This window comes from Ctenocephalides felis, unplaced genomic scaffold (assembly GCF_003426905.1).
Source record: "Ctenocephalides felis isolate EL2017-DRISC unplaced genomic scaffold, ASM342690v1 CF-g0.4_SCAFFOLD_03572, whole genome shotgun sequence".
Classification (NCBI taxonomy): Eukaryota; Metazoa; Arthropoda; class Insecta; order Siphonaptera; family Pulicidae; genus Ctenocephalides; species Ctenocephalides felis.
This window is the reverse complement of record NW_020539726.1, coordinates 9,840,188-9,984,366: the sequence shown is the minus strand read 5'-3', so window position 1 is coordinate 9,984,366 and position 144,179 is coordinate 9,840,188. Positions and strand designations below refer to the sequence as shown.

General features: G+C 30.1%; 3 protein-coding genes and 1 non-coding gene across 4 annotated transcripts; 3 read left to right on the top strand and 1 right to left on the bottom strand.

Annotated features, from left to right (window-relative positions):
* Positions 1-38,558: 38,558 nt before the first annotated feature.
* Positions 38,559-48,465, bottom strand: LOC113387823 (DNA cross-link repair 1 protein-like). The gene is made up of 7 exons (XM_026625199.1): positions 46,853-48,465; positions 46,670-46,781; positions 45,883-46,023; positions 39,704-39,834; positions 39,435-39,613; positions 39,016-39,133; positions 38,559-38,801 (listed from the first exon to the last, which is right to left on the bottom strand). The coding sequence occupies exons 1-7, from the start codon at positions 48,369-48,371 to the stop codon at positions 38,617-38,619; spliced, it is 2,385 nt and encodes a 794-aa protein (XP_026480984.1). The 5' UTR covers positions 48,372-48,465; the 3' UTR covers positions 38,559-38,616.
* A 9,382-nt stretch (positions 48,466-57,847) lies between these two features.
* On the top strand, positions 57,848-58,009 carry LOC113388642. Its single transcript, XR_003368193.1, has one exon. It is a non-coding gene; the product is annotated as a U1 spliceosomal RNA (small nuclear RNA).
* Positions 58,010-59,453: 1,444 nt separating this feature from the next.
* Positions 59,454-88,440, top strand: LOC113388052 (GTP-binding protein rhoC-like). The gene is made up of 7 exons (XM_026625463.1): positions 59,454-59,880; positions 64,759-64,766; positions 64,879-65,018; positions 65,088-65,202; positions 65,798-65,915; positions 65,977-66,176; positions 88,252-88,440. The coding sequence occupies exons 1-7, from the start codon at positions 59,454-59,456 to the stop codon at positions 88,438-88,440; spliced, it is 1,197 nt and encodes a 398-aa protein (XP_026481248.1).
* Positions 88,441-110,300: 21,860 nt separating this feature from the next.
* On the top strand, positions 110,301-126,074 carry LOC113387822. Its single transcript, XM_026625198.1, has 6 exons — positions 110,301-110,452; positions 115,417-115,599; positions 121,297-121,374; positions 123,522-123,659; positions 123,797-123,893; positions 125,864-126,074. Exons 1-6 carry the CDS (start codon positions 110,323-110,325, stop codon positions 126,012-126,014), a joined length of 777 nt encoding a protein of 258 aa, XP_026480983.1. The 5' UTR covers positions 110,301-110,322; the 3' UTR covers positions 126,015-126,074.
* Positions 126,075-144,179: the final 18,105 nt, after the last annotated feature.

Below are 144,179 nucleotides of genomic sequence, written 5' to 3'. Positions count from 1 at the left end.
TGGTCCAAAAAATTTTGGTCAAAAAAACTTTGGGAAAAAATTTTGGTCAAAAAAACTTTGGAAAAAAGATTTTGGTCAAAAAAATTTTGGGAAAAAAATTTTGGTCAAAAAATTTTGGGAAAAAAATTTTGGGAAAAAAATTTTGGTCAAAAAAATTTTGGTCGAAAAAATTTTGGGAAAAAAATTTTGGTCCAAACAATTTTGGTCAAAAAAATATTGGGAAAAAAATTTTGGTCAAAACAATTTTGGTCAAAAAAATTTTGGTCCAAAAAATATTGGGAAAAAAAATTTTCGTCAAAAAAATTTTGGAAAAAAAATTTTTGGTCAAAAAAATTTTGGTCCAAAAAATTTTGATCCAAAAAATTTTGGTTCAAAAAATTTTGATCCAAAAAATTTTGGTCCAAAAAATTTTGGTCGAAAAAATTTTGATCAAAAAACCTTTGGAAAAAAATTTTGTTCAAAAAAATTTTTTAAGATTTAACTGTTCAGCAGTACTGTACATCGAAATTTATAAATGAAAAAAAGATTATAACTTATAAGTAGCCATGTATCGGCAAAAACTTGTATAAAGTCGGTTCAAACATGTCAAAAAAAAACTACATTATTCACTCAATTCAATTTTATAAAATTTTGGGAAAAACATTTAGGGTAAAAAAAATTTTTAGAAGAAAATCCCCTCGTGCGGTTGCCCGCACCGGCACCCCGGGAACATTCAGGCGACGCGTCCTCCGCATCACCGATATGCGGCACTCTTAAACACTGCGATCGCAACCTAATTGATAGGATTGTCCACAGAATGTGCGAAATCTCTCGGATCTCAGGTGAGAGAATAACTCGCGCGGGGTGGGTGGGGCACAGTCACCTGGGGCGTAGAAGCAATAAAAGGAATTCAATGATTAATTTTCCAAGCCTGCGTTATAAACTGGAAACAAGATTATAACTTATAAGTACCCATCTATCGGTAAAAACTTGTTCGGTTCGAACATGTCAAAAAAACTACGTTTTTCAGTCATTCAATTTTATTATAGAAGAAAAGTCCAAGAAAACAAATATTTTTTCATTAATATTATTATTAATATTAAATATTATATTATTTTATGTCGAAACTCTTGCTTTTTCACTCGTTTCAAACTACAAATTGGGATCCGGCATCTGTTGCATATAATATATTAAAATTCAATTTTAAAACATATTTTAATATTTATAAATTTATATAATTTTCCTAGTATATTTGTGTAAAAATAGACAGCGGCTGCTCTTCGCAATTGGACGGTTATCATATATCTAAAAACTGTTGGAAAAAAAATTGGGAAAAACATTTGTGGGACAAAAATTTTGGGTAAAAAAAAATTTGGGGAAAAAAATTTGGAAAAAAAAATTTTGTAAAAAAAATGGAAAAAAGTGGGGAAAAATTAAAAAAAAAAAAATTGGTAAAAAAATTTTTTGGAAAAAAATGGGAAAAAAATTTTTTGGAAAAAAAATTGGGAAAAAAATTCTTTGGAAAAAAAATTGCGCGATCTCGCAATTCACGCTGCTATCGTTAGTCGACCCTGGACCCGGTCTTCCAAGTCGACGAACGCGATCGCTTCACACATACTCACTCGCTCACACGTACACAAACACACAATTTTTTTGGAGAAAAAATTTTCGAAAAAAAACTTTGGAGAGAAAAAAATTTGGGAAAAAAATTTGGCGAAAAAAGTTATGAAAAAAAAATTTGGTCGAAAAAACTTTGGCAAAAAATAATGGACTATAGTCTTTGAATTTGTGAAAAAAATTTTTGGAAAAAAAATTTTGAGGAAAAAAATTTAAAAAAAACATTGAAAAAAGATTTTAGGCAAAAAAAACTTTGAAAAAAAACCATGAACTTGGAACCTTGGGACTTGAAAAACATGAATCATGGTCTTTGATTTTTTGGGGAAAACCACGGACTATAATCTTTGATATATATAGTCTTTGATTTTTTTGAAGTATATAGTCTTTGATTTTTTCAGAAAAAAATTTCGCGGAAAAAAATTTGAGAATAAAAATTTTTTGGAAAAAAAAATTGTGAAAAAAATTTTGACAAAAAAAATTATGAAAAAAAATTTTGTCGAAAAAAAATTCGGGAAAAAAAATTTTGAAAAAAAAATTTTGGGCAAAAAAACTTTGTGAAAAAAACATGGACTATATTCTTAGATTTTTGGCAAAAAAAATTTTGGGCAAAAAAAACTTTGGGAAAAACCATGGACTATAGACAAAAATTCTTTAATTTTTGTGGAAAAACCATGGTCTGTAATCTTTGATTTTTTGGGGAAAAAAACATAGACTATGATTTTTTGGGGAAAAAACTATAGACTATGACTTTTTGGAAAAAATATTTTGGGCATAAAAATTTTGGGAAAAAGATTTTGGCAAAAAAAAATTTGGAACAAAAATTTTTGAAAAAAAATTTGGGCAAAAAAAACTTTTGGAAATTAGTGGACTTTGATTTTTGGGGAAAAAATTTGGGAAAAAAAAATTGAAAAAAAAATTTAGGCGAAAAAAAATTTGGGGAAAACCCATGGACTATTTCTATGTCTATTTCTATAGTCTTTGATTTTTTTGGAAAAAACCATAGACTATGTCTATGTCTTTGATTTTTGGGAAAAATTTTGGGACAAAAAATGGGAGAACAAATTAATTTTAGGAAAAATTATGGCCTATAATCTCTGACATTTTGGAAAAAAAATTATTTGAAAAAAAATTTTGGAAAAAAAAATGGGGAAAAACCATGGACTTTGATCTTTTTGGAAAAAAATAGAGAAAAAATGCGGAAAAAATTAGGGAAAAACATTTTTGGAAAAAAAAATTGGAGAAAAAATATGTACCTCTTTTACAAATTAATTTCAGGAAAAATTATGGCCTATAATCTTTGACATTTTATTTTGGAAAAAAAATTATTTGAAAAACAATTATTTGAAAAAAAATTGGGGAAAAACCATGGACTTTGATCTTTTTGGAAAAAAATTAGAGAAAAAATGCGGAAAAAATTAGGTAAAAACATTTTTTGGAAAAAAAATTGGGGAAAAAACATGTACCTCTTTTGTCTTTAATTTTTTGGGGAAAAACCATGGACTATGTCTATGTCTTTTATTTTTTGGAATATTTTGGAAAAAAAATTTTGTTCGAATTTTTTTTTTCAAACATTTTTTCCAAAATTTTTATTTCAATTTTTTCTCAAAAATTTTTTTTTTCAAAAATTCTTTTTTAAAAATTGTTCCTAAAAAATTTTTCTTCAGCATTTTTTTTCAAAATTTTTTTCCTAATTTTTTTTCCAAAGAAATCGTTTATGGTTTTTCACTCGAATCAAAACATGTCAAATCATCCACATTTTTCACTCAATTCAATCCTGTTAAAGTCAAAAACTGGCCATGGTTTTTCACTTCAATCCTCAATTCAATCTTGTTAAAAAAACAAACACGCTTTTTCACTCAATTCAAACATGTTAAAAAATCAAAGTCCATGAATTTTCACTCAATTCAATTTTGTTAGAAGAGCTAAAGTGAAGTAACCATGAACCATGGATAGTCTTTGATTTATAGGAAAAAAATTTTAGGGAAAAAAAATTTTTTTGGAAAAAAAATTTGGGAAAAAATCATGGACTATATTCTTAGATCTTTGGCAAAAAAAAATTTGAGAAATAATTTTTTTTTTAAAAATTTGGGCAACAAAAACTTTGGGAAAAACCATGTACTAGTCTTTGAAATTTTGCGAATTTTTTTTGGACAAAAATTTTTGGAAAAAAAATTTTGGAAAAAAAAAATGGAAAAAAAATTTCGGGAAAAAAAAATTTTTTTTAAAAAAATTTTGAAAAGAGATTTTGGGCGAAAAAACTTTGGAGAATAACCATGGACTTGTGACCTTGGGACTTGAAAAACATGAACCATGGTCTTTGATTTTTTGGGGAAAAACACGGACTATGGTATTTGAATTTTTGGGAAAAAATTTAGGGAAAAAAAATTTTGGAAAAAAAAAAATTGGGAAAAAACCATGGACTATAGTCTTTGATTTTTTGGAAAAATATAGTCTTTGATTTTTTCAGAAAAAAATTTTTGGGGAAAAAATTTTGGGAAAAAAAAATTTAGAAAAAAATTTTTCGGAAAAAAAATTGTGAAAAAAAATTTGACGAAAAAAATTTTGAAAAAAAAAATAATGAAAAAAAAAATTGGGCAAAAAAACTTTGGGAAAAAACCATGGACTATATTCTTAGATTTTTGGCAAAACAAATTTTAGGAAAAAAATTTTGGGCAAAAAAAACTTTGGAAAAAACCATGTACTAACCTTTGAATTTTTAAGGAAAAACCATGGACTATAGTCAAAAATTCTTCAATTTTTGTGGAAAACCATGGTCTGTAATCTTTGATTTCTTGGGAAAAAAACCATAGACTATGATTTTTTGGGGAAAAAACCATAGACTATAATTTTTGGAAAAATATTTTGAGCATAAAAATTTTGGGAAAAAAATTTTGGGAAAAAAATTTTGGGAAAAAAATTTTGAAAAAAAAATTTTTGGAAAAAAAATTTGGAAAAAAAAATTTTGAAAAAAAAATTGGGCAAAAAAAACTTTTGGAAAAAACCATGGAAATAGTCTTTGATTTTTTGAGGAAAAAATTTTGGGAAAAAAAATTTTGAAAAAAAATTTTAGACAAAAAAAAATTTGGGGAAAACCCATGGACTATAGTCTTTGATTTTTTTGGAAAAAGCCATGGACTATGTCTATATCTTTGATTTTTGGGAAAAATTTTGGGACAAAAAATTAATTTTAGAAAAAACCATGGACTATAATCTTTGACTTTTGGAAAAAAAATTATTTGAAAAAAAAATGGAAAAAGTATGGGTCTTTGCTTTTTTGCGAAAAAAATTTTCGGAAAAAGAATTGGAGAAAAAAATTTTGGGGAAAAAAATTTGGGTGAAAAATTCTGGAGCAAGAGTTTTTAATATATATATATATATATATATATATATATATATATATATATATATATGTTTAATTTGAGTTTAATAATCGGGCGTAACATCAATAAAAATAGTATGAGTTTTTTTTTTAAAATTTATTTATTTAAAATCCATACGTTTCGGCTAGCATCTTAGCCATCATTCAGTGGTAATCAAGTTAACTATAAAAATTAAAACTAAATAAATTATATGAAAGGAAATTTCATGGAAAAACAATAATAATAATAATAGTAATAAAACACTTACAATTTTGTATCCTAATATAGCATATGAAACCATTATTAATCCATGGTATGAGTATGTGCACATTGATAAGATATATATTTTTTAACACAAACATCACAAATGGTAAAATACACTAATAATCATGATAACTTAACAAGTTGTCGAAACTATGTATTTACTCTTCGGAGTTTAGGATAGAAATGTCACATTTTTCTCAAAGCAGTTTTTAGCATGTGTTGATATTTTTTGGAAAATTTAAAAGGCGATGGGATTTTGTTATTTTTTAAGGAATTTTGACACGCTATTAAGAAACCACGTGTTCGTTTCGTCAAGGGCCGTATTGTCAAAGCGTTTATTTATGACTCTGTCGTTATGTAATTGTAAAAACAACCCCTCAGCGAATCTTCTTTTAATTGTCAAAATGTAAAATTTTAGGGTTAAAAAAATCGAAATTATGATTTAAATTTTTAATATGCTCAGTTAACATTGTTTTAAATTGCTTAGGATTTTTTGAATTATTTTTGTGTTGATTAAGGCGTTTACTCAGGTTTTGGCTAGTTTCTCCAATATAAAAGAGTTCGCAATTAGAGCAATTAATTTGATATACTAAATTCCTGAGGCGGTCAAAATTGAACTTAGATTTCATTTGTGTAAAAATTGAACTAAGGGTTGCATCACAATTACATACCAACAGAATGCCACATTGTTGAAATAGTTTTTTCCACGAGAAATATAAATCTTTTACGTACGGTAGGCAAATGACACCAGTATATGATTCTAAGTCTAAGCGGTTTTTATGGTCTGTGAGGTCTTTTTGTTTGTTAAAAATGTAACTGCGTCTGTTATTTATGACCGAGTTGATTATGTTCGTAGGATATGAGTTATTTTTCAGTGTGTTTATAACCAGGTCAATGTTCGTGTCCCAGAAGTTTTTGTCAGATAGTAATATGGCGTGGTCTGTTAAATTTATTATTGTCGCTATTTTCATTTTAAGAGGGTGGTATGAGTGGTAATTTATGTATCGTCCGGAGCTAGTTGGTTTCTGGTACCAGTTAGTAATTAGTCGGTGGTCATTTGTACGTATTAGTACCGACTAATTACTAACTGGTACCAGAAACCAACTAGCTCCGGACGATACATAAATTACCACTCATACCACCCTCTTAAAATGAAAATAGCGACAATAATAAATTTAACAGATCACGCCATATTACTATCTGACAAAAACTTCTGGGACACGAACATTGACCTGGTTATAAACACACTGAAAAACAACTCATATCCTACGAACATAATCAACTCGGTCATAAATAACAGACGCAGTTACATTTTTAACAAACAAAAAGACCTCACAGACCATAAAAACCGCTTAGACTTAGAATCATATACTGGTGTCATTTGCCTACCGTACGTAAAAGATTTATATTTCTCGTGGAAAAAACTATTTCAACAATGTGGCATTCTATTGGTATGTAATTGTGATGCAACCCTTAGTTCAATTTTTACACAAATGAAATCTAAGTTCAATTTTGACCGCCTCAGGAATTTAGTATATCAAATTAATTGCTCTAATTGCGAACTCTTTTATATTGGAGAAACTAGCCAAAACCTGAGTAAACGCCTTAATCAACACAAAAATAATTCAAAAAATCCTAAGCAATTTAAAACAATGTTAACTGAGCATATTAAAAATTTAAATCATAATATCGATTTTTTTAACCCTAAAATTTTACATTTTGAAGAGAATACAATTAAAAGAAGATTCGCTGAGGGGTTGTTTTTACAATTACATAACGACAGAGTCATAAATAAACGCTTTGACAATACGGCCCTTAACGAAACGAACACGTGGTTTCTTAATAGCGTGTCAAAATTCCTTAAAAAATAACAAAATCCCACCGCCTTTTAAATTTTCTAAAAAATATCAACACATGCTAAAAACTGCTTTGAGAAAAATGTGACATTTCTATCCTAAACTCCGAAGAGTAAATACATAGTTTCGACAACTTGTTAAGTTATCATGATTATTAGTGTGTTTTACCATTTGTGATGTTTGTGTTAAAAAATATATATCTTATCAATGTGCACATACTCATACCATGGATTAATAATGGTTTCATATGCTATATTAGGATACAAAATTGTAAGTGTTTTATTACTATTATTATTATTATTGTTTTTCCATGAAATTTCCTTTCATATAATTTATTTAGTTTCAATTTTTATAGTTAACTTGATTACCACTGAATGATGGCTAAGATGCTAGCCGAAACGTATGGATTTTAAATAAATAAATTTAAAAAAAAAAAACTCATACTATTTTTATTGATGTTACGCCCGATTATTAAACTCAAATTAAACATATATATCAACATCAAATTCAAGACTATTCAAATATATATATATATATATATATATATATATATATATATATATATTAGAGATGGGCTTATCATATCCGAAGCCGGATCGACTCGGATTTGACTCCGCTTCATGGTGGAGTTATATCCGCTTAACAACTCCACGACTCCGACAATTTTGAAACCAAAATACTCGACACAAATGTGTTCTATAGTGCGTTGTTTATGTATCTAAGGATTTGTCAAATCCCATTAATTATTTGAAATTCTTTTACAAACAATTCAAGCATATTTGTTGATATTATTATAAAAAGTCACGATTTTAAGCATTTCAAACTTCTAAATTCAGTCCCTTCAATGATTTGCATTGAATGATATTCTTTTGCAATCATCTTGAATTCAATTAATTCAATTGTACATCTATTTCAGCAATTTGGCGCATGGGTGAAGGATTCGTATTTTGCAAATAATTAATGATAACATTAGAATTATTTTTCATTGTATTAGATGGATTTGAATCTTATGTACCAGCGAAATTTTTAACGCAACAATATTATCCGACGCATTGCCGGATAAATCGATATAGTGGGGTCTTTTCTTTTCAAATGCCTTATTAAATTTTCAGTATTTGAAGATAAAATGCTTAAAAAATCCGCACGATAATTACATTTTGCTTTATTAACTTTTAAGGAAAAATGATTCCAGATAGTACCGGTTTTACGTCTCATTGCCATTTCTCTAATCACTTGAAATCACTGATTTTGTTATACACAGAATATACACATTAACACAAAAGTTTATTGCTCGATCGCTTGGTAACTTGCAAAACATTGAAAAAACTATTGCTATCGTCAGGAAGGCTAAGATAGAACTGACGTCGAAGACTGAATCCTACTAACAATTCGCTGGTAATTTTTTGCTATAAAAAGTCCACTAGACATCTAATATATAAATATCAATAAAATAATTTTTCTAAAAAATTCAGAAATAAATGACGGATTGTAAAATTTTTCGGTCGACCAGATGATCGACTCAATGACTCGTAATTTTAGCAGTGTTGACCAAAGTATAAATGCAAAGCTTGAGAATCAAAATCAATTTAATTATTTCTTTTTGATGAGAAAATTGATTTTTTGGATTAATTTTATATAAAAATTATGTAGTAAACTTTGTAATAAAAGCAAAACATAATGCTTCTGCTTTCAAAATTTTTCTTCTGCTATTTCCATTTGAGAATTAATATTAAAGTAGTTCGATTAGCATATTATTACTTTAACACAATTATATAATTGTGTAAAAGTAATAATATGATACTGAATATTTTTACTGCTTAAATGCTAATGATATCACTGATACATTTTGTACTCTAAAGTGTTGTTAATAATTTCAGGCCATGGAAAAACAAGATTAAATAAATGTATTTCGTTTCGTATATTTTTCGGTATGTATATTTCTGATCGCCGTCATTTACGGCCAAAGATTGTCGTAGTTAGAAATATCACCTCTTACTATTCAATAAATTATACATTTGAGCTATTTACTTGAATGCAATTTCATTGTTCTGTATCTTTAAAGTAACATTTTTGTATTTTCTGGAAAATACACAATGGTATTTATTTTGACTTTTATACCTAAAAAAGGTCATAAAACTGCATGCGAGACAAAAAAATGACCGCTTCCTTCCGAAAGCAAAAACGACAAAAACACTAAATGTCTGTACGAGTGAACAGATTTAATACTAGTCGGAAGTCGGATATGACAAATCCTGTGAAACAACTCCACTCGGATTCACTCCGAGGGAGGAGTTGTATTGGAGTGATAACTCCGGGGTGAGTTACCCATCTCTATATATATATATATATATATATATATATATATTTTTATATATATATATATATATATATATATATATATATATATCATTATCATAATGTATATTCTACGTGTATCCATTTATATATTTATATGTATTAATGAGGTATCCTCAAAGCGCCTCATCCTCAAAGCGTTAATTTCCGTTAAAGTAACCAAACAATAAACGCATGTATGAAGACTATTTATACAAAACATTGACAGATTTTTATAAATATAGTTTGATTTGAATATCAATTAAATACTCTACAAAGTTTTGATAATTCTATTACTGATAATTTCTTACAATTGATGACACCGGCTTTACACTATACATTATGTTTAGTGTTTCGACTGCAACCAAACCAATGGTAAATTGCAAGTTGTGGAAATGCTTCGTCAACTCTTATTCTGTAATTATCAAATCTCCATACATCATAACCTTTAAAGAAGTACGTTAAACCTGGGAATAGAGTAGAGATTATTTGTGAATACTTAAAAAGATGCTCAAAATAAGTATATAACAAACCATTTGCCCATGTTAAAGCTGCATCTAAATTAGTGGGAATGCCCCTCCATCTTTCCATCGATTTTGGATAATTTTCATCCAGTTTTTTATTCTCTTCATCATATCTCCAAAAATGATCACCTTGATAAATGTAAGTTTTGCCATTTTTTTTCCACACCTAAAAATTAAACAAGTAATAAAACTTCAGAATATTTTTCACTTTTTTATAAATATTACCTGAATTGCGTCAATTTTCTCAACAGTTGGTGAAATTCCGTAATCACTTATAGCTCGAGGACCATCAATCATAATATTTCTATTAAAAATCCAATATTGCTTACCTATTAAATGGCATTATAAGTAGTACAGTCTGTTTACATATCGCATGCGTGCGAAGATTCAGCTCAAAAGGCACATCAACATGGCATTTACACATATATGCTAAGACACATGCTAATTTCTAAGGATTTTGCATAAATCAAATTTATGTTTTTTAATGGCAAAGTTCTGGCTAAAGTTCTAGTCTCAATCTTAAAACTACAATACTACAATCTGTTAACTAAATAAATAAATATCCAAATAAGTGTATTTGCAGTTACATCGTATGCATTCTTTATGTTAATAAACTAGCAAACCCGGCGAACTCCGTTTCGCCACCAGATAGTTTCGTGAGAAAGATGAAGAATTTTTTTTGGTTCTATATTTGGAAAGGAAAAATTTTATTTTACTACACAAGAGTAATGAATTTATTTCCATTACAAAAATTAAGTGTTTTAGTTTCTGTAAGTAAATGAAAGTGAATCCAATGCAAATACTGAATCGAAGAGTTATACGTGTCCGCAAATTATCCGTTTCATTGAAGTGCTCTTTGGTAAACCACATTTTTTGTTTTTTGGCCTGTTTCGAGTTTCCCAACTCGTGAACAGGCAACGTATAACTGCCCACGTGAAAAACAATGATTTTCTAAATTTATTCCGCAAACACTAAGCGATTGGCCTTGCGACTTGTTAATTGTCATTGTGAACTGGAAATTGCAATAGTTTGAAGTCAAACGGAAGACCCGACGGAATCATTGGTATTCAAGGAATACATACATTTTCTTCTGCGTACTTTCCGTTAATAATGGTTGCCTCAATCAAATTCGGCATAAGTCTTTTTCCCAAAAGTCGTGTACCGTTGCGAGTTCAAAGAGAAATAAAAAAAAGTTTTATGGCGGACCCTTTAGATAATTGTGAGATTTTTATTGTTTAAAACGGCTATACGTATATCTATATATATATATAGATATATACGTATAGCCGTATATATCTACGGCTATACGTATATATCAGCTAGTTTATATATATATATATATATATATATATATATATATATAAACTAGCTGACCCGGCAAACGTTGTTTTGCTAAGTAAGGTATATTTTAAACAATTTCTAGAGAATCAAAAATATTAATACTTTAAGTGTATAAGGATGTGTTGTTTGAATACTATATACAACTAGATGACCCGACAGACGTTGTCCTGTACCCATGTCTACATTTTTTTAATATCCTATACTAATATTTACCGTTTACCTAAAAATAATAATTATTGTTTTTTAAATTACTCTTCACGTTAAAATGCTTGTACATTTATAATATAAGCGATGTTAAATGTAGAACTGCTTTAAATAAAATGATGAGGTTCAATTCCCACTATAGAAATTGTAGTCTTTTAAACGGTGTAACATAACCATACCCATAACATAACACTGATACTTCATGTTAAATTAAATTAATTTAATTTTTTATTATTTAAGATATCCAAAATTGCATCTTGAATTTCTCCATATTTATATCGTAAAGGCCGTATTGTATGTATTCATCTCTACTTTCCCATTTGTTGTTATAAAGTGAAATTTTTACGAATTTTAAAAATATTGTGGAAAGATTAGTTAAAGGTGCAAAGAAATTATATATTGAAAAAAAAAAACTATATTGAAAATGTAATATCCGAATATTGTGTTGGCGCCCCCTAAGGCGTGCGCTCGTATTTTTCGCATGCATCGCATTAAAAGTAGAACCGGCCCTGATTAATACTTAATTTCATATTATAAGTGAATTAATTTGTCATATCTTTTTCATATGTGTACCATTCAATCTGCCATACATATACTGTATCTTATATTAATTTCTGGCACATCTCAGCTGCTTTTAATAATGTAGCTTTTCATCTCAGCTGCTTTTAATTAAATTTCATTTTTCTTATTCATATTCATTTTCAATGCAAACAATGACATGCCATCTTTTTGCATTTTTTTCTATTTATTTCTACAATATTGCACATACATCCCAGTACTTTATAATCACATACATTCTAGAAAATTTTCTTAACAAACTTCAGAAAGATTTATCAAAAACCGAATAATCGTTTAGGAGGAGTATACAGTGAGTGCTTGTAATTTAATATGAACTTTATATAATAGCAATAAAGCTCAAATTGATTCTACGTTTTAGTTAGAAAACGTTTGTATGAGAAAAAGAAAAGGGCTTTTTTTAGTGTTTTCCCGGTAATTATTCGATTTTTTCGCGCCGCAAGAACCATCCTTGGACTTCAACGAACATTTTTAAAAAAAATTAGGCCAAATTGGTCCAGGCGTTCTTGAGTTATGCGCTTACCAACACATTTTGCGATCCATTTTTATATATAAGATTTGGTATTATAAAAACAATAAACGCCATTAGTTTGTCTATATTTTGTCCGGAAGTTTTATACACTTTCTATAGAAAACATGGTAAAATCCAATCCAAGTCTTTTTTGGTCTTTCGACTTGTTGATTACGTTTCAAGTTTTTCAAATTCTTTTTGGATTCTGCATTTTGTGTATAATTGTAAATAATACTACTGAGCTTATACAAAATTTTAAAATTTCTGCGAGGAAAGATAGAAAATGAATCAAGTATTTCTTCTTTGACCTGCTTTTTGAAAAGTTTTAAGTAACATTCTATAATTTAAAGTAAATTTAATAAAAAGTATATATGTAGAGCCGGTAGAAGCACAATGGTCCAATTTGACTTTGAGCAAATATCAACTATATCACGATAACTAACAAATACCACATTTCAAACGAACAATTATCTGACTACGTTCAGTAAAACTGTCAGCTACTTCATCATTGAAAAAATGTGCTTTCTTGCTGTGTTTCAAAAATTTGTTATCTAGAACTTTTTACCCTATAGGCGGAGTAACTTGAAATGGCCAGGCGGCAAACAGGTTTAATGTCTTATTTTAATTTTAAAGGTATTTTACAAAATAATTACACTTTTAACTAATTTTGACACATTGGTGGTGGACGTTTTTAACCCCGGACCTTCATGTTTTACTGTCTATTTTTCGATAAGTTCTGGAAAATTATAACTGGAAAAATGTTATTTGACAAAATGTCCCTTTGATTGGTACCAAATTTAGGTTCTGAATTGAAATAACATAAATAAAAAATAATATAACCTAGAAAATGGTTTATAAATACCAATGAGTATATAATTATACAAATGAATCTTTCAGAGCACCGTGTTTGAGAAAAATATGATTTGCAGAAAAGAGTGCTACAACGCCAAAAAGTGCATTTTCATATTAACATATCACAAAAACATTGATATTTTGAGTTTCTAGTAACACTTGCGGCCCGTGTACTAACGTTTTTGTATATAAATAAAACTACGAACAAATCTACTTACTACAATTTAATCATAATTAAATAATATTTACGCAGAACATCCTATTAAAAGTAATTAATCATCATCTGTCAAAAGCGTTTGACATTTCACTTATTAGCGACCGTCCATTGTTTTATTCAAGGTACGCTTCTATAAAAATTTTCAAATTAAAAATGTAAAGTTTCTACGCAATTTTGAAATAATATCTCACCTTTCTGACCACCTACTGATTAGCACAAATTTTTCAAGACTAAGACTGGCCAAATCGGTTTAGCCGTTTTCGAGTTTTACTAAGACATTTGAAAGAGAGCTCCATTTTTATATATAAGATATATTAATTTAGAAATATGAACAATCTTTTTTTTGCACTAATTTATTAAATAATAATTTCACAAATTTGTTTATTTGTGTGTGTTACGATTTGTGATGTTAAAAAATATATACTTTACCAATGTGCACATACTCATACCAGGGATAAAATGTTTTCATATTATATTAAGATACAAAATTGTAAGCGTTTTTTTATTATTATTAATATTATTATTATTATTATTATTATTGTTTTTTATATGAAGTTTCTTACATATTATTTATTTAGTTTATTATTTATTTAATTTTTATAGTTAAATTGATTGCCACTGAATGGAGGATGCTAGCCGATTGTTGTTTATCAGAACCGCTATTTTCAATAATAATATCGTACCTTGCAAATAAGGATTTTTTGTCAGCATAAACAACGAGGAGTTGACCAAAAGGAAGATCCTTTCTAGGGTGCCCCAGGAAAGCGTCCTTTTACCAATTCTATTTCTTATATTCACAGCGGATTTTCTTCTATACTCCGGAAAAAGCATGTTGACATTTGCTTACGATACATGCATCATTGCCTCCAATGAAGATCCCGTAATAGCTTCGCAACTATCACAAGAGCATCTAGACATTGTTACAAAATGGCTTTCATTATGGAGAAATATGACAAATGGGGCAAAATCTACGCATATCACTTTCATGCTGCATACTAGTATATGCCCCACAATTAAGTTGAATGGACAGGAAATCCCAGTAAAAGATAACGTAAAATATCTCGAAATACATCTAGGCTCCAAATTGAACTGGAGGGTCCACATTAACAAGAAAAAACAGCAGATTGAAGAAATATTTAAAAAACATTACTGGTTGCTGAATAAACGATCCGAACTGTCGACAAACAACAAACTAATTATTTACAAATGTATTTTCAAACCAGTGTAGTCCTATAGGATTCAATTATTCAGCGAGGGCAGAACAAGATCATACGGAAGACACTGAACGCACACAGGTACGTTCCTAGCTGGTTAATTCCCCATGACAGCATGATGATAGTAAATGAAGAAATTCAACAAAAATCAATAAAATATAAGAGAAGAATTGATAAACACCTAAATTTCTTGGCATAGAAAGTATTTTCAGAAGCGCGCCCAACCAGGCTAAAAATTCCCAATGATTTTTATACAAAAAACACCAACTATCCCTTGCAATGCTTAACTCAGTACTAAAACATGTGACACAGAAATATTCTAAACAAATCTTAAGTATCAATAGAGGTAAAGATAAAGGAACGGGTAAAGGTAGAGTTAGAGTAAAGGTAAAGTTTTTAATTAGCTACATTTTTTAATATTATTATATATTATTGACTCATTATTGACTTTTGAACCAAATTAATTCTATATGGAATACGATAAATTTTAATTTTGGTGGAAATGGCACTCATAATACTATTTGATTTAGATTAAAAAACGGACCCTTAACAGTACTCATTTTAAGGCTTATTTATCATGCTGTTAGACCAACAACTAGTGAACCTTTTGAATAACGGTGTTCCTGTAAGGCTAAAAACTTTTGTACTGGTGATTCTTAGCGTGCTAAGCCAAACGAAAAACATCGCCTGGCAGGTACAGACCTGCATATCATGTCCAGGCATTTGAAAGTGTACGTATGAGCAAGATGTATATGCATAAATGCAGATATATCTGTAGTATGCAATATATTCTTACTATCTAAGTATACGAAGTATCTATATTATTGCTCAAGTATTCACTTTTAACTATTTTTCATTTTTAAACTAAGTGAAGACTAGAACTTTAAACAAAACATATCGCCTTCAAATAATCTTTTAGTAAATTTAAAGATTTGGAAAGTTTTATAAAAACGCTAAATCTTTAGAACTTAACATCATATATTCAATATATGCAAAGATATATGCACCGTAGTTACCAGAAAATAGAATTACTGCTTTATCAGTAGGTCTCTCATATAAAGCATCAATTTTGTTTATATGTTGAGGTAATCCAAGAAAATAATCATTAAATTTCACGGGAAAATCCGAAAGATGTTGACCCAAAAAACGCATTTTCCAGAGAAACTATAAAGTATTATCAGTTATAAATACAGAAATAGCAAATTTTATATAAAAAAATAATAGTACCTGATCTTTTATTATATATAACTCATTTTCTATTAGAGCAATTGCGTCTATACTACCATTGCATAAAATTGAATCAACTTCATCAACCTTTGAAGTATTTTTCTCATGTTCCTTATGAATAAAAATAAAGAAATTACTAAAACTTGTCGTGCTATAACTATAATTATTTTTAGTTAGTTTTAAGCAAACAACATATTGGTAAGATGGTAAGTTAACAATGTGCGTAGCAAATTACATGTAGTAAGGTAAATGTACAATATTAGGAAATATTATAGAACTTTTGACTTAAAAATAATTTTTAGAAAAAATAGGAAGGTGAACGCAATGCAACCGTGTTACTCTATAGATTAAATTTGAAAGATTATTATAGAATATTATTTTAAATTGTAAAATTTCATTTAAATAAAAAATCGGTATTTTACCGAACTACCATCCTGTTCCTAATACTATGATAAAATTAGGATTCTAACATAATTCCGTAAATCGTGTTACGCTATTTAATTTTAATTGCTAGAACTTTCCGTACCAAAATTTAAAATGATTAAAAGCTTTAATATTTGAAAATGTTGGAAAAAGATTTTTAAGAATTTTGAAATTTCTGTAATAAATATTTTTTGAAAATTCAGATTTTGGTTTCAAAGCAATCGCGCTGCGTAGCCGTTTTAAAGAAACGAATATGGAAGCGCGTAAGCGTTGCAGTCTAACGTATAAATCTTAATAAAATATCTCATAATTTAATGTAAATATGCCAAATGCTCATTTTTGACCGCCAAATCGCTTTTTTTTTCATTAAAGCTTCGAAACCCGTAGACCTGCCCCTTCCCAAAAAAACAATCAGTTTTTCATGACAAGTCAAATGTTTTTTGAATTACTGAAATCGGACGCTCCGTTCTCTCAAAAACTGAATTACTATTTTAAGCACTTTTTATCCCGTATCTTTGAAACGGCTGATGCACATGCCTTATTCAAAACTAATCAGAACGTCTCCTCACAATTGGAAATCGAATGTTTTTCAAAAGCACCATGATACGGAGATGTCGTGTAATACGTGATTCTAAAAAATTTTATATCACAAAAATGATTCATCACAGGCTAAAACAAAGAAACAAATAATTCTGTCATTTCCAAGATACTGCAATAAAGAAAATAAGTGAAAATCTAGATTACTCTTACAAACATAATTATTAGAGTTAGAAATTTTAAGACACATTTACCGTAATTACCTCACAATATTTTAAAGTCATTATCAAATTTATTTTTATCAGAAACACCACTAAGTTTTACTATATTCAAAAATAAAAGACAAAAATATTTGAAGTCAACATTTCGTTGTTGCGTGATACGGATTCTCGTTCACTGTGCCTCACAATCAGTGTTGTGGACATAATTACAGTAAACATGGAACTGTTAATTCGTCGAAAAATATGTTGTACTTCTAGCTAATAAATTGATAAAACATACAGTCGGTCAAGTAAGATCGTGGTCGTGTTAATTCATAAAAATAATTATTTTATGAAACTTTAATATTTATACATGCATTTAAGGTCTGTGTGGGGACAGTACGTGTCTATATAGAACATTCATCAGTAAAGATGACATTTCCAAAATCTCTATCAATATTTTCATGTGCCCAAGCGGAAAAAAGCAAATGTTTTTCAGTCGTCAGAGGCTTCCCCATTGTGTTGCGCCATTTCAGATCATAAATACGAAGAAGGGTTCGAATAGTTTTGTAGATATTTTTAAACATTTTGCTATTAATATTGCTCGTCCTTGCCGCAGTGTTAAAGCAGGATTCGACGAAAACACATTCACTGTTCTATTTTCTCATTTTTTATTCGTGTTTCGTTCTGATAAATCATCGACATTTTTAGCAATTTTATATAGGTGCATCCAATTCTGAACAAATGCCTTCTATTTTCTCATATGTTTACCAGCCGCTGATTCCGGCATTTGGGGGACTTTTGGGTGGATGCAAAGAAGAACAGTCTCGTAGCGCGACGTGTAACTTAACGCTCATGACGCTTAACGTGATTTTTTTTTTTTCGAAAGATCAACGACAACTAAACCTTTATTGACAATGCATCAAAGACAAAGCTTCCATTTATCGTATCGCGAAGGAACTAGACTGAAATATTTCATTAATTGTCGTTAAAGTCGATCACACTCTTACTTGTCTGACTGTATCAGTATCATATATACTCTTTGAATATGGAAGTCTCCCTTAACCTAATAAACAACAAAAAGAGGCCAGGAGCTCTATAAAGCTATAAACATTTATATTTAAATGCGAAACTAGCTGTAAGTGAAATTCTGTCTTAAGGCAATTAAGGCATCGTGCCTTAAGGCAAATTGCTGGAACTTCCCGTACCAAAAATTATTATTTTTTTAAAAACGATTGACATTTTTAAAACAAATTTACTTCGAAAAAATAGGATTTTTGAGAAACTATAAATTAAACAAAAAATTACTTTTTTTTGAAAAAAAAATTTTTTCAAAAAAAAATCTAATTTTTTTTTTTTTTTTTTTTAAATTTTTTTTGGAAAAAATGTTTTCTTTATTTTGGCATATTTTGGAAGATCTTTTTTCAAAGCAATCGCACTGCTTTAACGGCATAGAGACAAAATGTCAAAGCGCGTAAGCGCCGCGTCGCCGTCTAACGAATAAATATTGGTACGGAACCCATAGGAATGCAAACAAAATTTATACTTATTGTTAAAATCTCTATAAAATATCTGATAATTTGATGTGCATATGTCTAATGATCATTTTTGACCGCCAAATGGCATTTTTTTTTACTTTTTTCGTTAGATCTCCGAAACCGCTAGACCTGCCCTCATGAAAATTTGATCAATTCTTCATCTTGTCAATACAAGTCAAATGTTTTTTGAATTATTGAAATCGGACGCTCCGTTCTCTTAAAAACTGAGTTACCGTTTTCAGCACTTTTTGCCCCGTATCTTTAGAACGGCTGGACCTGCCTTCGCCAAAAACTAATCAGCACGTCTCCTTATCAATACGAATCGAATGTTTTTTGAATTATTCAAATCGGTTGATCCGTGTTCCCGAAATCGTCGACGAAAATTTGTATCCGCACATACATACACACACGTACATACATACATACATACACACACACACACACACACATACACACACACACACACACACACACACACATACATCCATTTTTTCTAAGGTATGCCAAAATGTTAAGAAACCTCTGAAACGTAAAGATATATAAAAATTTTCATTTCATTTTAAATAGTGCTATTTTGATAGATTTCAAACTAAACTCTTGGTATAGAAACTACACTTATGGTAACTAAACGTTGTGGTAATATAGTAATAGTAATACATAAAATTATTATTAACTGACCATTTTTTAACTTCCCGTAGGGCAAGTTATAGTAATCGCAAAAAAATCGAAAATGAAAATTTTTATATATCTTTACGTTTCAGAGGTTTCTGAACATTTTGGCATACCTTAGAAAAAATGGATGTATGTGTGTGTGTGTGTTTTTTTTTTTTTTTTTTTTTTTTTTATGGAGGTGCGAAAAAAAATCTTCATAAGACACCGCCATCGTTGATACTCCGCTGTCCATCCTACAGCAGACAAAGATGGACGGCCGTGTGGAGATTTTTACCCACTAAAAAAAACACTCCTCTCCCCTCTCCCCGCAGATGGTACGGGGAGGACTGGATTGGAACCGCGTTAGCATTACATCAATCCAGTCCGTGCTGCGCCTTGCGACGCCTGTTTACGACTACTGGTCCCTTTCTCCGGTTTTAGCCTTCAAAAGATGCTGTGCATAAGCTGCTACAGCTGACCAGTTTTCTTCTTGTTTCATCATGTAGGTCACAAGACTTGAGGGGGTAAGCCTGGTGCCTATAATGTGCTCGGCGTTGTTTCGATAATCCTTCCACCTAGGACATTCAAAGAACGTGTGCTCAGCGTCGTCTATTTTATATGGACAGTATTTGCACATTGGCGTGCTATGCAATCCCATCTTAAAAAGATAGGCATTGAACTGTCCATGTCCTGTCAGTAGCTGGGTTAGAAAGAAATCTGTGTCCCCGTATTGTCGAGAGAGCCAGACGCTAATGTCCGGAATCAGACGCGCCGTCCATCTGCCCGTCTCTCCTGACGTCCACCGATTTTGCCACTCTTGTATCGTTTCATTTTTAATTCTCGACCTTGTTTCTCTGGAATCGTCACCACCTAATTTAGCGTCGTAGAGTTTCACTCTCTCGAAAGCTAGCAAGTCAATCGGTGTGGCTCCTGCTATTACCAGCACGGCTGCTTCTGAGACTGTGCGATAGGCACAGGTAACTCTCAGAGCTCCTCTTCTTTGCACTGCCGCTATTTTGCGCCGATAAGTCTTTTGCTTGAGGATATCCGCCCATATCTCTGTTCCGTAAAGCAGTACAGAATGGACTGCCTCAAGCAGGACTCGTCGTTTTCGGGTTTGTGGTCCCATGCAGTTAGCCATAATCCTTGACAAGTTGGATACCGTCTTGCTAGCTTTTATGCATGCACTATCGAGATGCTCACGGAAGGATAGCTTCTCATCTATCATTACTCCCAGGTAGCGCAAGGCCCTTGTCGACGTCAAAGTTGTCTCTCCTATGTCTACGGTAAATGGTTTTGGAAACCATTTTTGTCGGGTCAAGACAACCATCTCCGTTTTTTGTTTGGCGAGTTTTAGGTGGTGTTTCTCAAGCCAGGTCTCTATGGTGTCGACGGTCTCTCGAACGAGTAGTTCAGCTTCCTCAATGTTGTCCACTACGATTGTGGCTGCGACGTCGTCCGCAAAGCCCGTGAGTTCCACCTGCTTCGGCAAGGGAACCTCCAGGAGCTCGTCGTAGACAGCGTTCCACAAATCGGCTCCTAAAATTGAGCCTTGAGGTACCCCAGCTGTAACCTCGTGTTCTTGTTGACCTTCCGTCGTTTCCACTATCAACTTTCTCCCATCGAGGTAGTCGTCTATTAGTCCTAGATTTTCTGGCTTTACGTCAAAATTATGCTCTAGTGCGTGTAAAATATCCTCCCAATTCGCACTGTTAAACGCGTTTTTAACGTCGAATGTGAGAAGGAGACACACTTTACGAGCTTTAAGACTACCACGCCATGCTTCTCTTGCTGTTTCCGTTACCTTCCGAATCGCGCCGATCGTCGATCGTCCTTTTTGAAATCCGTGTTGGTTCTTAGCAAAACCTCCGGCGCATTCAATGTCGTTGCGCAGTCTGCATTGAATAAGTTTCTCAAGCAGTTTGCCGGCGATGTCTAACATGCAGAGTGGTCGAAACGACGATGGCGTTACAGGGGTTCCCTTACCTTTGTCTATTAGGACCAATCTTTGCCGCTTCCAGACCGTAGGAAAGGTGCCGGTCGCTAGACAGGCATTGTAGACGTTCAGAAGAATATACGGAAATTCCAAGGCTACAAACTTGATCACTGAGGCTGGGATGCCATCAGGGCCTGGTGCTTTGCCAGTTTTTATGGTTTTTGCCGCATCTTGGAGTTCCTTGACAGTGAAGGGCGTAGTTTCACTGTTTTCCACGTATTGTCTCCTTTTCCGTGGCGGATGTTTAGGGAATAGTTCCGCTACGATAGAATTCATCAGAGCAGGAGATTTCGGTGCTTCTGGTAAAGCTCTACCAAGTCGTTTTGTAACGATTTGATAGGCTTTGCCCCAGAGATCTTTGTCAAGGTCATTGCAGATTTCCTTCCACAATCCGGCTTTAGCTGATTTTATGGCTTTATTTAGGCTCTTTTTTGCCTGTTTGTACTCGTTTGTATACAAATCTTGGTAGGGGGAGCGTTTTGCAGCTCTTGTGGCGCGGCGACGTAATGCGTGGCATCTTTTCCGTAGTTCTGCTATCTCTGATGACCACCAATATGCTGGACAGTGCACACCCTGATTTTTTGGTCGTGGCATAGAGGCGTTACACGAGGTAACAATAGCGTTCATAGTTTTAAATACCGTTTCTTCCGTTTCTCTGCGGGTACTTAGTTTTGGATCAGCTTGAAGAGTAGATGCGTTTTGCTCGAGGGCTGCTCGTAACGCTTCCTGGTCAAGCTTCTTGGCATTCCACCTTCGTTTGCAAGAGTTGCTTGGTCGAGTCGGACCGGATCCAATACTAAATGTCACATGTTGGTGATCACTGCCACTATACTCTTCAGATACAGTCCAGTCTCTAATCATGTTCGCCGTCCTTGGAGTGGCAAACGTAATGTCGAGAATAGATTCCTGATACCCTGGCCTTCTAAAGGTTGTAATACTCCCAGTATTTAACACAGTAAGGTCTAATCTTGCAGCAAAGTCTGCCACGTCATTTCCTCTAGTGTCCGAGTATTCGGCGCCCCATTCTGCCGATTTCGCGTTGAAATCCCCAGCTACAATGACTTCTCCGTCAAAATTGCCGAGAGTGTCTTCTATGCTTGCCATTTTCTGGCGAAATACGCTGATTCCTTCATTTGGTGAGAGGTAGACGCTTACACAGTAGGTCGTGGGAGTCTTGATCCAGACGAAACCCTCGCCGCTTCCGTTGTCATTGACGGTAATCTTCTTTAAGTTTGTGATCCATATTGCTGCCGTGCCAGATTTATCTGCGAACCATGTTTTATTCTGAATATTCATATATTGCTCGCAGATAAGGCAGATATCGATCTTATCTTCAAAGATACGTTGGCGCAGTAGATTCTGCGCCAAGGCACATCTGTTCAGATTACCTTGTAGAAATCGCGTCATTTCTGTTCTCTCGTGGCTTCGGCAAGTGCTACACGGAATGCGTTACAGGTACCGGATCCGGCAACATGGCTCCCGCTGTTTCGATCTTCTTTGTCTACTGTACATAAAAAGCATTTTGGCTTTTCCGCGCAGTCTACAGACTTGTGATTTTCCCCACCGCATTTGTAGCAACACTTGCTTCTGTCTGGTCCCCCGCATTTATGCGTTTGGTGTCCGAAACCGAGGCATCTAAAGCAGCGGGCCACTTTAACAACTGGGCGAATGCGATAGTTAACCCACCCAATTCTTATGCGGGCTCCATTTAGAGCTTTGATTGCATTAGCCTCGTCTATCTCACAGAAGGCCGCTCGTTGTCCTCTTGATGTGACTTTGGTCAAGTTCACTCGTCGTATTTCCAGTTTTGTCGTAAAGTCCCGAATGAGTGCTTTACGAACGTCATTTTCGGTAGAGACACCATCAAGGTCAAGAATCTCTATCGTCGTCAGCGGCGTCAGTGATTTCACTGTTCCTATGTTTTCAGTTGCTGCCCTTATCGCAGCTGCAAAGGCTGCACTATCTTCGGACTTGGGACTAATTTCCAGTAATACACCTCCATTTCTTGTCTGTTTGATGGACTTTATGTCCACGCCAGTCTCTGTCGGGTTTACTTTTTCCTTGATCTCCTTAAGGATGTCAGCGTACGTTCGTCCTTCAGCTGGTTGAACCAGAACAGCCTTGGTTCTATGTTTCCTCCGAGTTGTCCTATGATGGTTGTGTCTGCGCTTAGCACTATCATTTGTATCGATTTTTTCGGTTTCCGGTTTCTCGGTTTCCTCCAAGGTTTCTTTCGGATCTCGGGCTCCTTTCTTCTTCGAACTTTTTCGAACCACTTTCGTCCAGTTATTTTCTACAGCCGATTTTTTAGGCGGATGCGTTTCCGCGTCAGAGGTGGGACTAAGTGAAGATAGCAACCTTTTGTTTGTGTTTTGCTCCTGGGTTTTAGGAATTGGCGTCTGAGTTACACCCGGTTTAATAGTTTTCTCGGGAGAGGTCTGTGTAGTTTGCACTGTCATTGCGAGAGCTTTGGGGGTTGCCGTATATTCTTTCAATGCCAGGCTATATGCTGTATCAATCGACCTAATTAGCTCCTTTATTCTGCTGTGAACATTGTTCCTATCTTTCACATACTCCGCTAGCTCGTCAATTTTGGAGCCAAGTCTCTCCATCGGCGTTTGACGACATCTAGTCGATGGTGCAGAGTTTACTCTGTCACGGTGAAGATTACCGGGAACCTTCTTGCCTCCTTTTACTATAGCGGCTTTTGCCGCATCGTGCTCGACGTCCATAATTACGTCACCTGTCTCTTGTTTTTTTTGGGTTTTCATAATTATCCATGCTATTTAAATAGTCCTCCAGAGCAAAAGGTCGTCTCCGAACGCGGTGCCTTGGGAAGTGGAGGGGTGATCACTCCTACAGCTACCTCCATTACTGTAAGAGCTTGTGACCATTGGAGTGGGAAAAAAAAACATCCGCTCCGGCCGTGCACCTTCTTCCTTCATTGGCATCCTCTTGCTCCCGTGGGTGCGGCACGTTGATGCCGGGAGTTTTCACGTACGGTGCGCTATATGGATCATCCACACATCTCTTTCGAGCAGTGTCCCCTCATCCGCTTCCGTATGTGACCCTAGGTCAGATGGTGTGACCAACCAAAAGGGAGTTTTTAATTTTTTCCGCTATACACGGACGGTGGCTGTTACTCCTCAGCTCCGATGCCATATTTGGTCCGCGAGGGCTATTTTATTTCGCCCCAATCCGCCGATCTTACGATCGGTTAGGATACCCCCTATCCGCCACCTGGGGACGCGCCCGGTAGGAGTTTGGCTTCTCCCGACGGGGTGTGTGTGTGTGTGTGTGTGTGTGTATGTGTGTGTGTATGTATGTATGTGTGTATGTATGTGCGGATACAAATTTTCGTCGACGATTTCGGGAACACGGATCAACCGATTTGAATAATTCAAAAAACATTCGATCCGTATTGATAAGGAGACGTGCTGATTAGTTTTTGGCAAAGGCAGGTCAAGCCGTTCCGAAGATACGGGACAAAAAGTTCCGAAAACGGTAACTCAGTTTTTAAGAGAACGGAGCGTCCGATTTTAATAATTCAAAAAACATTTTATTTGTATTGACAAGATGAAGAATCGATACAACTTTCATGAAGGTAGGTCCAGCGGTTTCGGAGATATAGAGGAAAAAGTAAAAAAATGAGCCGTTTGGCGGTCAAAAATGATCATTAGACATATGCACATCAAATTATCAGACATTTTATAGAGATTTCAACAATAAGTATACATTTTGTTAACATTCCTATCGGTTCCGTACCAATGCTTATGCGTTAGACAGCGACGCGGCGCTTACGCGCTTTATATTTTGTCCCTAGGTAGTTAAAGCAGTACGATTGCTTTGAAAAAAAAGTTCAGATCTTCCACAATATGTCAAAATAAAGAAAAAAAAATTTTTTTAAAAAAAAAAAAATTTAAAAAAAAAATTTTTTTTTTCAAAAAAAACTAATTTTTTGTCCAATTTATAGTTTCTCAAAAATCTTATTTTTTAAAACTAATTTTTTTTCAAAAATGTTAATCGTTTTAAAAAAAAAATAATAATTTTTGGTACGGGAAGTTCCAGCAATTTGCCTTAAGGCACGATGCCCTAATTGCCTTAAGACAGAATTCCACTTACAGCTAGTTTATTTTACGACCAATATAAAAAATACCCCATAATTTATTATTTGATGATTATAATCAATTAGACAACGAACTTTATTAACTTCCCTTGGGGTAAATTATAGTAATCGCAATAAAAATCGAAAATGAAACCTTTTGAATATATATTTACGTTTCAAATGCTTCTGAATTTTGACATATCTCAGAGAGAATAAATGCATGTATGTATGTGCGCATACAATTTTTGCTAATGTTTTCGAAAGCACGGATTCATTTGAATAATTAAAAAAAACAATCGATTCTTATTGATGCAACGACGTGCTGATTAGTTTTAGACAAAGGCAGACAAAATTCAAGAATAAAAAAATCGAGAAAAGTCCAACTTTATTAAAATTTTAAATATCAAAAATCGATTTTTTCAGTTTTCAAATAATAGTAAGCAAACTAGCAATTGGCCTTAAGGTATGATTCCATGCCTTATTTAGATTAAACTTTTATTCAAACATTGGCTCTTATTTTATGTTAGTCAAATCTAAGATTTTCATTATTGTGGTTACTTTAAAATGCACTATATGTTACAAAATATTTAGAATACTAATATTAATGCAAGATTGAATTAGACATTCTATTGCATTCCTTGTACAGTGGATGATGTATGTTATTAGCAAAATTGCTGGGACTTTGTTTTATACAAAATAATATATAATTTGTTTAATTATTCAAATAAATATATAACGAACAAAAAATTTGGAAAGTTTTCACGATATACCGTATTGATCTACCTGCAACGTACAGATATAAAAAACGTTTTGGACCTTTTTAACATCCCGTAGAATAAGTTATAGTAATCGCAAACAAATCAAAAATAAAAATTTTTGTATATCTTTACGTTTCAAAGGTTTCTGAATATTTTGACATACCATAGAAAAAAATGGAAGTATGTGTGTGTGTACAAATTTTCGTCGACCGAATAATTCAAAAAACATTCGATTCGTATTGATAAGGAGCCGCGCTGATTAGTTTTTGGGAAGGCAGGTCTAGCGGTTATGGACTCTCAATAAAAATAAGTTAAAAAATTGCCATTTGACGGTCAAAAATGTTTATTGGCCATATGTACATCAAATTAGGAGGCGTCCATTAATCACGTGAGCAAGATTTTAAGGATTTTTGGACCCCTCTCCCCCTTGGTGATATTCAAAATTGCCCCCCCTCCCCATCCAAACATAACGTGCATTTTTAGTTACGTGAAAAAATTGTACATATTGTGAATTATTTTTGAAAATGTTTGAACTTTTTAAAAAAAAATATTTAAAAAATAAATACACGTGATATCTTACTATACCCCTCTCTCCCCCCACGTAATATATCGTGATTTTTTCGTGATTTGGGGGGTCAAACCGCCCTTCTCCCTAAAAACCTCACGTGATTAATGGACGCCGCCTTATCAGATATTTTATAGAAATTTTAATATTGTGTACACATTTTGTGTAATTTTTTTTGGGTTCCGTACCAAGATTTTTAATTTTGAAGATTTTTTATATGGTTCAAACAAATGTCCTCGACATTTTCAACAGTATGGAATAACCGATTTGTATGATTAAAAAATCATTCGGTTCGTACTCGATCGCGAGGCGTTTTTGCAAAAGGCAATTTTGCCGTTTCGGAGGTATGGAGCGCAAAGGGTATAAAAACGGTTAAGCAGTTTTTGAGAGAACGGATTATCCGATTAGATTAATTCAAAAAAACATTTTGCTTGAGTAGATGGTGTGCAAAAAATGCATTTACAGAGAATTTAGTAACTTTGAAAATTAAAAAAAAATCAAATTTTTCATTATTTTAAAAAAAACTAAATTTGGAAAATTAAAAAAAACTGATTTCTTACAAAAATTTGAGAATACTTCGAAAATTGAAAAAATCGAATATTTTCAAAAAATTTTATATTCTCAAAATATTTAAAAAAACTTTTTTTTTAAATTCCAAAAAAAATTAAACTTTGAAAAAAAAATTCAAAATCTTAAAAAAATTTCTAAGTTTTGAAAAAATGTCTAAATTATCAAAAAAAACTAATTTAAAAATTACGGTACGGGAAATTCCAGCAATTTTCCTTAAGGCACGATGCCATGCGCCCCACTAGTTATATGAGTAATAACATATCTCAACATATAAAGCAAGAGGTATTTAAGAATTACTATAAACTATTACAAAATATTCAAAATCAAATTTTTCAAATCGGATTATATAATTAATTTTTATAGATAATGTCAGCATACTTATAATCATACCTTATGATCGTCCACAGTTTCGTAATCTCCATTATAAGTTATAGTTGTCGTATCTAATTGTGTGATAGCTTCAGTTTTTTCACTAGTGCTTGGTGAATTATTTGGGTAAGAAATTTCTGTGACTATTTCTACATCTGAATCTTCATCATATTCATCATATTTATCTGGCACTGATGTTGAAACAGTATCGTGAAACACTCTGGCAACTGCGAGTTGAAAAAAATTATTATACCTTTTTGTTTTATCAAAATAAACTGATTGACATTAAATAAATTTCCTTGTATTACCTATTTGACCAATAATTTTAATCAAAATGATTTATAATCTAATTATTTTTGTTTTATATCTTGGCTAATTATATATTAAAGTATTTAAAACATATATTTAAAAATTAGTTGGAGTATAAATTCAAAAATTTAGTTTGATTGAATCAAGTTATGTAATCATTATTAAATCGTTATTTAATTAATTATAATTAGACATGTAAAACTTTTTATAGATAATTTATTTATTCTTACTATATAGCCGATGCATTGCCAAAATGTCATCATATCCTAGTTGAACATAATCCTTCGACCAACGATAGAAAGGAAACATTACAGAATCTGGTACTGGTGAATGTGCGAGCCCCAGAGAATGCCCTAATTCGTGAACAGCAACGGATAAAAAATCCACGTCTCCTTCATCTAAAATTATATCAATATTTAAATTAGGCTTATAATTTAGAACATGTACATTAAATGGTAAAAATATAGCTTAAAATTGTGAGGTATTGGTCGAAACCAACTTCAACTCGATTCCTCAAGTTGATAGACTTTGTGAAATGAATTAAAAACTGATATTAAAACCGAGATGACACATTTTTTCTGGGACTTGTAGTTTACTTTTTATAAAAAAAAATTATTTTGACAATTTCTTTTTATTTCTACAAAAAATCATTACGTTTCTACACATTCTTAATATGTAAAAAAAATCATAAATATATTCTTCAAATTTATTTTATATATCATTATATTTCTACACATTTGTAAATATTTAAACTTTTAAAAATAACCGAACTTAAAATTAACTTTTATTTTGTTGTTAAAGTTGTAAAAGCTTTTCCGTGGATAAAATGATATTTATAGTTCAATGCAGATAAATAAAATATAATTAGAAGAAATATAAATAATGTAAATATCATATAAGTACAGTACATGGAAAAAGAGCAAATTCAAAAATTTTGTTTACAACTGTATTATAAAAAAGTTGGAGTTTTTACAGCTTGTAAAAAAAGATAGTGTCTGATCGTGTTTCCATACAGAATTGGACCAACCCTGGAATTTAAATGATTTTCGATATCTTTTGCAGCTGCGTCAAAAAATGACTTTAAAACTATCTGTAAGTGGAATTCTGTCTTAAGGCAATTAAGGCATCGCAAATTGCTGGAACTTCCCGTACCGCAATTCAAAATTCGAGTAATTAAAAATAATAATCAATAATAATCAATAAAAGTTGATCAATGATTTGAAACTTTTAATAAAATTTCGAACCATATTAAATCATTCTATCTTAAATCATTTATTTTGAAATATTTTGAAAATTCTGAACTTTTTTTCAAAGCAATCGTACTGCTTTAACTGCATAAAGACAAATAATCGAAGCGCGTAAGCGCCGCGTCGCCGTCTAACGCGTAAACATTGGTACGAAACCCATAGGAATGTAAAAAAAAATTATACTTATTGTTAAAATCTCTATAAAATATCTGATAATTTGATGTGCATATGTCTAATCTTCATTTTTGACCGCCAATTGGCATTTTTTTTTACTTTTTTTGTTAGATCTCCGAAACCGCTAGACCTGCCTTCATGAAAATTTGATCAATCCTTCATCTTATCAATACAAGTAAAATGTTTTTTGAATTATTCAAACTCCGTTCTCTTAAAAACTGAGTTACCGTTTTGGCACTTTTTGCCCCATATCTTCGGAACGCCTAGACCTGCCTTTACTAAAAACTAATCAGCACGTCTCCTTATCAATACGAATCGAATGTTTTTTGAATTATTCAAATCGCTTCATCCGTGTTCCCGAAATCGTTGACGAAAATTTGTACCCGCACACACACATACACGCACATACATACACACACACATACATCCATTTTTTCTAAGGTATGCCAAAATGTTCAGAAACCTCTGAAACGTAAAGATATATAAAAATTTTCATTTTCGAAGCGATGAGATTATACACTAATATAACATAAAATTATTATAATTACAAATATTTTAGAATGATGGTTTACCAGGGTTATAATCTGCGCCGGAGGTCCATTGTTCATCGTCATCAAAATGAATGTCGCCGCCGTATGCTCCCATTTCATAAGGATAATAAGCATGTGCCAATATATTACCTCGGCCATCAAAAGGATAACTAGAGGTTAAATCAAAGAAACAATGCTCCATTATTATTCTTAATTAGTAAAGTTTACAGTATAGCCTAAGTATGAAATTGGACATAAATTATATTTATTAATTAACTACAATTATTTAGTACAATAATAAATTGATAATTGATAAATCGATAAATTTATAATACCAAATCTTAGATTAATCATTCTGTTATATCGGGATATAACAATAATGATGGGCTATTTCACAAAAAATATTTTTTTCTTTTTTTCTTTGAAAAAAAAAATCAGCTATTGATTCAAAAGCACGTACTTACTAATCTCCATGATATCCGCTACCAAAACCGATTATAATGTCAGCATCCGGATTTAAAGTTCTCGAAAATCGTAAATTTCCATATGGAGCCCAAATGTTAAAAGCTTTTCTCATGTCTTTTTCGACATTTTCTTTGCCGATTTTGGGTGACCAGTTAGCTACACTTAATATGCATTTATTTATTATACACACACCATATATATATATATATATATATATATATATATATATATCTTATATATAAAAATGGATCGCAAAATGTGTTGGTAAGCGCATAACTCAACAACGCCTGGACCAATTTGCCCACATCTTTTTTTAAAATGTTCGTTGAAGTCCAAGGATGGTTGTTACGGCGAAAAAAAAACGAATAATTGCCGGGAAAACCCTAAAAACAGCCCTTTTCTTCTTTAATCGAGTAGGCAACGCAATTTGTATAAAAAACAATGATCTATGTCATGAGATTTTGTGTAGTTTTTGATAATCTAATTTTGAATATATTTATATAAACATAGAAATATCTTTCTATTAATCAAGCTATATGGGCAGCCAAAAACATTGATGTAAATTAATTAAATTTCAAAGCACTACAATGAAAATTGACCTGATTTTTGAATTATGATTTACATTATTAAAATTGCTTACTTTTAAATGCTTATAGTGTTTTATTTAATTATTTTTGATTCACACCGAATGATTACCAGGGTGACGGTTCTGTTCAGGATAATTTTTTGCAAAGAATAGAAAAAAGGTAGGCACAAAACACCGTCACATTACAATTTTTTTGACAGGACGAAGTCTGTCGGGCCGGCTAGTATTATAATAAAATTGCAAGTAATGTTAAACAAAATCTGATCATATTGGATTCCGCCAATGACAATTTTACATTGATTTGTATATTTTCTTCAACGTTTAGCGCACATAGATAGTTATTTTAAACAACCATTTAAGTTAAATAATAAAAATGTAATAATAGAAAATGATTTAAAATTTGTGTTTACACATTAACGTAAATTAAATATATATTATTTTGAAAAATTCGTTTAAACGCTACCTACGTGGTAGCGGTTTTTTTTAGTGTGGTTTTACCAGTAGAAGAATTTTAGTGTGTTTTACCAGTGTGAAGAATTTTTAGTGTGGTTTTACCAAGTAGAAGAATTCTATTTCACATTATAGCCTTATCCCTTGTTTTATGTTTCAAACGCATTTTAAAACTATATTATAAATTATCTGCAGTATATTTAAAGAAACATTTTTAAATAATTAGAAGAGATTGTAATAACTATACTGCTGTGATATACATACTTTTATCATAAAAAGATATATTAATGGAATTACTGTGAACAAAATTCTGATAAGTTAAGTATCTATATCAAATACTTAATTTATAAGGGATAAAAATTCATATTAAAATTCGAAAATTTAGTTTAACAGGCAATCATTTTCAACTGGCAATTCAAGTTTCAGTTTGTTATATGAGAAATTCCTTAGTTAAATAATTGTTATTGTATCTATAACATTCAAAACAGCATTTATTTCATTTATCTCAATTTTATATATTTTTTTCTTTAGTTAACAATAAGTAGACTTTCGATTTTTTGCATTTACTAACGATTGCCCGTTTACGTTTTAAATACATACAAATACGTTAGATTTCTTTTATTCCATCCACCAGGTCCTAGAATGTATCTCTTCCTTCGATTAGTTTTAAAATTAGCTATATCTTTTACTCCACATCTAGGTGTTTCCATCAACTGAAATAATTGCGCAAATTAGCAGCATGCAATAAATAACGCAAACTTTAAATATAATAGAAGTTCAACATTTTGACCAATGTTAACGTCATGAACTCTGTAAATAACGACTTCTCAATATTTACTTACTATTTTTTGTTATGATAATTATAATTATTAATCTAATAAAACCATTTTATTTAAGTTTATTTGTATACAAATTTAAAAAATTAGCATTTCATGTCTTTTTCAAGCTTTATACAAAATTACGACTATATAACGATTTCACAGTTTTGGTCAACATTGCAATTTGTTGGTTGGTGGTTATTCTCAAAATTATATGAGAAATTTTGAACCCTTTTTATATTTCTTAATCAAATATCATGCATATATGTAATAAATGTTGAATTAAACGATTTGCATTTAAATATCACGTCTTCAAAATTCTACTTTTACTAATCTAATGAATAAAATAAATATGTATAATATAATTAATGAATAAACTAGTGAATATATATTATATATATTTAATGAATGAACTAATGAATAAAATAAAAAATTGTTATTATATGAATTGTCTAAATTTATCAGTTATTAAAAATATTATTTATTAATTACTTACTTTTAAAGTAGCTGCATCGACTATTCCAGTTTGATTAATATTTCCATATTTCTGCAGCTGTTTTAAGGCATTTTCTAATGCTTTTTCACCATACTGTGATTCAGATTGCCCAGAACCAAGATATCCAAATTGCTTCAAATATTTGTACTGAAAAAACAAAGTACGTTTTCGGAGTCATATCTTACATTGGGAAGAAACGTATTAGAGACAATTGTTATGATTTATTATGAATACAATTAAAGTACATATAAAAATAATGTAAATTAGACATGATTGGTTAACTTATAAAATTACTCACCGCATTTTCATTCAAATCCAACTGCTTTAAGTCAATTGGGTTACACATACTAGATCGTATTAAAGATCCAAACACAATAAAACAATAAGCAAGCATTTTGTTATGAATTCACTAATAACTGATAGTAGTTACACTAAATATTGCTCATCACTTAACTACTTACAATAGTTATCTATTTAGTAATAAGAAGTTTAGTAGATGGACAGAATATAAAAACGCTAAAGTCAGTTAAATTATTCTAATAATAGAATAAATTCTTCTAGTAATGTATTTAATTAATTTTATGCAACAAATTCTAACAGAATCTAAGTTTCATTCTAAAAATCAGCAATACCACGTTTTAGTGTTGATTTTAAATACAATAATACAACATATTAAATAATATTTTTTTTATAATATCAAAACTGTTAAACACAAAAACTTTCACATTAACTTATCAAAAATAGTTGTTAATACAATGTGCAAGTTATTTATATACGCACGACTATTTGCGCAGGTTTATTTTCGGCACGGTCTGGGTTATTTAATAAATAAAATAAAATAAAAACCCACTTACGCATCATATTTCTAGTTTAATGTTGACAGAGGTGCACACAAAATATTTAAAATAACGATATAGAAATGATAAAGAAGTATAATAAATTAGATTTTTTAAACACAAAATTTATATTAATTAACTGATTTCGCGATTCTATTTAATTTCACATGATTCATACAACCTCTTGTCCCATAGACTTATTATCAAACAACACATGCAAAATACGAAGAATAAACCTAGTAAATTGAAATTAAATGAATTTTTAACTTCATGTATGGTACAAGTTATAGTAATCGGAAAAAAATTCAAGAATTTTTTATATATCTTTATGGTTTCTGCACAATTTGACAAACATAAGAAAAAATGAATGTATGTGTATGTGGTGCGGATACAAATTTTTGTATACGACATCGGGAATACGGATCAAACAATTTAAAAGTAAAAAAATATTTAGTTTTTGGCAAAAACAATTTCAGCGAAAACAGTATATAATTTAGTTTCTGAGATAAATGAGCGCCTGATATGAATGATTCAAAAACATTTCATATGTATTGGCGAAATGAAGAACTGATTAAATTTTTGGAGAGGCAGGTATGGCGTTTTCGGATTATTAGATATAGGCACATCACACTATCAGATATCTTATAGTGATTTTAATAATAAGTATAAATTTGATATTTTTTCTTTTCTTCTTTTTATATTTTATAACTCTTCTTTACCAGTTTATCCGGTAGACAGCGACGCGCGGCGCTTACTCTATTCGATAATATTTAAAAACAAAAAGAAGTTTAATAAATATTTTTATTTTGAAACAAAAAAATGCTTTTAGTTCAGAAAAAATAAAATAAATAATATTAGCTGCTATATGTATGTATAAGACAAGTCCTTCCATCTGATGTATGGAAAACATCAAACATAGATTGGAGTACTATGTCATTTGAAAATAAAAGAATATACTTATTCAATTTTAAATGATCTTATTTACTACTGTAAAATTCCTATAATTATTGATAATTTAGCAGAAAAATGTTTGAGTTCATATCTGACAAAAACGTGCGTATATATGTACACTACATACTTATATTTTTTTTAAATGTGAAACCGCAAGTATAATCAAATTCAGTAGAAGACAAAAAAGCAAAACGAGACATATTGACTTTTTTCAGAGAAAAACCATAAGCGTGATATCATTCACTAGTTCTTTAAAACGGAAGTGAAGACTATACTGATAAACGAACTGCGCAAATCGCAGAAAACCCTGTACAAATTAAAGTATTAACTATAGTGGGGCATGCCATTGGGCCTTAAAGCAAATTTCTGGAACCTCCCGTACCGTAATTGATCATTCGAGAAATAAATTAATCAATAAATCAAAATTGATCAATGACTAACAATTATTTATGTTTTCAAATAAATACTATAAATTTCATTCATTCATTTCATAGATCTAATATATTCAAGTGCTTGTATATATTTGACGATCTATACTATATGTTCACAAGAAACAAAAAGATAATAAATAAAATTTAATAGGAGTGCATCTTATTTGGAACGCTTCCGAGGATCTTCTCATATTTCTTAAAAAAAAAATTTTTTTATTATATAAACATTTTTAAACAAAATTGCAAAGAGAAGATTATTTATTTCAACTATATAATGAAACTTTAGAATATTTAAAGTTGACATTTTTAGAAAAATTTGTATAAGTATTCTGGAAAATTAAAAAAAAAACTATATTTAATTTCAATATTTTTTAAAAACTGATTTTTTATTTATGAAAATTTTGATATATTTTGAAAATTCGGGAAATTTTTAATGATTTGAAAAAATAAAAAATATGATTTTTGTGTCCTTGATTTTTTTTTCAAAACTCTGCTTTCTAAAAACTATAACAATTCTTATAAACCGTCGACAAAAGCAGCATTATGTTTTTATGAATAATTCTAACGGGATGCTTTGTTTTGATGCTCTCAAAAACTTATATTTTTTTTGAATTTGCTGGACCTGCCATGTCAAAAAAATTAATCATCACGCCTCGCTGTCAATATGAATTTAATGTATTTTTAATCACTCAAATCGGTTAATCAGTGCGCGATCGAAATCATGAACAAAAATCGAATCCAACACACACTAACATCATTTTTTTAAGGTACGCCAAAATGTTTAGAAACCTATAAAGATATGCAAATAATATTTAATTTTTTGCGATTACTATACCTACGGAAAGTTGAAAAAGAAATTGAGTAAATATTATTAGGAAGTAGTTGTGTTTCATTGAAACTTGGCCATATATTTTCATATAGCATAAATTATGTGCTATTTGTTTTGTGCAAAGAATGTTTGCAATGCAAGCGCTTCGGGATTCAACATGAAAAGGTGAGTGTAATAGTTGCAAAATTTTTCGTCAACATTTTCGCAACAAACTCAACCGATTTTGAAAATCAACAAAACGTTCATAAAACGAAACGTATATGAGTTGGAATTGTGCTGATTCCTCGTTATTACTTCCTTAACTGTTAAATTTTTTTGACGATTTCGATTAAACTTCGCAATCTATGACAAACATTCTAAAAAATTATGGGCGAAATGTGGTTTAACTTTGTGCGTAACTAATGTGCGTAAAAATTTCAAAACCAAATCATTACAATTTTCACGACCTCGATAATTTTTATAATTGGACCTCTTTAAGTACTTGTTTTGACTATCAACCTTATAATCATTCAAAGTTTCATTAAATTCTTATATGGGTTTTCTAAAGTTCAAATTTAAATATGAATATGGAGACAAAATTTTCGCTGACTTGAAATTTATTTCCGTTGTTCAAAGTTTCTTGAAATGACCTATAGAATCAAAATCATAATATATACTTATTATGAAGGCCAAAAACTTTGACCCACTCTAATAAGTTTTAAAAGCCATTAGAGTACATAGAGGCCATCTCAAGAAAGTTCCAATATATGTGTATTTTTTTTGTTCGAGGTTGATATTTATTGATAAATATGATAAAATAATTGGAGTGAGAACCACACATCTCTTCTTTGCTAATTATCATCCTTACTATAATTATTAGCATTACTCACGTTTTTATGCACTTGCATACATTTTTCTTTCCTAGCTTTTGCTCGCTTAAGCTGGATCTGACCAATATTGCAGTAAATTACCTGGTGCTCAACGTCGAATGCAGATGATTGACGACTTACCTGAGAGAATATAATATGAATTCATATTATATTCTCTCGGGTAAGTCGTCAATCATCTGCATTCGACGTTGAGCACCAGGTAATTTACTGCAATATTGGTCAGATCCAGTTTCCTCTCCTTTTCATGATCGCGCTCAGTACAATTATTCCTTTTCCATATACTATATTTCAATACTCTCCAGGTAGTTTTTATCAGCCTCAGTTTTTATATCTGCACCATAAAAGATCTATGCTCCAAAAATAACACGTCATTAGCACCGACAGCAAGTCGTGACTAAATTCACTCGCCAGTAGCCTCTTTTCTGTGAATGCCATGGTGCTTGAGATCCTTGCCCTGATCTCTAATCTAATCAATAGCTAAGTGTCCTAAATTGTTATTGCTTATCAAAAGCTATTAGTAGTTTAATAAAAAAAACTGTATGAAGATCAATATTGTTTTCACCAAAATCAGATTCTGAAAAGTACAATAAATATCAAGAGTGTGGTGTGGTATTTTTGTTACATTGCAGTGGGATTCTGTAATACTTTGACTACATGGAAGAAGTTTTGATCATTGATTTTACTCATCAGCATCCATCAGTTTATTAGAAATTACAAACACTTTGCAAGATTAATAAAACTCATGCATTATTTACACTTAATTCAGTACAAGTAACTAACTAATTCAGCACTAAAATAACTTCGATACAAAATGAATGAATCAAAACAGTTTGTACAAATTTTCATCAGCTAAATCAAGAACAGGATATCGCATATGACTACTTTATAAATGCAGAGCAAATCAAAACATAAAATTTGTCAATCAAATTAAATATCTTAAATAATTTTTATATTGAAAATATTTAATTATCAACACATGAGCAATCAAATTTGTATCACATAAAAAAATTATAACTTATATTTAACAATGTATTTAAAATATTAAAAATATATTTTTTACAAAAATAACAATATTGTAATATTATTATAAATTTATATATATATCGAGCTTAACCTTGAAAATTTATTCAATGTTGCAACTTAAACTTTAATGAAATGTTTAAATATGGAAATGATGATTTTTCTTCAGTTATGTAATAAATATATTGATGTTATGCTGCAATAATTTGTGCATACTACATATTATAAATTGAGAAATTGTGTCTTTTACAAAAATAGTGGCTATAGGTATCTAAGATATGTGCCAGCAAAATCTAAATGTGTCAAAATAGCATTTTTCAAAATTTAAACCTTTGGGTTTATGCACGGGACTTCAGAATTCATTTTGGAGGTATGGCTTCTTGAGCAAAGTTTCTAATTTTGATCCCTAGAATTCAAAACTCATATGTGCCTAAGCAATTCTTAAATCGACCTGTCCTATATATATATATATATATATATATATATATATATATATATATATATATATATATATATATTAACATAATATTATTGTATCCATCTTTCTAAAATATTTATTTTTTTAAAAGTGCAAAAGCATTCATTGTATGTAAAATGCAATGCAGCATAACATCAATATATAGTCATATATAGTCATAAAATTTTAAGTTTTATAATCCATAATTTTATTAGAATGTTCTTTTTTTAACTATGTGATGATGTTTATGAATTTGATCCAAATTTGCTAAAAGAATTAAATTTAATTAATTCTTTTCTTCTGATGGTTGAAATTCAATTAATACCAATTAATCACAGTTATAAAATAAAATATTATTTCTTTAAAAAGATGTTTGTTTAAAATACTTATCAATTGTATTTAAATTTGGATCTTCAAGCTTACAATCCTTATATAAATGACGAAGTTCTTTCTCATTGCCAGCTGTCGCAATAATCTTCTTTGGTTTCAAAAAGCTAACAAACCGCTTTAGTTCCTCGTAACTGGAATGCTCACTGTATGCAACACCTGTAATAATATAGAAGTATATATTTATAGCATAAGAAAAAAATCAATAGATAATAAAAAAATATTCTAAAATTTAAAGAAACATTTATATATTGATAGTTAATTTGATAGTAAATATAACTATAATTACTACAAACGTGTGAGTGTGAATATTTTCTAATAAATAATAACTTTTAATCCAGAATATATATGAAACATGAAATGACAAAAATACCTGCTATAGTAACATTCCCAATTGTATAAGGCTTCTTCTTCTGCTCCCAACCACTCGGTCTTATGGCAAATATATGATCAAAAATGTTATTGAACTTTTCTAAGTATTTGCTCATTTTCTAAAAAAAAATTCTATAATATTAAATTGATTACAAATGCAATATTTACATAATTGTTCAGTGTTATAAAACTAACAGTTAGAAAAAAAGATTTTATAGACCTTATCTTGCTACTTGCCTTTACTGCAATATACTTATGCGTTAGAAAAAAAATTGAAGCATTTTTAAAAGTTGCTTGATTTCATTAAGAAAAATAAAATAAATCAGAACAAATTTAAAATCAAGGTCATTAAATAAAAGTAATTCAAAATATATTATAAATTTGGATAAATATTAAATCAATATGTAACTATTATAATACCTCAGTATTCAATTCCATAACAGGTAAAACATGAATGTCAGCTTCGTTTGGTTCTTCAACAACATTTTCTAAGTACATTAAATCATTTTCAAAAGCCTTGATAAGATCATATCGACTCTTCTCTATCCACACTTTGCGCGATAATGTTTTACTGAGTCCCAACCACATTTTTTCTTTACCTGTTCACATTGTAATTAAGTACATGAAAATGATAATGTAATTAAATTAAGACTACCAGTATTGATTGATAAATGTATAGTGTAATTTACCTATGAGGTAAGAACCGACTACAACAAGAGTTCTCTTTGTCGGGTTTTTCATGAGGAATACTTTCACTAAGTTTGTAGCAATGTCTATTGCCTCTTGTTGTGCTGGAAAACAGTACTGTTTTTTGCAATACCTGAAATTAACAATCATATAATATGGGTCATAAATATGGGCAAAAATAAAATGTCACATTTTAGAATTGCCTGAAATTTTTTTTTTCAGATTTACATAAAATCATTTGACATGTATTTCAGGATTTTCCTAAAAAAAATCTTTTGTAAATATTTACGATTGAAATATAGATTTTTTGCTCAATTTCCATGAACCTCCTCTGCGGTAAATTAATTATCTCCAGTTGTTTTAAAACTAAGTTTAGTGTTTTAAGTTTTTGTTTTTATTCTGATTGGTATGTACTCGTATACTACTTCTCACTTTATATTTTTTCATTTATTTTTCATATATATATTTTTATTTATTATATAGTATTTTAGATTTCCTGAATGATGACACTCATAAAGGGTTTAAACTTTTAATTAACAAAGAATGTCTTTCTTCAAACTCTCTTTTATTTTGATGAATGGGGTGCTAATTATTTTCACCCCACCAGATTTTTGTAGGGAGTAACACTAACAAAAAAGTGAAGTAAGTGAAAAAGTTAATGTGAAGATTCTTAAAACATCTTTATTATGCCATAGATTTTGATGTACATTTTTCATCATAAACTGTAGATATATGAGATTTTTTAGATGAAAACTAGCACTTAATATTGATAATGCAAAGTAATTGATTTATAATTATAAATTGCAACAAAACACGACTTGTCGGTAATCACTATATACATGAAATATTTATTTTAAATGTAGGCGAACGCAGCCACCAGAGGCCACTTTAGTTTGGGTAATTTTACATAAATTACATTGTAAACTAGTTGGTATTGGTACTTTCACGATATGTGTAAATAATCGACTTAATCAATAAAATATAAATTAATTCATGAGTGATTAAAAGTATTCCGAGTGGATTTATTACACATCATTGAAAACGAACGAACACTCTATACCAAGTAAATCATTTTAATTTACATTTTATTTTAATTTCATTTTAACAAACATCAAAAAAACTACTCATTTTCTCAAACTGAATGAATTTTTAAAGTTAAACTACTTGTCGTAAGACAGTAAAATTTCAGTAAGTTCTATAAGACCATGATATATATCGCCAAAAGAAATCCATTAAAATCGGCTTAAATTTTTTTTTCAACAGTTAATTACAAGAAAACGGCTCGGTAAATTTTCACCTAAAACTAATCTATAGCATTCCCAACTAATATCTTTCGAACAGTTTTTGATTTGTCAAAATCGATTCGGTAGCATGCGCTTAAATGTAGACGAAAAGTTTAACACTTTTTTCCAAATTACAAAGAAACGGCTCGGCAGATCGTCGCACAAAACTGAGAAAAGATAATCTACATCAAAATACATCGATTGACTTTTAAATTTTTGAAATCGGTCTAGCCGTTTTTGAGAAAACGTCGATGAAAATTCTAATTTTGGTAAACGTCAAAAAAACAACACAAATTTTTGCAAATTTTGACAAATTTTCAAAATTAAACGACTTGTTGTAGGGCCGTAATATTTTAGTATGATCTAGAACAGGCATCGGCAACCTACGGCACGCGTGCCAGGCTTTTGGGGTTTTGAATGGCACTCTATAAAGTAATGAGAAAAAATCGGAAATATCGAGTGATTTTTAAATAAGAGAAAATGTTTAATTATAATTATTTTTCTAACGTGGCACGCTAATGTAATTAAAGATGAATTTTCTAGAAGATGCAAAGACTTTGAAGCTTATGTGCCTATATTTTTCTTCCTCATAAAACCAGATTTAATAGATTCATCAATCATACCGTTTGATTTGTTGATTTTCGAATGGATTAATGTTGATAATTTTGAAATGAAGATTATGGAAAACAAAATTAAAGAATTACTAAAAAATCTGAAAGATGACTCTATGGAAAAATCGACAGCCATATTAAATTGTTGAATGACATTGCTGGAAAAGATTTAATTGTTTAAAGAAAATTGTATGCGCTCTCATTTCAGCTTTTGGTTCCACATATCTCTGTGAACAAATTTTTCTCACATGAAACATATTTTGAGTTCACAAAGAAATCGTTTAACAACTAAACATTCAGAATCTTGTGTGAAATTAAAAGTTACAAAATATACCCCGGATCTTGAAATGTTAAGGAAAAATGTCCAGGCACAAGGTTCGCATTAAAGTTGTTTAGTTTATATTCAGTGGCGGATTAAGCTTTCTGCCGCCCTAGGCCCTATCTGATCAGGCGCCCTTTTTAATAGACAATTTTTTACTTTTTTAATTAAACTATAATTTTATTCTAAATTACTTAAATACAATTTTTAACTTTGCGCAAAATCGCAAAAGAAAAAATAATTTTTTTTGCATATTTTTACGTAGCAGACATTTCTGAACATTTTGGCATAAGGATATCAATTAGGAGTCAAAATATTTGACAATTTTAAAAATTTATCAAAGTTTGATAAAACTTTATAGTCAAAATTTATGTTAAAAGGCGCTTTTGTGATATGATAAATCAAAATTTAATTTTTAAAAACGCCTAAACTGATTTCACAAATTAAAAAGACATTGGACTAAACTCGATAAATAGAACCGAGATATTCAAAAATTTCGAGTTTTTTTTAAATTCTAAAGTAATTCGATTATTTGAAAATTTTAGATATTTTAATTTTTTCAAAATTTTGAAACCAGTGGACTTGCCTTTTCGGGAAACTAATCATTTTTTCATATCACTAAAATACCACGAACAAAATATTTTTTGAGTCACTCCAATCGCATGATCTGTACTCTCAAAACCTTCATGACCACTTTTGCACCTTCTGCGCTCTGTATCTCCAAAAATGCTAAACCTGCCTTTGGCATAAACAGTACGCCTCTCAGTCAAAGCCAAGTGAATATTTTTTGAATCATTCATGGCGATTGATCCTTGTAATATTACCCCCCTATGGGGTAATCCAGCACTGTTTATATTAAAAATTTATGTTATTTGTTAATAAATATGTTTAAAAGATAAATTTGGTTATAATTCTTCTCCCCCAGAACCTAACTATATATTTCAAAATTAAGGTGGCACTCTAAATCATATTGGTAGAGTGGCTTGGCACACTACAGTTAAAAGCTTGCCGACCCCTGATCTAGAAGACCATGATATCTATCACAAAAAAAAAATTCATGAAAATCGTCGAAAAATTTTTTTTTAACACTTCATTACAAGATCGGCCGATCTTTACCAAAAACTAATCAGGTCAATTCCCAACCAATATCTTTCAAACGATTTTTGAATTTTCAAAATCGATTCAGAATTGCGGGCTAAAACGTGGACGAAATTTTTTTCACTTTTCTGCAATTTACAAAGAAACGGCTTGGCTGATCGTTGCGCAAGATTGATAAACGCTAGCCCTCATCGAGATACATCGAATGGCTTTTAAATTTTTGAAATCGGTCCGGTTGTTTTTGAAAAAACGTCGATTTACGGTAAAAAATCTGTTCACTTTTTCTAAATTTGGTCTCATTCGATTCAGAATGGCTTGAAACGTCGACAAAACATAAAAGTAGCTAATCAGATTTTTCGATGAAAACATAAACTTCTCCTTCGGGAAGTTAAAAATTCTTTTATAAAATAGTGACCACTGAATAATAGTACTAAGTTGCATTTTATAATTATATACTAGTTACTTTGCATTAATATTATTATGTGTTAATTTCTTTATAAAAATCTCATATCTCTTGATGATGATGCACAATAACGTTGAGAAGTATGGAGTAATAAAGATATTTTAAGGGGGGAAGTCCATATAGACGCATGAAAATAGGTCATATTTTAAAAATATTTTTAAACGTGATGGAATAATTTTATTGTTTTTAAACTTTGACATAACTTTATTTAACCCTTTTGGAATACAAAAAAATATTTAAAAAAAAAAATTGTTTCAAAATGGCGGCTCAGCATAACTTTTTGTGGACTGCCTCCGACGCGAGGTCGAAAACTGCTGCATTTCTCACTCATCAACCGTCGATCTGAAAAAAATTTTTTTTAACGTTTTCTTTTGAGAACATATCAATGGGAAGGATAAACCTATAAAATTGAAAAAAAAGTAAAAAATTCAATGAAAAACAAGCCTTTGAAAAAAAAATCTGAAATTTTGGCTATTTTTTTGACATTTTGGGCTCCAGAAAATACTTTATAAACGCGAAAGATCTAAAGATTTAGGTTTATCCTTCCGATAATAATATAGAGAAAGGCCTCACCAAATTTCAGACAAATCGATACATAACTTTTTGAGCTACAACACGAGCAGTTTTTGAAAACACAGTTTTGAGATAATCGCGTTTAAAGATTTAGTAAAGGAAAATGACCAGTTTTAGTTACTTACCGATTAATCTGCAATATCAGGTCCATACACTAGTTCTTCCTTATCTTCAAAAAGATGTTTATTTGTAAGTTGTTGTTGTTTGTGAGCTGTATCAGCATCTTTTATTTGTGAAAGGCTGCTACGATCCTGTCAAGTTATTCGCGCCTCATCAGTATTATCAGCATATGCTTTAGCATAAGTACCAACAGTCAAATTCAAAAGGTTCATTATTCTTAATATTAAACTAAATCCTTCAATAAATATCCTAGCTGCAATATATGGTGAAATTTCAACTACCCTTAGTCCACAATGTGGGTGATTTGGTGATAGTCGCAAAACTGTCGCGTTGAAACTTTCATTCGCGTTCTGCGTATGATCATCAAGGCATCGTTCAAGTAAATCATCTTTGGACAAATCTTCATAAATTGGTGAAAGATGCTGTTTCATTTCTTTACCAAGTAATGGAGCTAAATCTACGTCTAGAAGATCTTGACCACTGGCACTTTCATTATGACTTGTACTGGCGTCAATTTTTTCATCTGCTTTATCGGTAAACTGATTGCCCTGATAACGTCTTTTTAGTGTTATTTTGTGCAATATTACTTCGCTTACCTTTTAGATAATTCGGCATTTTTAGGTATTGAAATGGACTGAACACTACGAATTTTCCAGCTAAACTAACTATATTTTCGACTAACCTTTGTTCGTATACCAATATTACACATGTACTAAGGTACATAGAAGTCTTCCGGTTGTAGGTCAAAAGAAGTTATTATTTCTAGTTATTATAATGAAAGAGACCTTTTTCACTCGAAATTTAACAATACGCTTGATCGCTTGACAATGCGCACTCCGGCCCGCCCCGTTATGTTAGCTATAACTTTGTTAATATAAGAGATTTTTTTTTTTGTCGACTCGTTAATATACGCTCAACATACTATACTTGCAGATTATCGAAAAAAAATTTTTTCAATTTTTTGAAAATGTTATATGGACTTTCCCCCTTAAATATCTTCACATTATCATTTTTATTTGATGTTACTCCTTCCAAGAATAATTTAATAAAAAATTACAGCATCAAACAAAACTACGAACAGACTCTCACACACAAACACACACACACACACCTATAAATGAATAATATATATATATATATATATATATATATATATATATATATATGTATATATATATATTTTGTAGAGTTTCGAACAAGAATCCAAAAATAATACAAAATAAAAAACAAGAAAAGTTTTTAAAAAAACAATTTCTTTATTTGATTATTTGTTTATTGTCGACGTTTCGGAACTAGGTACGTTCCATCTTCAGGACATCTGTCAAGAAACATGATCTTGATGAGATTTTAGCAAACAATATGTTTAGGAAAAGAAAATAGATTTTTCTTAAATTAAAGAAAAATCTATTTTCTTTTCCTAAACATATTGTTTGCTAAAATCTCATCAAGATCATGTTTCTTGACAGATGTCCTGAAGATGGAACGTACCTAGTTCCGAAACGTCGACAATAAACAAATAATCAAATAAAGAAATTGTTTTTTTAAAAACTTTTCTTGTTTTTTATTTTGTATTATTTTTGGATTCTTGTTCGAAACTCTACAAAATATACACAAATCCAAGACTCTACCATTCAATATATATATATATATTATATATATATATATATATATATTTATATACATATAAAGGGCATCCATGCAGTCAAATACTTACGTTGTATCCAAATATAATCTGTCAACTTGTATATTTTGTAATGATGGATATAACTCCATATCATAATGAGCTCTAAAATCTCCTGTATGTAAAATGCATTTTCCAGAAACTTTGAATAGTAGCATTATGGATCCGGGACAACTGAAATAATTTTGATTTGTTAAGATATATTTTACTAAAGCATATTATAAAACTTAATTAGTAAAAGTAACTCCAAATAATTAATTAAAATTTAATTTGGTCCAAAATTATGCTCAAATGCTCAATTCATAAAATACAGAAAAGCCCAATAACGGTTAAATTAAGAAAAAATAAATGAAGTACATAGAACTTAATTAGTGACATTAATTTATTTATTGCATACTTTGCAATGTTGTGCTTTTTTAAAGTTCATATATTTTCCGATAAGATATGTACTGCAAAAAGTAATTAATTTTAAATCTAATAACAACACAAGTAAATTAATAAAAAATACTGCAATCCCAGATGCTTGCAATAGATTTAGTGTAATTGATATAATATTGAAATAACTTTATATTTTATATCATTTTTGCTTAAATATTTTGTATTGAATTCAAACATTAAACTGTAGTGTCAAATTTAACGTCTAACACCAGCATTATTATAAAATATATTTGGTAGTATAATTAAATTCATTGTGTTAAAAAACTTAATATTTTTTTAATTAGCAATTAGTAATTTAGATTATTATATATATATATATATATATAATATATATATATATATATATATATACGTTGGCACAAATTTTTGCTTATTAACTTACTGATTGGCATCTAAAGCGGTTACTTCAACATCATTAATAATTGTAGGCTTATTTAATTCCAGTACATTAATGAACTTTTTGTTAACTTTGATTCGTAAATCCAACAAATTAGCTGCAATAAAAGTGTTCATATAGTTTATTTATTGGAGCATACAAATACTTATAGATTATATTTATATTTACCAGTGATTTGCGAGCAATATAAAGGCCTGCAAAACTTTTTATTCAAGCCTATGTAGTGATCGCTGTGAAAATGTGTAAGAAAATAATATTCTACTCCCCTTGAACCTAAATCTCCAAAATTAAAGGCATCTACAGCAAAAGGAGTACCTTTTATGAATTTGAATTCAGGGCATACTTTCTTTTTCTTTGTTATTTTTTTGTTTTCTATAATTTGTTTCACTGCATCACTTTGAGAAAAACAGTTTTCACTTTCATCATCATTTATTACAATAGTATCAATAGCATCATTTATTTCATCTATTGTTTTTATTCGTAATTTAACAGGATCCTCTTGTGTGTCTTGAATTAATGTTTCATTAGATGAAAACAAGGTGTTTAATATTTTTGTGTTTTCTAATTCATTTAACATATTTTTTACATGTTTTATTTCATTTTTTTCTTGATCTGTTTCTATAATCATAGAATTTGCAACATTCCTAATTTCCAAACATTTTGAATCTCTATAAAACTTATCTATATTGATAATTGTTTTACCATAATCTTCACATTTAATTGGCATTTGATCTTTTGATATATCTTTTCCAGATTCCTGATCTGATTCTATAATGACCATAGGATTTATGATATCCTTAACTTTATTTGATTTACATTTTTTATTTCGATAAAACTTATCTATATTCATATTAGTTTCATCACATTCCTTGTTTTTAACTAGGATTTTACCTTTCGATATTACATTTGCAGAATCTACACGTATATCAAAATTTGCAATTTGAAATCCAGGTTTTCTATTACATTTAATTATAGTATTATCTGGACCTATACAATTAACTTTCCAACCCTTAGAACTTATTGTAACTTCTAATATAATTGAACCACCACAAATTGATTGTCCTGATAATTTTATACGAGCACTTTTGTCATCACCAAGTATTGATTTACACACACAGTTTTCCTTATTTGAAAAATCATTTCTTTCGAAATCACATTCTTTCTGATGGCAATGTTTGTTATCTTTGTTTGAAGCATTATCATTAGAGTCACTTGTAATTTGTTTATTTTGTAATTGTAGTTTCTTTTTTGAAGCTCGAGTTACTCTTACATTTTGCGATTGAGTTTCAACGCTACATCCTGCTGAAAGTTTTGTTCTTGATCTTGTATTAATAGTATTAGACTTTATGCTTTCTGTGACTTGTGAAGCATCAGAGTTATCTGTAGAACTGATTTTACCTTTGTTTTTTCTCAACCTTTTAGTTTTAAATAATTCAGAACATGAATTATCACAATTGGATTTTGAATCGTGCTGTGAAGATACACTACTACTGACTTGCCGTTTTCTTGTTGAATTTGAACTATTAAGAGCCTGAAGTGCAGCTTCTTCTACCCATGAAAGTATTCTGCTTCTACTTAATTCAGCATTATCATTACTTGGTCTTACTAACCTATCACAAAATGTCTTGACTTTATTGTGATACTTTTTATTATCCTTTGGAGAAAAATATTCATCTTCATCAACCATATTTTGAGAATAATATGTGATTTCGTTGTGATTTATAATAATTTGTATGTTATTTCAACGGCAATTTAAGCATTTACTATATTTGATTCAATCTCATGTTTTACAATAAATATCAAATGTTAGTGTGAATGAGATAACTTTATTTATTTTTATCATATCATGAGTCATTGATTATCGCATGTTTACTCAACAAATTGAATTTGCGAATAATACATTTAGTGCTGTAATTCATTATGTATATATCATAATCACAAAGTGTTATAGTTTATAAAATAATGTAAAACAATTATTATTTTTTTAAAATAAAGAAATGGATTTTAGTAAAGATCTTTAAAAAAAAAGCAGAATGAAAGATTTTAAAATATTGTATTTTGACAGTTCGAAAGTACTCAACCTAGACAATATTAAAATACCCCGTGTTCTCTCGCCCGATTTTTACGTTCAGAAGGAATACTTAAAGGGTCCTCCGCTCGACGTGATAGCGCTGCTTTTGGCATTCAAATTAATGGCGCAAAATTTGAAATGAAAATTAATTAATTTTAGTGCACGAGTATTTGAAACTAATTTTGGAATTACAATCCTATTTTGTTTTATAATAGTACAATAATAACTAAAATATACTAGATAATATTATATTATAATAAATATACAATCAAATCGAAATATAAATCAACAAATACACTGCAATACACCGGTTTATATATAATAGATATCACATCTCATCTACTGGAATAACTTCTACACTTGTTTCTACTTATTAATATAAATATTTATTGAAATTTAGTGAATAATGCATTATAGTGTTAGTTCATTACATCGTCTATCATTCTTAACTCTCATTAACTATTAATCATCCCGTGCAAAATTCGACATTCTTAAGCAATTCATTTTCTCCCAAGTATATTCAGATCCGTGTGAAGTGGCTATCCTATTTTAAACAGCTGGAACAGCTTTCTATTTGTGTATTATGTCTTTCTTGCAGAAGCGTATACTTGATTTCTTAAGGTGCGTCCACACCTAACGAACGAGCACGAACGAACATGGATTTTGACATGCGCGTGGGCCGCTTTTGTTTGAAATTTTTAATCTGCGCATATTATTCATCATGTTCGTTCGTGTTCGTTCGCTAGGTGTGGACGCACCTTTACACAATTTCCTAGAACTGACCTCTTTCCTTAAGCCGGCCACAGACGTAACTGTATGCTTGCGCAACTGAATAAATGCGCAACCAGGCGTATTTTCACAGCGCCCACAGACGGTTCAAGTTTATGTTCAAGTACTTGCGCAAGCATATCACAAATGTCAAATAATAAATGTCAAAACATAACCTAAAAATATATCTTTTTTATTAATTTATGTATTTACAGCATCAGAAGAGAATTCAAAGTGTTCAGAGGGCTAATTTAATAACTTTTAATTGTCGATAACTTCATAAACTTATATTATGAATTCGCTATAAAGTAAAATAGAAACGGGACATGTGCTGCCACACGCGGCCAACGAATGAACTTGCCGACTTGAATGATTGCGCAATTAAAATAATGAAAAAGTGCTCATGCCCACTCGCTTGCACCAGTCTGTCAAGTTGCGCAAAAAACACTCCACAGACGCTACAGAATACATGCGCAAGTCGCAGGTTGCGCAAGTATACAGTTACGTCTGTGGCCGGCTTTAAAGTGTATTATGATTAGACTAATATGTCAATGCACTACGTAGTAATGTAGTAATTATGTCCTCCATTTGAGTTTGAAGCTGTTCTATTCATATTGTCAAAGGGCTATGCATTTGAGAGCAATTGCTGATGAAATCTTTATTAACTAATATACAAACACAAACGAACATGAATCGCCATTTTGTAAACTTACACAAAAGTAACACTGACGTTTTTTAGTAACCAACATAAAATATTTGAAAATACTTTTTCATCGGCTCACTAGCGCCAAATCTGCGACTACAAATGGACCCCTAAGTATTCCATCTGAACGAGGATTTCGTTCTAAGTGAAAAGGCCCGTGCACACCAACAAACTATGGACGTTGCCGATCCTCTCTTGTCAAACGTTTTTCCTTCGTCAACGAATCGATACAAATTAACAGTTTTGAGCACGTATAAAAATAGTTGTTAAATATAACACAAATTGTTTTCAATGTGTTGAAAGCACTACGATCAATTAGCTCAACAAATATCGTTCGTTGTTAAACATTTAATTTATGAATGAAAAGAATCAGAGCCTATTATCTCAGAAATCCGCGTTCAGAAAGGCTACTTAGGAGTGCCATTGTGGTCGCAAATTTGGCGCTAGTGAGCCGCCTAGACAATGGCCCGTAGATTTTAACAAAAAGTATAAATTTTGTTTACATTCCTATCGGTTCCGTACCAATGTTCATCCGTTAGACGGCGACGCGGCGCTTACGCGCTTCGATATTTCGTCTCTATGCAGTTAAAGCAGTACGATTGCTTTGAAAAAAAGTTCAGAATTTCCAAAATATTTCAAAATAAATTTTCCTTCAAAAAGTCTTTTTTGTTTCAAAAAAAGGTAAATTTTTGATGCCATGCGCCCCACTAGTATATTTATATTTCAGTATACATGAAAAGATATACCAACTCATAACCGATGCTCTATATAAATAGACGGAAAAGTCAGCAAAGTCCATTAAAATAATCGCCGTAGGCAATGGTTATATTGGAAAAACTTGTTTATTAATTACCTACACAAAGGGAGTTCTTCCTGAAGAATATGTACCAACAGTATAAGTATTGTGGAAATGCATATTGGTATATGCAATAATATTACAATAAATATAACTATCTTTTAAATCTTATATATAAAAATGGATCGCAAAAGGTGTTGGTAAGCGCATAACTCAACAACGCCTGGACCAATTTAGCCAATTCTTTTTTTAAAATGTTCGTTGAAGTCCAAGGATGGTTGTTACGGCAAGAAAAAAACGAATAATTGCCGGGAAAACCCTAAAAACAGCCCTGTTCTTCTTTAATCGAATAGGCAACGCAATTTGTAAAAAAAACAATGATCTATGTCATGACATTTTGTGTAGTTTTTGATAATCTAATTTTGAATATATTTATATAAACATAGAAATATCTTTCTATTAATCAAGCTATATTGGTAACCAAAAACATTGATGTAAATTAATTAAATTTCAAAATTCAAGAACAAATCACAGGCGAATCAGTTGATTCGGCAACTAACCAAGACCGATTCACTAGAGTTTTTAAACTCGCTGGATTTGCCAGGATTGTCACCTCACAATCTCCAATTGAAGGTTGGATCGGCAAATATAATGTTGCGAAAAATCGACCAACTATATTCAAAGGATAGTATAAAGAAGAAGATGATCTCGCACCATGCATCCCAATGCGTTTTCAGTGCGTTTATGGTATCATTAAGTGTTTGTGGTATTAATTTAGAAAACCCATGTTTCTTACATTGAAAATTGTATGTTGTTTGTTCCCGTATTGGAAAACTATCAGATTTGTTTGTCTATGCGCCAGGTAATCAAACAAAAAACATCGTTTATCACAAAGCACTACAATGAAAATTGAACTGATTTTTGAATTATGATTTACATTATTAAAATTACTTTTTTTTAAATGATTATAGTGTTTTATTTAATTATTTTTAATTCACACCGAATTATTACCAGGGTGACGGTTCTGTTCAGGATAATTTTTTGCAAAGAATAGAAAAAAGGTAGGCACAAAACACCGCCACATTACAATTTTTTTTGACAGGACGAAGTCTGTCGGGCCGGCTAGTTTTGAATAAATAAATCAATTAATATTCATTTTATTGCTGAATTATGTATTGGTAATCGTTGTGAATATTTCAGATTTGATAATTATTCAGGTAATATAACCGTTGATAGACGTGATCATGACATGACTCTTTGGGATACTTTCTTATCCAAACGTAACTATTTTTATGAATATTTTGATTTGAACATATATTTTTAAAATGACAAAATAGCAAAAAGTAGTATGATGCGATAATTACCATTTTTTACTCTGAATACTTTTTTAATCATTAGGTATGAGATTATTGAAGAAATCATCTTTTCTAGAATCATAATAGCCCGAGAGCCAGTAACAGATTTATATGACCAAGTTCCTCTCAAGTGATAATTGGTAATTGGTAATCAGAAAATCGAACTATAAAGCCTCGTGAATGTCAGCTGAGGCTCGGTGGGGGGGATGAGCAGTTGTAACCCCCCACGCTTGAAGAAAAAAAAAATAAATTCACTCATTTCCTCTCGGCTAAAAGTTTATCAAGTTATAGCTAACCCAATACCTCAACCAAAAAAAAAAGTCAGCTGGTTATAACATAGTGCATTGTACGTCAGCTGATGGCTAGATCATGGGAAAAAAATTTTCGCTTTCAGTGATATCCTCTCGGTTAAAAATTTACCAGATGATAGCTTATATGTAACAATTGATAAATATATACGTCAGCTGGCTGTATCTCGGTGGAAAAATCGTCAGCTGATACTTTGAAGGTCGTTACGTAGAAGTTAGCCAGAAGCATTTACTGACTATTTAAAGGCATCAGCTGACCAGGTTTCCCTCGACTTATTGCTAGCTGATTTTTTTTATTCATCACAGTATTATATTTAAAATCAACTCACAAATTTTCGTGTGGGAGGAAATGACGTCTCTTTGATTATTCGGCATAGCACTCCAATATGAGTGTTGAGATGAAACAAATATTCTATATCAATATTTTTTAGACTTATAAGTATATAATCATATAATTTTAGATATATTCCAATATTTCAATAATCAATTTGCTTAGTATAAATTAACTAGTTACTTGATAAAAAATATTTATTATAAAAAAATTATGACAAATTACAATTTGAATGACAATGTTATTTAATCATTTTCGGCTTCGCTTTGGCTTGAGTCACAACTATCTCTCTCTGATTCATTGTCCGAGTCACTGTCAATGCTGTTATATTTTCATTGTCATAATCTGTAATAAAAAAATTAGAATGCGTATTTTAGCATAATATCATTAATATGATAATAAAATGTTACCTTTTTCGGGCTGGATAGTTCATCAATCGATGTTGGTAACTGACTTCCAAAGAACCAGGTAAAATCAAATTTATTGTCAATTTCTTCCCAACCATAGTCTTCCGGATCATCAGAAGTTAGAACCTTCAAGTGTGCATTTGACCAAATTTGAGCAATATAACATGCTCTTAAAAATTGCTGATATAGCTCTGACTCTAACACTACTCTTGCCTCATTGACCTTTTTCAGACGATTTAATCCATACATATGGCAAACAAACTCTTGAATTTTCTCAAAAATATTGTCTCTATTCTCTAATGATTTTGACATTTGGATGAAACACTCGATGGAATCATTCGATTTAGCCATTATTGAAAATGGTCGTTTTTTTCCTTTTCGAAAAAAGGCCGGGTTAAAATCACACCCTGTGAATGCGTGAAATGCCGGAAGTGCTGCGCTCAAATCAGATCCCAAAGATTCGTATAATTGAGTAACATTTATAAATCTTTGGGCTTTTCCAACTCCAACTTCCATGCAAATGTTGATATTTTCTGATATATTAGCTATGTTAGCTAACATAATTATTAACACGTCAGTGTCGGAACAACGAATCGTCACGTTTGCATTAATATCAATGTTGCAGACATGGAAAATCATTTTTGTGTCTGCTTCTTCGTGAGCCGGGCAGAAAATTCTTCAACACGAGTTCTTATAACTTTTGAGTCATTAACTATGAATCGAAAACAAGAGTCTGCACTCACATAAACTGTTACATCCTTTATATACGGCCACATATAATCTTCTTCCCAATTTTCAATAAGAAACTGTACCAGTGCTTCCATAAAATTAACGTTCTTCAGCTCAAGAGAAAAATCTTTTTTTCGCACTTGGTCAGGGCCTTCGATATGGAAGTTTGCTTGCTCCATGCCTCGTAGTTTGTGTTCTGTGTCACATTTCGGCCTCGTAATGCCATACGCACTAGTAGTGAAAAAATTCTTACGCAGTGAACGTGTTAAAGAGGCGTCATTTCCTCCCACACGAAAATTTGTGAGCTGATTTTAAATATAATATTGTGATGAATAAAAAAAATCAGCTAGCAATAAGTCGAAGAAAACCTGGTCAGCTGATGCCTTTAAATAGTCAGTAAATGCTTCTGGCTAACTTCTACGTAACGACCTTCAAAGTATCAGCTGACGATTTTTCCACCGAGATACAGCCAGCTGACGTATATATTTATCAATTGTTACATATAAGCTATCATCTGGTAAATTTTTAACCGAGAGGATATCACTGAAAGCGAAAATTTTTTTCCCATGATCTAGCCATCAGCTGACGTACAATGCACTATGTTATAACCAGCTGACTTTTTTTTTTGGTTGAGGTATTGGGTTAGCTATAACTTGATAAACTTTTAGCCGAGAGGAAATGAGTGAATTTATTTTTTTTTTCTTCAAGCGTGGGGGGTTACAATTACTCATCCCCCCCACTGTGCCGCAGCTGACGGTCATAGGGCTTTATGATACTGTTGTCTAATGCGTATCGCCAATTATCTATCGAGAAGAAATAATTAACCAAATTTGCACCTGGCTCTTGGACTATAATTGATCACTTCTTTGAAATATTAGGAATTAAAATGTTATTATGAAGTATAATAGTTACGGGCTTTAATTGAGTCTTTACCTTTCGACCAAAATCGGTTCAAAAAAATAACTATGATAAAATTATTGTGCTAAAGAAAAGTTTCCCAAATTACGTTTTTTTTACGCCTCAATAAATCCAGTTATCTCCGGAATTTATATTAAATTACTGTCATAATCACATGGTGATACTTTATATTACACATAAAATTTATGTTCATGTTCGAAGTGAATTAATTTGTCAAATTCTGTTCACATGTGCTCTTTTCAACCTACGACCAACAAAATTATTGCAGTAAATAAATGGAGAGGTAAAAAAACGTGTGTCGGAAATAGGCCAAAATTTATCTTAAGTTCATAAACTCACTCATAAACTATTTGATTTAAATGAAAAAAAACATTGCAAGCGTCTTTAATCTGCATGATAGCTCACTCATTTTACATGCAGCAGTACTAATTTTAAAGCTTATTTTGTGCACTATAAAATCCCATTTTCATATCTAGCCTAATACTGTTCCTAGAACACTTTATAAAACACCGATTTATTAAAATTTTAATTGATATAATTTTGTTCATTACATGATTTTCGTTAAAATGTATATTTTTAGAAATATTCGCAAAAAACGATGAAAAACGCCAAAAAAACAAACTTTCTGTATCCAGTAACTTGAAAAGTAATTTCTTTTTTGAAAAACATTATCAAACATTTGTCTCTTCTAATTAGTTCTTATCATTACAATATACATTATCATTTAATGATAATGTACATTGAATTATTGGTGAGAAAAATGTAATTTAGATATTAAAATTACTGAAAGCCAGTTAAAATATGATACGAAATTATAAAAATAATAGGCAACATTATTGAAGCAATTATTTTAGGTAGAAAAGTCCAAGGTGCTATTGTACCTTTACCGCAAAAGCTATATATTAATTCTTTCTGAATTTGTTATACCTTTTAAAAGACTTCAATTTTCAACACGTGACGATGGACAAAGGCTGACGATGATTTTTTGTGTGATAAATTTAGAAAATCAATGTTTTAGTCGTGAATAAACACGCTTAATGCTGTGTAGTGTGTGTGAGTGCGGATACAAATTTTCGTCGACGATTTTGAGAACACCGATCAACCGATTTGAATAATTTAAAAAACATTAGATTTGTATTGATAAGGAGACGTGCTGATTAGTTTTTGGCGGAGGCAGGTCTAGCCGTTCGAAAGATACCGGGCAAAAAGTGCCAAAAACGGTAACTCAGTTTTTAAGAGAACGGAGCGTCCGATTTGAATAATTCAACAAACATTTTACTTGTATTAACAAGATGAAGAACTTGTTATTTTCATGAAGGCAGGTCCAGCGGTTTCGGAGATCTACTAAAAAAAGTAAAAAAAATGCCACCTTGCGGTCAAAAATGATCATTAGACATATGCACATCAAATTATCAAATATTTTATAGAGATTTTAACAATAAGTATAAATTTTGATTATATTCCTATGGGTTCCGTACCAATGTTTATCCGTTAGACGACGGCGCGGCGCTTACGCGCTTTGACATTTTGTCTTTATGCAGTTAAAGCAGTATGATTGCTTTAAAAACTAGCTGTAAGTGGAATTCTGTCTTAAGGCAATTAAGGCATCGTGCCTTAAGGCAAATTGCTGAAACTTCCCGTACGAAAAATTATTATTTTTTTAAAAACGATTAACATTTTTGAAAAAAAATTACTTCCAAAAAATTAGATTTTTGAGAAACTATAAATTTGACAAAAAATTACTTTTTTTTTGAAAAAAAAAATTTTTTTTTGAAAACAAAATTTTTTTGAAAAAAAAAAATGTTTTCTTTATTTTGACATATTTTGGAAATTCTTAACTTTTTTTCAAAGCAATCGTACTGCTTGAACTGCATAAAGACGAAATATTGAAGCGCGTAAGCGCCGCGTCGCCGTCTAACGCGTAAACATTGGTACGGAACCCAAAGGAATGTAAACAAAATTTATTCTTATTATTAAAAATCTCTATTAAATATCTGATAATTTGATATGCATATGTCTAATGTTCATTTTTGACCGCCAAATGGCTCATTTTTTTACTTTTTCCTCCATATCTCCAAAGTCGTTGGACCTGCCTTTTCAAACATTTGGACACTTCTTCATTTAATCAATACAAATAAAATGTTTTTTGAATTATTCAAATCGGATGCTCCGTTCTCTTAAAAACTGAGTTACCGTTTTCGGCACTTTTTGCCCCCGTATCTTCGGAACGGCTAGACCTGCCTTCACCAAAAACTAGTCAGCACGTTTCCTTATCAAATCGAATCGAATGTTCTTTGAATTATTCAAATCGGTTGATCGGTGTTCCCGAAATCGCCGACGAAAATTTGTATCCGCACACACATACATACGCACACACATACACACCTACACATTCAGAAACCTCTGAAACGTAAAGATATATAAAAATTTTCATTTTCGATTTTTTTGCGATTACTATAATTTGCCCTAAGGGAAGTTAAAAGGTTCAGAATTTCGAAAATATGTCAAAATGAAGAAAACATTTTTTTTCTTTAAAAATGTTAATTGTTTTTAAAAAAAATAATAATTTTTGGTAGGGAAGTTCCATCAATTTGCCTTAATGCACGATGCCTTGCGCCCCGCTTATATTCTTGTATCGTAGAACCGCTCCACAGTGTTATGTTACGTAGTACGTACTAACAGATGTCTGCGCGTAGCTCACGCTCGGCAAGCGACTATCTGCACGTTGTGAAACATAGACCGTTCTCGGTTAGTCGACAATTTTTCGACCGTAGAGCATACTTACCTGGCGTGGGGGCTACCGTGATCAGCAAGGCGGTTCCCCCAGGGCGAGGCCCTTCCATTGCACCTCGGTTGGGCTGACCCCTGCGATTGTCCCTAATGTGGATAACTCGGGCGCGTAATTTTTGGTAGTCGGGACTGCGTACGCGCTGTCCCGGTAATAATAAACTTATCATAGAAAACATAAAGAAAGAACATTAGGTTGTTTCGTATAGCGAAGTTGACGGTATTTTACACGCCGGCTAACATGACTATACTCGTTATAACAGTGTGGACAGATTGTAAAAAAGACTGTAACACAATTGATGTAATAAACTATTTATATTCTAAAATTGATGAAAAAGTGGGGCGCATGGCATCGTGCCTTAAGGCAAATTGCTGGAACTTCCCGTACCGTAATGAAATATTCGAGAAATTTTAAACCTTTTCAAATATATTATTAGAAATACTGTAACTTGCATTATTTTTGCATTATCTTGTTATATCTGAGCAAATCAAATGTAGAAGAGAGTGAAGTGTCAATAGATTTTGTGAAATAAGTAATAAGTCCGGAATTGATTCTAAATCTTGCCTTTTTAAAGGCACCGGGCTTAATACTAACAAGGTAATATACACCTTGTTCAGTGTTCTAAATTTTAAAGGTGAACGTGCCTTTTGCTGACTCCTCTTTCCAAACACTGGGTCGGTGTTGGTAATGGTTAGAGGATAAGCGCATTTTAGAAAGTGATTTTTCTAAATTTATTTGTTTTAAGTACTTTTGATTTATTTTCTTAAAATCAGTGCCGAGTATATTGAAGAGCCCAAGATATTCCCAGGCAGAAGCCTGGGAAGAAGATCAAAATGAGCATGGAGGTACAGACCAGCGGTGCCCTCAAAAACAAATTCAATGCACTATCGGACCGATCGGACATGGATACAGACAGGGAGTTGAACGAATATAGAAAAGTGTCACGGAGAAAGAGAGCTAAGAAGAAGGAACCAGAGGGAAATGTTGGACAGCAGCCATCCGAGTCTGGCAATCGAGAATCACCGAACAAGTTAAGCAAAACACCTGAGAAAATACCACCCATCATCATCAAGGCAAACTTAGAATTGAAAACAATAAAGTACATCAGAGACATAACTAAGATCCAATTTAGATATCAGTTTTTCAACACGCAATTACACAAAATTTTTACAGATACAATCCAGGAACACGAGCAAGTTAAAAAGGTATTGAGAGAATGCCATTACCAATTCTACACATACTCGATGAGAAAAGATTTGCCGAAGAAAATTACAATGACTGGACTTCATCCTTCGATACCCGAAGCTGAAGTTTGCGAAGACCTCTTATTGAAAGGAGTTAAAGTCAGACAAGTGATACAGATCAAACGAAAGTTATCGGATGGCAGCCAACATAAGCTGCCCATATAAATTGTCTCTCTGGAGAAAGATCAAGACATGTCGGAGCTGAAGCAAATTAGTAACATTGGAGGGCACATCTTCTCTTGGGAGACATACAGGTCACAAAATAGGGCTCTACAGTGTCACAACTGTTTGAATTTTGGACACACATCGTACACCTGCGATATGAAGTACAGGTGTATAAAGTGCCTCGAGATGCACGCGCCAGGTGCGTGCAAGAAACTACTAACCGAGGCACCGATGTGTGTCAATTGTAAGAAAGAACACCCGGCGAACTATTCTCAGTGCTCCGCACTCCTTAATTTCATTGAGAAGAAGGAAAACGATACTCTTAAGAGAAGAAAAGTATATGCGCCAGCTCCAACACCAATGCCACTGACAAGAAGTTTCTCGTCAGCTCTAAATCCGACAAACACCGGCCCTAACTTCAAACCTGATTATCCTCAACTCTCTGTCCCACGGACATCATACCGACCTCCGCTGCAGTCCACACTATCACCGGCCTGGCCTTCACCATCACCAAGACCAGCACCGATCCGGCCAACACCATCAATGGTCGAGTTTACAACCAACCAGCCAGATCCAGATCTCAACACTCCGGAAGGACTCTTTACTGCTATGGGCGAGATCAGGAAGCTATTTGCGGATCCCCAGGTAAAGCAAATTTTCAGTGTGATATAAAACTGACAAAAACACTAAACACAAACATGACTTATAACGACAAATACACAACAATTTTGAACTTTCTTACATCATCACAATAAACCAATCGCAAGACTTACAAATAATGCATTTCAATTCTAATGGACTTAAAAACAACATTGACGAACTGAGACAGACGATAACAAAATACGATCTGGACATAGTACGATAACGAGACACACTTCAAACCTACGGACAGACTCTATATGAACAATTACAAAGTTTACAGAAACGACAGACAGACGGACGCACGCGGATGGGGCGGCACTGCGATTTTGATTAAGTCTAACATCAGACACGAGCAAGTGCCAAACCTGACAGCGGGCAGTTCTGAAATAACAGCTATTAATGTATACAAGAGAGGTCAAAAAGTAACCATAATATCGATTTACATCCCGGCAAGCAGACTAGAACATACGGACTTACAAAGACTACTGGACTCGAACAGATTTGTACTTATGGCAGGAGACTTTAACGCACAACACACATCTTGGAACTGTAACTTCAACAACGCGAACGGAAACAGACTTTACGAATACCTGACCGAACACAACACCACAGACGCACAACTACATTATCCTGACACGCCGACCAGATACGCCACCGTACAGACGCACCACCACAGTACGATCGATTTGGCATTGACAAAAAATCTACACGTAACATCCGAACCCATAACAAGAACACTTTTCAACTCCGACCATAATCCAGTTTTCATGACCATTTCAGACAGACTAGACGTCGACCAGACTCCCAAACGCAAATTTTTAGATTACACCAGAGCCAACTGGCCAATTTTCAGAGACATCATCACAGACAACACACGACACACTATGCCAATCGATACCAACACTGACATTGAGGAGGCTGTAACACACCTTACACTGACAATCACAGACGCCGTACAACAGACTATACCGACACTAGACTCAAGAACAACACCAGCCAACGACTTGCCAGAACATATTTGATTGAAAATACAACTTAAAAATCATACAAAGAAACTGTGGCAACGTACCGGTGACAGACTACTCAAGGAACATGTTAACAGACTGACAAAAATTATTTCCAACGAAATACGTGACCACCGAAACAGCACTTGGACCAAAAGACTCGAGAACATAAATACTGACCCACACACAATTTGGCAGACAGCAAAAAGACTGACGCAAAAACCAACATCCATACCTCCACTCAAATTAACTGACAATAATTACGCAACGACACCAGCAGACAAGGCGGAAATATTGGCAAAAAACTTTGAAAACATACATAAACAAAATGCCAATATGTCAAACGCAGACCTGAAACAAGACGTACACGAGACAATTCAAGACTTCACTGACCTCCACAGGGACAAAGACTTACGAATAGACCCTGCCACAGTTTCCGAAATAAAGACAATAGTTAAAAAATTACCGAACAGAAAAGCACCAGGACCGGACGGACTACAAAACATAATACTTAAACAACTGCCGACGAACGCCTACATTTTACTTACGCGCATAATAAATAGACTAATGACAAAAGGCTGCTTTCCCGCTTCTTGGAAAACCTCCATCATATTTCCAATAGTGAAGCCAAGGAAACAGCCAGACATACCACAGAACTACAGACCGATCAGCCTCCTCAACACAATGAGTAAGGTAGCCGAAAAGGTACTACTCAAAAGACTTAACAAACACATAAGACACAACAAAATTATACCTGACACACAATACGGATTCAAAGAACGACACTCTACACTACACCCACTGACAAAACTCATAGAAAATACAGTACTCAACTTCAACAGACGAAACCATACCGGATTGGTGTTACTCGACTTTGAGAAGGCATTTGACACCATCTGGATGGACGGACTTGTACATAAACTTATCCAACTCAACTTTCCACCGTACATAACGAGAACTTTACTCTCATACCTTTCAGACCGTAACTTCACTGTACAAGTAGACAACGGACTTTCGACGGTTAAACAAGTGACGGCGGGAGTACCGCAGGGCTCGATCCTGGGACCATCCTTGTTTAACGTCTACATTCACGACATACCCACTGACGCCGACACAACGTTACTGACGTTTGCTGACGACACTGCCATATACAAATCATCACGATCACCGACGCTACTGACTACAAAGATACAGACACACATAGACAAGCTGATGAAATATACTGACAAATGGCAGATTAAAATCAATCCGCAAAAGACGGAGGCAATTTTATTTACAAAGAGCCAAAATGCCATGACTAGACTGACTGACTTGGACAAAATTAAAGTATTGGACTGTGAAGTTGAGTGGTCGAAGGATGTCAAATATCTTGGTGTGACCCTGGACCATAGACTCAGCTTCACAAAACATATTAATACAAAAATTGGACAGGCTTACGGGATGTTGAATCTACTGAGACCTCTCTTGAACCAGAACAGCCCGCTAAGCGTGAAGAACAAGCGAACACTTTACTTGACACTAATAAGACCGATACTGACATACGCCGCTCCGGCATGGAACGCGACGACTAAGACTAACTTACGAAAACTACAGACATTACAAAATAAGACACTACGACTCGTACTCAACAAAATAAGGAACCCACTGACTAGACATTACTACTCTTCAAAATACATACACAAACAGACTGACTTACCAACCATACTAGACTTTATAAAAAAGCTCACTGAGAATTTTTATCTAAAATGTGGGGATCATCCTAATGTTAACATCGCGGGCCTCGGCCAATACACAAGAGACGATATTTGGTATGGCAATCACGCCATGCCAAAATATATACTGATCGACCCATAGCGGTAATTGATACTTGGATGAGAATAAATCTTTTATTTTTGTTTTTCTTTTTAATTGTATAATTAACTATTATTATAAATATTGCTTTGTGGTTTTTTTGGGGGAAAAAGTTTCTTTCCTCTTTTTTGCCACACGATTTGTCAAAAAGTTTTACATATACTTTAATTATTGTTTGAAAAACCAAATCCAATGAAGGATACAATACCTACGGGTAATAAACCCATGTTATAATATGCAATGTACATACTTTTATATATTGAAATATATAGTCTTTGAATTGAATTGAAAATCAAATGTAAATCATAAGTCAATCAATTTATCTCCAGAACATAAGTCATTTCATTTCGAATTCTACACATAATACAAATAGTTTCCTAACTTACACAAAATTGAAAAAGTGCTCCCGTACAGTCACAGTCTAAACGCATTTGCAAATAATGTGCGACATTTTCAATTATACTGTGCTTAGCTTGACGACATTTTCACAATTTTCAATAGTTTTTTTTCACAAAATTGGAAAAGTGCTCCAGTACATAAATAACTCTAAACGCACTTGGATAAACATTTGTACCAAAGTGGCGCTTAGACTGTGCTTAGCCTGGGTCATTTTTAACTTCCCGTAGAGTAGTTATAGTAATGGGCCGAAAATCGAAAATAAAAATTTTCGCATATCTTCACGTTTTGAAGGTTTCTGAACATTTTACTGGTATACCTCAGAAAAAATGGTTGTGTGTGCGTGTTTTGTGTGTCCCCATTTTTTCGTCCGCGTTTTCGGGCGCACGGATCAACCGATTTGAATGGTTTAAAAAACATGCAATCGTACTGCTTGAACTGCATAGAGACAAAATGTCAAAGCACGTAAGCGCCGCGTCGCCGTCTAACGAATAAACATTGGTACGGCACCGATAGGAATGCAAATAAAATTTATACTTAATGTTAAAATCTCTATAAAATATCTGATAATTTGATGTGCATATGTCTAATAATCATTTTTGACCGCCAAGTGGCATTGTTTTTTACTTTTTTCATTAGATCTCCGAAACCGCTAGACCTGCTTTTATGAAAATTTGATGGGTTCTTCATCTTGTCAATACAAGTAAAATGTTTTAGTTTTTAGTTCGTAAATAAAAAAAAATGCCATTTGGCGGTCAAAAATGATCATTAGACATATGTACATCAAATTATCAGATATTTTATAGAGATTTTAACAATAAGTATATATTTTGTTCATTTTCCTATGGGTTCCGTACCAATGTTTACCCGTTAGACAGCGACGCCGCGCTTACGCGCTTTATATTTTGTCTCTATGCAGTTAAAGCAGTACGATTGCTTTGAAAAACAAGTTCAGATCTTCCAAAATATTTCAAAATAAATTTTCCTTCAAAAAGTCTTTTTTTTTCAAAAAAAGTAAATTTTTGTCAAAAATTTATAAATGTTAATTTAAAAAAAAAAAAAATAATTTTTGGTACGGGAAGTTCCAGCAATTTGCCTTAAGGCACGATGCCATGCGCCCCACTAGTTATTGTTTTAACACAAATCATAACTCTTACTTTACATGTTCTATAAGCTGTTTGTTGAAGACTTAAAACCTAACGTATTTTATGAGAGGCAACCCATCGCGTGGGGTTTTATATTAGCTCTTACGTCTAATAGCCCACGTTCTAACCGACATCGCCACCACTGGCTCCAATACTTTACATCATGTCATTTTATTTTTCTTGAGTTTTAAAGCAAACGTAGATTAAATTGCGTTTGTTTAATTAACAATTTAATATATGATTAATATTCAATAATTATAATTTATTTATTTTAAAATTTGTTCTTAAGTAATAATTTGAAATATCTTTTCCAGAGTATACTAAATACCATCAATATTTTATCATTTAAAAATGAATTCTGCAGTCTGCCTTATCAAAGATATCTGTTCAATGCTGATAACGTATCCAAAGCTTGTAATTGATCATAATTCAATTTCTCAAAATTTATTACAGGGTCTGAAGTAAATTTTGTATTCGTTATTATTTTGTCTTTATACATCTTCATATGTCAATGTTACTGAACTAGAAGTTCTTTGTGGAAGATTTTCACGATTACTGAAGCAATTTCATTAGAATACATTACCGTTACAAATGGCAGAAGAACAACAGAAATCTATTGGAGTTACTGCAGTTGGAGACAACATTGTTGGGAAGACAAGCTTACTGAAAACTTACATCGAAGGAATTTTTCCTTATGGATTTTTACCTACAGTGTGAGTTAAATCTGAATATTGGTAATGACTCTCGTTATTATAAGTTTTTCATTTATATATTGATTTTAGTTTTGAACATTACACAACTAATGTATTAGTAGACGGATGCACACACATGTTGAATGTTTGGGAAACAGCAGGTCAGGATGATTATGATAGGTTGCGGCCTCTTTCTTATCCAAATGTAAGAATATACAATATTTTTTATTAACTTCCCGAAGGAGAAGTTAATGTTGTCATAAAAAAATCCGATTTCGCTAACTTTATGAAGTTTTAACCCATTCTGAATCGAATGAGACTAAATTTGGAAAAAGTATGTGTGTGTGTGAACAGATTTTTTGCCGTAAATCGAGGTCTTGTGAAAAACGACTGGACCGATTTCAAAAATTTAAAAGCCATTTGATATCTCGAGTAGGACTAGTGACTCTCAATTTTGTGCAACGATCGGCCGAGCCGCTTATTTGTAAATCGCAGAAAAGTGTAAAAATTTTCGTGCACGTTTTAACCCGCAATTCTGAATCGATTTTGAAAATTCAAAAACTGTTCGAAAGCTATTGGTTGGGAATCGACCTGATTAGTTTTTGGCAAAGATCCGCTGGGCCGTTTTCTTGTAATAAACTCTTAAAATTTTTTTTCCACAATTTTTATGAATTTTTTTTTGCGCAAAGGATTAAAATTTTCCTAGATTATGGCAAATAATAAATGATAAAGATAGTTAAATATACATATCTATCGATGTAAACATTATTGATATGACAAACTGTATTACAAAATTACAGACTGATTGTTTTCTGCTGTGTTACTCAATTGATAGCCGCGATAGTTTGGACCATGTGCATTCAAAATGGTATCCAGAAATTCGGCAGTATTCACCAAAGGCGCCAATTATCATAATAGGTAGGTGAAACAATCTTATGTGTGCTCCCGTCAGTTAAATTAACGATTGTATTTCTTGCAGCAACTAAAATCGATTTGAGAAAAACTAATACCCATGGTTTGGTGACATTTGAAGAAGGTCAAGCAATGCACCAAAAGATTCGATCAAGTGATTTTGTAGAATGTTCAGCACTTGAATATACGAATGTGAATATTGTTTTTGAAAAGGCAGTTCGAGCTGTGTTGCAAAAGGAAAATGCCGCAGGAAAATTGAAATGTAATGTATCATAATTTATAACTACGTGATATTGTGATTTTCATATGTGGAATTATAACTCCATCAAACCGTATCAAAAAATTTGCTATTTTTTTAAATGTTGTATTTTGAACTCTATAATAAAATAATTGGTAGAACTGCCCTGGGGCAGGTCTGTGAGCAGAGTTAAACTCCAACCAGATTCAGGGAGAAGTAATGAGAGCGTTTTTACAATTTCCATTTTACATTGTAGTGCCCGGGATGGGCTTATTTTCAATTAGAATATATATTATAAAACATCAAGTTAAAACCGTTTTTTGGAAACTTATTTTACTCAATTTATTTAAAATCATAAACCGCTTTTTTAAGGACACAATTTACTCAAATTGAAAATATCAAGTTAAAACTATTTATGGTTCCTTTAAATTCATTTTACTCAATTTGAAAATGATATCAAGTTAAAACCACGGATTTTTTCCTAAATTTATTTTATTCAATTTGAAAATGATTATTTAAAACCACGGATTACTATGCACGGAATTTTTCCTAAATACATTTTACTCAATTTGAAAATGATATCAAGTTAAAATCATGGATTAACTATTCACGTTTTTTTTAAATACATTTTCTCGATTTGAAAATGATATCAAGTTAAAACCATGGATTTACTATCAACGGATTTTTTTTAAATATATTTAAACTTACACTTTTATTTCAAATGTAATTAAATTTATGATAATTAATTTAGGATAATTTATGATCGACAACAAATTGGAAAAAGTCTTTTTGAAGAAAAGGACGGAATTATCTTATATGGTGAGCTTTCAGGGCGCCTACCACAGCAAAAGAACAAAATCTGGTTGCAATTTTGAACTTTTATCAAAAAATTGATGTTTGGGACGCTAATTTCAAAAATGGTATCCGTTTTTGGTAAAATCGATTTTTTTTTTGAAAAATCAATCATAATTTGAATCCTAACAAAATAGCACGATTTTCCAATTTAAATATTAGTTTTTAAAGCAGTAAAAAGCTTTTGAGCGCATCTGTCATGACCCGATCACCATTCTGTACTGGCTTGTTAGCTAGTTAGGTTAATGAGATGGTTCCATTGCTTAAGGTTTTATTCGATTCCGATAAGCTTAATCGATTCAAATTTGTGAAGTTATTGATCAGTATTAATAAGAGATTAGTTTTATAGTTAAATCGAGCATATATTTGTCAAAAAATTGTCAATTTCATGACTCCCGTATAGGTTCACACAACTGGGCCAGTGAACATAATTCCGTGAGTATCCCGCAATTTCGAAAAGTAGACTTGAAATATTTTTGCCATTTATTTTCAAGTTTGCTTAAATACGGCAATGTTTCTGGTGTTAATAAGTTTCGTAATGACTACAGAATTCTGTTACGGTATATGTTTTTAAGTTTTGAACCCAAATAAATTGGGTTTGAAATGACCACTATTTTTTTCACTTATTTGCATTGTTTCAATATACCTAGAATATCGTAGTAATGAGAGAATCATTTGTTTCTACCTTTTCATCTATGACCAATGACAAGACAAGACAAGACAAAAGTATTTATTTCGATATTTAAAATACATTTTTCATTGTTGCTTTTTGTACATACTTTTCTACCCGTGGGTATTTTATATTACATATATGATTTTAGTATATATGATAGGTATTGATTACAATATGTATACAATATGATTGTATGTGTGTACTAAAAAAGAGAAAAATAAACTTTCTCCCAAAAAATACAATTTCTTTATTATTAATAATTATATGTTTTGTTAACTCCTCTTAAGAGAGAGGAGTCACATAAATAATATGCTCCTTATTTAGCCGCTATGGGTCGATCAGTATATAGTATTGGCTGAGGCCTGCGATGTTACTATTAGAATGATCCCCACATTTTAGATAAAAATTTTTGGCGAGCTTTTTTATATAGTCGAGTATTATCGGTACGTCAGTCTGTTTGTGTATGTATTTTGAAGAGTAGTAATGTCTAGTCAGTGGGTCTCTTATTTTGTTAAGTACTAGTCGTAGTGTCTTATTTTGTAATGTCTGTAGTTTCCGTAAGTTAGTCTTAGTCGTAGCGTTCCATGCTGGAGCGAAGTATGTCAGTAACCGTCTTATAAGTGTCAAGTAAAGTGTCCACTTGTTCTTCACGCTTAGCGGGCTGTTGTGGTTCAAGAGAGGTCTCAGTAGATTTAATTAACATCCCGCAAGACTGTCCAATTTTCGTATTAATATGTTTCGTGAAGCTGAGCCTATGGTCCAGGGTCACACCAAAGTAATTGACATCCTTGGACCACTCAACTTCACAGTCCAATACTTTAATTTTGTCCAAGTCAGTCAGTCTAGTCGTGGCATTTCGGCTCTTTGTAAATAAAATTGCCTCCGTCTTTTGCGGATTGATCCTGATCTGCCATTTGTCAGTATATTCTGTTAGCTTGTCTATGTGTGCCTGTATCTTTGTAGTCAGTAGCGTAGGTGATCGTGATGATTTGTATATAGCAGTGTCGTCAGCAAACGTCAGTAACGTTGTGTCGGCGTCAGTGGGTATGTCGTGAATGTAGACGTTAAACAGTGCGGTCCCATGATCGAGCCCTGCGGTACTCCCGCCGTCATTTGTTTAATCGTCGAGGGTGTGTTGTCTACTTGTACTGTAAAATTACGGTCTGTGAGGTAAGAATGGAGTAGCTTTGTGATTTACGGTGGAAAGTTACGAGTTATGAATTTATGTATCAGTCCGTCCATCCAGATGGTGTCAAAGGCCTTCTCGGAATCTAGCAACACCAATCCGGTATGGTTTCGTCTATTGAAGTTGAGTACAGTCTTTTCTATTAGTTGTGTGAGTGGATATAACGTAGAGCGCTGTTCCTTAAAGCCGTACTGTGTGTCTGGTATAATCTTATTTTGTTTAATGTGTCTGTTGATGCATTTGATAGGTATCTTTTCAGTTACTTTGCTCATTGTATTGAGGAGGCTGATTGGTCTGTAATTTTGTGGAGACTCTGGCTGTTTCCTTGGTTTCAGGATAGGAAATACGGTTAATGTTTTCCATAAAGCAGGAAAGTGGCCTTTGGCCATTATTCGGTTAACCAATCGTGTAATCAGTATGTATGCGTTTGTTGGTAGTTGTTTCAGTATAATATTTTGTAGTCCTTACGGTCCAGGTGCTTTCCTGTTCGGTAGTTTTCTGATTGTTGATTTTATTTCAGAAACTGTGGCTGGGTCTATTCGTAAGTCTATGTCGTTAAATTGTTCAGTAAAATTTGAATAGCATTGTGTATTTCTCGTCTTAAGTCTGCGTTGGACATGTCGGCGTTTTGTCTGTGTATGTTTTCAAAGTTTGTCGCCAAAATTTCTGCTTTGTCTGTTGGTGTCGTGGGGTAGTTGTTGTCAGGTAGTTTGAGTGGCGAGATAGGTGTTGTTTTCCTGGTCAGCGTTTTGGCCGTTTGCCAAACTTTGTGCGGGTCAGTGTTGATTTTTCTAGTTTTTTAGTCCAAGTGTCGTTCCGGTGCTCACGTATCTCATTATAAATAATTTTTGTCAGTCTGTTCACGTGTTTCTTTAGTAGTCTGTCACAGTTTCTTCATTTTGTTCTTTAATTTAATTTTTACTAATATTTGTTGGGGTAGTGTGTCAAATGTGGATGTATTTGCGTGTCGTAGCGGTATTGTGTGTTGGATGGTGTCCGTGATCGTCTGTGTCAGATGTGTCACAGCCTCCTCTATGTCTGTATTGGTCTCTATAGGTATCGTGTGTCGTATATTGTCTGTAATAATGTCTCTAAAAAGTGCCCTGTTGGCTCTGGAATAATCTAAAATGTTGCGTTCTGGAGTATGGTCGACGTCGAGTCTGTCAGAGATAGCCATAAAAACAGGGTTATGGTCAGAGTTGAAAAGTATTCTAGTTATGGGTTTGGATGTTATGTGAAGATTTTTTATCAAGGCCAAATCGATCGTGCTGTGATGGTGCGTCTGTACGGTTGCGTATCTGGTCGGCGTGTCAGGATAGTGTAGTTGTGCGTCCGTGGTGTTGTGTTCGGTCAGGTATTCGTAAAGTCTGTTTCCGTTTGCGTTGTTAAAGTTACAGTTCCAAGATGTATGTTGAGCGTTAAAGTCTCCTGCCATAAGAACAAATCTGTTAGAGTCCAGTAGTCTTTGTAAGTTTGTATGATCTAGTCCGCTTGCCGGGATGTAAATCGATATTATGGTTACTTTTTGACCTCTCTTTTCTACATTGATAGCTGTTATTTCAGAACCGCCCGCTGTCAGGTTTAGCACTTGCTCGTGTCTGACATTAGACTTGATTAAAATCGCAGCGCCGCCCCATCCGCGTACGTCCGTCTGTCTGTCGTTTCTGTAAACTTTGTAATTGTTGATATATAGTCTGTCCGTAGATTTTAAGTGTGTCTCGTTAATCAGTACTATGTCCAGATCGTATTTTGTTATCGTCTGCCTCAGTTCGTCCACGTTGTTTTTAAGTCCGTTAGAGTTAAAGTGCATTATGTGTAAGTCGCGCGTTTGATTTATGGAGATACTGTTAAAATGTTAAGTATTGTTGTTTATTTTTCGTAATATGTCATGCTGGTGTTTAGTGATTTTGTTAGTTTACAAAGCTCACTGAAAATCTATGACCAATTATTTCTGTTATATAAATTGAATGAAAATACAGTATAGCGCGCGGTACTTATAGGATACGAATTCACTGTGGCGCTGGTATGTATGTATGTATGCAGAGATCTAGGGACATGTTTATAAACACAGTTGTTTTGATCCGAGATCCGGGCAGTGATCTTTTGGAATTGGAATATAACCATTATATAACCTGAATATTAATAAAACGAACACACATCATAAGTTATTAAATTGCCAGTTACCAGTTTACCTCGACGTTTTGAAGGTTTCTGAACATTTTGGCATACCACAGAAAGAATGGATGTGTGTGTGTATGTATGTATGGATACAATTTTTGGTCACGTTTTCGGGCGCACGGATCAACCGATTGAAATGGTTAAAAAAGTTGATTAGTTTTTGGCAAAGGCAGGTCCAGCAGTTACGGAGATAAAGAGCAAAGAGTGCAGAAAATAGAAATCGAGTTTTTGAGAGAACAGAGCATCCGATTTGAATTATCTAAAAAGACATTCAATTAGTAATGATTGCGAGAAGTGTTTATTAGTTCTTGGCGAAGGCAGGCCCAGCCATTTCGAAAATACGGAGCTAAATGTGCAAAAATGGCAGTTTTTGAGAGAACTAAGCGTCCGATTTAAATGATTTAAAGAACTTTCTGCTTGTCTTAACAAAATAATTGATTTTGAAAAAAAAATTGTTTCAACTTTTTTTTGTATATCGAAAATAATACAGGTTTTATTTTTAATTCTGACTATAGTTCTAATATACTTTAAACAAATAATTTCAACTTTGCAATTCAGTTTATATAATTCTTATATATATATATTAGACAATGTTAAAATATTTGTAATAATCTATTTGAGAACATTCAGTAAGGGAAGTTCCAGCAATTTGCTTTAAGGTACGATGCCATACACCCCACTAGTTAATATTAGTATCTCAATCATTTCAAGATATAATATTATTAATTTGAATATTAGCATAAAGTCAATTTTAAAGTAACTATAGCTGCTTTTTGCGATATATACCATTTAATTTCTACTTCATACTAGAATGTGCGTGCTTTTTTATTATCTTGTTTTTACTTCAACACTTAATATAATTGTATCAACTTACTGTGTTTTACTATAGATACATTAATTTCGTATATGTGGGCAATCCACTACTTATTAGACATGTGATATTTCTAAACTTAATACATTATCCATTCAATTATTTTACGAATATAGTTTCATATTTGTCGTCTACATAATTATATATTATAAAATTTATTCTGAAAGTGAATGAATTATGATTAGTTGCAGTGACTTCTACAAAAAAAATCTAACTGATTAGTAACTTTAGTAGATTTAAGCCGAAGATCTGCTATTAACTGTTGGTTTAAGACGGAAGCTAGACTAGCCGTGATACTAGGCCAAGCTGTTAATAGTTTCAGCGAGCAAATTCTACTACCGGCGAACAGTATGAATTTAGCTATTATAACGAGGAGACACATTTAAAACGAAAAATACAATTCCTTTGACGAACGTTTAAAATTAGAATTGTGATGTGAGATTCAAAATTTGTTAAGTGAATTAAAGTGTGTTTGTGTTAATTTTTTTGATAACATAAATGATCTTATGTTATAAATGCTTTTCTAAAGATCTTTAGATCTTTGTTTCGTTTCCAAGAACTAGTGATTAAAATCTCGTGAAATTAAGGTATGAAAAACACATTTTCCAATATTTATAGATAATTTATTATGACAACAATTTTTACTTCTAATACATATTTTTTTTTATTGCGTTTAGTAATTCTTTTTACTATTTATAAATAGACTGGGACAATTCCCATAAATGTAATTGGGTTTATATTGAAACACACTTTGTAATTTAATAATTTATTTCACTTATTAGTAAGATTTCATAATATTATTTTTGTTTAATTATGACTGGTTTCGCGAGTCGGGCGGTTAATTATAATAACAAACTTAAAAGAATTGTGACTGCTTTCGCTCGTCAAGCGGGTACTTTTTATGTGCTTTCTTGGTGACGCTTAAACTTGTACTACTTAAAATTATACCTGATATTTGGGTAAATATTTTTATTGCCCTGTATGAAGCGAACAGCTTTCTGCTTGTGCGTTGTTGCAGTTTTGAACATTGGAGCAGCAATTCGCTCCATAGACTATATAAATTATTCAAAGCTATACAAGGTAAAGCGGGGCTTAAAAGTCGGCGGTTAAAAAGGTCCACCGCCGAAATCTGAAATTTACAACAATATTTGAAAGTAGAGGGAAAACCATATATAACCATTCATCACCTTTATTCTTGCGACGTCGATGTAGGCAGATAAACGGCAATATTTGCAAAGCCAAGTGTTGTGAGCACTGTTGCTTGGTTTAAAAGACGAAATTATTAAATGTTTTCAAATAGATTATTATAAATACTGTAACATGGTCGAATATTTATAAGAACTATATAAATTGAATTGTAAAGTTGAAATTGTTTGTTTAAAGTATATTAGAACTTTAGTTATAATTAAAATTGAAAATCTGAATTATTTTCGATATACAGAAAAAAATTTGAAAAAAATACTGGAAAAAAAATTTTTTTTTGAAAAACAAAATAAAACAAACATTTTTTTTGACACAAAAGCAATTATTTTGTTAAAACAAGCAGAAAGTTCTTTGAATCATTCAAATCGGACGCATAGTTCTCCCAAAAACTGCAATTTTTTGCACATTTAACTCCTTATCTTCAAAATGGTTGGACCTGCCTTTAAATGTTTTTTAGATAATCCAAATCGGATGCTCAGTTCTCTCAAAATCTCGACTTCTATTTTCGGCACACTTTCCACCAAATTTCCGAAACGGCTGGGTCTGTCTTTACCAAAAACTAATCAGCACATCACCCTACAATAGGAATCGAATGTTTTTTGAACCATTCAAATCGGTTGATCCGTGCGCCCGAAAACGTTGACGAAAATTTTTATCCATACATACACACACATCCATTTTTTCTGAGGTATGCCAAACGATTACAATAACTTACCCTACGGGAAGTTAATAAATAGTTATTCCAACTCTGTTGATGAATATTTATGAGAAAATATTTCATCTAGGTTATATACAGTTTGTACATGGTTGTAAACAATATGCTCATAAAATTTATATTTTGCACTGGTTGAATATTGTAGCTATTATTTCGTATAATACTTTATAATTAAAATTAGACATTGGATCTGTTTGCCCCCTGGTAGTCGCATTTTACCCCGCCTATTTATTTGTCAACCGGGTGACAAATTTGTGGAAAGCAGGAAAAAAACAAATTTCTACGATGACGAATTTAATAAGAGTTTTACCAAACATATTCAGATAGCTGTTTGTTTGTTATGTGTTATTTGTTGTAGTTTGGTTTTTGCAATTTAATTGCTCAAATTCATATTGGACCTTTGTGCCTCGCCCTACCCTATTGTTTGTTTGTGAATGCAATATATATCAATTTCAATTTATTTTTAGTCAACTTTAGACAGTTTAGTAATATTTCATTACAGATATTTATATTTTTTTACATATTTTTCAATGGCGTTTTTACAGCAGGAATAACTATTATATTAGAGTCAAGCTAACCATTTGACAAATTTGTCTATCACGTTTTTTTTTATTAACGTTTAAATAATTTTAAAGATAAAGTTAAGTGTTTTTTAACTAAGTTATGAGGATCAGTAAGTGTAAATAATCTGGCGAGCACTTGTTGATTATATGCCAAGCCTTTGGTAGTATTTCAACTCTGATTTACTGCTAAACTGACGACTGAGTTGATATACGATGCCACGGTCTTCTAAGTGTTTTGGCTGAAGACGAAGATTATTAACCGAAAGCTAATAAAACTGAATTATCTCACAAACATATGCTTTATCTGTGAGAGGAAATAATTGGAGTAAATAATTTTTTGCTTATTGAAGATATCTTTTGTGCTCAATAATTAATTATACTATATAACGGCAGGTAAATACTAATAAATAACACTCTTAAATTAGAGTAATAAAAATAAATAGAACTGAATAAAATTATTCAAAGTTGCACTACAAATTAGTTTTTGAAATACATTGATAACCAAGCAATAAAGTTTGAGAAATTAATGTGGGTGGAATCTACGAGCAATATACAATTGGTCAAATTTGAAGCCGATATCGGCTGGATATAAAAATTGAACATTTTTTAGATTGAGCCCATATCATTATACTAATATTGGTCTATATCGATAATTCCATGTAATTGATTAATCCTGACCACAGATATATCTGGCCATTTGGATCAATTATTGCCTACAAATTGTTGAATATTGGTCAGGTAATCTGCCACTAGACGGGGAGATGTATATAAAGATAAAGGATGTCCTAGACATTGACATCAAGCAGAATCAATGTGATAGCATTGACCTCAATAAAAAAAATTCAAGTTGTTTGAAAATTATGAGTTTTAAGTGCAACTTTGAGCTTTGGTGAATCATTACCATTTTTGGTTATTGTGGTTAACTTTTATTAATTTTGTTTATGTAAAATTTAGAAGTTTAGAACCATAACATTTTTAGTATCACAGTAATTACAATTTGCCCTATGTTTTCAAGTATCAAAATTTTTTGTTGTTGTGTATTAAAACTGTAAATTTAAGATTTTTCTATTGACTTTGGAGAACCTTCTTAAAAATGTATAAAATGTGTAGGAAAGTTTTATCAAAAGTTGGCGCAGAATTGTAAAATGGTAGAATAATTGATAGTTTTAGTTAAAAAATAAAAACCTGAACATGACATGATTTATACTCTAATATAGTCAAATTCAGTTCTTTTCATCGTAATTACTTTTTCTGACACTTGCTAAAACTTCTAATCAATTACTTTCGGTGTCTTATTTTGTTGTGAGCATAATTCAATATGATCAGTAAATTTTATTCTCTTTATTACTTTTTAGTGAGATTTATTAAATTAAATTTCACTGCAAGCAATTTTAAATCTCAATTTTCTCATAATAATTCCAACTATTTGTCCATTCGATATGTAGTATCATTCTATTTTTCATGACAATGAAGCTTATAATATACAGTCAAGTTTTTGCGTTTTATTCTGCTGTAATGAATGTTTGAAATAAAATACTAATAAAAGAAAAAGAAATGAGTATATACTAATAAAATGTTTTTAACAACGATAAGAAACTATGTGCTTAAAAAGCTGTGTTTGCTATTGTACATCCCAATTAATCGTGTTATTTGCGATAGAGCAACCCAGCGGTCAACCACTGATTTTTATATGTGTAGGACGATGTATATGAAAAATGTATTTCTAACATTGTTGGCGTACATATTAGAATATTCGAGTTGAAATATTGATTAGGAAACCATAGAAATATAAACAAAATTTGTACTTATTACTAAAATCTCTATAAATTATCTAAAAATTGTATGTGCAGATATATCTAATGGTTATTTTTGACCGCCGAATGGCATCTATTTTACCCATTTCATTGGATTTCCGAATTAGCTGGACTTTCCACAAATTTAATCATTTTTTTGTTTTGCCATTCAAATCGGACACTTAAAATCTGCATAAATATTATTCTCCGTATTTCAAAACGGCTGGATCTGCTTTTACCAAAAATTAATCAACACGTCTGCCCATTAATATTAAATGAATATTTTGAATTATTCAAATCGGTTGATCTGTGTTCCGGAAATCGTAGAGTAGATAAAAATTTGTAAACGCACACACCCACATATATCAATTTTTCTAAGGTATGTCAAAATGTTTAGAGCCCCCTGAAACTAGATATATAAAAATTTTCGTTTTCAATTTTTGTGCGATTGCTTTAACTTACCCTGCGGGAAATTAATTATATTTGAGATCTATAACCTTCGGTGGAATTTTCATATACATTTTGATATCAAGCTCAATATCAAGGTCGGAATAATTTTATTTAAATGAGTGAATTTTTGCATATTAATTTACGAGCTAAAATGTCATTTATGAGCCCAATCATCAGCTTATTGCAGTTTTACTAAAGAACTCATCATTAAAATATGACATCAACATGTCAATATACAAGCTAGTTTTCGTGTGACTCATTTGTATATGTGTTTATTTAGGCAACAAACGATATACAGAAATAGTGACACATTTAAACAAAGTTATTTCTGTGGTTACAACCTACCGGATTTTCCTCACGTTCATCGCCAAAGGCAATGGAATTTAGATAGTTATTTACTGAAGGCGCTATTTTTACTTATAAATTCTAATTACTAAACAGAAGAATAAATTTATTATTTTGTTAACTTTGTTATATATATATATATATATATATATATATATATATAATAAGTGTAGAGTAAAGCAGGACCTAAGGGTCTGCGGGTAGAAAGGTCCACCACCGATATATCAAAAATAAGTAAACTTAGAATTTTTTAACAACAATATTTGAAATTGGCGATAGACGGCAATGTTGTTAGTTTTTCGGTGTGTGAGCACTCTTGTTTAGTTTTCAAGATCTTAATATTATTTTAAAGAATACGTTATTTTTGATATTTATTTGTCTTATAAGATGTATTGTTGATTATGAGTTATTTTAAACAGTTTTTTTATATAACCTATATAAAAGCTTACAAGTGGTGCATGGCATCGTGCTTTAAGGCAAATTGCTGGAACTTTCCGTACCACAATTAAATATTCGAGCAAAAAAATAATAATATACAAATTTTGATTAATGTTTAATAACAATTGATTTAAATGTTTTCCCAAAATGTTCAGATTTCAATGTTTTCATTTTCGATTTTTTTACGATTACTATAACTTACCCAACAAGAAGTTAATAATATATAAAAATATAAATTTAGTCAAAAGAAGTAATTTTACAAGATTTTTATTCCACTTCTGCTGCTGATTATTTCTGAAGAAATACCAGATCAAGCTTGTGTACATTGTTATCTCTGCAAAAAAACGTAGGTACCCATGAAATTTTTATCCTGCATTGGTTGATTAACGTATATAGCTTTATTACGTAAAATTTATTTAAAATAAAAATAGAATATTGGACCAATAGTCGCGTATATGGTAATAAGGAACAGATTATACATTTTTGAATAACAGCAAAAACACATTTCTATAATGATAAATTTGTTGGGAGTTTTACTGAACATAATTAGATAGTTGCGATAGTTGTTAGTTTCATATATGCTATTTGTGATGTTATATTTGGTTTTCACAATATAATTGCTCAAAATCAAATTGGATTTTTGTGCCCCGCAAATAAATATTTAACATAGTTTAAAAATACATAAACATTTGTAATAACTCACAACACAAACGTAGTTTTTTATTTTTGTCACTATAAAAATGTTGGCACTGACCGATGAAAATACATCATGTTACGATTCTTGACAGAAGAATTAGAAAATGGAGCAAATTTTTGTTCTGAAATAAAATAGGAAATAAAAAGATCCATATGGCATAAATATGATCGATATCGTATTAATATTATTCCCTTAAATAAGTGCGGTAAACGTTTTCAAAATTTTAAAAAGTTTTTAACAAGTTTTTGTAAGTTTTTTATGTTATAGAGAAGAGATAAAGTATCTTAAATTTTTCAACGAGATATTTATAATTAAAAACATTCGAATTATTTCAAACTTGAAATTCAAAATTTAATTTATAATTTTGAATTGTGTATCACTACTTTTTCACGTTATAGAGAAGAGATAATTTATCTTAAATTTTTTAACGAGATATTTGATAATTGTAAACATTCGAATCATTTCAAACTTGAAATTCAAAATTTAGTTTACAATTTTGTACCGTGTAAGAGTGTACTAATATTATTGATTAAAATTTATTAATTATTGCATGGCTTGCATCAATGAAATAACAATGAATATTTTATAGTTGATGAAGATAATTTATTAGTTTCGTGGACACAGATGAAACCGTTAGTTTTCAAAAATGTTTGTAATATTTAAAAAAAGAGCTCAATACTTTCTAATAAACATAATATTACACTGCAATATATTTGAAGTTAAAATACATGTACCATTTTTTATCAATTTACTCTTTATATGAAAATCCTACAGAAAATACTGACGAAGTGTAAAAAAAATTGAACAAATATTAAACAACTCTGTAGAGTAAAAAACATGATAGTATTGGAATATCTATAATTTTACCTAATTCCCTACTCATAAATTAGTCTGTAATTCAATAGATAAACATCAATGTTTAGATCTTACGAGAATATAGGTATTCAATTCAAAAGATTTAAACAGCGCATTGAAATAATATTTATAAAAAAACGATCTGTTTCTAGTATTGAATAAGAAACTATGATTTTAATTTAGAATATCTAACATTACCCAGCAGTACTGAAATAACACATTTAAAAGAAAATAGATCACAAAGTTTTCGTATTAGTTAATGACCTTTGTAGTAGTATTCAAACATGATTTTGTTGGCAATCCGTTACGTAAACACAACAAAGCATATGTGATGTAAGATATAAAAAATAAATGTAAGATTTGATATTAATACTAAATTAATAGGATTTGGAGATATTTTTAATAATATATAAAAATATGGGATTGAATATTAATTTCTTTACCTTACAAATAAATTATCACATTATGAATAGTATATTTAATAATGATTAAAACATTTCAAAAAAACGCTTTTTGACACAAATTTTGACATTCTTTCAAAATTCATTACCATTATGACCATAATATCTATCAACATAAGAAGTTTCATCAAGAAAGAAAATTCCAACAATTAATTACTAAGAAATGGCGCGGCCGATCGGCGTCCGAAACTAATCAGCACGTTTCTAAAATAATATCTTCCGAATAGTTTTTGACTTTTTGAAATCCCTTCAGAATTTTTGGCTAAAACGTGCACAATTTTTTTCACTTTTCAGCTAATTACAAAGAAACGGCTCGGCCGATTGTCGCACAAAACTAAGAAACGATGGTTAATAACAGTAAACAACAATAAGAAACAATGGCTACATTGAATGGCTTTCAAATTTTTGAAATCGGTCCAGCCGTTTTTCAGAAAACGTCGACGAAAGGTCAAAAATCGGCTTACATACACAAAACACACACACATACTGTTTCCAAATTTGGTCTCATTTGATTCAGAATGGCTTGAAACGACGAAAAAATAAAATTACAATCGTATTATGGTTTGTTAACTATATTTCCTGAAATAAACAATTAAGGAAAATTTGTTTTTAAGGAAAATTAGTTTTTATATTGTAAAAATTTTTTTCTCATTTTCCAAATTCTGGCGCCCCAGAAAATTTGCCGCCCTGAGCACTAGCTCCGACTGAACCTGCTGCAAATCCAGCACTGCATATAATGCATTAATGCGCTTAAAGTATTTTTTATGATCGTGGAAATTGACTAAAATAATATTAATTCTCAAGCCAGTGAAAAAACTTTATCCTGGGGAAGGTAATAAAAATATTTGTAACAATGACCTAAACATATTATGCATCTATATTTTTAATTTTCCGTAGGGTAGTTAATCTCCGCAACCATGTACCGATTTGGACAAAAAAAAATGATAGCCTGATGTAATTGAGCGAAACTGAGGCTACTTTTATTTATAAAACAAGTATCATTTGTTTGAATGATATCTGAATGCGTATCTCAAACTTTCTAGAATTTTCCAAATTGCTAAGAAAAAAGTTTTTAAAAAATATCAGTATTTTCAATTTTTTCTAATTTTTCAATAAATATTATAATTTTCAGAGCAGACAATTTTTCAATATTCAAATTTTTAAACGTTTTTAAAATTTTCAAAAAAATCAAAATTCTCAAATAGAATTTAATTTGTATTTCTTTATCTTTTAAAAAAAGGTAAATTACAGTACGGAAAGTTCCAGCAATTTGCCTTAAGGCACAAAATCATGCGCCCTTATAGTTTAATTAGTAACGTTGTATTTACAAAAAGTTGCATTTTTAATTTTTGAATTAACATCCATAAGAATAGAATCGTACGCCAAATATTGTATATATATTTCAATACAGCCAATACAAAAAAATGTAAAATCTTATTTGCTAAATTTCACGCGAAAGGAGTCGCAGGTAAATTAACTATCAGATATAAATTAAATGCAAACTCGTTTATTTAAAACATTTATTTCCTTCCTGTGGTGGTTATTCAGATCGATTTATATACAATAGAAACATCGTATTTCCATATGCGTTTAAATATTTATGATTATCGTATTTCAATGTGACGTCATTAATCCTGAACGAAAACACGGCCGGCGGCGTGATTGCTATTATATACGTAATAACCTCAAATAACAATTTTGTAAGTCGTAAACGAAATCCTACACATGCCGAATGTGATTATACACACACTATTACTTGAGAAAGAACAAAGTAAGCCAGCTCGCCAAAATATACAAACTGAAGACGAATCGTTTAGAATGGCGGCAGTGAGGTCGTACCAAAAATACTATTAATATCATAATGACAATATGTGCCACACAAACTGAAATACCTTACTCTGTTGACTGATGGAGATATATGAATTATTGAAAAATACGTTCTCATAAAGTAATTTATGTTATATATTCATTGACAATACTCTGATTCAAATCCACGATTGGAACAACATGGTCAAGCAGTAGATTTCCTTTTTCATTTGAAATTAGTGGTGTATGGCATCGTGCCTTAAGGCAAATTGCTGGAACTTCCTGTACCGTAACGAAATGTTCGAGGAATATTAAATGTTTTTAAATACATTTTTATAAATATTGTAACATTGTCGAATAATAATAAGAAATATATAAACTGAATTGCAAAGTCGAAATTATTTGTTTAAAGTATATTAGAAGTTTAGTCAGAATTAAAATTAACATCTGAATTATTTTCGAAATACAAAAAAAAATGTTTTGAGAAAAAAATTGAAACAAAAAATTTATTTCCAAAAGCAATTATTTTGTTAAAATAAGCAGAAAGTTTTTTGAATAATTCAATTCGGACGCTTAGTTCTCTCAAAAACTGCAATTTTTTGCACATTCAGCTCGGTATCTTCGAAATGGCTGGACCTACCTTTGCCAAAAACTAATCACCTGTTCTCCCAATCATTACGAAGTCAAAAAGACAAAAAATGTTGAAAAGTAATAAGTAGAGCTACCTAAGATCGTTTTTTTGACATTTGTGCGGTTTCTATCTAAAAACCTGAGAAAATTGCAACCACATGGCTTTTGTCAATATTTAGAACAAATTAGTATGGAAAGTTTTTCAAAACATAGCCTTGCTATAACATTTGTCTATTATGCGGCAGACTCGGTCCATTAATTTACTCATTTTTATACCTTTCATATAGAACACTTGTTACTTCTCAAAGCTTTTTGTTTCTAAACTTATGTTTCCAATGATTCCATTCGATTTTCTGATTTTGATCACCATTATCGTATCCTATTCACACTTCGATAATTATATTGACCACAGTTTACAATTCGGTTTCGGCTTTTGATGACCTCGTGGTTATCAGGTTACATTGCGATGGAGGCTCTTCTATATTCAATAAAAAAAAATCAACAGTGGTTTCGATTATATCATTGACAAGCCACTTATACGTAAATTAAACTGGATCAGTGACATGCAGAATCCTTGTCCTGATTTGGTTGGGCAGACCATCACCTTACCAAGTGCATATATGATAGCATAGGTGTAACATATGTATAAGTAAATTAATTCATATGTAGGTAAATATAGTATTAATTACTTTGTCAAATGAATTTGATACTTATCGACTAAGTTTCATATGAAGCGGCTATGATAGTCTGATATGATGTTGCAAGATTATACTAAGTCGTGATTGTGATGGTATATACAAGCAACTCTTCTTCAATATGCAATTCATTGAGAAAAAATAATTATTCCTCGTGTATCAGGTCATTAACCGCTTGAATACATAAGTTTTTTTTATTATTATTTTTGAACAGCAATCAGACCTAATAGTCCTATAAGCTTTTGTGCTAATTTTTGACTTAATACTAGTCTTGTTTGACAGGTGGCAACCCAAACAGTTGTCACATCTCTGTATGATAAATTATTATTACAATTTCTGTAATAGGGCGAGTATGGTGCAGCAATGCCGGGTGAGGGCTATTTTCACTTGGAAACATATTGTTATCTATATTTCCAAGTAAAAATCGTTGTCACTGTTGCCTGACAACAGGCTGCTCGAAGTGGGTATCGAACTCGGGACCTCAGAAACAAGTCCCATCGCTCTTAACCGCTTACCTACGAGCCCCAAATACATAAGTAAATAAAATTTTGTTGTTGGCAATAATAAAATATTTATATATACATACATTCATGAACACATAAATATAGACACATAGGGGTGAATTAGGCGCTATTTGCACTTTAATGAAGACAACTATGCAAAACCCATGCAGAACAATATTATGTATTAACATAAAAATGCCAGAATAGTGTTAACAGTTTTTAGAAAAATAAATAAGTAAAAGAGCAACCATGTAAATTTTCTTATCATATATTTGATATAATTATTTCGATTATATTTAATCGAAATAATTACATCACATATATGGTAAGAGAATTTACATGGTTGTTCTTGTACCGGCACCACTTATAATGGCAAAGGTTTTTTGTACTTTTGAATTCAAAGTTTCAACTAAGTTTAAATGAAATTTTGAATAACAGAAGAAAAATGTACAAACTTTGGAAACTAGTCCAATGAGTCATACTAGTAGAAAATAAAGAAATAATATTGTTATATTTTCATATATTAACAAATAATTTGGTTACATTATTTACGATAAACATCATAGACAAGGCCAGTTTAAAAATGACTACGTAATTTTTTTCTTGATACCGTTCATAGTTCCGGCAAAAAGTGAGTTTTAAAAAAGGGAAGGAATTGAAAATTGGTATATCGGATTTCTTCAAAAAGACCTTTAAATTGACATATAAATCGTTTAAATATCAGGGTGGTGACGATTCTGTATGGAAACGCGCCCATACCCTTTATGGAATCTCTCCATGAAAGGATACTTCAGTCTGATAAAAAATAGATGTGATAATGACGGATTAAAAAAGTAATTGAAAAAGTCCATTAAGCCAGGAATAATAATATGTTCAGGTATTTAGTAATACTGAAGATTATTAAGAATCATAGATAAAGATAGAAAAGAAATTTTAACAAAGTAAGGAGTGCAAAAACTATAAAGGCTTTTATTAAAATTATCTACTGAAAAGCAAAGGCTGCAAATATTGTCTAGATTACAGACGTTGCTGACATAATTTTTCGAGAAGACAGCACGTTTATCCTAGTAATTATTAATTGTGAAGATTATAACATATTTGGGTCATTCTTTCACAAACTGTACACCATCCAGACCTCGACATTTTAAAATTGTCTGAAATTTTTTTACAGATATTCTCCATAAAATCATTCGACACGTATTTCAGGATTTATCTGAAAAATATTTACGATTGAAATATAAATTTTTTGCTCAATTTCTATGAACATCATCTGCCAAAAATTAATTATCTCCAGTTGTGCTGATCGGATCAGTATTAATATTTTTTTATTATACTCATATTGAAGTGAACTTTGTAATATTTTTTTTTGTTTTTGAAATTTTCTTAACAATAACAACCTTTAAATATTTACAAAGGTTTTACATACCCTTTACCCAAATTGAAACGATTTGAGAAAAAAACATTGTTTTTCTTTCTCTGCAACAAAAATCATTTTACTATTTGATGGAAAATGATATTAAATATTTTCGAGCGCGAGTCGGGCTTTCCACGTCGGGGACCTCAAAGACTTGTACTCATTTGTCACTCATTGGAGTTCTTCTTAGGCATCGCTCTTAAAATTTGTCATTTTAGCTCATAGGAATCTTTATGTATTTCTGATTGTTAAATAAAACTGAGTTAAAAAAAAATGTCACTTTCAAATGCCAATCTTATTGTTTTTCGGTTGAAAAATATTTTATAATTTTGTTTCTAGCGGAAAATGAATATAGAGTCAAAATAAAATTAGGGGAGAGAGGCACTTAAAAATTCGCGGGTAAAAAGATCCACTGACAATATCTGAAAAACAAGTAAAGTTAGAAATTTTTTAACAACGATGTTTGAAAGTAGACGGATTGTTCAGTTAGATTAAACCCTATAAAATTCCAAACAATTCTAAAATGTGACATTTTATTTTTCCGAAAATCGGTACAACTTGTAAAAGAATGACCCATTTAATACTCAAACTGGCGCAATAATATAAAAAACGAGAAACTATATATTAAAATAAGCCTCCGTTAGATAAAAGTGCTAGGCAACTAAACGCGCGTAAGCTACTCTTTATTAAGAGTTTGAAAAATATAATCAAGTATCAAATGAATTTGAAATAAAAAAGTCATATTAATTTGAGACCGTACGCGATAAAATTGAAACGCAATATTGTAAGATTTTGTATATTATAGGGGATTTTTTTGCTGATTGTAGTAAAAATTATGCAATCATTAAAAAATCATCTGATTGTAATAAAGCAATAGCAAAAGATCAACTTTCCAAATGGCTAGAATTTTCCGAAAATTTAAATGCTAAGTTTAGATGAAAGATCATTACATTAGTGTGAAAAGTTTGCAAAAGCTCAAGTTAACGAAGACGCTGCAATTGTTTGTAAGATGCAATTATGTTTTAATTGTCTAAAATTCTCGCACGGAATGGCTTTAATAATCATAAGCGTTCAATTTGCAAAATGAGGCATTCGATATTGCACAAGACTGAAGAGAAGCCAAATATTCCAAAGCCTAGTACAAACAAAACAATGTCGCAATGTGAGAAGAAGCCTAAAATTTATACAAACTGTTTTACCCACAACACTATAGATATAGCATCAAATGATATGCCCATAACAGCATACGCTTTATTAGACAGTGGTTTACAATTTAATATAATTACAAATTGGCTAAAAAATTTAAAATTGATCACTAAGAGTGATAATTGCCTTAACAGTTAAATTAAACTGATTTTGATATAGAGTACCAAGAAAAAAGTAAAAATATGTTTGTTTGAACATGTTCTCATTATTGCTTTCAGAGAGATTAGATATTATTGCTTTTAAAGTTCATAGAACAGTTTCTTTGTTCAATTTAATGGCAACTGTCACTTGTCTACTATAGATAGATTTACTTTGTTTGTTATTTCGCAGTAAGTTAAATTAGTAGTTAAAATAAGTTAACATTAGTAGTTAAATACCAGTTAAATTTAACTTAACTAAGACAAAATACAAAAATGAAAAAAAAAAGATACAAGAAAAAAAATATTTTGCAAAGTTTCCCTGTTAACTTTGACGGTTGTTTGCATTATTTGATTTTATGACTAATCTATCGCATTCAAGGACAAAATTTAACAGTATTTCCACGTAGACAGATGTTCAAATTACCATTTAATTTACTCGGAGCAAATTGGTATATTAACAAAATTATTACTGATCAATAAAAGTGGCACAACCGTACCCAGTCTTTCCTGTATCGTTGATTATATTTTCCAGAGTACGGATTTTCCTTAAAGTATAAAGCAAAATCTAAAAAGCATCATATACTATTTAATGTTTTTATTAGTATTCCTCACGAATACCATTTTCTACATTTTATTATTCAAACTTGTGCTTCTATGCCTCCACGTCCTTGCTCATTTATATTCTTTCGTCCTAGTTTTTCTATTTTACGTTCGATGACATGGGCAGCAGGCTGCCTTTCATTTCACATCTGTTTCATTTTTTACTCACAGTCGTATCCAATAAACTTATTTCCTCTTCTATCATCTTTAATAGTGATTTTTTTGTAGAATAAGTTTATCTTTTTCATTCAGCACCAGCACCAGCACCGCGTTTCGAAACTCTTCAGGTTGATTTCAGTTGCCTCGTGTAGAGTTCGTATCTCTGATCCGTATAGAGCAGAGATTTAATTCACACACCAGAACGAGTCTCAATTTTTGGAATATTATTTTGGCACTGGCGATTCTTTCTTGATGAATTGGGCAGTTTATCACTATTCAAGTATGAGAACCCAAGGTGTAAAAATTAAATTTATTAAAATTATCAATCCACTATTGGCTTAAAAAGTACTAGTTCTTTGAATTCCATTTTTAAAACAGATATAAATAAATATAGGATATTTATATTGTGTAAATAATCGTAAGATATTTATAATGTGTAAATAATTGTAATGCAAATATGCATGAAAATAGCATGTATTATTTTTAAAGCCCATCAAGTCAAAATTAGTACTTAAAATAAACAAAGTAAACGCAGCTGCATTTCATGTATATTTGTCCTTGAAGCGAACAAAACAATAACTGTCTAATAAAAATAGCTATAAACATTCATTGGCTATCAAAATTTGCACAAAATTTGATTTTACGAAGGAATGACTCATAACAATTTGAGTAATCCATTATAGTAGAACTAGGTATGATTTAATTAACTTTTTTATTAAACAAGTACTAGTATTTACATACGTTAGCTCATAAAATTGTATTATGAACTTACAACTCGTTAGTTGAGGTTACTCATACTCTATTTGATGTATTTGATTATTAGAATGTCTCTAGGAGTAATAATTTTTAATTTGATGCAGCAATGCCCCGAAAGGCTATTTTCAATTAAAAATACTTTGCTGTTTTCTCTTTCAAGTGAAAACCGATGTCACTACTGCTTGACATCACGCTGTGTTTGACATTAGAATGTTTCAAGTATTTAAAATTATATACTGTTTAAACGTCCTGTTAATTTAACAGAACATTTTACAACTTATTAATCACAACTGAGAGTTCTACAAGCTGTTGTGATCACATTTCTTCTCAAAGTAGCTATTTTAGATGGCAACCCAATGGCTGTTATTTTGATGTATTTTTTATTAAAATGCAACCCAATGGTTATTCTTTACAATAGTGATGATGCAATTATATGGTAGTCCTTGACAATAGTGATGATATAAATATAATGAAGTCACGCCGTAATATAATTTTATGATATTATTTTTGCAGCGGTGATAAGGATATTTTGGAAAAATGGAAAGAATATTTTCACATAAAAAATTATTATGTTCTATTTTCAAGTGAAAACGAATATGACTACTGCAAGTTATTGATATAAGGTTAACCCAGACGCAAATTTAAACTAGTAATTATGAAAACATGGTATTGAAAAATACAAAAATCTTTTGTTTGCTTTCATGTTTATCGTTGAATTATTGTTGAACAGATGTAACTACATTTTTAAGTATATTTATATAAAAATAAATATAAGGATGTTTACAAAAAATCCTTTAAAATTCATTATTTTGAAATCATTGTAAACGACAAGAACTTTTGTTTTGTTTTGGTTTGAATAAATTTATAAAATTACTATAAATCATTTTTTATTACTCTAAAATAAATTTACTGAAGTTTAGAAGTAAAGTTTATGTACCCGCTACTATTGGGGGTACAGTAGCTCCTACAGAGCCAGATCAGGAATCAAACCATCGAGAAAAAATTCATGCGGCTGAACATCCTAAGATGAACGATAATACAGATGATACTGGGGGCTGTACCTATGGCGACTGTCTCATGGCAAGTTATGAAGTCATCAAGTAAAACTTCTAAGCGTAGGCGTACATCTTTAAACAATTCATTTAAAAATACATAAAGTGTCAAATAAACTTGATATATTAAATTCGAGAACGAAAACATCAAGTTTAATCGTCATTTTGCGTTTGGCAGAGTATAAGTGAAAATATTGCATTTTTATCTGTAGATATATCCGATTCCATGACAGTTTTTTGCAATATTATTATTATTTGCAACAAGCTTGACTGCAATGCAAGAGGTACCGAGATGGAATTGTGGCACCTTGTATAAAAATATTAAAATATTGTAACAAAAACTTGTATAATAAAGCAAACGAGTTATGATTAATATATACTAAATACATATACGCAGAATCACAGTTATATTTTATTTTAAAAAGATGTGCTAATTATCTTGCGTTCTATGGGAAAAGAAATGGCGAATTGGATTTTGCTAATTTAAAAGATGAGTATAAAATCAGTGTAAGAATGATAACATTCTAGATCATCCCCCCACAAAACGGCGGTTTTCATGGAAACCAGAGGCAAGGGCAAAGCGGAGGTTTTAGTCGGTATTAGACTCAGGCGGTACTAGTTCTGGAATGCATAAATGCATTTTCTTCGCTAAACAAAAAAAAGTTATACCATTTGCATCGAGTACAACATCAAAATACATAATTATTTGAAAAGTTAAAGAATATAAAAAAATCGTATGGAAATATAAAAATAATGTATGTGGTTGGACTCTCTAGTTAATAAAAAAAACTTATCAATTTGTAAATCGTAAAGAGAAATGTTTTATTTAATTATTTCATTTTTTAATTGTAATAAAAAATCTAGTTTTTATGCATATTAATTATCATTAATTAAAAAAAGTAACACAAAGAAGTGATATTAACCCTTTCCACTCGGATGCCGCCGCTCCGGCGGCAAAATACATATAAATTTAGAAATTTGCGATTGGAAAGTGTTAAAAGTCATATCGAAAAGGAAATTTCATGCACAGATGATAGATGATACATTCTTGTCGTCACAAAAACATGCACAATTGAAAAATGTTACTATAATCACCATATTACATATAATTTTGTCACATATTTCTTAAAATAAAATGAGATAATTGTAACAGTTAGAATGATGTATTATATTGTTGTTGAAGTTCGGATAATTCTATAAAGAGTTTTGACCAAATAAAATTGTCTCCATTCCATTCGTTTTTAAATATATGATTTTTTAATAGTTTTTTTAAAATAAATAATGCAAGGTTATATTATTAAAAGTCAATTGAAAAAGGCATTTTAGGCATAGACAACAGTTGATACATTCTAGTCGTTAAAAAACCATGCATTATTGAACATTTTTACAATAATCACCATAATACATATAGTTTCGAAATTTTTAAAATCAATAATTTCGTCAGTTTTAACATAAAATGAGATCAATTTAACAGTTAAAATGTGTATTGTTGTTGAAGTTCTGACAATTCTATAAAGATTTTTTCTGCCTAAACTATAAAGAGTTTCTGCCAAATAAAATTTTCTCTATTCCATTCGTTTTTAAATATATGTTTATCAAATTTTTTTTCAAAATGAATAACACAGGAAAATGTTATTAAAAGTCAAATTAAAAAGACGATATAAGACACAGACAACAATTGATACATTCTAGTCGTTAAAAAAAAATGCACAATTGAACATTTTTACTCTAATCACCATATTACATGTAATCTCGTCATATATCTATAGGTGGTTTGAAAATATAATTAGATAAATTTAACAGTTAAAATGATATGTATTGTTGTTGAAGTTCGGACAATAATATAAAGAGTTTTTGCCAAATAATTTTATCTATTCCATTCGTTTTTAAATATATGTTTTTTTAATAAATGTAGTTAAAATCGAAAAATGCAAAAAAAACTTTTGTCTGCTTTCATGTTTCTCGTTGAAACGTTTCTGGACAGATGTTATAACATACTTAAGAATTTTTATATAAAAATAAATATAAGTGTGCTTACAAAAAATCATTTAAAATTCATCATTTTGAAATCATTGTAAAAAACACGTCATTTTGCGTTTGTAAAGCGCTTAATATTATTATTACTATCGCTATTATTAGGAATAAAATTGATTATGTATTATATAAATATTTTTATACCGACATTTGTTTCTTTCTGCCAACTTTTTTAATACACATCAATCGATTCGAAAATATATTCTAATTTAAAATTAAAACAGTAAATATTCATTCAATGTATTTTAACTATCAATGGAAGTATCATAATATTTAAAATCTTATATGAAATCCAATAGACATGATTAAATTTTTTTTTTTTTTTTTTGTTACAATTTATTTTTGTTAATCAAGACTTTAATGTCTTATTTACAAAATTGATATGAGCAACAAAAAATACAAAAATACAAAAAAATGCAATAAATTGAATATGAAATGAAAAAAGTTAAAATAAAAATAAAATAAAAACAGTAATACAAAAATAATAACAAAAATGAGCTATGACGTGATTATGTATGCCGCGTACTACGTCAGGGCGCGTGCAGACATTGGGCTAGGTGTTTGGTAGATCGGAAGGCCATATCTTGCTCAATCTTCTTAACGGTCTGTGAATCGCTTGAATAGTAGGATTTGTATGCTGGATTAATTTATTGTTGAAAGATGAACTTCTAATCTTGATCATTTCGTTGACTGTTGAGATTTTCAAATCCTTATATAAAGCAAAAGTTCGAAATATACCAAGGCGCATTAGTAAGGATACGCAGAATTTTGTTCTGGCACCTTTGAATGATGTTTATGTTAGATTTGCAAGAGCAACCCCATAGTTCGATTCCATAAGTCCAAATGGGCACTATGATAGTTTTGTACAGAAGTACCTTGTTATCGAGAGAGATTTCAGATTTCCTCCCAAAAAGCCAGTAAAAATCTTTTATTTTTAGTTGGATTTGTTTCTTTTTATATTCAATGTGCGTTCTCCATGTCAATATCGAATCAATGTGCATGCCTAAATATTTGACAGAATTGCATAGTGGAATTATTGAATTGTTCATGATGATAGGTGGACTGTTGTGATGTGTTAGAGAAACAATTATGTGCTGAGATTTTTCGATATTGATTTTGATATTCCATTCTAAAAACCATTTTTCGAGACTAGATAAATAATTTTGTAACTGACATGTTGCTGTTGTAATATCGGAATCGCATGAAATAATTGCTATGTCATCGGCGTAAGTGCATATAGTTAGAAGATCATCTGTGGGCATATCGTTTGTAAAAAGAAGACAAAGTACTGGGCTTAGCACACTGCCCTGCGGTACCCCGCATTCTATATTTCTAATGCTCGAAGTCACATCTTTAATTTTGATTCTAAATTTTCGATTAAGCAAATATGAGCTTAAGATATTGAAGTAGTTTGGAAAAGTTGTTTTGATTTTATATAGGAGTCCTGAGTGCCAAACCTTATCAAAAGCCTGACTGACATCTAAGAATACGGCTACGCTGTGTTTCTTTCTATTCATGGTTTCAAGAATACGAGACACCGTTCTGTTGCATTGTTGAATTGTAGAGTGATTTTTTCTGAAGCCAAACTGATGGTGAGGAATCCAACTATCATTCGGATGATCTTCTGACAATCTCTGCAACAAAAGTCTCTCTAAAATTTTCGATAATATCGATAAAAGACTGATAGGACGGTATGAACTAGCAGTGTGATGGTTTTTGTTTGGTTTAGCGATTATAATAATTTCTGCAGTCTTCCACGCTGTGGGCCAATAATTGTATTGAAGTATGGCGTTGAAAATATTTGTTATATATAAAATACCTTTTGTAGGCAATTCTTTTAACATCTTTGGAGTAATTTTATCCATACCCGGCGAAGATCTATTTTTTATCCTTTTTATTTCACATAAGACATCATTTGGTGAAAAATGTCCTAACGGTGTAGAATGTATGGGTTGATTTACGAAATTGTTAATTAAATTATTCTGGGAAATATTTCGAGCGCTAAAAATGCTACTTAGATGATCAGCAAATGCCTCCGCTTTTCTTCGTTGCTTTTTGCCCAAATGAATCCGTTTTGGTTGGTTATTTTCAGAGGAGGGTTTTGTTGTAAGGGTTTACTTTTGTTTCTGATTGGTTTCCATATGGAATTATCGTACCTATTTAGCTGCAATATATACGACCTGAATGTACAATTCTTCCATTCTTTCATTTTTTTCCTCAGCGTGTTATTGAGATGATTAAGCGATGTCTTATCCGTTGGTAGATGAGAATGTTGCCAGGTACGTCTTGCTCTTCGTTTCTGTGCAATTAGCTTCTTAATCTCTTGCGGAATTATTAGATTATCATTTCTTGGAATAATATTCGGGGTGACCTGCTTGGTTGTTTCACGTACAATCTCAGAAAAATAATCTATATTATTTTCTATATCAATAACGCTTGTAGGCCTAGATTTTGGAAATAATTTTGAATCAAGTATGGATTTGAATTGAATCCAGTTAGAAAAATTGTGGTGTAGAATATGATTGTTGATAACTGGAGTAGGAAATGTGCTAAACGTCACAAGTATTGGAGAATGATCTGAAGAGAGATCGTAACTAGATTCAATATTGAGATTTGAAAGATCAATACCTTTCACAATAAAAAAATCTAAAAGGTCTGGAACTTTAGTAGGGTCAGAAGGCCAATAAGTTGGACTGCAAGTTGAAATAAAGGAGAGGTTATTTTGCCCTATGGCTGCATGAAGAATCTTTCCTTTGGCTGTAGTCAGTCTAGAACCCCAGGCAATATGTTTACAATTAAAGTCACAACCAATGATAAATTTATTACCTAATTGAGAGAAAAATGAAGAAAACTGAGCACAAGAAATTTTGAATCTTGGTGGACAATAAACAGCAGAAACACAAAAATTATATAAATTTGTTTCAACAGAAATTTGAGTTGCTTGTAGAAAATCATCAGAAATATTTGGTAGAACAAAATGCTTTATATTAGTTTTGATTAATATAGCCGAACCGCCGCGAGCCCTGCCACTTGGGTGATTTGAATTATAAGTAGTGTAGTTATAAATTTTAAAGTAGTTTTTTTCAGTGAAGTGAGTTTCTGAGATTAATAAGATATCTATTAAGTTTAACTTTAAAAAACATTCTACTTCATTTTTGTGAGGTATTAAACCGTTGGCATTTCATTCAGCAATTTTAATTATTTTTGCCATTGCTTTTGTTGTTGACTAACGTGGATAACATATTTATTATTATGGTATTCTGTTGCAAAAGCTGATTGAAGATATTTTTAAATTCTAAAATAAGTGTTGCTAGAGAATCAGAATCGGGATTTGAAGGTGAATGATTAGAAGCAGAGTAATTGTTTTTTGCAATGTCTGCATAAGATGAATTTTGAATTGTTGGATTTAAGGCCGGAGAAATGTTGTTTATTTTATTATTAGAATTAGAATTATTAGAATTTTTAAAATTTTGGTTATTTGGATTTGGATTTATGACTGATTGATTTACTGGAGTTTTGATTCTTTGTTCTTTAATTTTTTGGAAGTATGAGCAACCGCGATAATTAGCTGGATGAGCACCGTCGCAAAAATAACAACATGCCGGAGCATTTGGATCTTTGGTACAAGCTTTAGTATTATGATTGTCACCGCATTTTAGGCAAGCAAATGGTCTATTGCAGTATTTTTTGGTGTGATTAAAGAGTTGACAGCGAGTGCATTGTATAATGTTGTTGGACTTTCTCGGTGGTTCGACGCGTATTATGCAGTTGAATAATTTATGAATGTTATAAATATTTTTGTTATTTCTTTTTGATTCCAGATCAACAAAAAACATATTAAGAGGTTCTTTTGTTATTCTATGTCTAATATTTAGGATATTACGTACGACATGACCCTGTTTTAATAGTTCTAATTTAATTGCATCTGTGCTTGTTGAAAAGTGTACATTTCTAAGAACAACCCTATAAGCCTTCTCTTCTTTTAATTGATATGTATGATATACGGCATTAGTTTCTTTTAGATGTCTGGATAAAGTTCGAAAATGGTCGACAGAATTACATAGAATTTTAAATGTATTGTTAGCTAAACTTCTCAGGAAATATTGATCGTGCGGAATTATTTCATTTAATTGATTAGACATATCATTAATATCGTCAACTCCGTAAATAAATATTGGAGGGGGCTTACTGACTGGAGTCGTTTTAACTGAGTTGTCATCATTAGCTGTTTCAATTGTTGAAAGGGCCAAAAATCTGTTTTGAATTTTGACATCTATTCCTAATTGTTCAAATGAAGTTTTTCACATTAGAGTCTCGATTATGTATGGTTTTTTGTAAGCAATTATTTAATTATCTGTACACTTTTGTAAGCTTTTCATGCAATTTTAATAAACCGTAAAATTTAATCTGACATGCACTTGTTTTTCTTTTCCGTAAAAATAAGTGGACAAAATTACGAAAACCCGCTTATCATTGCTAGACATTGAAAATATTTGAGTCTTTATTTGGCATTCGATTAAAAAAATAATTAATTTTTATGTAGCAGATTATGCAAACTTAATTAGCCGCGTAGGCATTTTGCCTAAAAGCAAGTTGCATGACCTTCCCAAAAGGTGCAATAATTGTTTTAATTAAACTATATTAAATTTAAGATATTTTTTAGACAAAATTTTCAACTGTTTATTTCGAAAATAAAGTTTTCGCTTTTAGTTAAATCTGAGCATTACCATTTCCAATTGATGTCTTCCAAACATATTTGAATTATCTGCAATTATAACAATTATAGTGTACAAACACGTGCTTGTATGTCATAAAATTATATTATTCCAAAATTGATTTATATATAATTCAAACAATTTTTGTAGGACTGTTTAGCGCATGCACTTTATCAATGTTAAATTTCATGTATAAAACGTCGATAAAATTTTTTCACTTTTCTGCTGATTACAAACAAAGGACTTGGCTGATCGTCGTGTAAAACTGACAAAAGCTTGTCCTTATCGAGTTACATCGAATGGCTTTTCAATTTTTGAAATTGGTTCTGCCGTTTTAGAGAAAACGTCGATGATAGGTAAAAAATCGGCTGACATACACACTAGAGTTTATACAAAAATCGACATTTCAGAAAACCGGTTTCGAATTATAATTTTACTAAAAAACCGGTTTTGGCCGGTTTTAGAATTTTATATAGAAAATAAATTTTTGCTCGAATATTCTGTAATTTATCCGTAAATTTAGTGTAATTTAGAATAGTATTTGACTGAATTTATTTATTGTTCAGTTTTATAGATAGTAAACAAAATTATTTTAATTTTAATTAGTAGAACTAAAAAATAATAGTTTATTTTGATTAAATATCTTTGAAAATAATTATTCGTTATTCATGCATCATTTTCACATATAAGAATGAAAATATTTTTATGATAGTGAAAGGAAAGTTCTCGAATAAATAAAATTAATACGTTTTTAAATAAATTGTATTATTAAATAAAATTAAAAAAATATTAGATACATGTTGCTACATACTTATTAATATCAATTTTAGTTTTAAAAACAATTAAGCTAAACTTTTATTTCTGTTCCGAGCAATTTTAATTAATTAATTTTAAACATTCTAATTGTTTTTTATTTAATAAAATATGATTTAAAAAAAATGAGAACGTCTATCAAATTGCTACTTAAACGTGTCCTTTGTTTACTGAAATAAAAAATAATCTCATACTTGCGACCAAATTATGCTTAATTGTTTTTAAAGCCTGATATATTAATTCCAAGTTTTTTGTTCTTTAATTTGTGGCTTCTAGGGTTTAAAACTCTTTTTTTAGTTTGAGTAGAGAAAGTTACTTCTTCAAGAAGAAGTCACACTGATTTAAATTAATATATACACTGGTATAAAAATCTAAATTATTATATACAAAACTTTTCTGGGAACCAATGCAGACTGATAAGATATCAAATGCTATTGAATGATTTCAAGAATCAAAACGCTTTCATCTATCTTTTATATTTGGCTATATTTGTCATTTTCCATTTATGCAGTGAAAACCGACTTTTTTCACTAAAAAACCGGTTTTCGAAATCTATAATTTTTGCCAAAAATCTGTTTTTGAAAACCGACAAACCCTAATACACACACACATAATTTTTTCAAATTTGATTTCATTCGAATCAGAATGGCTTGAAACGCCGAGGAAATAAAATTAGCATATCGGAATTTTTGGCGAAAACATAAACTTCCTTCCTTCAAGAGTTAAAAATATCATCAAGTATATTGCGGTCAATTAGCAAAATGTGAATTATTATTGTAAAAACAAGTTTAATTTATCATGACAAATACTTTTACGAATTGCAAAATATTATTATTCCAACTTCTGTTTATTTTTGCGAATGTTTCAATATACATCAACCGATTCGAAAATAAACCCTATTTTAAAATTGAAATAGTAAATATTTATTCAATGTATTTTAACTATCGTTGGAAGTATCATAATATCAGTAATCTTATATGAAATCTAATATTATTGTTTTAGTAATTGTAATATGCGTTACTCAAAACGATCTCATTTGATCTTGGCTTGGGTCCAATGTTTCCCAGTTATTTTCACTGAATGCTTCCCAAGCAATCGAGCGTTTATTTTTTTGCTGTTGGTTGAAGCTGCTTCAGTGAATTAAAACGCTTCACACGTGAACGATAGTGATAAGTGATGCCTTAATATATTAACGAATTTATGATACCTTTGAGCGGTAATAATTTGATATAAATCCAATGGACATTAACTAAATAGCATTTGGAGTAATGGGATATTTTTGATACAAGCGGATAAATCATTGAGGTTATGACTAATAACACAACACGGTAGGATTTTGCATTACATTTAATTATTTGTTTTAATTATTTGCAGTAGATTTTTTATCTTTGAACTTTTCTCATTTTATATGATAGATTTTTGCAATTTGTATGATTTTATATGATAGATTGATATAAATTGAAACAAACTTGACGGAAAATTGTATAAAAATACTAAACGACACAACTCTGATTTTCAAAATCACAGTTATATCTTTTTTACCGAGAACAACATCGAAGTACATATGTAGTGAATTACCAAACAAATAAAATGTTAAGAAGAAATGTAAAAAAAATCGAATAGAATTTTAACTAGTGGGGTGTATGGCATCGTGCCTTAAGGCAAACTGCTGGATCTTCCCGTACCGTAACGAAATGTTCGAGGAATACTGAATGTTTTCAAATAGATTATTATTAATATTGTAACATTGTCTAATATTTATAAGAATTATATAAACTGAATTGCAAAGTTGAAATTATTTGTTTAAAGTGTATTAGAACTTTAGTCAGAATTAAAAATAAAATATGAATTATTTTCGATACGGAAAAAACAATTTTGTTTAAAAAAAAATTGAAAAAAAAGTTGAGACAAAAAAGTTTTTTTTTCCAAAATCAATTATTTTGTTAAGACAAGCAGAAAGTTTTTTGAATCATTTAAATCGGACGGTTAGTTCTCTCAAAAACTGCCATTTTTTACACATTTAGCTCCGTATCTTTGAAATGGTTGGGCCTGCATTTGCCAAAAACTAATAAACACTTCTCCCAATCATTACTAATTAAAAGTTTTTTAGATCATTCAAATTGGATGCTCCGTTCTCTCAAAAACTCGATTTCTATTTTCTGCACTCTTTGCTTTTTATCTCCGTAACCGCTGGACCTGCCTTTGCCAGAAACTAATCAGCACATCTCCCTATCAATAGGAATCAAATGTTTTTTGAACCATTCAAATCGATTGATCCGTGCGCCTGAAAACGTGACTGGAAATTTGTATCCATAAATCCATTTTTTCTGACACACACATCCATTTTTTCTGAGGTATGCCAAAATGTTCAGAAACCTTCAAAACGTCGAGAAATGTAAAAATTTTCAATTTCGATTTTCGGCCCATTACAATAACTTACACTACGGGAAGTTAAAAATAATCTATGTCTAAGTTAAGATAAAACATTTTTTTTCGAAAATCAATTTAAAAAATGTAAATCGTTCAAAGTGAAAAATTTCATTTGCATTACTTCATATTCATATTCATGATTTTTTAATTCTAATATTTACGCATATTATTGGAAAACTTCATATATTAATATAAAAAAAAACACAAGGAAATCTTATTGATTTAAATTTTAATCACAGGTGATAGATGGTTTATCGTAGCCGTTAAAAACATTCATGTACAATTAAAATTTTTACTATTATATAATCACAATATTAAATGTAATTTGTTTAAAATATATATATATATATATATATAGATGATTTAGAATGAAATATTATAAATTTAACAATTAAAATGATATGTTAAATTTTGGAAAGCTCGTCAAAAAGTGCCAAAAGAAATTACTTTTATATTCATTTATTAAAATATTTTTTTCAATAAATATGATCAAAATCATCTTTATATATATATATATATATATATATATATATATTAAATTTACATATATATAAGATGAACCACAGTGTTTGTATAGAATGGATTTTTAAACATCTCAACCAATTTTCAGTTTGATTTATTTGTCGTGTATCATGAATCCCACAGGATTTATTTAAAAAAAGTCATCACAAGATTTATTTCAAAAAAATCTAAAAATAACAAAGAGAGACTATCAAAATAGCATAAGATGTACATAATTATTTCTTCACATTTAATAATCATAATCGATTCACCATTTAAAAGTAAAACACTTGTGACATTTCAAACCACGCAAATGTACGTAAGACTTATCTTCTCTCAAAGTTAATTGAAAGCACATCTTATTAAAATTTCTGCCCGAATACATATTTGCCGAAATTCAAGCTTATTTTCAAAATACTACACCATTTGTACAGATAATTTAATAGCTAATCGATCATAATCATTATTAATTATATATTATTTAAAGTCTGATAAAATAAAGTATTAAATAAAAACGTTTGAAACTGATGATTATCTCTAAATGATTTGAAAAAGTGTTATACAACCAAGAAGCTTCTTATACAATAATAAAAACTAAAAAATATATTACTGACGATGACATAACATTCACATAAATCATTTTTGAAAATGCATAGCACGTGTTGTTCGGGTGTCCACAATTTAGTGCACTACGGGATGTGTTTAAAACACCATAGACACATTTGCTACCGAAGTGTTAATTAGACCTGCGATATTCGGAAATAAGAAGAACGTATGGCATTAATTAGAAGAAAAGTATAATTTCAGAGAGAGAATTGTTGCATTCTAGATCCTCCCCCATAAATAATGTCTGAAGGAGGTTTCCACGGAGGCCAGAGGCAACAAATAAGGGGAGGTTTTAGTCTGCACTATACTCAGGCAGTATTGAGTCCGACACACTCAGACAAAAGACCTAGTCTGGGATGCATAAACGCATTTCCTTCGCTATGCAAAAAAAGAATCATTTTGATTATTAACTTTAACGTCAAAGTTTAATCATATAAAAATAAATTCAGAGTCTATCTAATCTAGGTTTTAGAATGCTACCTTAAATTGGAGACAAATGACTAAATTAATGCCAGGTAATTATTTATTGGAATCCTACTTGTTAATTGCTCAGGTCGAGCGACACAGTCTGAAGCAGAACAGAACATCATGAAATGTAAATGATGGAAAAAATAGACTAGATTTATGGAAATAGATATTAAAAACTCTCTTCCAACTGCCAACTAATTTTGCATTATTGTTGGAAGACATAACAAAATATCGTGTTGTCCTGTAAAATTCTATTGGATCGAATAACATAAAATTGCAAGCATAGAATAGAATGCAAATGACTGATATACATTGATTATAAAGTCAATAAAAAAAGCGCCAAGTATTAGTATTATGATAAACTCATACGTATAAAAATGTAAAAACTTATTACCGGAGATGCATTGTATCATTATATCTACAAATTTCCAGTGAACCTAACACGTATATGCTTCGTAGTAAAGCTATAAATTAGAATAAACTATAATTTATCTTGCTGGTATGAATACCAAGAATACTTTTACGTCTGGCCACACCGTAAATTTAATGGTTTTTTAAACCAATAAACATTAATTAACCTTACTATATAAACAAAAAGCAACAAACACAATGAAATATAATACAATACGTTGAAACAACAATCAGGAGCGATATTACTGTATGGATTCTAATTTCATTAATGACAACTAAGTAACTGTGTAAAAATGTACAAAAAATATGATGTCCGCAACCGTGCTACAGATTTATAAGAAATTGGGTACTAGCATATCTAGTAGTGTTATATAGTAAATGAAATGATTTTTATCACGATTTTTATTAAATTGTTAATAACTATAAAGGACTGCTATTCAAACAAGCTAAAAATATCTACAGTCAAATTGAAATAAATTATGTATACAGATACCAAACGTACACTAATTACCTAAAAAAATCGATAAACTTATTCAATATGAGAATGAATGAGAAAGGTGAAATGTAGTGTTACTGTTATATACAAATGGTTTAACCATAGATAAGAGTTTAACATTTATTATTATTATTAATCTTTCTGATTTAATAATATTAAAATAATCTGATAAAAAAGCTACTGTTTATTAAGTCTGCATAATAATATAAGAAAAAACACATAAAAAGCGGTTCTATTTTAAAACTGTTTTCATACCATTATCCTTACTTCTTTATAGTGCAGTAAACGGAGAGGAAAAAAGGGTATAACCTCTGAATTTTTTTACTGTGCTCCGAATTGACTGAAATTTTGGAATTAGGTTCATCTTACCCTCAAGTTCAAAAGTGAAAACAATTCGGGTTGCGCCACCACCCCCCCGGAGGGGTGACACCCCCTTCTCAATTGTGTAATTACATTTTTTCAAAATAACATCGGAAACCGATAGAAGAACTAGTTATAAGAAAAAATGTCTTATAGTTTTTTAAAAAAACTAATACTTTTCAAGTTACTGGCCACTAAAGATTCATATATTTTTGGCATTTTTCTTCGTTTTTTTGCAAATATCTCCAAAAATATACATTTTAACGAAAATCATGTAATGAACAAAATAATGTCAATAAAAATCTTAATAAATCGGTATTACATAAAGTGTCCTAGGAAAAATATTAAACAAGATTTGAAAGAGCAAACTCGTTTTTCATTTCGTTCAAGATTTAATTGTTGTATTTAAAGCCATCTAGTGACGTGGTTTTACATTTTATGCATTTCGGTGAAATTGGGTTTTATAGTGCTCAATATAAGCTTTAAAATGAGTGGTGTTACAAGTTTTTTGCGTGTAAAATGAGTGAGCTATCATGCAAATAAGAAGCATATACGAAGTTTTTTCCTTTTAAATCATATGGTTTAATGAGCGCCATTTCCACCAGAATTAAAGTAATTCACAATCCATCTGGAATTCACTTCATTATAGACATCTTGATGGATTCTAGCAGATTCACTACTTTAGTACAAACTATTTTCAGAAAACTCACGATTTTATAAAAACTTTTTTTCCAATTTGCGCGGCCGCGCAGTCTTTAAACATTCATAACTCTGTCAATTTTTGTGTGAAAGAAAAATAATAAAAAACAATAATAAGACAGAAAGATCCCTTTGATTTTTATCTATATGCTTTTATACGTATCTTTTATTCTTTTCGAGATATAATGAAAATAATTTCGATTTTTTAAAAAAATGGAAAAAAAAGTTTTTATAAAATCGTGAGTTTTCTGAATGAATATAATTAATTAACCAAAATTGCTCGGAACAGACAATACCCGAGTTTAGCTTAATTGTTTTTAAAACTAAAATTGATATTAACAAGTATGTATCGACATGTATCTAATATTTTTTAATTTTTATTTTAATTTGATGAATTTTTTTCATTTAAAAATGTATTATTTTTATTTATTCGAAAACTTTTCTTTCACTATCATAAAAATATTTTCATTTTTGTATGTGAAAATGATGCATGAATAATGAATAATTATTTTCAAAGTTATTTAATCAAGTTATTTAACTATTATATTTTAGTTATACTAATTAAAATTAAAATAATTCTGTTTACTATCTATAAAGTTGAACAATAAATTAATTCAGTCAAATACTGCTCTAAATTACACTAAATTTGCGGATAAATTACAGAATATTCGAGCAAAAATTTATTTTTTATATAAAATTCGAAAACTGGTTAAAACCGGTTTTTTAGTAAAATTAAAGTTCGAAAACCGGTTTTCTGAAATGTCGGGTTTTGTATAAACCCTAGTGCATGTAGATATAACTTAAGCTTTGCATAAAATCGGAAACATTGTAACTATTTAAAATAGAAGATAATTCAATAAAGCTATTAATTATAATAATTAAAACTTATCTGGAATACAAAAAATTTAAGAAAAATCAGGGAAGTGTTTTTTCATCAACTAATTAATTCTAATTTCTTAATAAAAAGTTCAATTTTTTTTTGAATCTATGCTCTCTTCTCATGGCAATCTTGTTATTGAACATATAATTTGTATTAACTTCCCGTAGGGTAGTGATAGTAATGGGACAAAAATCTAAAATAAATTTTACCTCAGAAAAAATGGTTGTGTGTGTGTTTTGTATGACCGCATTTTTTCGTCCATGTTTTCGGGCGCACGGATCAACCGATTTGAATGGTTTAAAAAACATTCGATTCCTATTCATAGGGAGATGTGCTAATTAGTTTTTGGCAAAGGCAGGTCCAGCAATTACGGAGATACGGAGTAAAGAATGCAAAAATACAAATCGAGTTTTTGAGAGAACGGAGTGTCGGATTTGAATGATCTAAACAACATTGAATGTGCAATGATTGGGAGAAGAAGTGATTAGTTTTTGGCAAAGGTAGGTCCAGCCATTTCAAAGATACAGAGCTAAATGTGCAAAAATGGCAGTTTTTGAAAGAACTGAGCGTCTGATTTTAATGATTTAAAGAACTTTCTGCTTGTTTTAACAAAATAATTATTTTTGAAAAAAAAATGTTTCAAATTTTTTTGTATATCAATAATATTTTTGTATATCATAATAATTCAAATTTAAATTTTAATTTTGACTAAAGATCTAAAACTTATGTACTTTAAATAAACAGTTTTAACTTTGCAATTCAGTTTATATAATTCTTATAAATATTAGACAATGTTACAATATTTATAATAATCTATTTGAAAACATTTAATATCCCTCGAACATTTCGTTACGGTACGGGAAGTTTCAGCAATTAGTCTTGAGGCACGATACCATACACCACTAGTTTTCTATTATATGAACTATCATTACATATTTACATTCATTATTATATTCACAAATTTAATAATTGGCGATGAGTTCATGGCAATGGAAAGGAATAGTCAGCGCGAATAGAGAAAACTGAAAAAGAGAATAACAGGAATCGCAGTAAGAAGAATTATAAGAAGAAGACGACAAGAAAATAAGATTTGCAAACGATGAAAAAATCAATTACGAATGAATTTGATTTGCAGCAGTAGTAATTAACAACTAAAAAAAGTGTCAAAAAGTCATGAGAAATAAAAATTCAAGACAGAATTTCAAATAGGAAAACGAGAATGCAAAAAAATATTGCAAAAAATAAGAATTAAAGATGGAATTACAAATACGTCACTAATGAAGCTAATGAAACAATATTTTCAGAAATCAAAATTTAAGACAAAATATCAAATACAGGACAGGCGAAGTTGCAAACAATATTTTAAGAAATCAAATTTCAAGACGAAATATCAAATACAAGACAGATGAGATGGTAAAAAATATTTCAAGAAAACTAAATTTAAAACGGGCTTTCAAATACAGATTAGACAAGGCAGCAAACAATATTTTAAGATATCAAATCCAATACAGATATACATACCATTTTCAGGAACGCCATGAAAATATTTGCCGAATTCGAAACATTGCAGAAAATAAATGCAGAATGAGACGAATAAATAAGAATGACACAACAAAATACCAAAAGAAATATGAAATTAATGCGGAAAGTCAAAATAAAATCAAAAATATAGATATACTGAATTTTATAAATAAAATTTCTAGCAATTTACTTCAAGGATATAAGCGAAGAACATTGGCTAAATTAAAATTACAATTTATAAGGTTTCGATGAGAAACGCCTTCGCAGATATGTTGTTGCTGCGAAGAGCTCTTTTTTAGTAATTCATTATCGAAATATCGCGAAGATGTTGTTATAAAAAAATACATGCTCTAAATATACAAAACCATATAACTAAAGATGCTATAGGATTAAAAGAATATTTACCGAATATTGTTAATTTCAACTCTGGATGGTTTCTGATTATCATATATAACATGGAAAAAATATAACAAAAATAATAAAATTATTGTGGTATTATAAAGACAGATCCAATTGCTTATTATAGATTGTTTACACATATCGGGAAGTTTTTGCGAGGCAAAATGCTACATTCAACTATACTCTGTTCGCACAAGTTATTTTCAGTTATTGACATTAATATTGTTAATTAATTAATTACTTATTCATTTAATTTTTTTAAAAACTTTTTCATCTTCTTTTGTTTATATTTTCAATACTTGATTAATAAAATCAATAAAATCGAACTATATTTCTCCAAATCTGTCCAAATTTGTGATATCCAAATTATACAGCATTATCAAACCATTTTGGTTTTATGGTGAAAATCACAAAGTGATGAATAAAAGAAGGCATATCATCTACCCACATTGAATTTGTTTATTTTTGCTATCGCATACTTTGAATGTATATTTTATTTCTCATTAGAATCTAATGTGCCGTGAGTATCAAAGGAAATGAAAGTCTTAAAATTTTATCTGCTTTGTTCTTTCGCAAGAGCTTTTTATTTATCGTTAAGCTTCAGTTCATTGAGCACGCGAATATTTTGTTTTGATATCGGTACAAAGAAATATACAAATGGTGAGGTTTTTTATTCTTTTGGTATATAGAGTATGCAGTGTTTAAATCAAAGACTAAACTAATAGAGTATTGTATAGGGCGCCTGACGCAAAACTGAAGGCTCTGCCTGATTTGTGAATCAATGTAATATAAAAAACTATTCAGAAGCAAATTAAATTGTTAATTCGCAATCAAAATTTTTATCAATTTACCAAACTACTATCATTTAAAAATATTGAGAATTAATATTGGGGTTGACCTGTGTAAAAAGGTCCAGAATCGATAAATAAATAAAAAAAAAATAATGAATATATATTTTATTGTTAAAAGGATTGAGCAGTAAATGGTGTTATTAATCTGTATAAAGTAGATATCATACTTCTCTTGTTGATAATTATGTTTCTTTATGAATCATTCACTTATTAGAAAAAGATTTGTAAGAATAGTTAACACAATATTTTTCAATAGTTATTTGTTTATTTTGTGATATCATTTTTTTAAGAATTTTGGTTATTTTCATAAAAATTATTTTTGAAATTATTAAACTATTAAAATTTAAATCATTTTATAATAGAACATAGGAATAATTTTGATTAATTCTGAAAGTCCAGAAATTGTCACTATTCTTCACAATTTTCACAACATATTACAATTTTTAAGGCATTAAGAGCTTTGCTGTTACAACGAAAAGCAGAAAAACTTTACTGGTTATTAGGAACTAAATCCAAACTTATACAATAAGCTGCTTCTAAGAAAATCATTACGGAACACAATTATGGGGTAGTGTACATGAAAATAGATATGATACAAAATTTTCAAAATAAATTACTCAAAAACGCCAAATGAGAGCACCAAAATATGTTTCTAAATGGCTGTGGATTGGAGATTGAACATTAATTAGTATAACCAAAATTGTAAACAAAAACACTTTGAAATATCATTTTATTTTCAAATTTTAATTAATTAAATGAAACTGAGGCATCAAAGTTGTTGTATAGTGAATTGTAAAAATACATGTAGAAAAACTGAGTATAAAACAAAATTTACAAATATATTACCTCTAACTGAAAAAAAATCAACGGAAACAGTGGGTAGCTGAGTTTAAAATTAGTATCGTAATCTTATTCTCAAAAAAAAATTGGAGTATTATAAATTGACACTAAAGTTGTTGTGTAGGGAATTGTAAAAATACGAGTAGAAAATGTGAGTGCAAATTTATTATAAAGTGGATAATAGCTGCGGCTATAACCTTATTGTTATAAAAAAAACGTAGTATTATAAACCGTTGTAAAATTGTTATGTTTAGCAAACGTAAATAATTTTTTTTGCAATTTGGTTATGAAAAGTCAGAAAGAAAATTCATCATTCAGTAAATTGTTATATTATTGAAAATTTAATGACTAAAAGAAAACTAAAAAGTTATTTCAGGGCAAAAAAAATCTGCAAACAGTTTAGTTAATACTAGGCCTAAACATTATTATTATTATCCTTTTTGGTTCGACAAAAAAATAATAAAAAATAGTGAATTAAATTATTATGCACATATTCTATTTGAGATAAGATAAGATATTGAGAATACAGTATGACTGTATTTTTTGAAATATTGTCAATAATAGGTTTTCAACATGTTATTATTCTATATGTCTTTATAAAACCGAGAATTGTACATTATCAAATTTGCTAAATGTCCTTAACTAGACAGTTGTGAATATAAATGTGAATATAAAAAAAATTTGCTGTAATAATATAGAATGAATTAAATTTATTTGTTACAGTTTTTTTACATATTGGGACAAAACCTCGAGTTTGGTAAAAAGCAAAAATATTAAACCATGCCGAAGCGAGAAACGTTCAAGAAGTATATTTGAAATATAAAAATGAGTTCGAGCTTTTCAAATTATGCACACCAGTTTTTAAAATCACTGAAGGAATTCAATTAGATGTTCGTTTTTGTCAAATAATTAATTTTGACAATTTTTGCACTATACCGTATTAACAAACAGCTGCTTCAAAAATGAAGCCAAACTTTACATATAATCATAAATATAACGTTTTGTGAATTCATTCTAATCTAAATTTAAGATTCTATTTATTGCGACACAATATTAAGATCTCTTGAAAGCAATAAATATTTAGTTTAATGACGGGTCGAGATAAAATTTTGACACTCGTTTAAATAATAGAATGAATAGAATCTGTTTTAAGAGGTTATAAAGCTTAAATATTCCCCAGAAATTTAAACTCAAGCGTAACATGCGTTAACTGGCGTTTATATTTTATTTTAATACCGAAAACTCCGATACTTTTAGGCAAAATACCGGTATTAGTACTGCTGAAAACACAGACGGTATATCGATATTGCATTAACTTCTTCTATTTACCAGAAGTGCTTACATATGCTCATTCGGCTTGAACTCACTAACTTATTAGAATTATTTTGGAAAACGTTACATTTTAATTGGAGCGTAAACGTTATTAACTTCCCGAAGGAGAAGTTTATGTTTTCATCAAAAAATCCGATTCGCTAATTTTATGTTTTCTCGACGTTTCAAGCCATTCTGAATCGAATGAGACCAAATTTGGAAAAAGTATGTGTTTGTGTGTGTACGTGTGTGTGTGTGTGTGCGAACAGATTTTTTGCCGTAAATCGACGTTTTCTCCAAAACGGATGGACCGATTACAAAAATTTAAAAGCCGATCGATGTATCTCAATGAAGACTAGCGTGCGACGATCGGCCGGGCCGTTTCTGTGTAAATTGCAGAAAAGTAAAAAATTTTTTGTCCACGTTTTAGCCCTCAATTCTGAATCGATTTTGAAAATTCAAAAACCGATCAATAGATATTGGTTGGGAATCGTGCTGATTAGTTTTTGGTAAAGATCGGCCGGGCCGTTTTCTTTAATAGAGTTAAAAAAAAAAATCGAGGATTTTTGTGATTTTTTTTTTGATAATTCTTCAATGTTTGCAAAAATTAGAATCATTTTTTGGCATTTGTCAAAATTAGACCTGTCATCGACGTTTTCTCAAAAATGCCTGAACCGGCTTCAGAATTTTAAAAGCCATTTGATGTATTTCGATGAGGACTATCGTTTGTCAGTTTTGTGCGACGATCTGCCAAGCCGTTTCTATGTAATTTGAAAAAAAGTGTTAAACTTTTCGTCGATATTTAAGCTCATACTACCGAACCGATTTTAAAAAATCAAAAACTGTTCGAAAGATATTAGTTGGAAATGGTACTGATTAGTTTTAGGTGAAAATCTACCAAGCCGTTTTCTTGTAATTAACTGTTGAAAAAAAAATTCAGTCGATTTTTATGGATTTTTTTTAGCGATATAATCATCTTATAGAACTTACTGTAATATTACAGCCTTACAACAAGTAGTTTAATTTTAAAAATTTATCAAAGTTTGAGAAAATGAGTAGTTTTTTTTGTCGTTAGCTAAAATTAAAATTAGACGATTTACTTGGTATAACAATATAGTACTTGGTCTCAGTAAACATACTAAACCATTAAAATCCTACGAAAACTGGTTCAAATATAATAATTGTTGATTTTTGAAAAGTTGCTTTTTGAAAATACGCTGAGTTAACGTGTTCGTTTGTTTTCAATTATATGTAATAAATTCACTCATAAATTAATTTATTTTTTATTGATTAAGTCGATTATTTACACATATCGGGAAGTTCATGTAACTTGCCTCAAGGCTAAATACCAATTCCAACTAGTTATTTTTTGACGGTAGATTCCATAGTCTTATAGAACATACTAAAATATTATGGCCTTACGACAATTGGTTTAACTTTGAAAATTCGTCGAAGTTTGGAAAAATTGTATCGTTTTTTTTTGGCATTTGTCAAAATTAGATCTTTCATCGACGTTTTCTCAAAAACGCCTAAACCGATTTCAGAAATTTAAAAACCATTCGATGTATCTCAATGAGCACTATAGTTTGTCAGTTTTATGAGACGATCTGCCGAGCCGTTTCTTTATAATTTGAAAAAGAGTTAAACTTTTCGTCCACATTTAAGCTCATTCTACCGAATCGATTTTAAAAAATCAAAAACTGTTCGAAAGATATTAGTAGGGAATGATACTGATCAGTTTTAGGTGAAAATCTACCGAGCCGTTTTCTTGTAATTAACTGTTGAAAAAAAAAATTAAGCCTATTTTTATGAAACTTTCTTTGGCGATTTATATCATGGTCTAATAGAACTTACTGAAATATTACGGACTTACGACAAGTAGTTTAATTTTAAAAATTCATCAAAGTTTGAAAAAATGAGTAATTTTGTTGACGTTTGTTAAAATTAAAATTAGATAATTTACTTGGTATAACGATAGATTACTTGGTCTTAATGAACATACTAAACCATTAACGTCCCACGAAAACTGGTTCAATTATAAAAATTATTGATTTGTGAAAATTTGCTTATAGAAAATACTCCAAGTTAACGTGTTCGTTCATTTGCAATGATGTGTAATAAATTCACTCGGAATACTTCTAATCACTTATAAATTAATTTGTTTATTATTGATTAAGTCAATTATTTACACATATCGGGAAGTTCATGTAACTTGCCTCAAGGCTAAATACCATTACCAACTAGTTAATTTAATTTTTGCAATTAAAGAATATATAAAATTTATTATATACTACATGAAACAAATATAAGCAAATCTTTCGTTTTTCCATTATGAATTTGCACATAATCTGAGAAATAGTCCAGAACCTACTCTATACAATACATTCTCGACTATTTCTTACATCAGATTTTCTTACATTTAACCCGTGTTCTGGGTAATTCATTAACGCGACCTATTTGTCAGAGCACAAAGGTGGTGGCACAGAAGAAATTCTATTTTCGCAATCTATTATTTGTGTTCTCATCCTATTCTATGTATGTTACAGTAGCTAAAATGTCTACCGCAACGCTATCCACACTGGGCAGGGAGAGGCGGACAATGCTGATAGACACTATAGTCTATGAACGGCGGGTGCTTCTAGGCTGCACGGGTGCAGTGGGACTCGCCGTACTCTTCTGGGTAATTGCTTTCTCGACGGACAGTTGGGTGCTCGTTTCTGGCGGAGAAGGTTAGATAATCACAATCTGCATTTCTACACACATTTTGTCATACTCATCACAATCATTACAATATATAAAATTTAAAACTTATTCGGTATTCAGTTTAATCGTTTACAAGCACATATTTAGTTCAGGAATCTGTCTTCCTCCTTTAGCATATTTAACATTACAAATTTTAGAAAATTTAGGAAATACGGACAAAATGGTATATATGGATAGAATAGTTTTATTAACGTTTTCTTGAGAGTATAACATGAAGAAAGTCATAATAAAAATACTGTCAGATGTTGAGAGTCATTGTCATAGCCTTGACGCAGTAAACAGTTGAAGCGCCTTGAAAAGTATTTTTTCTCATGTTTTTGGGGGATCTATTCATTAAATTAAAATTATCTAACTTATGCTAGTACTGGTGATTTCCAGGATTTTTATTGTAATAGTCAGATGTTTGGTGGAATTCTGATTAATTATTCATTTCTGTTCAATTTTGGACAAAATTACTTATACAATAGACAAAATGATGAAGCACTATTTCGCAAGAATTACAGGATTAATAAAAAGAAGAGTTCTCGTAAGGTTCACACGCGATTGAAGTAAAACTTATTTGCTAATGTACAAGATGGCATTTAAGTAAAAATAAATACATCATATAACCATTTTGAATAATGCTTATTAGTAATATGGTAACACTCGTGATGCACACATTTATTAGCGTCAACCATTATACACATTTATATAATGATAAATTATAAATTATATATTTATAATAACAATAAAAATATGTATAATATCTAAAAACAATAATATAATTAGAGTCATACTTCAAATATGACATCATCGGTTTGTCATTGTAATTAGCATTTAGACTTCATTATAGAAATGAAGTAATTGCTGATTAATAAGTTCTAATTCAACATGACGTTACTGTTTTCATAAATATATAAACCTCACTCCAAACAATTCGCTATCATACAAGCTATAATGAGAAAGTTTGTTTTTGATGAAAATACATTTTGAATATCTTGTTCGATAAATTATTTAAAATTATTCTTAATTATGACAAATCAGATAATATTTTCGAAAAATTTGTATTTAATTGCACTTTTAAATTACTGATACACTTGCTCATGTATTATATAAAAATGCAAATGTGCAAAATATTAATAATTTAATGCGCAAATTAGCTACGGAACTGTAATGAAATTATTAGATTTAATTTCTAGAAAAAAAGCAACTACTATTTCAAAAGTGAATTTTATCATTTTGTGATAAAAATTGACATAAAAACAAAAAATGTTATATATGGAATTCACAGTTTTACCATTTTTTTATTACAGTTGCAATTAATATCATTAGCTAACATATAAGTAAAATGCATTACATTTATAGTAATTGAAAATTAGCCAAGTAGAGTAAATAATATAAATAAATAAGCAAAAAAAATTCTTCAACATAATCTATTAACAAAAAAAATGTATTTAAATAAAAAACATGTTTCAGATATTATAAAAAGCAGACACTTTCGAAGCTCGGAAAGAAATCTCACACTTTTTCAAGTTTTAAATTATAATCGGTATGCAACAATAACTAAGCATTCCTTATTATATTAGAAATAAAACAACTATTAAATAAAATTCATAAAAATCGCCAAAAATTTCAGACAATGAATAAAAACGCAAAGGAAAAATCAATATGACAATTGTAAATTACAAAATAATTGAAAAATACATATATTAAATGAATGCTAACACAGTGTTTATTGAAGCCATAATTAATTCCAACGAATTCCACGTAGTAAATCCATATTTGATTTACCTAAGAAAAAAATTTAAAAATTTAAAATTGGGTATGTCACATGAATCTTATTTATTGAGTTAAAGTTAGAAGACATTAGTATTACATGCGATTTAATAGACTATTAATTCTTGAATAGGATACTTGAAAAATGTTTGAGTTCGTGAAGTGAATCTATGAACGTTGTTAAAAACTGGTTAATAATTTGAGGATAATTTATAGCACTATTTTAAAACTTGTTTAAGAACAAAATACAATATAATACAATACAACTTAGTAAAACGGCGTGTGTCAGGCAAAAGATTATATGTTAAATTCATCTTTAAAGTAACGTTCTAGAATAGTTTTTTGTGTTCTCATGTATAATTATTTCAGAAATTTTTGTTAAACTTTCTCTATCGCATGGGAATTATTGCTATGAAATATTCCATCTATTATCAAGCTTGGAACGTACAATTGCACATATGCTAATTAATGAATGGATTATTTTATTTTTTTCCAGACCCTTAATATCAATTATAATGGTTTACTATGATACTATAAATAATAGCTATGTATCGGTAGAAGACAAATAGTGTCAAATGAATTGTCTAAGTTAGATATTTTTTCACATTGTTGTATGCACGATTATATAATAAAAATGTATCAAATCGCGTTAGGGCTTAGAATAAAATTTTTAATTTTTGTAATATGTACTTAGATCCAGTTTATCACCAGAAGTGAAAAAATCAAGGTTAGACTGCACCACTAATCAATATTTAATTGTAATGATTTTAAGAATATATTATCTATTTGCTTTCAAAATTAATATCGTAGGGTTTACCCACAGGCGAACAGTTTAGCGTTGAGATTTGAATCAAAAGTTCTCCTAAAGACAAAAAACTCAATTCGGGGGTTAGAACCCCACCACATAATATTTTTAGGTCTAACTGGATAAAATATTATAATTAATAATAATCATTATTATTTTGTTACATACATTACATGATTATATAATCCTTTTTGTTTACTACATTAATATATATGTGAGAGAATTTGGTTTTGGAAACACCCGGCCTTTTAAGATGTCTTTTGCACTAAGAACTCCATTAATTTTTTTTAAATTTATATAATGTTTGCTTACACAAATCAAATGTATCTGTCAAAACTATCTATCTTCATCACTGGATGCTATAATTATATGGTTAGCCATTATAGTTCACAATAATATAACAACCGAACACTTAATATATCAAAATTATACTAGGGAAAATACGAACAAAATCCCTTCTATAAAATTATGATGGTTTTATTAACGTTTCCGCGACTGTATAACATGAAGAAAGCCATATTAATAATCATGCCAGATGTTGCGCGTCATTGTCTCAGTCTTGTCGCAATAATCAGCTCAAAAGTGTATCGCGCCATGAAAAGTTTCTTTTGTGATTGTTTTTCTCTTGTTTTTTTGGGACCTATTTATTGATTTAAATTATTTACCAGTTATTTCAATTGAAATCAATCAACTTTTGCCAGAACTAGTGATTACACTTGTGCTACAATCTATTTTATTGAAATAATCCGGAGCTTGGTGAAAAGTTGATTAATTAACTTCCCGGGTAAGTTATTGTAATCGTACAAAAATCGAAATTGAAAATTTTTACATTTCTTCACATTTTGAAGGTTTTATTTAAAAATGGATGTGTGTGTATGTATGTATGGATACAATTTTTCGTCCACTTTTTTCGGGCGCACGGATGAACCGATTTGAATGGTTAAAAAAACTTTCGATTCCTATTGATAGGGAGATGTGCTGATTAGTTTTTGGCAAAAACAGATCCAGCCGTTTCGAAGATACGGAGCAAAGAGTGCAGAAAATAGAAATTGAGTTTTTGTGAGAATGAGGCCGATTTGAGTGATCTAAAAATTCATTCAATTTGTAATAACAGGAAGAAGTGATAATAAGTTTTTGGCAAAGGCAAGTCCAGCCGTTTTGGAGATACCGAGCTAAATGTGAAAAATGGCAGTTTTTGAGAGATCTAAGCATCCGATTTGAATGATTCAAAAAACTTTCTACTTGTTTTGACAAAATAATTGCTTTTGGAAAAAAAATTGTTTTACCAATTCTTTTTCAAGTTTTTTTTAAATAAATTTTTATTGTTATCGAAAATAATTCAGATTTTAATTTTAATTCTGGATAAAGTTCTAAAGCTCACTTATATACTTTAAATAAATAATTTTAACTTTGTAATTTTGTTTATATATTTGTTATAAGTATTATACAATGTAGCAGTATTTATGATAATCTATATGAAATCATTTTATATTCCTCGAACATTTTGTTACACTGCAGGAAGTTCCTACTAGTTATTTATTTTTATCCAATTTTGGACTAAATGGCATACTTACACAATGGACATAATGACATAGTACTATTTTTTTTAACATAGTAAGCATTAAAGACCCAACAAAAAAGAAAATTCGTCAAAGATTTACCTGATAGTATATAAAGTTAAAGTGAAAGAAGTATATATGAAATAATTGCTAAAAACATCCCAAAAGATCCCCCTTTTTGAAACCTTTTTTCCGTTCTGAACTGAAAGATTGATTACGAAGTAAAAGTTGTACCCTTTGAGTTGATGCTTTATGTGCTAATGTCCTAAAGAGGATAAAACGATTTATTTGTGAAACTTTGTTATAAATTGGAATTTTTATATGTTTTTATCATATGGACAAAATGTTTTATTAATAGGTTATATTTTTCCTTAATAATTATATTATGATATTTCCTAAGTTGTAGGTTCTTAGTTAAAATACTATCTTACAGAAAGTCGATGAACCAAAAATGAATTGAAATTATTAATAATGGTTATAATATCATAATCAATAAATGCAATTAAAAAACAAAACACAATGTTATTTTGTCTGTACTTCTCCTACATTATTTAAGTAATAAGTAGTGCTTAATGCAGCCTTATAGAACATGTAATAGTTCTGATTGCTGTAAAATGCAAACAATAAAAAATGTTAAATGGAAAAAAATCAGAATAATATTTTTATGGGTTCTACAATTTATTGGTGCCCATAAAAACAAACGTGCAATGTTAAACTAAATTTGTAAATAACTGAATACAGTTATCAACTCAATAATATATGTGAAATCCTTCTAATGTTATAGATCTTCTAATAACATGTATCATTTCAGGAATCTTTGTTCCGCAAAGCGGTCGATATTTTGTGAACAGTCACGCTGGTTTATTTGCGACCTGTAGACACGTGTTGAATGTCAGCTGGCCCGGCGTGCCGGGAAACCTAACGCTGACAGCTGAACGACCACCGATATTGCTCAATTCAACGGATGATCTGAAGTACAACTTCACACACTTCAGTGAGTATTGAAATCTTTATTATTATTTTAGTCGAGATATCATCATAACTTCTTTCGACACATATGTTTTCATTAATCAAAACTATTGGTACACAAAGCTCATGAAATACGAAATTGATGTGAATATTTACTTTAAGTAGGCCTCGGACGCATGTTGCATATTAGATATATTTTGCAACAGGTTTTGTTTTATAATAAACTAGCTGACCCGACAGACGTTGTCCTGTACACATGTCTACAATTTTTTAATATAAAATACTAATATTTACCGTTTACCTAAAAGTATTAATTATTGTTTTTTAAATTACTCTTCACGCCAAAATGCATATACGTTTATAATAAGAGCGATGTTAAATGTAGATCTGCTTTAAATAAAATGATGAGTCTCAATTCCCACACTATATTGGAAATTGAAGTCTTTTGAACGGTATAAAATAACCATAACCATAACATAACACTGGTAGGGTAGGGCGGGGCTAGTTGAGCAAATTTTTACTTAAACGGATGTAGCACCTCAATGAAAAGTCTCAATAAATTGCTATACGGCTTAATGGATTTGTTGTTTATCGCTTAACAAAAGTGTTAATACTATTTTTTGGTAATAAGTAAAATTTAAAAGTTACAGCTGTTTAAATGCAAAAAGTCAAGTATGCTCAATGTATCTCATAGGTGAGGCAAGTTGAGCACTAAGAAAGTATAATGAAATAATAGGTTCAATGTCGATTAGTGATGAAATAAAATAAGTTTTTAATAACCAGTTCTATATTTATAGTCTTTATTGACAAAGAAAACAAAACTTATAGTAATTTGCTTTGAATAATTAACGAAAGAACAATATCGTATCGTAGGAATTATTTTATCATTATATTCAGTATTTTTGTTTAATATCATTATTTCTTTATATTATTACTCATAGACTCAGCTTAAATCTTAAAAATAATAATCAATTTCTGGAAGTTAATGATAATTGTCTTATATAGAACAAGTTTAGCAACTATGCTCAACTAACCCCAACTCAGAATTTCAAAACAAAAGTGAGTTTATAAAAAAACCGTGAGAATTATAGCCAGAATTTCTGTGCATATTAAAAGTACTATAATTATATTGAAGAATAACATTTACCTGATTAAAAATAAATAATATTTGACTAAACCAGACGAAAACTCGTGATGAATTACGTTTTTACTTTTTGGTCTCAAAAGAAACAAAACGCCCGTGAGCCTCACTCATTTGTCCAGCGGCCACTAGCGATCGCGGGATGTTTATTTCTCCCAAACCTCTATATTTCCGCCATATGATGCCTAAACGGACGGTGAATAGTTTTCGAGATATTTCGATTGCTCAACTTGCCCCTATGCTCAACTAGCCCCGCTCTACCCTACTTCATGTTGGATTAATATAATTTAATTTTTTATTATTTAAGATATCTAAAATTGCATCTTAAACTTCTCCTAATTGATATCGTGAGGGCCGAATTGTATGTATTCATCTTTACTTTCTCATTTGTTGTTATAAAGTGAAAGTTTTACGAATTTTAAAAATATTGTGAAAAGATTAGTAAAAGATGCAAAGAAATTATATATTAAAAAAAAAAAACAATATTGTGTCCGACTCTTGTGTTGGCGCCCACTAAGGCGTGCGCTCGTATTTTTCGCATGCATTGCATTAAAGGTAAGACCGGCCCTGATTAATACTTAATTTAATATTTTAAGTGAATTAATTTGTTATATTTGTTCATATGTGTATAATTCAATCTGCCATACATATACTGTATTTTGCATTATTTTAATTTGTGGCACATCTCAGCTGCTTTTTGGCAATGATAATGTAGACATTTCATTTTCTCATTTATAATCATAAATTTATTATACATATTCTATGGCTCATAAGTAAATTGAAATTTTTGGCAGATGATAGTTTTTATTTATTTTCAATGCTAACAACGACATGTCGTTTTTTGCAATTTTTTTCATTTATTTCTTAGTACTATGTAATCACATACACTCTAAAAATTTTCCTTAACAAACTTCAGAAACATTTATCAAAATCCAAATAATCGTTGAAAAGAAGTTATCAGTGAGTGATTGTAATTTAATATGAACTTTTTATAATAGTAATAAAGCTCAAATTGATTCTACGTTTTAGTTAGAAAACGTTTGTATGAGAAAAAGAAAAGGGCTGTTTTTAGGGGTTTCCCGGCAATTTTTCGTTTTTTTCTCGCCGTAAGAACCATCCTTGGACTTCAACGAACATTTAAAAAAAAGAATTGGCCAAATTGGTTCAGGCGTGGTTGAGTTATGCGCTTACCAACACATTTTGCGGTCCATTTTTATATATAAGATATTGTTCTATGTTTGAAGATATTGCATCAATTAAAATTACAATTACTATTAATATATATTATTGAAATCAATGTACACCCAAACTTCGCTTTACGGCCTAGATACGTTCCGCGAGACTTGACCGTAAAGCGAAAAGCCGTATAACGAATCAATTATTCTAATACGTATTCATACAAATTAAATGTTCCAAATTTAATAAATATATAATATGGTTTATCATTCAAAATGCATTTTATTTTTTATTTTGTTTAAATTATAAACATATTTAACAAGAACATAAATTTTACATAAAATAAAAAACTTCAAAAACATTACATAATTTTTAAATGAAAATGAAACAACTAAAACCTACAGATTACTGTCACCATTATTTTGCGCTGGTGGTTTGAAAAATTTGTCTAAAGTTGCTTAAACAACTTTTAAGACTAGGAGCAAAACAAATTTGCCTTGCCTTCTTGTCTATTTCTTCCTTTAGTGATTTATAACAGTTAATAGCTGAGTTAATTCCTCGAGACACATTAGCGCTACGTTCGATGTCAGGATCGTTTTCAAGGAAGATGTTTATTCCTTGTTCAAAATATGAAAAAGCGCTCGACATGATTTTTGATGTTAGCTGTTTGGATACAACAGGTTCTGTATCTTCATCAATAGCATCATTAGCCGTCTCTGCTTGCAACTGAATGAGTTCCTCAAATGAAAGGGGTTCCCTATCAGCTGCAAGTAGATCCAGCACATCAGATTCGTTTAAATCTTCAAAACCGAGATTGCGCAACATATCGACATAGAGAAAAAAAAGCCGTTATAGTATACGTACCTTAATTAAAGAGGGCCGTTATAGCGAAAGGCCGTATAAAGAGCTAAGTCCAAAAATATAACTTTGTCTTTCCAAAAATACCAACACAAGTTGAGACAAACGAGTTACAAACGTAGAACTTTATTTCAACGGCATTGAATTTTCAAGTTGCATTCACTTTCGTTACTCGTATGAAAATAATAATGTTTACCTATTTTTCTGTTACCTAGTTTTCAGTGTTACACAAGTGATTTATTTAAAGTCCACAATCACGTCTAACGACAACAAAAACTACAATTCCTCTTGCCAACTTCGATAAAAACTGAAGAGAAAGTGGAAATATGATCTTTTGCAAATGTGATTTCATGTCATTCATGCAGACGGTGACGCTCTTGATCACGTCAGCTATTTATTTATACACCTGTTTTGTCTTGTAATCCTTATCATAGTTATTTATGATTTAGTTTTATTTTATATTTAATCATAATACAATTGCAGGTTTATTTCAAAAAATGAATTTATGCTAATTGTCCATGCATATGTTTCAGTAGTATTTTTAAAGACTAAAATAAGATTAAAGCCAGTCTTATCTAATGTGCAATAATCGGGAATAAGTAAAAGTAATAAATATAATTATTAGTACATAGAATGAATTGAATTATTGCTTAACATATTTTTTTAGTTTGAAGATATTTGCGGTTATATAACTAGTAAAAGGCGTTTACGAGTTACTACATAAAAAACTCTATAACTAATGACGCTATAGAATTAAAATAATTTTTGTCGAGTATTGTTAATTTCAACTCTGATTAACAGAGTGATTAATATGCCCTTGTACAAAAAATATGATATAAAAGTTTATAAAATATTTAAATAATTTTGAAAATTCAAGTAACGAAAAGTTGATTTCATAGTCGATAAAAGCGATGGAGTTGAAGATACTGTTTCTCTTCAGAAGAATTTATCTATGAAAATACGATATTGTGCCAAATATCAATGTCGATATACAGGCTGTTGTAGATTTGAATCAAATCAATAATGATGAAAGTATATTGATCAACAATAATGAATTAAAAGTAAAATAACAAGTTGAAATGGTCAAGATAATTGCGCATTATATGGCCAAAATAAGTTTCCATCACCATAGCAAAAGATTGAAGATGTTGATAAGCTTTGTTTCCCTAAAATTTTTGCTAGACATACTTTACAAAAATGTGATAAAACTTATTTAAGCTAGTTGATATTGGTATTTTGCCATGAGGCAAGTTACATGAACTTCCCGATATGTGTAATTAATTGACTTAATTAATAAAAATGAGTGATTAAAAGATAACTTACACATAATTGAAAACGAACGAACGCATTAACTCGGAGTATTTCTAAAACCAAATTTTCATAAACCAAGTGCATTGAGGCCAAGTACTCTAGCGTTATACCAAGTAAATCGCGAATTACTCATTTTCTCAAACTTTGATGAATTTTTAAAATTAAACTACTTGTCGTAAGGCCGTAATATTTTAGTAAGTTCTATAAGACCACGATATATATTGACAAAAAAAATTCCATAAAAATCGGCTTAATTTTCTTTTGAACAATTAATTACAAGGAAACGGCTTGGTAGATTTTCACCTAAAACTAATCAGTATTATTCCTAACTAATATCTTTCGAACAGTTTTTGTTTTTTCAAAATCGATTCGGTAAAATGAGCTTAAAATGTGGACTTTTCTGAAATCGGTTCAGGCGTTTTTGAGAAAACGTCGATCAAAGGTATAATTTTGACAAATGCCAAAAAACGATACTAACTTTTGCAAACTTTGAAGAATTTTTAAAATTAAACGACTTGTCATAGGACCGTATTATTTTAGTATGATCCTTGATATCTACCGTCAAAAAAAATTATAAAAATTGTCAATTTTTTTCTTAAACTTTATTACGAGAAAACGGCCCGGCCGATCTTTACCAAAAACTAATCAGGTCGGTTCCTAACCAATATGTTTCAAAAAACAGTTTTTGAATTTTCAAAATCGATTCAGAATTGCGGGCTAAAACGTGGAAAAAATTTCTGCGATTTACATAGAAACGGCTCGGCCGATCGTCGCACAAAACTTAGAAACGCTAGTCCTCATCGAGATACATCTAATGGCTTTTCAATTTTTGAAATCGGTCCAACCGTTTTTGAGAAAACGTCGATTTACGGCAAAAAAGTGTTCACACACACACACACACACATACTTTTTCCAAATTTGGTCTCATTCGATTCAGAATGGCTTGAAACGTCGAGAAAACATAAAATTAGCAATTCGGATTTTTTGATGAAAACATAAACTTCTCCTTCGGGAAGTTAAAAAATGAAAATCACTATTTATACCCGTCGCGCTGTTACATATTCCTTATTTGTATGAGAAATGAAAAATATCATTTTCATTTGATGTGGTTTATGAATATATATTTACTAAAATAATAGAAAACGGTGTGTTTCGTATCAAAGCAGTTATAATTAATCTTGTTTGATCTTCTTAGACGTAGGACGATATAATTAAAAATATATTTTCTATTTACAGGACGATGTGTATACCATGAACTATTCCCCACGGAACAGAAGATAAAAGCCGATCCTTCCATAGATGATACTATTTTAGGTAAGTATAAAAGTAATTGTTTAATAAATAATTACCAAAGCTTTGATGATGTACACAACACAAATATTAATGTTACAATTATATGAGTATAATCTATAAATACACATCTATAGTATAGATCGTTGACTTTGAAAAATATTAGTGAAATATTTCTTTAAATAAATCTGATACCCGCATGCAATTGCAATTATTTTTAATAAAATATAATAATTGTCTATAATAATTTTTCTCTACATTTTGTTTCTAATTTATTTAAACGTTTTATATGTCCTAGCCCTCCTATTCCAAAAAAAATCAGAATAAATTTATAATATGAATAAAATTTATAAACAGCACGTTTTGAAATTGCAAAACAAATTTAATGTTTAAATATACAAAACTTTGAATGTACTTAAAAATATATTAATTTAATAAACATCAATGTTTTAAAACTGCTAAAATTAATTTTGTTTTATAAAATGGTCGAGGTTGAGATTAAAATTTGGAAATAGTAAAATATTTAATCAATATACATTTTTATATTCCTTATATTTTTAGGAAACCACTAAAAAAGTTTATCAAAATCTAAATTTACATTAATAATATTATAAATAGAAGGAGATTTTACACCAATTCAACAGAATTAATATCTTTTAAAATATTTTTTCAATGAGTTTTTAAGGAAAATGTTAATAAACTTGAACAATTAATATCATTGAAATATTCAATATATCATAATATTAATTAGTGTAATACGGGCTGTATAAAAATATAATGATATGACTCCTATAAAATAGTAATATAGTTTATTATAAAGAGAAACTTAATAGCATAATGTGTTAAGATAATAAATTTCACAAATTTGTTATTTGAATTAAAAGTTTTCCTTTTTCACAACAATTGTTTATTTTATTTTTGATTTACAATAATATCCACATATAGAGGATACAAGATGTTATCTTCTTCAGAAACTATTAAAAACAAATTTATTTATACATCCATACAAATTTTTAAATATATACAAGTTCAAAAATCAATTTTACTATTGCCATTTTAATCATTTTAATAATTACTGAGTAATAAACATGTTATTAAATCATTAAAATATTGAAAATGTATGAAAAGCATTAGCAGCAAAAAATGTGAATAATATTAAAAGTTCTTGAAAAGGGGGAAATCTATATTTTATAAAAGTAGATATAATTATGAACAAAAATTTAAATTTATTTATATATTCATACAAATTTTTAAATACATACAAGTGCAAAAATCAATTCTACTATTGCAATTTTAATAATTTTAATAATTAGAAAACTGAGTAATAAACATGTTAATGTATTAAATCATTAACGTATTGAAAATGTATGAAAAGCAAGAGATATAATTATAAATAAAAACTTGAACAGTTTATTGTCATTTATTATTGAGAAACTATATAATGAATGATATTAGCTATTTAGAAAAACTTGAAGTAAAGAGGAACTACGGACTATCTGTAAGAGGGGTAACTAGTAACAGGTGTTTTTTAATAGGATCTTAAACGATATTAAAATACCTCAGGCATTTTGATTTGCATTATTATTATCGACTGCATATTTTTAAGCATGTTCAACAATGTTTGTTTAAATAGTTATTTTGATTATTGCAAAAAACACACACCTGGGGTCAGTTGAAACAAAACCTTGGGGCTAGTTGCAATATACAAAAATTACCTACTGTTTCAATTAGAAAGATTAAGTAAAATATATAGTTTGTAAAATGGGACTATATATATATTGTGTTACAGGAGTAGCTATATTTTGAATTTGTAATATAATAATAATTATAGTTTACGTTGATTTATGAGACTTTTTTTTAAAAAAAAATGGAATTAATAATTTGTCAGAGTATTATTGTCGTTCTTTGTCGTAACTACTTGCCCTGGTAGATGTTACAACTTGTCCGGAGTAATTCTTGAAACTGATTATTTGTGAAATAATGAACCACAGTTGCGGAAGTATTCTTACTTGATTAACTAGAGGAATACTAAAAGCAATCATCAATATTTATTTTATTGAAACATAATCAATGGATCTCAAGATATATTAATTTAAATATAAACTATTACAACAAGCCTCTAGCTCACCACTAGTTATAAACAATTTTTAAACTGTTAATAAATATTTCAGATTATAATCGCACAGAAGTCTCGTTTGTAATAATTACTTTGATAGTGATGATAATAGGAACTATATTCAGTATGTATACCTTTGCTAATCCAAGATATACTTTCAAAAGATTGGCGGGCGGTGTACATTTTATATCTGGTGAGTATAATTATAATATTGTTTTTATAAAATCGCTTTTCTTGTAAACTACTGCATAAAATTTATATTTTAAATTGTAGTTTAATTAGGTATGTTATGTGCAATATCCACCAAGTTACTTATCTGTCTAATTTCAGCTGCTTGCGTTATGGTTGTGATCCAAGTTTTAATTTCGTCAGTTGAATATACTAAACAGAACTTGAAGTTTATATATCCTAAAGGAGCGTCTAATTAGTAAGTATATACTGCTAACGATAAGTATGCCGTATTATGATTATTTAAGCGTAGTTTCATAGTTCGCAAAATATCTTAGGGAATGGAAGAACTTTAATTATGCATTATCTATTTTGTTATGAAACTATTCATAACGCAAGAAGTTTTGTAATTAAAACTGGTGCGTAGCGCTTAAGGAAATCCATAAGATTTTTAATCTGTGCAATTATAAATTTAATTTTTGACGTTGCAAATTTTCCTTAGCAGTTAAGGTACTTTGAATATAAAAAACATTACACAAAGATGACAATATTAATAATTATCTTAAGAATGAATGATGGTATTTATAATAATAGTAAAAAATTGAAATAGTTTATTCTATATGGGAAACTAGGGGTATGATTGTGCTAATTTTGATCAGCCATAATTTTGTTAATTTACCAGCTAGCTGGAAGAGAAATAAATTAAATGGTAACTTGAACATTTGTCTATATGGAAATCCTTAATCCTTAAATACGATGGATTAGTCATTAAATCAAATTACATAAGGAAAAAGCGAGTGTTACAACATAAAAAATTGTGAAAAAACAACAGATATAAACACTAGAGGTTATACAAAAACCGACATTTCAGAAAACCGGTTTACGAATTTTAATTTATCTAAAAAACCGGTTTTAGCCGGTTTTCGAATTTTATATAAAAAATGAATGTTTGCTCGAATATTCTGTAATTTATCCGCAAATTTAGTGTGATTTAGAGCCGTATTTAACAGAATTTATGTATTGTTCAATTTTATGGATAGTAAACAAAATTATTTTAATTTTAATTAGTAGAACTAAAAAATAATAGTTTATCTTTATTAAATAACTTTGGAAATAATTATTCGTTATTCATTATTCATCATTTTCACATGTAAGAATGAAAATATTTTTATGATAGAGAAATTTTAAATAAAAAACATTCATTAAATTAAAAAAGAAATAAATAAATATTAGATACATGTTGATACTTGTTAATATCAATTTTAGTTTTAAAAACAATTAAGCTAAACTCGTGTATTGTCTGTTTCGAGAAATTTTAATTAATTAATTTTAAACATTCTAATTGTTTTTTGTTTAATATAATATGATTTCAAAAAACTTATTGTTAGATGTGTCCTTTGTTCACTCATAAAATTTCTTGAAATAGAAAATACTCTCATACTAGCGACCAAATTATGCTTGCCTCATATAATAATTCTAATATAATAAGTTTTTTCTTTAATTTGTGGCTTTTTTATTTAAAGTTTGAGTAGTGGAAGTTACTTCTTCAAGAAGAAGTCACACTAATTTAAATTAATATATACACTGGTATAAAAATCTAAATTAATATATACAAAACATTTCTGGAAACCATTCCAGACTTATAAGATATACAGTGCTATTGAACCGATATGATTTCAAGAATCAAAACGCTTTCATCTATCTTTTATATTTGGCTATATTTGTCATTTTTCATTTATACAGCAAAAACCAACTTTTTTCACTAAAAAACCGGTTTTCGAATTCCATAATTTTACAAAAAAAAACGTTTTTTAAAACCGGTTTTTGCAAACCGACAAACCCTAATAAACACCCAAATGGATTTTAATAACTTTTATGGTCAGAAATGTGTAACACATCACCAAAGTTTATGAATATGTATAATATAACAATATTAGGATATAATAATTTTTGTAAAAAAACTCTTGTTTTGTATTCAAGACAAAGGATTTTTCATAAACGAAGGATTACTTTAAATTACAAAAACGACTTCTGTGAACTTTTTGAATAATGTATTATAATAGTACAACTATAATGTACTTGAAGTACTTTACTAAAAAGCTTAAAATATCATTTATTGATTGACTTTGTAACGATTGCAAGCGCTGCGAAAAATAAATGATATAGAATATAATCTAGAATTACAAAAAGATTAGAATATAATTTTAACCAGAGTCAAATTTATTTCAGTTATGGATATAGTTTCTACATCGCTTGGTTGGTGCTGATAGTGAATTTCGGCAGTGGAATCGCATTTCTGATGTATTCGAAGAAACGTAAAAACAAACAAGGCTTAGACGAACTGGGAATGGCCGACGAACCCACGATAATGGGGCGATAATAAATATTTTATTGTGAGATTTATCTATACAATGGCATTATATAAATACATATCACTAGATCTTATTTTCAATGTTAAATCCATGGAAAGATAAAGATAATGATGCCATTCTCTTCACGATAGTAATATATATTCAAACTTGCCAAAGGAATGTAGATAATTTGTTATTTACACAAGGATATGAATCATTAATTCTCAAAATATATTCCGCAGTTGAAGTTTTAATGTTACACGATTTATTAAATAGCATTTGTTAGCGTCGATTGAAGTAACAATATTTATTCTGAACATACATGTTTCCTTATTTCTATATTAAAATTGTTTGAAGACAATTTTCTGTTACTTAATTAGGAACATTTGCAGAAATTGATCTTCAATTATCTATTTTTTCTAGTTACATTTAATTAGAGGAATTACAGATTTATATTACCGAGATAATTTTATTATTATTAAATTTTTACGTTATAGTTAACTGCCATTATCTACGTTTTTTATATTGTGCATTAAAATTTTTGGAGGCATAAATTAAAAATAATAGGGCAGTTGGTAACCAGAGTAGATTATCCCACAAATTGGGACAAACTGGAGTACGGTGAGGATATGATGAATCCGTCAATAAATAATGTTGCCAAACTGAAATAAACATAATATTTACATCTGTCGTTAAATTGAAGCAAAAAATCTACCTTAGCTCTAGGTTATTTGACTATTCACGAAAACCCAGAGCAGACTATAGGGCTACTATTTTATTTATTAAATGAAATTATTAAGTAATATAATGTGAAAACCCAGAGCAGACTATAGGGCTACTATTTTATTTATTAAATGAAATTATTAAGTAATATAATGTGAAGATAAATGCTATGTAGTATGTAAACTAATTTGAGACAAATTTCGACACGGTTTAATTGGGTTCAGGTATATTTGAGATGGTCAACTCTGGTTATCAACTTATAAATCTATGTTGATCCATCAAAGAATAACTTTATTAATTCTTACTCTATTAATTAATTACGTCAAAAAGACGTAAATGTATGTATGTATGCATGAATTGCCACAGCGTTATGCAAAAATTTGTTTCATTAAAAATGCATATACACATATTTTAATATATAAATTTTAAGAAAAGTTTTGAATTGCATATTTCACCACATGAAAAATTAGTCCATTTTATCACTTTTATCGTATTTGTTAATAAATTATAATATTGTTAAGTTTTTCGAAACTAATATTTATTTATATAGGAACTTATTTTTAAATATTGTGAATATTGTAAATGATTATTTGTTATTTGATATTTTTAATATTAGTTAAGAAATGTATATCAAATATTTATTGTGTTTTATTCAATATTGAAATTATATCGAAAACATTGTTCAATATATTTTTTAATTATTGAAACTAAAATATTTTACATATTTTTTAATTTTTGCATTAAAATATATATATTATTTACCATAAAAAACATTAACATGCTAAGATAATGAGACTTCTATTTTTGTGTATTTTAATCAATATCATGATATTGGCAATTTCAAATTTGATCAAAAAAAAAAAACAAACAAACTGAGAACAATACACAGATAGTTTCTAATTTTATGAAATAGTTATTTTCTACACAAAGTAGTTCAAAATAGTAGCAAAATATTTAAATATAAATACTAAACTTTAAAATTTAATACTTAAAATTTTATATTATTTGAATAAAAATTGATAATTTTAATTACATCGTTATACACATGATACGAAACGTATGCTTATTCTAAAAAAACTCTTTAAAGGCTCAATACATTTTTTTTATTCAATGTTTCAAACTCAAATGGATCAAACCTATCAAATAAAAAGTATGCAATCTTTAGTTTGAATTCAAAACAGTATAATTTTTCATTTTATCAACAGCATATATTGTAATAGTAATTGTAATTAGCACATAAATATTTTTAATACATTAATGTTTCAATATAATAAAGATAAAAAATAAATATAAACTAAATATAGTAACTTTACTACAAAAATTATGCTCACATGCATTCTATAAGCAATTGAATTTACTATATAGATTTTTAACGTTTAAAGTAATTGGCTTTAAATAATCTATTTTAAAATTTGATCTTGGAAAATAACGAAGTAGTTTGAGAAATAGTATCTTTTATATTATTCGATACTGTAAACAGCAATTTTTGTAAGAATATATGTTATTCAGAAGGGTTTGAAGCTTCGGATATTGTGAATTACGAAATATACAATTAAACATAAACTTCTCCTTCGGGAAGTTAAAAAAAAAACATTAGAAAATTTAAAAAATCCAATTCATTATGCATTAATTTAAAAGCAAAGTACATATATACAAATACTCTATTAAAAGCAGTTTCAATCAAATTCAAATTTTAGGAATCGGTTCAAAACTAAAATTAAGCAAAATTGATTCAAACATCTGCTAACAAAATATTCACAGATGGACGTACTATTCGAAGGATATGTTGCGAATTGGTGATTCATGTGCAGCTGTGCAAATTTTTATGATAATTGTCAAAAAAAAATTATTATCAAAAATTCACCATTGTTCTAAAGTCCGTTTGTCTATGTGGAATAAATAAATTAAATTTGTCTGTCTGGTAATGCACGAGATGCCTAAAGATTCGAAACAATTCTCTAAGTGGAATCATATAAAACAATTGATAGAATTTACAATGACAAACTGAAAAAAAAAACAGAATAGATCTTTCGAGGCAAAATAGTTGTTAAAATTAAGAATGAATATTATCTATTCAAATACTAAAGATCTGACAATGAATAAAACACATAAAATCAAAGCCGTTCGTACTAATATACTTTGAGCAGTATTATTATTTGAACCTGATGTTAAAATTATCTTAAATAATTTTTCTTAATACATGAACTGTAACAAACCAACAACTTTGACAAAATAAAAGAACAGGCAATTTTAAAATGCATTAGTCCAAACAAACCGCAATAAAAATTCGCAATAAACATAACGAAGTGAAATAGCAATACTTAATCATTTTATAATAGAAAATGAACAACATGTTACTTATAATTTGTACATTTCATAGTAATTTATGGCTAACACATTATGGTAATATTAATTTTTATTATAAAGAAGCAATTTAATCTTATATATAAAAATGGATCGCAAAATGTGTTGGTAAGCGCATAACTCAACAACGCCTGAACCAATTTGGCCAATTCTTTTTTTAAAATGTTCGTTGATGTCCAAGGATGGATGGTTCTTACGGCGAGAAAAATTCGAATAATCGTCGGGAAAACCCTAAAAACAGCCCTTTTCTAACTAATACAAATAATCGTAGTCGGCTTCTCGATATCATTTCTTTTGTTTTACTGTCGGCAGGCGATAAAATTAGTATGGCGTTAAAGAATTTAACTTCAAGTCATATAAGATTAAAAAAATCAATGTCAATGTTCATTTGCCGCCCTTGCCGGTGGTATTTTCTTGCATTTTCTGATATAGTCTACTGAGTGTGCTTTTGTTTTGTTTGTAGTGTTTTGTTATCTTCCTATGAATAAAAAGTTTTTGCATGTGACACAATATTTTAATATTGCCTCCTATGAGACAAAGCAATTTAAGTAGAAGAACACAAAATGCTACAAACCAAGCTAATTACCGATCTAATCGTACTGCACAAGAACATAACGAACGAAAGTTACTGAATACCAAATGGGCCGCTATGTTAGTAGTAATGAAGCAATTTGGCGAATATTTTCTTTTTCCAACTCATGAGAGACACCCTTCTGTTATTCACTTAACTGTGCATTTAGGAAATGGGCAAAGGGTGTACTTTACAGCAGTGAACGCAGGTCAAAGAGCTGCTCAGCCACCATCTACTACATTAACAAGTTTTTTGAGACATGTCAAAACGATAATTTTGCACAAACACTACTATATTCTGAAATTCCAAAATATTATACTTGGAATCAAGAAGATTTATACTACGGAAACAAGGAAAACCAGTACCAGGATACACAGATGTATATTCGACCGATGCGATTGATCGAATTTATTTAGTATATCCAAGCCATGGTAAATGTACGTGGCCCAACATCATTCCAACATTTACGAACTGTTGATGGTCCAAATATGCAGTAAATATCAGTAAAGAAATTTACAACAAAGCATTGATTTCAATTGAAGACATGTGCTTTGCTTGATGATGTCAAACAAAGTATAAATTCACATAGACCTGGCCGCGCCTAATCGTCCAATGCATGATGTTTTCAACCAAGAGTTGCATCGAGAATTGTATGATCTCAACAATTTGAAAGAATTAATCGAAACAAATCTTCCACTGTTGAATGAACAACAGAGGTATGTATTTGATATACTTATGAAAGTAACAAATGATGGAACTGGGGGGATTTACTTCTTAGATGCGCCTGGTGGTACAGGAAAAACTTCTTTGATTTCATTAATATTAGCAACAATTCGCTCACAAAATAAAATTGCACTTGCACTCGCCTTATCGGGAATCGCAGCTTTGCACGAAGGTGGTCGAACAGCCCATTCAGCACTAAAATTGACATTAAATATGCAAAGCAATGAAACTCCAACTTGCAACATTTCGAAGAACTCTGTAATGGCTAAGGTTTTGCAGCAATGTCAATTGATCGTTTTGGGCGAATGTATGATGGCTCATAAAAATTTTTTTGGGGCTTTAGACAGAACCTTATGAGATTTGGTGATGCAATGATTATTAGCGGGAGATTTTCGTCAAACATTATCAGTGATTCCACGATCAACGCCAGCTGATGAACTCAACGCATGTCTAAGGTCATCCAATCTGTGGAAAAATGTCAAAGTACTTCATTTAAGCAAGAATTTGCGTGTTGAGTTGCAAAATGATCAATCTCGAAACATATTCTGTGAACAACTCATTGACATTGGTAATGGCAATTTTCCTATTGGCATGTTGACTGGATGCATTAACTTTCCTCAAAATTTTTGTCATTTACCTCAATCAAAAAAAGAACTCATTCAGAAGGTATTTCCAGATGTTGCTCAAAAATACAGAAACCATGATTGGTTAAGCGAACGAGCTATATTGGCAGCCAAAAACATTGATGTAAATAAATTAAATTTCAAAATTCAAGAACAAACTACAAGCGAATCGAAGATATATAAATCAGTTGATTCGGCAACTAGCCAAGACGATATAGTCAACTATCCACTGGAATTTTTGAACTCGCTGGATTTGCCCGGATTGCCACCTCACAATCGTCAATTGAAGGTTGGATCGGTAATAATAATGTTGCAAAATATCAACCAACCGCGCCTTTGCAATGGCACACGGTTAGCAATAAAAAAATTACTAAACAAACTGATAGAAGCAACTATATTGAAAGGAAAGTATAAAGGAGAAGATGTTCTCATTCCGCGCATCCCAATGATTCCGACTGATGTTCCAGTGCGGTTTAGTTTAAACGACTACAGTTTCCAGTGCTTGCTTTTGCTATGACCATAAACAAGTCTCAGGGCCAATCATTAAGTATTTGTGGCATTAATTTGGAGAACCCATGTTTCTCATATTGTCAATTGTATGTTGCCTGTTCCCCTATTGGAAAACCATCAGATTTGTTTGTCTATGCGCCAGGCAATCAAACAAAAAACATCGTTTATCACAAAGCACTGCAATGAAAATATAACTGTTTTTTTATTGTTAATCATTATCATTATGATTTACATGATTAAAATTGCTCACTTTTAAATGCTTATAGTGTTTTATTTAGTTATTTTTAATTCACAACGAATTATTACCGGTGACGGTTCTGTTCAGGATAATTTTTTGCAAAGAATTTAAAAAAGGTAGGAACAAAACACTGCCACATCACAATTTTTTTTGACGGGACGAAGACTGTCGGGTCAGCTAGTATATAAATAAAAATACATAAAATATTTAAATTGCTTACCAGCGATATGTAGTACTATTTTTTTCTGCATTATTTTATCTGATAAATAATTTTTACTATTATACTTATTCAAAGAATTGATTTTAATAAAAATATGAAAATTTGTATCCAAGATCTGATATTTGCTATCGTTTTCCTTTACAACAAGACTTTTTGAAAATATTACGAAACCGATTTCATTGAGACAGTTTTATTAAATCATAATGGTTGGCAATTTATTTTATTCAAGAATATAATAAATTGCCAACCCCATTCATCCAAAATTTAAGCGAGAGAAATACAAACCAAATGTTTTAATGAAAATGCAAATATATATTTCTAAATGCAAATCACATGTGTTGTTATATAGAGAATCAATTTATTTCCAATTATCGAGTTTAATTTAGAATTGCTTCACCGAGACATATGCTCCATTTATATACAAAAATAATTTTTTTTTTTTTAATGGAGAAAGTGATAGTTTCAAAGCAATTGCATAGAGTTTTAATTTTATCAATCAAAATGGGGAATGACCACAAATTCAATTGTAGCTAAATTTTTTGTAATTAAAATTTATTTATAATTATACTATTAAAACATATATAATAGAACAATATAAATTTAAATTGATTGTAATAATTGAACACAGTTGTATTCAATGAGTATAAGCAAAGAAAATCATCATTTCGCATTATAAAAATATATGAAAAAAACATTAATGATTCATCTACTTCTACTACTTTATCATGTAAACGTTTTATCTCTAAATAAAAATGGAATAATCACAATGTAAATTGTAAATTCAAACTTATGACTAATTGATCACACCTGCTGGAAAAACTTGAGTATGATTTGTATTCTATATAAAGCAATTATCAACAAGAACTATACGTTTGTATAAAATATGAAACTAAATTTTACAGATTTTTAAAAAAAATTAAGAATTGAAATATTTGAATATTTAAAAATAATTATTAATCTACATTTAACTGATTAGTCAAAAGAGTAATTAATGATGTTTTGATCCTTTAGGATCAATTGCTACGTACTAAAAACTCAACAACTATACTGAAAAAGTCTTTGGGATATTTTAAAGATATTTTTAGCAGCAACATCAATTTCGTTTATTTAAGTTTTACCGGCAAATTTTAATAAAATCTACTAAAAAATATAGTACAAATTATATTCATAGAAAAACAAAGGAGATATTGAAAATTATGAAAACAACTTAAAACTATTAATTTAAATTAATGTACGTAAAGTAATGTTATAGTTAATTATGTTCTTGGAAAGCAAACTTTACCGGGAAGTTAATTAATCATAAAAAACGATAAATATAAAGGTTATTTTTGATCCAAAATGGCATGTTTTCTCTAAATCCAAAACTTCATCATCTGCTTTTCCAAAAAAGCTATCAACTACTAACATCATCAACTTAAAACTATTAATTTAAATTAATGTACGTAAAGTAATTTTATAGTTAATTATGTTCTTGGAAAGCAAACTTTACCGGGAAGTTAATTAATCATAAAAAACGATAAATATAAAGGTTATTTTTGATCCAAAATGGCTTGTTTTCTCTAAATCCAAAACTGCATCATCTGCTTTTCCAAAAAAGCTATCAACTACTAACACCATCATCACAAATTGAACGTTTTTAGAATTATACCATTTACGACCTGTTAATTATATTTTAAACATCTATATACAAGTAACTAGTTAAAATGTCTACTATTCATAAGTTTAAAATATTTCATAGTTAATTAATTTTATTGATACCTCAATTTCAAAAATGTAGAACTGAATACGATGTCTATACATGTTATGTATTTGCATGTGTCCGAGCCAACCTCATGTTGGTTTGGTACAACTTATGTTGGCTCAATTTCACGGCAGATAAATTCTCACCTTTCGGGCATGCTACTATATTGCTTTTTTCAGAGTTCGTATCTATTGCCTGTACTATTTCTTCGTTCTAACGTACGATTTGTACGCTCTATTTACGATTTGTATCAGATATTTCAAGGGGTAGATAGAGCATGATCGCGGATCGCATACACCGGATAAGAAAGGTATGAACTGCGCGGTAGAGCGGCGCTTTGAACGGGAAGTAAATCTTGCTTCATAACGGTATAAAAACAAAGTACTGTTTTATTCTAGCATCATTTCAGAAAAGCACTACGATAAATTTTATAATAGCCTGATGCCCGCAAGGAATCTATGTTCAACAAAACATACGAATGCACGAAGTAATATATTGTGCTAAAAAGTACATAGGGTAGAGCGGAGCACAAATGTCGAACTAGACTTTGAGCAAAAGTATTGTGATGACAAAATCAATTATATCACAACAAATTACACACGTCAAACATACAACTATCTGACGGTGTTCAGTAAAACTCTCAGCTAATAACTAACTGTGTTTTTCCTATTTTTCAAAAATTTGTCATCTAGCCCATTTTACCCGTCTAGGGCATATTAACATATCTTATATGTCTTATTTTTAATTTTGAAAGGGTTTTACGAAATAATAGCTACATACGCAGCTAAGGAAAATTATAAATTATAAATTGCGTGGATACATTTTTTACAGAGAACACTATATATGAATTTGATCAGGTATTTCGTCAGAAATAATCATCAGCATAGTTGGAATAAATATTTATTTAACTTATTTCTTTTTTCAAATTAATTTACTATTTTTTATTGATTACACCTTTGCCAGTTGGCACTTTTTACCTCATCCAGATGTAAGTTTTTATAGAGGTTATATAAAAAAAACTGTTGAATCTAACTTAAAAATGTTGATTAATGGCAAAAAATTTGGGATGACACAGTAAAGGAAAAAACATAAAAGTCAAAAAAGAATACAATTAAAAAAAACACTTGGCATAAAGGTCTTAAAAATGAATTAAGAAAGTTCTTAACTATGTTAAATAAAATTAGATTAACACATTGTAATTTTTCAAGTCATTTAAATGAAATTGGTATTAAATCTTAAAGCTTCTTTGAATGTGGTGAAGAAGACGGAACTATAGAATATATTTATAGATTTATAAAACCAAGAAAAAAATGCTAGATAAATACTATGATCACAAAAGTATAATAAAATTAATTTGATTCAAGTGAAATTATGTATAAAATATTGTATAATAAAAATCGAAAATAGTTATATAATTTTAATTCAGTTATAAAGTGCAATGTATTCATTATAATTTTGTATTTTTAACTAATATATATTTATAATAGTATATTTTTAACTAATATCTATAATTCTATATTACAATTTAATTATTGGCCTACTGCTTGGAAGACAGCCAAAATTATTATGATAGCGAAATCAAACAAGGACCCTTACTTCACTTCTTCATATCGACCAATATATCAGTCTTTTGCCAATTCTTTTCAAACTAATGGAAAAACTTCTACATCGCATATTGCTCGAAGATTATCCTCATACAAACTGGCTACCAAACCATCAGTTCGGCTTTAGAAAAGAACATTCCACTACACAACAGTGCAACAGGATCGTGTCTTACGTATTGGCTTATAGGAAGACAATCAGACCTTTCTCTCGAGAACAAAGTGCTCATTTACAGAATCAAAATTATTCCAATTTGGACTTACGGTATAGAACTGTGGGGTTTCGTATGCAATTCGAACATCAAAATTATACAAACATGCCAAAATAAAATTTTAAGAATACTCCACTGATGCACCGTGGCATATATCCAACTACTGCCTCCACAAAGACCTGAATATTCCAACCGTTGCAGAATACATAAAATCAAGAAGCATATACCACATCAAGAAATTAGAATTCCACACAAATCCAATCATCAAATTCCTGTCCAGCCCAATAAGAAGACTGAAGAAGAAATGGCTCAATGACCTTCCTCATCTACCATCATTGAAGCATTGACCACTCGACAGGGTAGCCAATGCTCAGTTCGTATGTTATAAGATTATTTCAATATTTTGTCATTTTATTTTGATAACATTCTGTTTGTTATTTACAGTTATATTTTTGTATTTAGGTTTAATTTTTTATTTTTATAAACCTCAACAATTTTGTGTTATAAAACTTTAATACTTTATTTGATTGACAAAAAAAATGAAGTGTTAGTCCCATATAATGTGGCTGAGCAATCCACATCAAATTCTTGGTCCTTTATTATTATTTAAGCCTTTATTATGTTTTTTAGTGTAATCTCATTCTATTATTAATTCTTATTTTAATATATTTATCTAACATTCGATCATGCTCCAGTCTTTTAACAAGTTACGTAGTATCTTTAATTCTATTCATATATTTCAAAACTTTGTTATGCAATGGATTCAAACTAAAATCATTTCTGACTCGAAAGCATAAGATGCATAAAACCAATTGAAATTTTTCTGAATTCTTATGTGAAACAATAGAGCAAATTACTACTGGAATTGATGAACAAAAATTAATAATAACACCTTGGATTTAAAAAAAGCTTATTCATAAAAAAAGCAAACATTAGGCAAAAATTGTGCACGACATCTAGGGAAATTACACTGAACCAACCTTTCTGAAAATTCAACGACTGTTGGGAATCGTGCTTATTTGTTTTTTGATGTAGATCGGTCAGGCCGTTACTTTTTAATAAATACAAAAACTTGGCATATTTTAGGCATATACCAAGTGGTTTAATTATAATAATTCTTTGAAGTTTGAAATGATGGATCGCGTTTTTTGGAAACACACCATGTATGTGTTAGGCGCGTGTTCATATCCAATCAATAATATACTACTATATAAACTACTTGTCAAATTATGCAATAAGAATTTAGAATTAGCCATTTAAGTGAAATTTTCAACTGTTTATTTCGAAAATTTGCGAATTCCAATTTATAGCTTTCAAACAAATTTATATCTGTGATCATACTAATTATAGTTCCGTGCTGGTGTTTATGATAAAAATCGAGAAGGCCGTTTCTTTGTCATCAATCATGAAAATTATAGGCTTACAAAAATCATTAATGTTTGTGTTAATGGGCCATGTCAAAAATTCAAAACTTTCGCCTTAATTCAAAAAAGTTGCAATGTATCAATTTATAATTATATCGCGAAGTTTTTGCAAACTTCCATGAGACAAAATGACATGTACACCTAGTTTGATAATAAGCTTTTCATTTAAAAGTCACATATAAACCCAATTTGTTTCCACAAACTCGGGCTATGAGGCTTCTCTTGCAAATCATTTGGCCATGACCAAGTATCAATGAAAATGCTAAAAGAATCGCCCGTCATTCATTAGTCAGATTCATTACCATCGTCTTTAATGCAATTCCTACAACATGGAAAATTGCTGAAAAATCATACTAATACTAAAGCCTAAAAAAGATCAACTCCTAGAACCATCATATCGACCTGTCAGCTTATTGCCGATTATATAATTTTTTTCGAAAAATTGCTTTTGGGTCGAATAAATGATAATATAATTTCCAACGATATAATACCAAATTATCAATTTGGTTTTCGGGCAAAGCATTCAACTCTACAGCAAGTTCATCGAGTTGTTAACATCATCAACGCTGCCTTACACTGCAAGGAGTACTATTCTGCAGTATTTTTTGACGTGTCCTCAGGCGTTTGACAAAGTCTGGCACAAAAGTTTTTTGTATGAAGTTAAAATAAATCTACCTTATTCAATTTACTCACTACTACAATCATATATTTGCGACCGAAAGTTTTATGTTGATATAAGTGGCACGCAGTCGGAATTGAGAGAAGTGAACGCGGGAGTCTCACAAGGAAGTGTCTTAGGCCCTATGTTATTTTTACTTTACATTGCTGATTTTCCTCAATTCATCAATACTAATCTGGCTTTATGCGCGGTTGATACATGTATTATAACCCGGAATCAAAATCCTCTTACGGTTTCACCGCAGCTGCAGTCACACCTTGATATAATTGAAAAATGGTTTACTTTATGGAGATTCACAATTAATAATTCAAAATCTGTTCACATTACGTTTACTCTTAGGAAAGGTACATGCCCACCTGTCGCAATTTATAACAAATAAATTCCAAGCCGAGATCGTGTAAGGTATTTGGGTATGTATCTGGACAAGAAATTAAACTGGAAAATCCACATTTAAAAAAAGCGTGAACATCTAGAACACCTTCGAAGGTCGATGAATTGGCTCCTCAGTAGTAGATCAAAACTGTCGATGTACAATAAATTTTTATTATACAAAGTTATTCTCAAACCAGTTTAGATGTATGACATCCATCTATGGGGTGCTGCTAAAGTCAGTAACATATAAATAATGCAGTTATTCCAAAATAAAATACTCAGACAAGCAATATCCGCGCCAAGGTATGTACCGACATGGTTAATTCACCAAGACACCCATACACTCACAATCAGTGAATTTAAAAAGTAAAATTGACCATCATCCAAACGAACTGATAGCAAGTCTTTACAACACCATACATAATATAAGACTAAAAAGAATGCAATTAATAGATAATAAGTATTAATTAATCAACTTGAGTTGTTCTACCATATTATTTATGATAGGTGAGTCTATGTACGTGTATATGTAATCTGTGTAATGTACTTTATTTATTGTTATATTGCATGTATATATTTGAGTTTCTTTCTTCTTTATTATACCAATATTTAAGTAATATATAATTTAGTACATTAATAAAAGGTGAACTGGGTTTTCCTTTTAAAATCCTATGTTATTTGTCAAACTAATTACTCAATATCTTTCTATTTAGACAGATTGTAATTTATAAGAAAATAAAAGTTTTAAAATGTTTCTTGAAAAATTTAATGTTATACACATTAACACTTTTGAATAAGTTTATGGTTACAAAACTAAAAAGACGTTATTACTGTACTAATAAATATATTTAACATATAATATAATTATAAAATTTCCAAGTATTTATACCAATATTTACATTAATATGATTTCGAGAGATTTCGAAGAGAATCGTTGAAAATGATTTGCACTCAGAAAGTTATTAAATTAGTAAAATCTATAGATTAATTATTGCTATAAACGTAAGAATATAAAATAAATTTATTCTAATGTATGTTGAATCTGGTATACGGAATTTTATGAAAGTTACGAGAAAAAAGATATATTTCTAAAATTTGTTGGACTAATGAATATCCTTAGTTGATATAATATTAATAGTATTTCGAGATAAATATTTATTTTCCAGTTTATATCATGAAATTCAAGATTTGTAGAAAATTATTCTTTCGCTGACACAGATGGTTATTAAGTTATCATTACAAAAAGCCGTGAAATTCATAGATTATTTATAGATTATCATTGAAAATAAAATAGAAACATTTCTAAAATAAGAAGATAAGTTCAGTGTTTCCCAAAATGAGTATTAGTATTCTCAAATAAGATTACAAAAAATACATAATATCCAGATCATTTATTTAAAAAAAGCGATACAAGTAAATTCAGTTTTTTCAAGTACATGATCAAACCAATATGCAATTTGATAAATGCAAAACAAACAACAGTTTTTAAATTTAATACCCAAGGGTAAACAACTATGTACTAATCTGCCTTTATATGTAGTATACATTCTATATATTGAAAATTTCAAAACCAGAAAATCAATTCATTATTTCAGAAAATAAGAATGGATGTTTTAAAACGTTTACAATGTTTAACAAATAAATTCTCAAAAATGTATGTTCCGCACAAAACAAATCGTCAAAAATTTTATCTAGGTAAAATAGGATATAGAGGCCAATTTTCGGATAATATAGAAATGTGTTGGTAGTGCTATGTTTCGGGTTTATTTTTGTATAAGTTGGTAGTAATAAACTGTTAAAAGGCTAAGTGTTTGCAAATACTTGTCAAAAAGCTATATATTTGCCGAGCGATCTGGCATTTTACACGCCAAATAACAATATTATTATAAATGCAACTTTCTGATGTCTCTTTGAAAACGCATACGTGGGGTTAGGTTCTGTATGCAAAAAGTCCGATTGTATAGCAAATACATCGTTTTTTGACTCATGCGAAGATAGACCCGTAACATAACATTACCATAACATTTGTATTTAATCCAAGCATTGGTCCCATAATTTTACATGTACACATATCACAAATTAAAAAGATCCGAAAACCCAGCACTCAAAATGTAATAAACCTCCGCAAAATACTATTTCCTTCAGTTCCAAGAATAGATAATTAATTCTACTTATTAGGGACCAAAATCATCAAATGTCTTCACAAACAATAACTTCATATATTAAATCAAATCCAAATATTATTGTAGGGCTAACCAAACAATCCTATTCCGATAAAATCAGACCACATACGTATAGCTCTCTCACCTGGAAAAGCTTGGAGAACAAACAAACAAACGAAATCCTATCTAAGCATGTCCTACCCACTTTTTTATTATTATCGATTAGGTATGATAATTTAACAATAGCCCCTACACACAGAGAAAGACAAACAACAATAAAGAACCCAGCAAGGGCGAGTGCGATAGTGCGCGGGCTAGTTCACATAACACGCAATATATCCCGATATTACAGTATTTTTTTATTATAACATCATAAATATATATATATATATATACATAATTTTTATTATAATTTATATTAGTGAGTGGTTAATACAAATGCAATGCCATATACACATTTGTTTATTGATCGCATATTTAGTACCGAAATTGATAAACGCGTTCTTTATAATTTATTTTTTAATATATTTTTTTTTTCATTTACAAATATTGAAATATCGGAATGTTCAAAGCCATCAGTAACACATCACTTGACTTCTAACAAAATAAATACTGAAAAAAAACTAGTTGTCTTAAAGCAAGTTGCACAAACATTTCGAAACGTATACATGACAAAAAATAATATTAGCTAAAATATGTTCAACTGTTGTTTTCGGAAATCAAGATTTCGCTTTCATTAAAAAAGACTTTCAAATGATATCTTTGAAACATATACTTATATGATCTGTAATTATATAAATTACATTAATTTAACACTACATTTCGTTCTTTTCGGGTTCTGAAAATAATTTTATTTGATTGTGACATTCTGTGTGCTATAGTTACAAATGTGTTTCTGCTTCGGCATATTATGTGCAAAGCCTAATATTTATGTAATTAGTTAGTATATTAGAACTTCTCCATTACAAATTGCATATATTAAAAATATTATTTAATGCATTATAGAGGTTATTGACACTTTAATTTATTATATGCATATTAATTAGATAGTATAAAATTACTATTAGGAAATTTTGATATTATTTAAAACATTGTAAGTTAAGTAATAAAATAATCAAAAAATATAATCTATAAAAACCGAATGCTTTATAAAAATGCTCATCACTAATAAAATAACAGCATAAAAACATTATTGTTAAATTTTATTAACATATTAATGAAATGCTAAAAGTAAAAAAGCAGAAATCTAAATATTGATGTTTTAACTATAACCATAAACAAAATTAAAAATGTGAGAGGGGGCAAGACATAGATGGAACATTGTTTAAATACAGTAGATTCTTTTTAAAATGTTTAGTTTTGTTGGGTATTCATTAAAAATAAGTAAATAAAATGAAATGGGTTATTTTGACATGTTACTAGCTATCTCTAAATTTAAGTAAAATTTATATTGCTATCAAATTGGCCGAGGTTGAGATAGAACCTGCAACCAGAGACTTTTAGTCCACGTTTTTTGCCCCTGGACCACAGCTGGATCTGAACTTGCATTTGTTCATAATTTCTCTACGGATTAAGAATTCATTTGTATTATATAAGATAACTAGCTGTAAGTGGAATTCTGTCTTAAGGCAATTAAGGCAAATTGCTGAAACTTCCCGTGCCAAAAATTATTATTTTTTTAAAAACGATGAACATTTTTGAAAAAAATTTACTTCGAAAAAATAAGATTTTTGACAAACAATTAGACAAAAAATTACTTTTTTTTGAAAAAAAAAAATTTTTTAATTTTTTTTTTATTTTTTTTTTTTGAAAAAAAAAATATTTTCTTTATTTTGACATATTTTGAAAGATCTAAATTTTTTAACTTCCCGTAGGGCAAGTTATAGTAATCGCAAAAAAATCGAAAATAAAAATTTTTGCATTTCTCGACGTTTCAAAGGTTTCTGAATTTTTTGGCATACCTTAGAAAAAATGGATGTATGTGTGTGTGTGTGTGTGCGTGTGGGTGTATGTATGTGCGGATACAAATTTTCGTCGACGATGTCGGGAACACCGATCAACCGATTTGAATAATTCAAAAGACATTCGATTCGTATTGATAAGGAGACGTGCTGATTAGTTTTTGGCGAAGTCAGGTCTAGCCGTTCCGAAGATACGGGGCAAAAAGTGCCGAAAACGGTAACTCAGTTTTTAAGAGAACGGAGCGTCCGATTTTAATAATTCAAAAAACATTTTACTTGTATTGACAACGTGAAAAACCGATCAAATTTTCATAAAGGCAGGTCTAGCGGTTTCGGAGTTCTAATGAAAAAAGTAAAAAAAAATGCCATTTGGCGGTCAAAAATGATCATTAGACATATGCACATCAAATTATCAGATATTTTATAGAGATTTTAACAATAAGTATAATTTTGGTTTACATTCCTATGGGTTCCGTACCAATGTTTACGCGTTAGACGTCGACGCGGCGCTTACGCGGTTTGATATTTCGTCTTTATGCAGTCATAGTAGTACGATTGCTTTGAAAAAAAGTTTAGATCTTTCAAAATATGTCAAAATAAAGAAAACATTTTTTTTCAAAAAAAAAATAAAATAAAAAAAAAAAATTTTTTTTTTTTAAAAAAAAAGTAATTTTTTGTCTAATTAAATAAAAATCTTATTTTTTTGAAGTAAATTTTTTTCAAAAATGTTAATCGTTTTTAAAAAAATAATAATATTTGGTACGGAAAGTTTCAGCAATTTGCCTTAAGGCACGATGCCTTAATTGCCTTAAGACAGAATTCCACTTACAGCTAGTTTTCAAAGCAATCGCACTGCTTTAACTGCATAAAGACGAAATATCAAACCGCGTAAGCGCCGCGTCGACGTCTAACGCGTAAACATTGGTACGGAACCCATAGGAATGTAAACCAAAATTATACTTATTGTTAAAATCTCTATAAAATATCTGATAATTTGATGTGCATATGTCTAATGATCATTTTTGACCGCCAAATGGCATTTTTTTTACTTTTTTCATTAGGTCTCCGAAACCGCTAGACCTTCCTTTATGAAAATTTGATCGGTTCTTCACCTTGTCAATACAAGTAAAATGTTTTCTGAATTATTAAAATCGGACGCTCCGTTCTCTTATAAACTGAGTTACCGTTTCCGGCACTTTTTGCCTCGTATCTTCGGAACGGCTATACCTGACTTCGCCAAAAACTAATCAGCACGTCTCCTCCTTATCAATACGAATCGAATATTTTTTGAATTATTTAAATCGCTTCATCCGTGTTCCCGAAATCGTCGACGAAAATTTGTATCCGCACACACATACATCCATTTTTTCTAAGGTGTGCCAGAATGTTCAGAAGGTTTTGAAACGTAAAGATATATAAAAATTTTCATTTTCGATTTTTTTGCGATTACTATAACTTGCCCTATGGGATGTTAAGTCGAAATATAAAATATAAAATTATTTTAATAGTATGATATTAATTGGCAAAAACTGAGATTTATCCAAAAAATTGCTAAAAAAGGAAAATTTATTAATAAATAGCAATGTCTATATATACATTTTTAACTTCGCGTATAGTAACTTAAAGTAATCGCAAAAAATTAAAAATTAATTTTTTGCATATCTTTTAGTTTCAGGGTTTCTGAACATTTTGTCATACTTTCGAAAAATGTATATATACACATTTGTGGCGTATGTTTGGAAACAATTTTTTGTCCACGATAACGGCAGCATGGATCAACCGATTTAAATGATTCAAAAATGATTTAGTTTTTGACAAAGGCAGGTCTGGATATTCCGGAAATATAAAGCAAGAAGCGCATTATTTTTATTTTGCAAAAGTTTAATTTTTATTTCTCGAATGTACGGGACGATCCAGCAATTTGCCTTAAGGCACAATGCTATGCACCATTAGCTATTTATATTAATAGAGTGGTACATTTCTCGTTCAAAAATTTCAAATATATTCATGTAATTGTTCTTTTCCTTCCAGATTTTTAAGTAAAATGTTTGCACGAATGGCAAGAATAAT

Coding starts and splice junctions, on each gene's coding strand:
- LOC113387823 (XM_026625199.1), bottom strand. CDS start 48,371: ATGGTTGATGAAGATGAATATTTTTCTCCAAAGGATAATAAAAAGTAT. Junction 46,782..46,852: donor ATATTGCTCGCAAATCACTG/GTAAATATAAAT, acceptor CTTTTATTGCAG/CTAATTTGTTGGATTTACGA. Junction 46,024..46,669: donor ACCGCTTTAGATGCCAATCA/GTAAGTTAATAA, acceptor AAATTATTTCAG/TTGTCCCGGATCCATAATGC.
- LOC113388052 (XM_026625463.1), top strand. CDS start 59,454: ATGCACGCGCCAGGTGCGTGCAAGAAACTACTAACCGAGGCACCGATG. Junction 65,019..65,087: donor TATGGATTTTTACCTACAGT/GTGAGTTAAATC, acceptor TATTGATTTTAG/TTTTGAACATTACACAACTA. Junction 65,203..65,797: donor GGCCTCTTTCTTATCCAAAT/GTAAGAATATAC, acceptor ACAAAATTACAG/ACTGATTGTTTTCTGCTGTG.
- LOC113387822 (XM_026625198.1), top strand. CDS start 110,323: ATGCTGATAGACACTATAGTCTATGAACGGCGGGTGCTTCTAGGCTGC. Junction 115,600..121,296: donor GTACAACTTCACACACTTCA/GTGAGTATTGAA, acceptor TTCTATTTACAG/GACGATGTGTATACCATGAA. Junction 123,660..123,796: donor CGGTGTACATTTTATATCTG/GTGAGTATAATT, acceptor GTCTAATTTCAG/CTGCTTGCGTTATGGTTGTG.